Raw genomic sequence first — 144,179 nt, forward strand, 5'->3', positions numbered from 1 at the left:
CGAACATTAAGCATGCAGAGTGGTCCAACCTTCATGAACATCTAGGCAGTGACCACTATATAATACAAACGATCGTCAAGGCTGGCCCGCAGCGCAGGAAAGCCTGCCCTGGTTGACTGGGATGTCTTACGCGAATTGCGGACACCAGCCTCTCCAGAATCTGCCACCTAGATCGACAAATGGACAGCTTCCTTACTACGAAACGTTAAGCCTGCTACCAAGTCTTCCCCAGAAGAAGCCGTAGGCGACACGGTGGGCACCAAGCTGCTGCATATGTGGGAGACCCTCGCTGGTCTGCGCAAGCGCTATATCTCCAACAAATCGAACCTTTCATTAAGCAAACACATTGCTATATTAGCGCGTCAAATTGAAGATTACGCTCTTCAACTCTCCCGCCAGTACTGACATCAGCTTTGTAACGTTATAGAACGCTTACCTAACGTTCCCAAAACGTGGAATATTCTTCGTCCTATGAAAGACCCAACATCGATAAAAACTGTTCAGGGGCACTCCTTAATTACTGCTCTGCACAATTATGCAGGTACTAATGAAAAACTTATCCAGGGAATATCTAGTCGGTACATTGTCAGTGCTATTTCAGTTGATCTCCCATGCCACACTGGTGGGGATAATTCAGCCCTCGACTCCCATATTACAAGAGCGGAAGTAAGGTGCGCAGTTTCACAACTGAGACCCCACTCAGCGCCTGGCCCGGATAAAATTACAAATAAAATCTAATAAAACCTTGGCGAAGAGTCACTTAAACGCTCACATTTTATCTGCAAATGGTTTGGGAGTCGGGGGAAATACCAACACAATGGAAAACCACCACAGTCATTCTGATAACTAAACCAGGAAAACCACTCATTATTGAGAACCTTCGGCCGATATCTCTCACATCCTGTGTCGGAAAGGTGCTGGAGCACGTTATTCACACTCGACTACAAAGGTACATGGAAGAGCATGCCCGTACCCCCATACAATGTTCGGATTCTGCCCTTAACATTCGACACAAGACGTAATGCTGCAACTGAAGAGTCCTTTTATCGACGGTGAAGACGGCTCTCGGTACAGGACACGTGCTATTCTGGGGCTAGACCTCACCAAGGCGTTTGACAATGTTCGACATACATCTATCCTTGACGCCCTCACCAAGCTCAACGTAGGCGCCCGCACCTACCGCTACATCTGCAACTTTCTAACGGACAGGACAGCCACACTTTCGGTCAACGCCTGCACCTTCCATCACTCTCGGCGAAAAGGTACACCATAAGGGTCAGTCCTCTCTCCATTTCTTTTCAACCTAACAATGCTTCACCTTCGGCCATTTCTAGAAGATATCCCCGACCTCCATCATAGCATATACGCGGACGAAATCACGCTGTGCATTACCAGAGGTAGCCACGGAGAAATACAGGATGCACTTCTATTGGCGATTCATAGAATCACAACTTACGCTGAACAACGAGGATTGTCCTGCTCGCCCCAATAGTCAGAGTCACTCATCTGTCGATCTAGATCTCCCTACATTAGAGACCTTCCCACAATAAATTTGTATGTGCAACATCACCCTATACGAACAGTCCCTACCATTCACGTGTTGGGCTTCCGCATTCAGCAGAACGGCGGCAATTCGGAAACAATGCAACTACTACACCATCATGTCTATCAGACTACAAGGCTCATCTCCCGCATTGTCCATAATTAGCACGGCATGAAAGAGGCCGATCTCATACGACTGGTGACCGTCTTCTCCATAAGCAGAATCCTTTACGTTGGTTCATTTATGAAACTTGCGCTCACCGACAAGAAGAAACTAAACATAATGATCAGGCGCTGCTACAAAAGTGCGCTGCATCTGTCCATGTCTACACAAAACGCGAAACTCAATGACCTAGGACTTCACAATACTATGGACAAATTCATTGAAGCCCATTCTATATCGCACTACAAAGGATTAGGCCAAAATCCTACAGGACGTCATCTCATGTGCACACTCGGCATACCTTACGTCTCCCAGTTCGGCCAGAAACTCCCAATTTCTCCGGAAATTCACGACACCTTCGTGATTCCCCCCATACCAAGCAATATGCACCCTGAATATAACCCGGAAAGATGATTTGACAGCGCCAAGTAAATAGGTAAGCGCTACGCACAAGTCACGCGCGTGGCGTATGTAGACGCAGCGGAATATTCTACGCATCGGGCCGTGACCCTCGCTGTCGCCACCGGGCCGCAGCACATAATTACCGCAACTGGCACCATTCGAGCAAACAAACCCGAAGAAGGCGAAGAAGCAGCCATCGCTCTAGCCTACGCTTCAATCCAAACATCCTGCATAATCAGTGAATCCAAGACTGCCATCTGCAACTTTACCAAAGGTTCGACCTCCCAACCGGCGCTCCACATTCTCACAAGTATACCTCTGTTACGTCACCATCGCGTTGAGATCATCTGGACTCCGGGCCCCTCGGGGCTCGCGGGGAACGAACACGCTCATGACGCCGCCCGAGCTCTCGTCCGCCAGGGGCGTCATCCAACAGAGCACCACCCCTCGCGACCTCACGCGGCTGAACGAGAGATGATGGTCTCCTCTTTTCGCGCAATGCGAGAAACAAAATGGTTATCTTCGGAGAAATTTTAATGTATTACCGCAAGGCCCGACTTAAATACCCACCACCAGACAAGTGCCTTAGTAAGCAGCAATTTATTACCTGGCGTCTATTACACACAAGCACTTTCCCCTGTTTGTCACTGTAAAGCCGCATTTATCCCTCTGTTCACACACCAAAATGGAAAGCGTGCGGTGCACCTAACGCCGAGCTGGACCATATTATATAGGCCTGCCCAGTAGCTACTCACTAAATTAAACACAGGACAAACCCTACATTCACAATCACCACGGCTTAGCAGTGGGAGGCTTTGCTGCTCAGCACATGCCCGGAGGACCAGCTCTGGTCTGTCCGGCTGGCGGAAGATGCTGCCAGGAAGCAAGACTTCGCCGCCATCTGAGGAAGCGGATTACAGAGGGACCCGTCTATCGGACCCCCACCACCTTTGACCTCCCCCAGCGACATTTTGATAAAGTTATTTCTCTCTCTCTCTGTCACTTTAAGCGATAGTGTGAATAAATTGCTTACCCGTCATAGGACGCCAGTCCTTTGTGTCGAACAAAATGTATATCTGGAGCACGAGCTGTGGCGCTGACTTCATGAACGACTTGTAGAGGTCCAGCAAATAGAGGTCGCTCCTATGCTTTGAGAATGTGTCGTAGTCCTTTTTGGCCTTCGTCTTGTATGCTCTGCAGCAGTTACGTATGGTCAGCCACTGCCTGAAAATCGGAGGTAAAGTTAGCCTACACTGAGCCACCAAGCTACTGGAAAATGCATTAACATGATTATTTGTCAACGTATTTGATGAGTGGGCGAATTAGTGGCCAATAATAAGTGATTATTTATTTTTAAATGAAACGCTTATTCGATGGGCGCTGTTGTTCTGGTGTTGTTCTGTTGTTTTAAAGTTAGCCTTGTGAGTATGAAACGATATCCTCTCGCTCTTGCTGTCAACTTTCTTGGCACATTCTTCCATGTTTGTGTGAATATCTGTTTATCAGATATCTAATCGATTATCAAACAGAATTAGTCACTTGAAAACCTCGATTAATAATTTATTTAATTTACGAAATATTTGTATGGCTAACATAAATGCATACATTTTTCTATTTCTTGGTTAATTTTATGATTTGTGCGAATTTCATAATTTGTATACCAATCATGTACGGAGCGTTCCTCAATGGTTTTATGACCTTTTGACCCTCTTCTGTACGTCCTTTTAGCTGTAATCATTCATCAAAAAGTAAACAAATGCTTCATTCATTAAATGACTGATCGATTGCATTCGATTATCCTCGTATTCTCGTAGTCCTTGTTTAGTTACGACTTCAACTTTGCAGGTGACATTAATTTGTTTAATTTTTAGCAGTTTATGAAGGAAAATGAATGGGGGGATTGGCTTTCTAATCAAATATATGAAGCCAGTGAACAGATGAGGAAAACGGGAAGAGGTAAAGGTATTGGCGAAAACGAAAACAACCATGGGCTGTCTGATGGTCATGGAATTCATTTCTCAATGTAATGAGCACTGAATGGGATCCATTACTCATTACAATCTTAATATTCGGTTTGTCGAAGCAAGTTTCTTACATCCTGTACGTAGCATCGTGTACACACAGTACAGATACGGGAGACCAGTGAAAGCAGAAGGGAAGTCAGCTTTTTTGTCTATGTCCTTCTACTACTATTGTGCCTTCTGGGGGGGGGGGGTGCAAAATGCTATTATTTTAATATCTGTGCATGGGGACATGAAATGGTGCCTTTACGGCACACTCTAAATATTAGTAGAAACGCCCGCACATTCACCAAGACAATATTGCACGACATGATAACTTGCTGTAGGTGTGCTTGGTTCGATGCCGCTAGATAAAGGAGATGACTGATGGAACGCTATCGAGTAGAGCGTCCAGGTGAAGGCATACCCTGGTTCGCCAGACCCTGTTGTACCAGAGTATGTGGGAAGTAAGGCCATCATACTATTTGTCGGCGTTTTGATCCTCTTATTCGGCACACATTTCGAAGCTATTCTGTACAAAGCAGTAACCATTCCTGAATGCTGAAGCCACGAGCGAACTTAAACCGCTGTGCCAAAAATGTTTAGGCGAACCAAGGTGTGCCAGACAGACACAGCTACGCCAACGAAGATGCTCTGGGAATGTGAGGCTAAAGCTAAGCGTATCATTCTCTATGTTCTTTCGGCAAGGTGGGGAGCCACTCTGAGGAGCTCCAAGCTCGTAAACTAACTCTGGTCGGTCCAGCAGGTCCGTGAAGCAGTGGAGAGGCAAGGCCTTGATGTCCCGACATGGGAGACCTAAGCCCGGGCCACTAAGTTGCCGGACAATGAATGAAGTTTTTCTACCACCACCACCATTTTATGCGATGCTTGACCGATTGCCCTTTCGTTATTATATGCAGATTTGAATGTTCTTACTTGTGAATTGTCCCGAAGAGCAGCAGATTCACCACTTTAACCAGTGTCGAAGGATTTTCATCAGCCATTTGCCAACTTATGCTGAATGCTTGTATTACCAAATTAGGCAGTACCGCCAAGGACAACATGATGCTGAAGTAAACCCACATTTCATTGCTACCGTACGTGTACAGTGCAATCCCATCTGCAAAATAGGAAAATTAAAGCGAAATTACGCGAGGAAGCTCGGTTTGCGATATTTGCATGGTTGCCATATTTTCTTCCCACGTTCTGTTACTTTATTTTATTTGGGAGTTGTGAAAAAGTGCATATATATGCAACAGTCAAATAATAAAAAAAAACTAGTTCATAGTTTGTGCTACTTCTGTTATACTCTGTCTCTTCCCACGCACCAACTCGCTATACAAGAAGCTCCGCAAAAAATCTTGAAAGGAATCGCGTATTGCTGACCTATAGTTTATATAATATGAAGATTCCCATTTTTAGTGCCCGGTCAACGCCCTCCCCCATGGCTCAATCACGGCTGTCTTCTTGAACGCTCCTTACCACGTCTGTCACTATAGCAAGATACTGGTGGCGTGATAGCACTGGCTTGAAGTTTCGTTTTGAACTTGTGTTTTAGACCATTGATCAGAATATTTACAACTTTTTGTTCTTTTACACTGCGTGTGAAAATATGTTTACCAGATAATGCCTCGGAAGTATCAAAAATAGTTGCCCCACTTCAATGATTGCGGGTATAAAAAACTTTTAAAAAGCTGTTACTGCTGTCTATTTGATAGTTATTAGTAGGCCAGATATGTGCTGCCCTAAGGCTCGGTACGTTTACTTGACTGACTGCATGAACACATAGGAAAAACAATGCACGAAGTATGTTATAACTAAATCGAATCATGTGCAATACTCAGCGACAGGGAGCTGCAAGTAAGTACAGTTGCCCTTGCCCTTACACGTTATACTACAATTAACGGCCTGATGTTTACAGTAATGGGTATGCTCTATCTCTTGACTCTAGTTTACTTGGCGGAAACCCATTATTATTCATTTTAAAGGAAACTGCGAAATTGTGGTGCTGTTAAAAATGTAGAAAATAATATATCTGACTAGTAATTCGGGCTTTTTGGCGGGTCTGTTTACGGGTTTTTATCAGTTTGAAACTATTACGCGCACACAGTAAGTGGAAAAGAGCACACTAAAATTGTTTAGAGCGTTTTCTTCTCCCTCTCACCTGTCGAGGTACACACTGAAAAAAAAAAAACTGCGAACTCTCACGCGGAGACAATGGCAGTAATATAATTAATGAATTCGGCTTACCTGTCACCAGACCAGCGAGAGATATAACCAAGCCAAAGATGCACGAGAACCAATGCATCCACGTGACATTGACAAAACATGGATCGCTCATAGTCGTCTAGAGAACGCTGCGAAACGGTTGATGCACGAGCTGCGATGAAACTAAATCGAGCGCTGTTTCAGAGACAAATGAAAGCATGTGTCGTAGATGCAGGTTTTATTCGTCAATCTCTGCGGGCAAGGGCGGGGAGAGAGCCAGGAAGTTTTACATCGGTTTCCGGTGCCGCTTGGCGCAGCCAGCCTGGAAGTTCCGTTACAGATGCTTGTGTAACGCCGTGTGGCTCATCCGGTTTCTCCATCTTGTAATGCGTGTCTCGAAAAACGAAACTATACCTTCTTCGTTGCTTTTGCTGGCCAGTAGGATGCAGCTGTTACAGTGAGTCAATCGATCTACGAAAATGTTGTAGGCCCGCGTGCTTAGATTTGGGTGCATGTTAAACAACCACAAATGGTCAAAATTTTCGGAGTTCTGCAATATGGCGTCTTTCTTAATCATATGATGGTTTTGGGACGTTAAACCCCTCATATTAATCGTTAAATTAATCTACGAAGCGTGATAAGGTTATTATAAAAGAAAAACGTTCTACAGAAACATTTGTAGCGTTAATTTGAATTGCCAGTTAACGGGTTGAAATTTTTTTTTCAGAAAGACGAAGTATACCAAGCATGCACTGTATGAAACGTGCTTGCAATAAAATAACTTCACGAGTTGGAATAGGTTATAAAAAAGACGTGTCTAGAAAAAACATTAAGAAAAATGTGTATTAACAAAGATAGCGATACCACACAATGCTGCAAATGTGAAACCAACAGCAGGGAGAATGTTTGGTTCGAGAGAAGCTATGGTAGAGTTTCATTTAGGTGAAAGATGAAGAATTTCTTATCAAACACGATAATTGACCACTGTCGCGCGTCGGAGGTGTCCTCTCCGAAGTTATCCGAGGCGAAATGTGATCATCAAGTGATGATGTTTCCATATAAACGGTAATTTTACAGATTGTCAAAATTTGTGAAGTAGTCATTACTTCAGGCAGTGCAGAACCACACTGGGTGGGAAAGCTTTCCGTTGGTGGCTGGTCAGTATCAATGCAACGACTAAAAAGCAAAGAAACGTGACTTTTGCCTTTGACTCGTGTTAGGTGAATACAAAGTAGAACTTGCGACCTTTGCGTAAGAGAGTGTGCGAAGTTTTCTCTCTAGAAGTGTCATTCCGCGCTTGAAAACTTAATCAAATAATTGCTTTCAATGACTGGCTCCAAAGAATTCAGAACTTTCTGTGCGAATTGAGCAGATGGAGTCGTCATTCTGTCGATGAAACTGCGCATCGTGTTAATGAGAGACCTGACAAAGCGAGGACTTACCGGTCTTTGGTCGTGGAAATCTTCTGTAGATGACGGCGTACACGGCGGGGCACTCTGCACCGCGTGTGTCTTGCTCCACGTGTAGCACTTGTTCTCCCTTTTTCCCTCTCGCCCTATTCGTTTCCTCCTTTTCCCTTTCCCCGTGTAGGCTAGCATACCGGGCACAACCTGGTTAAGCTCTCTGCCTTTTCTTTGTCCCTCTCTCTCTTTTATAGAAGAGCTATGATATACAAAAAAACCCGAACAAAGGTTAATATTGGCGCTACTTTTATGTACGACGAACGGGGAATCGACGTGTGATTTGTTTTTGCATTGTACTAACGATTGAACCCAAGGTAATATGGCGATAAAGCAAGTATCAGGGCACTATTTTGTAATTGCAATCATTGTAAATGCAAAGAAATTAAAGGAGATTAAAATAGAACTGGCCGCTGGTAGGAACCCAACTTAAGACCTTCGGATACCCCCCCCCCCCCCCCCCCTCGACGCTCTTAGGAAACCGTCAGTCATATGTTATCTGAAGAAGGGGCGTTACCCGTCCGGTGTATGTACTATATATTCAGAACTTTATACAAGGATGTCATTTGCTTGCGCAAAAAAGAACCTTTCTCGTTCCTCGTGGGCGTTTGAGCGGATGTATAGTGTTGCACACTGATGTCACTCGCGGCGAGTTCCTATACTCGCTCAGAAGGAATTCCGGCCGTCGACACGGCGCCTGCCGTCACAAGACTAAAAAAAAAGAGGAAATAAACACACGCACACACATACACACCACATCGCGCCGGTTCTTTCAAGAACGGCTTTCATCGTCGAAATAAACGAACGTAGCTTGTCGCAAGGCGATAAATGGAGATCGGCTAGTTTCTTGCTATGAAAATCAACGAAAAACCACGCCGCAAGTGGGCACGTCAGTGAGAGGGTAGACTAAAGGCCTGGTCCCCCGTATCTGGTGCAGTGCGTCGGTGGTGTGGTTTTTTGACGCGCTGCAACGAATACGTGGAGTCAGCCCTGAAAGACAGTTGTCTCGATCACTTGAAGCGCCATGATTAAAGCACTGCACGGGCCCGGGCTGGCCCTACAGCCCGGATTAGACCCGGGGCCGGGTAGGGCCGGTTAACGTATTGTTGGGTCGGGCTCGGGCCCTTGAGCTTTGGGCTCGAGTCGAGCTTGGGTCAGGACCATTTTAGGCCCGAGTCTCATATATATTGGTATAATGTCTGCGCTGTATAGCTTTGTTTTCTTAAAATTAATATTTCAAATAATTTTGTATACTGAAAAGCTGACGCCTTATGAAGTGTTATCAACTGACGCATTAGAATATGACTGATCCGCGTAAAATGTCCTTCCACTTGGGCGCTAGCCCTGTTGAGTGTTGGCTTCTCCACCTGCCACTTTCTTTACCCACCATAGACACCGCTTTTTCCTTACGGCCAGACTTCACTACCCTGTTGGAGAGATAGAGAGGATAAAGAAAGAAAAAGATGCAACGTCTGTCGCTCAAGTTGGGAGGAGCACGGCTCAGCGCCATCTCGTTCGCACCGAAGCTTTCTGTCGAGGCCTTCTGCGTCCGCGACCTGCGGGTGATTGCTCTCCGGATATCCGACATGCCCCTTTCTACGAGGAGCGCTGAAGAAGCTGCCGGCTGATTCCCTTCGGCGCTCTAGCACAGCTGTTTGCAAAGTCCTTAGCCCGTTCTTGCTTTAAGGCATAACACTTTTAAAGATGGAAGGCTGTCACACGATGATGACAAGATAGGCGTGCTGAACGTACAGCCAGTACCGTAGCTCACTCGGTGAATGGTGTGGCTTACTTCGGCAGGTCTATGAGACTGTGGTTGGTAGTGTTGTCCCCTGGAATAAGGATGTCTCAAAGAACCTTCTTGTTTTGAGCGTGAAAACGTAGGGTATACGCTGGGGACCGTTGCCTTTCGAGGAGTCGACGAAGTAGTTTTAATTTGTGTTACGCTGCTGACCCTGGTGAATTCCTTCCGGAAGAAGCTAGAGTACGTTTTTTTTTCATTGCATTGTGGAAAAATGAAGTTTGCATGCGACTTGATACTTTTTCTCAACATCCCCAGCTCGTATTCAGTATAACTAGACTAAAACTATAAATGTCTTCCATTGTTCCCGCTTAATGGGGGTATTATATGTTTATGTTGTTCTTTTAAATGCAAAAATCCGTGGTTAGCACTGCGCACATGAACCAGCTAGATATGACTCAAAATATAATTTATATTGCCTTGCGATTATTTCGTGTAAGTATTACTGGCGTAATTAACCGAAAGTATACGCAGTACCAGAAAGGTCGTGCCACTGAAAGAAGTTAGCGAAACACTACTAAATATCTCGTTTGTGGCAGGTATATGCATAATGACTGAAGATCGAAAAGCGCCTCGTTTATGCTCAAGGCATAGACGTAATTGGCTGAAACGGGACCCGGGCCGGGGACGGGCCATATTTTAGAACTCCGAGCCGGGCTCGGCTGGGCCGGAGCATGGCGTTTTCGGGCCGGGCCAGAAAAATCGGCCCGCGCAGTGCTCGAAGCACCGTCGTCGCCATGATCATTATAATTATTCAGCTTCATCATCGTTATTATTGTCATCGTCATTTTCGAGCATCATTTAGTGTAATCATTATGATACCGTGACCGTCGTCAACGTGTCGTCATATTTAATTCTTTGTCGACGCCAGTTCTGGTGACGGGAACTGCGTTACCCCGGAGAGACATGGCCAGCGTAGAAGAGTGTGGTTGTAGAAAGGAGATGATGATGTTAATAATAATAATAATAATAATAATAATAATAATAATAATAATAATAATAATAATAATAATAATAATAATAATAATAATAATAATAATAATAATAATAATAATAATAATAATAATAATACCTGGCGTTTGACGACCCAAGAGAGTGAGAGATAAAGATGCAAGAAAAGGCAGGGAGGTTAACCAGACGAACGTCCGCTTTGCTACCTTGCACTGGCGAAGGGATGAAGGGGAGAGAAGAGGTAAAGAGGAGTAAAAAGTGAAAACTGCGATATGACTATCAGAGATGCCGTGGTGAAGAGCTCCAGAAATTTCAACCATCTGGGGTTTTTAAACGTGCGCTGTCATTGAACTGTATACACAGTGCTCTTTTGTTACACCTTCATCAAAATGTAACCACCAGGATCTAACCCGGAACCTTCAGGTCGACAGCCCAGCACTTTAACCACTAATCCACCATGGCGGCCATAGGAAAAAAAAACAGCACTAATATAATTGTACCTTATTAATTGGACGTACCTGCCTGTAGACAAGAGGCTGATAACCAAGCAGGCTTCAGAGAAAAACTTTCCCAGCCACGTCACCCTGGGAAAACCTCACTCAGCCATAGTGGTACAGTAGAGCCCACGGAATCACTTGAAGCGCAAGGAGTGAGTGAAACAACTTTATTGGCGCAAGGAGCGAGAAAACGGCGGCGAACAGCGTTCGAGAGAGTGGTGAAACCACACCACGTAGAGATCGGCTTTATTCATCAGTTTTCGGAGGCACAGATGTATGGGTTACAAAGAGTTTTTGTGGGTGCCAGTTGGAACATACTGCATGCAAAAGACAGCGCTGCGAAGTTGAAAACGCGGAGTGGACGAAGCACGTATATAAAATTATTTAATAAACAAAAAAAAAAGACCAAAAAAGGGGGCAGGAACATACAGGTGAAAGCGCACTGGGGGCAATGCAGGATCCATGCACAGATTTTATTTATGCAGTAAACCTGAATTTATCGATTGCGTACTTCATGCTCGCTATGCATCACATCTGTATCCAAGATGGCGTGCGTGCGGAGATCACATTTATATTTGCTTCACTAGAAATGCCAGCTGTCTGTTAGCAAGCAGAATGGACGGGGAGGAAGCGCATGCACCAAACTTTCCGGTTGGCGCCAAACGCCGAAAAAGTTCGTACATGGTTCACGTGGAAATGTCAAATTGCACAGCAGTGAAGACGATGCTCGAGAGGCATCATGTGACGTCCGTCATGTTGATTGATATGTGGGGTATAACGTCCCAGAACCACCATATGAATATGAGAGACGCCGTGGTGGAGGGCTCCAGAAATTTCGACCCTCTGGGGTTCTTTAACGTGCGTTCAAATCTGAGCACACGGGCCTACAACAATTTCGCCTGCATCGGAAATGCCGCCACCACAGCCGGGATTCCATCCCGCGACTTGCAGGTCAACAGCCGAGTACTTTAGCCACTAGACCACCGCGGTGGGGCGACGTCGGTCATGTCAAGCAATCTGTTGAGTGAAATGTAGGAGTGGTCTATAGGATTCCTCTGCCCAGTGGGACATCCAACACTGGCCAGATGGGCGGGTGCTTTCACAAAAAAGGCTTCAGGAACACCGGAATCTCGCTCAGCACTGCTTTACTTGTAAATAGATTCCAAAGTTGAGTGGCACTTCTATTTTGGCGCACAGCAGACACATAATTGAAAAAAAGAAAACACACTCTGAGAAGCATACAGAAGGCTGTCAGGAAAGTTTAGGCCATGCGTTAGCTTCCCCTCTATACCACTTTAGGACAGTCAAGGGGCATTCCTAGTGAAACATACATGAATTTAACAGCGGCACACATTCCATATTGGATGGAGGTATGATGCATAGCGAATGAAAAGTTCGAAGTTGATAAATGCACGTATTTACTTCATAGATATATCACCCTGGTCGGCTCATACAAGGTTTGCCCGTAGTGCTTTCCCCCCATTCCGCCCGCCACCCTCTCCCACTTTTAGGGGTGAAGCTCCTCATGACGTGGCTTGTGCGTCCCGTTGTCTTATGTAACCAACAATGGCACATACCCGAGAGAGCGGTCCTTAGAATGTCTGCTGAGTGGCGCCACTTGTATAAGATGAATACATGATGGAAAAATGTGAGATAGCGGTATTTGAAGTGTTCACTATATAGACGGATGGACGGTAGACGGACATACCCAAGAGAGCGGTTCTTACAATATACGCTGGATGGTGGTACTTGTATATGATGAACACGTGATAAAAAAGATGTGAGATAGCGGTATACTTAGAGTGTTAACTGGACAGACGGACGGACAGATGAACATACTCGAGACAGCGGTACATAGAATGCCCGCTGGATGACAGTACTTGTATATGATGAATGAATGATGAAAAGATGTGAGACAGCGGTATTTGGAGTGTTCACTAAATAAACGGATGGACGCAACGGTGGACGCCTGGACGGACGCATGGGCGGATGGAAGCAAGAACAAATGAACGGATGGAAGCATGGGCAGACTGACGAACGCTTCGCCCCACCATTCATCATTCACTCCGTGGATATGCTGTATTTTTTTATTAGTTTTTGTTTCAATAATACAGTTGGAGGTGCGCTTCCTTTGTGTCGTCGCTGTCGTTGGTATTTTCGACTTGGCAGTGCTGTCTTTTGCGTGCGGAAGGAGAGAAGCAGGAAGTGTTCACTCGTTTTTCGGTGCAGCTAGACGCAGCCAGGCTCCGTTACATTTGCACGTCTAAAACTGTATAGTTAAACTGCTTTTTATCTTGTTAATGCGTGTCTTACAAAACAAAACTTTCGTTATTGGCGGCTTTAGTGGGCACTGAAATTTGCGCTTTTTTTGTGAATGAAAATCAATCTACGAAAGCGGGATTGAGTGACCATAACATAAATTATATGGAAACGTTCGTGCTGGAGGCATAAATAACGAGCAAATCAGTAGGTAAGTAAGTGGGTGCCTACGTAGGTAGGTAGTAAACTTGAACGAGATCCCCAAAAAGCACCCCCCCCCCATCGTTTTAATAAGGACCACACTCTGCTCCGGCATTGGTACAGAAAAAGCAATCGACGCAGAGAAATATTGTATTTTTAGAAAGACAAACACTACGAATCTGCATAAAACGGACTTACCTAAAATAATTTAAAAGTTGCCAGTAACGATTTAAAGATTATAGTAATAATATGTTATTAAATAAGGAAAAAGCCTACGCTTTCATTTAACTCTGTCAGCTGCGCTCCATGCAATATTTCATGGGATGATACTATAATTTTTTCTTTCTCAGCAAAGTAAGCTTGTTCGTTCCACATCAGAATTTGAGCGTATGTGTAGGATTACGACATAACAACATCACTCGGGGTAATGTAACACCTGCACCGAAGAGATGGTGCTACGCAACGTAGCGAAAAAAAAAAACACCCGTCGCGTTGTCAATAGCCATCACCAAAAAAAAATATATGCACCGCAAAACGAGAACAAACTTGCAAACACGCGAGTGCATGTGAGAGTTGACTAAAGGCACTTAGTCTCATTAGCTGATATCAGTGTTGGTGGTTAACGTACCAGAACTACCATAGGATTATGAGAGACGCCTTAGTGAAGAGTTCTGGAAATTTTGACCTTGTAGGGTTGTTTAACGTGCACGTTCATCTAAGCTCACGGGCCTCGAACATTTTTCGCCTCTAATGAAAATTCAACGGCCACGGCAGGGATTCGATTCCGCTGCTTGCAGGTAAGCAGCCATGTGCCGGAGCCACTATATAGACCACCGTGGCGAGTAGTCTCATTGGGATCACCTTCATCGTTAGCGCCATTTAGATTCATCGTCATGGGCAGCGTTCAGCAACATCATTTTGATAATTTCGGCCATTATCTCATCGTCATTATTTTGTTTAAACAATTTCCTTATTCACTTCCTGTCACGAACAAGAGGTTAAACCGGATCCGAAAGGGCCTTAATTAACGTCACGAAGCGGGCCTGCGTCAGACTGAGCTGAATTGTGAACGAACTAGCCAAGTGCGAAGGCGTGTGATATCTTTGACTGCCTTAACTGATCATATATTTTGTTTGTGCTATCACCTCTTGGCGATAACTCGGTGCTTTCTGGCGTACTAAAGAGAACTACACACAAATTGTCCATGCCTTTGTGGTGTGTTCCGGGGTGCCGATACGTAAGTCCCCGGGTGGTGGTGAATCGTAACTGCCGAACATTTGCCGTATGTTGTTTCGTTATAAAGCAGTTTTAAGCCACGCGAAGCCAGTACGAACTTAAAGTACGAAGACGAAGCAAATCTATGTTATACCATAATTACCATGCTCGCTGAAGCGAGCATGGTAATTGCAGCTTTCATAGACACTAGCGCCAAAGTTCCCTCTAGTGTATATTTACGAAACTCTATGCCGAAGGGAATCATGGGGTGATGCGGAGCATCGCAGTTGTGCAGCGCGAGCAGACAGCTTTTTCAATCAAGAAACTCACTAGCAGACGGTGCCTGCATAGGCTATGCGAAACGCCGTGGGGAGGAACGCTTAAAGGAGAGGGGGGAACGAGCGTAGGTTAGCAGACGCTCCCGGCGTGAGCGTTGTGAGGCAGGAAAGGGGGAGAATAGGAGAGGAGAGAGATTGGAGGGGTAGCCCATGCGCAAAGGGGGAGCGAGCGCCAACAGGTGGTTGGGGAGAAGGGGCGAGAGTTACGAGCAGCTGTTGGAGAAAGGGAAGGAGGAGAGTCGCGTATGCGTAGTGCGAGTGCGGACGCTGGACGCGTGACATGCCCTCGAGCAAGAGATGGTCCACATCTGAACCTGCGTCGGGACGCTGCTGACGTTGCAGCACGCTTGCAGTAGCACGTCACGTCTTGGGTGAGTTGGCGGATGCAATGAGCGGATTGCAATGCTGGACGACAGCTCTAGTGTAAGCTCACGCGTCCCGTCGCCAAGGCAATTGTGCCCGTTCACAATAAAGTAAACTTCAACACCATCTGCAGAGGAAATTTGAGAAAAAATTCGCGAGTATTCGGACGTTCTAGATGATTTATTTATCTTTAAATGCGAACGTACCTTAATGTTATTGAGAGAATCTGTTAAGGCTGAAATAAAAATATTGCAGTTTCAGATTGTTCAATTGTCCTCCAGCAATGTGGGTTTCAGAATGTTGGAGGCTGAGAAGCAAGACCCGGAGGCGAGCGAGCACAGTTTTGGATGAACCATTCGGGGGAAGTTGTGCAGTTAATATCGCAGTAAAAACCCTTGCCGGGAAAACGCAGATGATACTAAGAAAACGCGGTCCTTTATGCATTTAATTTAGGCGAATCAAATGGGAAAGCAATCTGCTTTTTCATCCTAACCCATTGTAATATTCCCCTTAAAACTTCACCGCTCCCCCCCCCCCCCCCCCCTCTCTGATACAACTCTGAGAGGTTTCTGCACGTTACGCAGTTGTGCATTCTTTGCGAGATCAGAATAGAGCTGTGCGCCACCGCCCGCTCATGGTGACGCCGTTCGCACCGCCGCCGAAGTCCCGAAAAGGACTGCGCTGCCGCCGCGCAATAATTGCGGCGCACCGCCGTTAGTCTTATTTTAACCTGAGCGGAAAACGTGGGCATAAAATACATCACTTCACCTTCTTTTCCGCATCTTTAAGATTTCGAAAGCGGTGTTTGTGGTGTCTTGCCTACTCTCTTGGTTCGTGTTTACATGCCGTGGCAATATAAGGGACCCGAAACAGCTTCCTGCTATACCTAATTGAGCGTGTTATTCTCCCTTGACGTTTCTCTATCTTTATTTGGAGCTTTTCGTGATGCCCAAGTGGTGATTCATGTGGCATAATAAAGGGCACATAATTCCGAATGGTCCATATTTGATCGATATGTGAGGTTGAACGTCCCAAAACTACACTATAAAAACTAAGAGAGTGCTGGGCACTCTTCTTGGGAGAGTACTTTCTTGTGCCATATTTCACTTTTTTTTGCAGAGTAAACCAACTCTTGTTGAGGCAGAGTACAGTGATTTACCCGAACAGGTCAAAGAACTCCCCCTCAACAGAGTAACATAACGCTGTCCGAAGCAGAGAAGCATGACCCCACCGAAGAGAGTAGCAGTACACCTAAAAAAAAAAAAACAGAACTTGAGCCGGAATTGGGTTTTTAATGGTTTTTGACGAATCTCAGGGCGCGCGGATTGTAAGAGTAGGTAAATAAAAACACTACGACAAAAAGTAAGTAAATGTAAAAATGTTGCAAAATAATTGAGTGCGACTCGAACCTTCAACCTTTAGACGCACAACAGATTGCTTGTTCGCCATGATCACCACTACACCACACTGACTTTTTTATTGCAGTACATCACACTGACAGACAGCTAATGGCCGTTTATTTCTTCATGTCATAAGTAATGTTGGTGACATGTCTGCACTTTCTTGTTTTCACTCATAGATTTGAGTGTCTCCGCGTTTCTCAAAACAAGCCGGACTGTAGCTAATGTGTTTACTGCGTTTGTTTGGTGTTTCGTAAGATTAGAACGCCTATCCGGCCCGTTTTTTTTTTACAGTAGAAAAAGAAATATTGGCGCAACCAATTTTATGAACGTCACTTGCACTTACTCGTGGCTATAGTCATTTCTGCGTACTAAACATAGTGCTTCTGCAGTGTACACTGAACAATTTAGTTATTTTTTTATCCCCTAGGACATATTTTCGGTCTTGTTCGCCTTCTACGACTAAAGTTATAATACTTCACTGAAGCCGTACCGTATGTTAGGCTTACGGTACCATCGCCCGTGTGCGATGGTCGTACTGAAAAACATCAATATTATTATAAAGAAAATGTCATAGCCGTTTACGTTGAATTTCAATCGTGACCGACTGAATGAGATAGTATTAGCTTATTTCACTACACAGATCGAAAGCTAAAAACGGGGATATTAAGAGTTCCAAGTGCCGTCCAGTGCACTGAAATTCACCGGCGCGTGCCGGAAACGCTGCTCTTTTGTAAATCGTCTCTAACGCCTCAACAAAAAAATGAAGTACGTTTTATTGCATATATGTACGGTTATTAGGTAGTGCTAATCACTTGCGGTGTGCCGACGGATTTAAAAGTAATGAAGGGCAGGAGAATAATCGCGTTTGACTCTCTCATGCCAGAAGAGAATATGGACATTTCACTCTCAAGGAGCGGAATAGTAGAAAGCTCTCTCTCGTTTCACACAAAGTGAAAATGAATGTAACTGCATCTGATGTCTTGCGAGAGTAGAAGAACACTGTGAAGGGTAACTTGGCACTTTTACTCTTGCGATACCCTCCGCAGTTTTTAGAGTGTGCCATATATATACTTGAGAGACGCCATTGTAAAGAGAGAGAGAGAGAGAGATAAAGATGCAAGGAAAGGCAGGGAGTTTAACCAGACGCACATCCCGTTTGCTACCCTGCACTGGGGAAAAGATAAAGGGGAGAAAAGAGGTTGCAGAGAGATGAGAAGGTACACACAATCACGAGCACACTCGGGGAGCACACACAGTCTACAGGCGGTCGCTCAGGTTTGTTGACTTTAGGTAAATTAGCAGTGATTTAGTTGCTTTCTGCGCAACTGAGGCAGATGCCCAAGGTCCTAGTATCTTCTGCACACAAAATGGTCCGGGGTAAAGTTGATTCAAAACCATCCGGAGCTGGCATCGGTGTGTGTCGTAGCAAGCGCAGCTGCACAGGACGTGTTCGATGGTCTCTTCAGCTCCGCAGTAGTCGCATGTAGGAGTGTCTGCCATACAAATGCGAAAGGAGTACACCTTTGTAAATGCAACACCCAACCAGAAGCGGCATAACAGTGTCGCATCGGAGCGGGAAAGTTGTGATGGTAGCTTTAGCTTGAGCGAAGGATCCAGTTCATAAAATTGACACCTTTGGAAGCTGGTAGACGACCAGAACGTGCGTGTGAGATCTCGAGCCAGCAGGTAAAGTTGTCTTGCTGCATCATTCCTTGATAGATGAATCGGGACTACACGGGTTCCTTCATAGGCTGAGCGGGCTGCATCATCGGCTAATTGATTTCCGGTAATACCGATATGTCCAGGCAGCCATTGATATATAATATCATGCCCTCGTGCTAGAGCTTCATCATGGCAATGTCTTATTTCTTGTACCAATTGTTCATGACTCCTCCTACGCATGGCCGACTGCAAACTCTGAAGCGCTGCCTTCAAATCACAGAATATGACCCATTTTTCTGGACGTTCTTGAACGAGATATTGTAAAGCAGCCACCATTGTAAAGCAGCCATTGTAAAGGGCTCCGGAAATTTCGACCACCTGGGCTTTTCTAACCTGCACCGAAATCTTAACACACGGGCGCCACCATTTCCGCCTCCATTGAAAATGCAGCCACCACAGCCGGGATTCGATCCCGCGACCTGCGGGTCAGCAGCCCAGTACCTTCTACTAGAGCACCGTGGCGAGGCGCGTTTCGCATGAAAGTTGTACGCACATTGCGTGCAATCTGAAATTTTTTCTGTTGTTATTTTGTAGTGAAAATTAGTTATATTGTTACCATGCTCGAGTCCACACAGAGTAAGGTGTAGACTGACACTACATTCATGTATACAGTTACTTCGTCCAGAGGAAAATGATGCTATGAGGCCGAGTGACGCAGGTGGTTGTCTATTGCAGACCACGCAAACGATCCATAAAGTAAGAAACGATGGCAAGTGAAACTGCTGGAGAGTCCGTGCACGTGAACAACTGATCAAGCGCTAAGTAAGCTTTTATAGACGAAGTAAGAGCGTTAGAGAAGGTTTGTGTGCTTGGATCAAGTATACAAAGGACTTAGAAGGGTGAAATGAAGATGTCGTAGATTAAGAAGAAAGGACAACGGCGTAAGGTAATATTTTTACAAAAGATGTGCACTTAATTCTTCTAAGAAAGAACAACGTTTGCTATCAAGTTTCATGTACGGTTTTGTCCTTGGCTTGACAAAGTTCAATAGTTCACTTTTTAGTGACGCTCTTATTTAGTGTAGCATTGATGTTTCATTTCAATCGAAACAAGAAAAAAACGTCGTACTAAAGTATGCTGCCATCGAATGGATTCAACGCAATTACCTGCCCGGGGAACACAGTTTGGAAAGATTAACCTCCTGTATGAAAAAATTCAGAATTCCTAGCGTTTTAAATGTGCCAGTAGTCGGAGAAAATTTCTAAAACACAATGAGATTGAAATTGGCGTTTGTAGAACTGATTATGCTAGAAGATGAGTTTTCGAGGGGGATATCAAGCCATATATTTGTATTTTCCGTCTTCGTGATGTCTCTTGACTTGCAAACTTATTGCCGAGGCCTATCCACAAAAGTCATTGCATTTCAATCATCTCAACAGCGGTGATTAGCGAATGCCGCAGAATTCTTTACAAACTGTAAAAAAAAAAAACGTTAACGAGGCGGTATTGCTTGAAAACAAAGTTTATGCCTTCATTTGTTCCTTGAATGCCGTAGTTCACGGGAGGATATGAGCTTCTAAGTTCCCAAACTGAAATATTTGGCCCGGCGAGCCGGGTTAGAAAGTGGCACGGCAACAAAGAACATTGTTTGTACCAGCAAAGCTGACCTAGCTTAGCGTTAAATTTCGAGACCTGAAATTAACGTTATCATGAGCCCGGACCCGTTCTTTAAGTTCTTTTGTTCTGTTTCACAACAAGACCGAGTCTGTGAACTGGTCCGGCACGTACCTACGGGGAAAGCGAAAAGCGAATGCGAGACGTGAGGGTGAAAAGGAGGGCGAATAAAGAAAAAGACAAAGATTTTTACATAGGAAGAAAAATGCGGCGAAAGAAAATTCTTTGTTAGGGGACGGGATTCGAACACAGGTACAGACGATCCTAAGACAAGCGTTGCTTATGCCCGCACGCTGAGAGCATAGCATGGCCTTGTATAGCATCGCAGAGTATAAGGCGGTGGAAACGAGAGCTGAGAGTGTGACGAGCAAGATGGAGGGAACAGAACACAACAGAACGTATAAAGAATGACAAACGAATAGAAAGAAAATAGTGACAGAGATATTCACAAGGGAATACAACAAATGAGATTATTACAACGAGGAAGGATGTGTTGAATACAGAATGAAAGAGGAAACTATAGAAAGCTAAAGAGAGAGAAATAAATAAAAAAAGAAATGAATGAGCATGGGCAGCTACAACGAAAACAGAAAAAAAGAGAGATGGTTGAGACGCAAGATGAAGAAAAATAAAGAAGGCCACCCAGCTCTATAGAGAAATACAGAGAAATACAAAAATGGGTCGCCCAGCGAACGGTGACGTGTCCATGCGTCACTGACCCAAGTATTACGCGACTTAGTGGAAATTTCTTCCTTTTTTTCTTGCTTTTTTTCGAAGGTTGAAATAAAGACACATAGCTTTATTTAGCTGCCATCATTTAAAACATATTTTTAAAACTTTTTTTTGCTAATGGAGTTTCTATGTGCCGACAACGCGTGTGGGTCGACGCAAAATGTCGCCTTCGTCAGAAGATTGATGCTCGGGCGTTTGAAGAAAAACTCTGGTCCCTCAGGCGTCCAGGACGTCAGTCAAGCTGAGGTAGGAACAGATGAGTGCCTGCATGTTTCTGCCGATATTGTCGAACGTCATAGTCCGCATTTTTGCCTTGCTGTTGCGGTTGCACACAATATTGGCTTTAACGACACCCGTGAACAGGAAGTAGTTTAACGAGAGCCTCTGTCGCGCCTCGGCTAACTTACTGGTGGCCTCGGCGCGGGAATTGTGGACCAGCAGGGCCAACAACACCGACTGACAGTGCCGCAGTGTGTCGAAAGCCAAAGCGTCGGCCTTGTCCATGGAGCCGTCGACGAACCGAACGGCTTGGTTTACCAGCATCTGCGTTTTGAGGGATGACACGTTGAAACAATTAGCCAAAAATGACTGAAACAATATGTTTTACGCCAATGCTGCTTCGTAGAATTGAAATTAATTCCCCTTGGCTGAAACATTTAACAAAGAAAGAGTCACGAAAAGTGGCTGATTGTAGCAGATGGTCGGAATGATGGACCTTTTGGTTCCTGTGCTAGCAATGCTTCACCTGCATGCTTTCGCACGTGGCTGTTTTCATGCACATTTCCTGAACACTTCACACAATAGAAAAATTACCAAACACAGACACATGCTCAGCAAATATTACACCATAACAAGTCCGATGAAGCAATATCGACTGATTGTTTTATGCAAGCGTCAAAGAGGCACAATATTCAGCTGTATGGTTAAAAACAGTACATATATAAAACCGAGGGAATAGACATTTTGTGTAACCATATTGCCACAGGAATAACATGAAAGTAAATAATAGTCCGGATTTATGTATAGATCAGCAATAATCAAGCCGAACGCCTTTGGTCTCTACTACTAGCCGCTAAAGTTTTCGCCACGCACAAACAGCAAAACTGACTCGCACAACAGAGAAAGAATCACCACATGCACCTGTAATTACTCTCAACGAGTCTCAAAAAGCCTAGGCTCGATGCTATCGAAGTTGTAAAGGGGAGGGGACGTGTTCAGCGTGAATACTATGGCTTCAACTGTTTACGTGGACGGAGTCTGGTTGTGCTGCACGACGAGAAGATCGTGTGCTGGTCTCGGGAATAACTCGGTAGTTCAGGTCGCTGAGGCACTCGAGAGCTCTGCAAGGTCGGAAGTAGGGACGTAAGAGTTGGGCGGAATCGCCACGTTGGCAGATGGAAGTCCATATACATATTGCTTCTTCAGGACTCATGCGCCATTTCTCTACGACGAAGATTGCATCGGTGAGCGTCGTATTGTCGCTGAGAGCAGATGCAAAACCGCGCTAGATGACGAGCTTCTTTCAGCGCGCTGAGCATACTCAGCCGCATTTTCTGTGGTGGTCACAAATGCGTCAGGCTGAAGTATGACGTCTAACGTCGTGGTGACCTCGCGGCAGGGAATCAGACGAAAAGGTGTGAATCCTGTGGTCTCCTGAAAGGCGGAATTATATGCGAAGGTCAAAATGGGCAGAATGATGTCCTAATTTTTGTGATCCACGTCATCATACAGGGAGAGCATGCCAGCAATGGTTTTGATGAGTCGTTTTGTGAGGCCGTCAGCTTGCGGATTGGCTGCAGTCGTCCGGCGGTGAACGGCGCCGCTAAGTTCCAGCACTTCTTCCAGCCGTCGGGCGGTGAAGGCCGTGCCTCTGTCGGTAATAAAAACTGCTGGTGCACCGTGAAGTGATACAGCATGAGTGATGTCGGCGACATCACTAGCGGTGGCTTTTGGATGGGGTCGCGTTTCGCAGTAACGTGTTAAACATTCCGCCACAACTACTATCAAGTGGTTACCAATCGAAGATTTGGGTAATAGACCATGCCAACTTGCTGAAAAGGCCCTCGTGGGGGTTAATTGGGTCGTAAAAAGACAGCAGTTTTCATTGGCGGAGCAGGCTTTAACACAAAGCTTGACAGTGCGGGAGAGAGCAGGCCAGTAGTATTTGTGGTGTACACACACCAGAAGCGTTAGCACCAGAAGTTCAGAAGATGGTTCATCATGACACGCATCGAATATCCTCGCTCGCATGGTAATCTGTACACGAAAAGATAGGTTTGAGCGCTATAGGGTCAAAGATGTGCTTATAAAACGTTGTTGCGGATAAATAACGTTGAAATTGTGCACCTGAACCTCTGCGGCGAATGCGTAAGCTGTCCCTTAAAGGGCCACTCACCAGGCCCCATAACAAACTTTCGTTAGACCATGGAAGTTGTTGTGTGTCCGACGAGAAACATTTTGCTACAAGAATTAAGTTTTTTTCGATCAGTTCATTACGAGCTGAGAAAACAGTTTTGTTTTTGAAGCGGCACAAAACGAAGATGAGAGGAGGCATGCTCGAAACCCTTGCCGCTTGTAGCCTTCGCAAGCCAAATCTTTTCCTTACACTCTCCGGCATCCAATGAAGAGGTCACGTGCGCGTGACGTGCCTGTACAAGTCCAACCCCCGAGCATGCGAGCGATGTGTTTTTTCAAGATTTTGTTGACCATCGTTATTTTGTTGTATACTGCCTGTTTCTGCGGGGTGGTTTGGAAACGCTGACTTAGACGCGGTAGAAGAATAGATGAGCACAATCAGTACGCGACCGCGGGAACACGAACGCATGCGAAACGCCGACACATTACCCCCGCATGTCGTTGCAATTCACTGAAAAAATTAAAAAAAGACGCGCACATTCCCTTATTGCATCTTATAATTTATCTAGAGTTATTAATCTTTTCAAGCAACAAATTACGTAAACTACGCATGTCGTGTTAAATAATTTTTGCTATGACACGTGCCACTGTTGGCTACGTTAGAGCACAGCCGTCAACGTAGAGGACCAACGTCACTTGACTGCTGTGTACGTACATCCATTTATACGGGCACGTTATGCCCTCACTCTCTGGGCGCAAGCCCGCGAAAGGAAGAAGGAGCAGCGTTCATCTTGAAATTTGACCCATTTCCGCTGTACGCAGCGTTGCAAATTTTGGTAGACGTGATCGTGAACGCCCTATCTACGCGTTGTGCTTGTCAGCTCAAAATTATCAAACCTGGTGAAGATAAAAGACACTGAAGCTCAATGGCACCAACTATCCCGTAAACACCTACATATCCACTCCTGTTTGAAATGCTTCGCGTTATGCGCAAATAAAGTTTTCTCTCTCTCTCTCTCTCTCTCTCTCTCTGGTGAGTGGCCCTTCAAGAAAGTCGATCAGTGAACGAAGCTCCAAGTCGTCACGCGGTCGCTGAGTCAAGTGAGACGCTGTGACGGCGCAGAGGAAGCTGTCGTCGTCCGTTGGATCAGTTGCATAGTCTTTTCGACTGGGGCACGTGACAGACAGTCAGCATCCATGTGCTGGCGCCACACCATGTTGACAACCACAACGTCAAACTCTTGAGGGCACAGACTCCATCGGGCAAGGTAGCCTGAGGGATTTTTGAGGCCTGCAAGCCAACACTGAGTGCTGGTCGGTAATTACCTTGAAAGGCCATCCGTACAAGCAGGGTCAAAGCTTAGTTATGGCCGACTTGACATCTACGTACCAAATATTTTCAGTAGAGTAGTCGAATTCAGCCAGTGACAAGGTGCGGCTAGCGTAGGCGATCACCCACTTGATGCCTTTCTGCCACATCATAAGGACGGCCCCGAAGCCCACATTGCTTGCAGCGGTGTGGACTTCAGTGTCGGCATCTTCGCCGAAGTGACCCAGGTGTTTCTCAGTGGGTGTAAGTTCGAGTACGTGTTTGTATGAGGACAGCGCCAGTACCCGACCTGTATGCATGTGTAGTTTGTACATAACTGGTTAAGTTGGTGCCATGGTGCACTGTCCTTGCGTTTTTCGCGCTGCGAGTTTAGAAGCTTGACTGGTTGGTCAGTCGTTTTTGTAACAGATAATACATTGCTTTATAAGTGTTTCCGTCACTCGATATATTGCAGAATGTGCAAGGCGGTCATGATAGTCGTTTCCTAAGGCACGTTGCTGGGCTAGTTGGTTGGGGTTCATCATTCATATGGTTATAGCGCACCATGACTAGGACACAAAAAAGCTGCGCGTGTCTGTATGTCCGCGCCGTGGTGTGCCTTATGAATAGTCGTTGCTGCAACAACCACATAAGAGGGAACCGAATTGTGTCGTGCTGCGATGTGTCAGCCGGTGATTCTGATAACACAGTATGCGGCACCATCCCAGGCATATAAACTTAGCAAGCCGCTTAAGAGTCAGTCATGATGATGCAATGCTGCGCACAATGATGCAATTCTGCGCACGATGAAATTATACGCACAATTTCACTGTACCAGCACAGCGCTGATTCCATGACTACTAGCATCAGTGTGAAAATTTGATTGATGATTGATTTGATTTGTGGGGTTTAACGTCACAAAACCAACATATGATTATGAGAGACGCCGTAGTGGAGGGCTCCGGAAATTTGGACCACCTGGGGTTCTTTAACGTGCACCCAAATCTGAGTACACGGGCCTACAACATTGCCGCCTCCATCGGAAATGCAGCCGAAATGTAGGGTTGGCGAGAAATAGGGTAATAATACAGAAGCCCCAGCACGTTCAAGTAGTAACACGTGTCAGCTTGAAGCGCGACGGCTGCCCCAACTTCTTGTTTCACTATGCAGTGCAGAGAAGCACACTTGTGAAATAAGAGAAGGGTCCATTGTGGAAATGGGTGAAATTGGTTTCAAACTTCAGGACAGTTATTTTCAGCGAGGGTCCCGTAAACTTTCGAAGTAGGCAAAAAAAAATTTCATTGACGTGGCCCCCCAATTCGGTCTGGTGCGTGCGAAACGTAGATCGCGGTCATACAGCGTCATCACTACAGGTGCGCTTACTTGCGCTAGTGATTGACATCAATAACGGTTCAATATAATAAAATTTGACTGACAAAATAACGCCAGGGAATGCACAGTGGCTCTTTTAATAAGTAATTGTAATATAAATGTAAAGAAAAAATGTGGAAGACAAGATAACTTGCGATCAGCAGGATCCGAATCTGCGACTTTCGATTAACGCTTTGTATGCTCTATCGCTAAGATACGGTGGCGGTTATCTCCCCGCCGAGCTGATAGGTTATATATGTGCATGTAAATGTGCAAGCATCAGTCAGTGCCACCTGTTGTCCTGGGGGCAAGTGTGGAGCACTCTTTGTGCCTCTTACTCCTCTTAGCCATTAGATACTCTATGAAGAGATACGTTAGTCTGTTCAAATGGCTGGGAGGGTGCCAAAGAAACGCTACAGTTCCTCATGTTGATTGATATGTGAAGTTTAACGTCCCAAAAGCCCCATATGTTTAAGGGAGACGCCGTAGTGGAGGGCTCCGAAAATTTCAGCCACCTGGGGTTCTCGAACGTGCACGTAAATCTGAGCACACGGGCTTACAGCGTTTTAGCCTCCTCCATCAAAAATGCAGCAGCCACTGCCGGGATTCAATCCCGCAACCTGCGGGTCAGCAGCCGAGTACTTTAGTCACTACACCCTCGCGGTGGGGCGCAGATATTCGTGTTTAGAGACTTGGATGGAGCGTAAACACCCAGTCTGTGTCATGTATTTTTTTGCTAACCAAATCCGTGCTCCACTATGCAAGACTTCCAATCAACCACACCTCGCTCGTGTGAGTTTGCATACCCGTTTTTTTATCATTATAAGTAAGAACTAGTTCAGCTCTTTCACCGTGCACATCAGTGTTGCCAGTGTGTACACTTCTCCGGTCGCCGCTCAAGGTCACCGCACCGGTCGTCTTTCCGGCGATTCCAACAATGCTCACTAGATGGTGCGCTGCCACGCAAGGCGTCGGTTTTCGATTGCCCGCGCGCTATCCTCCTCACGACTACGTCCACTTAGTTCGCGTCACTTCGTAGGCATGGTCGCAAGTGACAAGTTCCTACAATGATTGTTACAAAAGGGTGCCGATATCCCCCCAAGACCGATCACCTGGCGTATCTTAAACCCGTCGAAGAATGCCCGATAGCTCCACGTCTGCAATTTATGAGCGTTAGGCATTGGACTCACGACAGCAGCCAGTACGGCGCAAAGGGACAGGTGGTTAACGTGCCGATCGACATGGTCAACAGAGTGCAGTACCAGCCGCGAAACATGCCAAAGTGTACAGGGATGTTCCATGCAAGAAAAGTTCCCCTTTTCAGGGAATTTTGCCTGCCATATTGAGCCAAAGAAAAAAAGGAAAAGGGGTTAAATACTTCTGTGACGACCGATCATTAGCAGTCATAGTGCGCTTTCATCTGCGGTAATCTGTTCTGGCGCATGCACCACGCAAGCAGAGCCCTTGAGATTTGTTTGATATTTACGCAGTGCGGCTTCAAGTTCACTGTTAGTGTCAGACTTGAAGCCCACAAGGTGCAGTGTGCTAACAGTATATGAATTAATAATGTCATGCTTTTGTTGTGCGGCAGTGGAGAGGCTAGTAATGATTTCAGTTGTCGGCATTCTGTCAGAAACGTGCAATTATAAAATGCGTGTGCGTGAATGGGTGTGGAAGTTAGTACTGTTGTGCAGAGAAATATGCTGGAAACTTTGTCAACATTTGTAGAGAACATTTTCCGAAATAGAGAATTTTCATGCCTCTGAGTACATACTTCGCCTCAGTACGGAACATCACTGGCCCCACAACGCCGCCTTTGACGTAAACTTTAAGCGCCAGCTCGTTAACAAGCCTTCCTACAAAAATAGACTCACCAAGAAACGTCGCGTGCACCTTCGAGCATGCTCCTCTAAGATGATTCACTGTGGGAATATGGCGGCGATTTTTTTAACATTAACACGTAAGAACTTGTACAGCTCGACTACCAATACAGGTACTTCGAATAAAATTCTCACCGTGTTGCGGGAAAGAGCTTTTTTCATTACGGGGTCATTGGAGGGCTTGGAAGACTTCAGGCTCACAGTTAGGGCCATGAGAAAACGGTTCCGACCGACAACCTCCTTGAGTGTGCGGCAAACGTAGCGAACCTGCAGAGTATGGTCGACTTCGGGCTCCTCCTCTTGAATGCAAATGGCGAGGAAGACTATGGAACGATTGTTCGCCACCAGTCGCCCCAGCGCCGTGGCGGTTCTCCTCCGGAAGGTGATGGAGCCGATGTTGAGGAAGGTTATGGTGCGATTACGTTCGAGGGCGCCAAACAGCTTGACAACGTCTTCATCGCACAAGCTGACGCACATGTACAAATGGCTGCGAGAGAAAGAAAAAAGCTCTTTAAGAGGTGTGCGTGGCATGCAGAGGCTTTTTCTGGAGTAAAGCTGAGGCATGGTGGTACCAGGCGTGATAATTACTCGTGATCAAAGTGAATGACTAGCGCTAGGCATTCATGCCACATACTGTGAATGAATGTGAGAGGCTCCAGGTGGACAGCTTAAGGCGTGTTGATGTTGGATGATAATTAAACGGGAATTTAGTGCTCATTATGTAGTTCCACAATATCTTAAAACCCTCCCCCATTGCACAACTACATTATTCACAGCGTAAGATAAAAAAGAAAGCATCGCCCTCAAAACTACATTTTGTGCGGCCTTCGCCTACCTAAGAATGACGCAGTGGTTGGTTTTTATTTTCAGCCCAAATAGCTCCTTTCGCCTAATGCAAAGACCATAAGAGCGATGTAAACTACCTTTTGGTTGTTCCTAAGTAAGCACTTAGCTTACTATTAATGCGAGAATATACAGCAAAACTGCTTTATTTGAAGAAAAAAACCTAAACTGCCTTATTCGAAGAAATAAAAGACATTCTCATAAGCTAGCGTAATTCAATAAAGTGTTTAGACAAATTCTTTCCCCACGTGTAAAGAAAACTTAGTGAACGCTTCAGCTTTGCCTTGTAGAGTAGAACGCGACAGCATGATCAGATCCCGTGCGAATCACCTTCTATATTGCTAGCCTGGCTTCTGTTCACGGGGCATGCTTCAGCCGCGCCGCAAGGAAACGCATACTGGCCATTTAAAACCATCCCAGAGTGCGTACTGCGAGTGCAGTTGCGCCGTGCTCACTGCGCCTTAATCCTTTCCGTCGCGAATCAGCGAAAAGCCCACTATGCGCCCGTAAAGGCGAACTCACGCAGCTGCTCATTCTGGTAGTGTTTCTACTGCTTATGGACAGGTGGCGTGAGCGGGGAAGGAGGTGTAGACACGGCTCCGTGTTGGCACCGTGAAATTACCACTCTTTCAAGCGGAAAGGACAACAGCCAGCTGATAAAGTGCTGTGTGTGGTTGCGGACGTGCTCAGGATCCTGTGGCTACCATTCTGAAGATTGTAAGTGGATTTTAGAGGATTTTATGGCGCCTTTGGTGTTCGACAAGCTGTGCGTCTCGCCAACTCCACCGTTTGGCCTAGCGCCGAGGCGGTCGGATAGGTGTTCGAGGCTCCAGGCGTCGGCTCGTAGAGCGTCTGCGGAAGCACTATGACGATGGAAGTGACTGTTAATGGTAGAGATGCCGATCCAGAAGAATTGGAAAGCTCGGACTGGGTGACGAAAGTGTCAAAACTTGTGGCGGAGCTCCAGAAAAGTCAACAACGAGAACGCGATGGCGCCACTAGGGCGGCGTCTACCAGCAGTGGATACGAAAAAGAAGGCAGGACGGTGCCGGCCGGCTTCAATGGCGACAAGCATGATGTAAGCGAGAGATCCTCATATAAAGCGGCGGGAAAAAAGCTTGCGGAGCAGTCAGTAGCGTCGCATCTACCGCGTCTTCCAAACGCGGATCACAAAGTTATTATCAGGCCTAAAGAAGGACTGACGCTCACCAGACGCTCGGCACCTGTGATTGGTGGAGCAGTAAGGATGGCAGCAGGCATTCCATGACAGAAAGGTCGGGAAGAAGACAGGATCATTGTCACCGACAAGCAAGGAACATAGATATACAGCACGCCCAGGGAGGATGAGGCCAAGAAAATGTTGGACCTGAAAGTCATAAAGCTCGACGGCAAGGAGTACGAGGTGAAGACATATAGGGCTGCGCCTGAAAGCTGTGGCAAAGGAGTGGTACGTGGACTTGATATCAGACTCTCTGAGAGGGAATTGGAACTGGCTTTCTCACACGAAGAGAATCGCCCTATTCTTGGTGTGCGAAGGATGGGAAACTCCACTTCGGTAATCATCACCTTTGTTGACGACTACGTGCCGAGATGGATGATCTGCTTTGGGACGCCGATGAAATGTTTTCTCTACAAGAAGAGATATGAAGTGTGTTACAGGTGTGGTGAGCTGGGACATCGATCCGACGTATGTGAGAGCCCGCACAAAAAATGCAGAGGTTGTGGGGTGGCCTCCCCACCCAAGGACCATGAATGTACACCGAGGTGCCGTCTGTGTAACAAGGAGCACGTGACCGAAAACATAAGGTGCAAAGAACTTTTTGGACACCTTATATAGTGAAGAAGCGACAGTGGGAAATGAAGTTTGAAGAAGCGCGGGAGCAAGAAGAACGACGCAAGGCCGAAGAGGACACGCAGTGGCACAGCAGGACAGACGGGGTTCAAGATCGTTCGAGGCGCAAATCCAAGCATCGCAGTAGATTGAAAGGGCGCTCGGAATCCTTCCCCCGATTGCCACTGCTGGAGAAGTCGGGAGTTTATCACAAGGCACCCCATGATATTGGTAATTGTGCCCCGGAGAAGTCAAAATCCACAGGACCACAGGTTGGTTGGGTAACTAAGGTCTCCCAGGATGCAAAAACAGAGATGATAAATGCTCTTAAAGAGCAAAACAGGATATTACAGGAGCAAAATGCGGAATTACGCAAACTGCTTGATGAGATTAAAGCTCATCTAACCAGTAAACCAGGGCAGGCGCTGGAAACACCTCAGGTAGCAAACCAACCGCGTTTAAAGAAGAAGAGGGCTAAAGAAACCGAAATTGAAGAAAATCACGGAGCGAGAAATGAAGCGTTTGAGGTGGAAAGTAAGTCATTACAAGGTATGCTCCAAGCTGTACTAGACCAGATGAAACAAGTAGGCAACGCTATTGAGCAAATTAAGGCTGAATTTGCTAGCAGGAACCGACAGATAGAATGGCTATGCCAAGCGCCCAAGCTAAACCATGATGGCTCTGCACCCTTGCAGTAATAGGATTTGGCAGTGGAACTGTAGGTTTTCTCGCGCTAACGTGCGGTTTTACAACCTTTTCTTACCAACGCTGATCGACCGGAGGTTATTGCGATCCAGGAGTGTGGGAAAAATGCAAAATTAGGAGGTTACAAATATTTTGCCGGGTAGGGTAATGATACCCAAGTTACGACCTTTGTAAAGAGAAACGTTACGACATTGCAGCACGAGACGGGGAACTCGCAGATCGATCATGTTTTAGTCGAACTCGTGCCTCGCAAGCGCAAAGACAAGAGTCTTTATTCTGAATGTGTATAGTTCCCCCCGGCAGCGCAAAATCAACTTTGGTGATCTTTTCACGAAAACAAAGGTTATTTCAGCAAACGGTCCACTATTGATTTTGGGCGACTTTAATGCGCCTCATACGGCATGGGGTTATAAATTCACCCAGGTTAAGGGCAGAAATTTGTGGAACGAAATTCAACAACATGAGCTGATACTTATAACGGACCCAATGCAGCCAACGAGGAAAGGAAATAGCGTATCTCAAGACACAACGCCAGATATTACCCTGGTCAGCAGTGCCACCGCCGCCACGTGGTGCAATACCAAGGAAGACCTATAGGTAGTGATGATAGAATTTTAGAGATTATTGTTGCCAATGGCCCGCTGGTGATCAATAAGAGAAAAGTTAAAACTATAGATTGGGTGACCTTTAGAAATATCAGGTCGGAACAGGATCCATAAATGATATTAACGATTGGAGTAAAGGGGTGATCCAGTCGGTTCAGGACGCTACCGAAGAGATTGACGCTGGCGATGAGGAAGTTGTTGATAGACATCTTGTAAGCATGTGGAAGAAAAACTTAAAGCGAAAAATCAGACAGGTATCTCCGAAAGGAAGTTGCTGCACTGAATATAGAGATCGAAGATTATGCATTGGAACTTTCCAAGCAAAAGTGAGGTAGTATCGGTGATCAGATGGATAGAGAGATTGGCAGTGATAAAACATGGCAGCTACTACGGCATCTATTAGACCCAGAGAAAACCAAGTCGAAGGCCCGACAGCAACTTCAAAAGCTTGTGTATAAATATGAAGGTCAGACGACGGAATTATTAACGGAGGTTAGGGATCAATACCTCAGCTGCGCAGAATCTCAAAAGCTCCCCGACTACGCTGGTTCAGAAAATCCGGACCTAGACATCCCCATCAAGGTTGGAGATGTCAGGGCTGAAATTAACCGACTTAAAACAAAAATGGCTGCCGGTCTGTACAAAACAACAGATTGCTCAGGAATTTCGACGACCGCTCCATTCGTCAACTTGCAGCTTATATGCAAGAATGCTGGGACAAGGGAGAAATACCGCAAGCTTGGAAAACGGCCAATGTGGTCTTCATTCCTTAGCCAGGGAAAAAAGCTCAGTCTTGAGCATCTCAGACCCATTTCCATCACATCTTGTGTAGGAAAATTGATGGAGCACGTCATCCAAACAAAACTGACTAGGTTAATGGAAGATGAAAACCTGTACCTTGATACTATGATAGGCTTCAGATTCCACCTATTGACGTGCGATATTATGCTACAGCTAAAGGAGGAGATAATAGACAAAAAGATTGTTGACACCAAAGTAATTGTGGGTCTGGACGTCTCCAAGGCGTTTGACAATGTCAAACACGAAGCCTTAAGAACCTAAGTGCGCTAAACGTAGACGTCAAGACACAACTACGTGAGGGGCGTTCTCTCAAATCGTACAGCCACTATCAGCATGGGAGGGCGGTTGCCCGAAAACATTAAATTGGTGAATAAAGGGACGCCACAAAAGTTTGTACTCTCTCCGACTCTCTTTAATATAGCGATGATTGGACTTCTTGAGAAGTTGGAAGGAATCGAAAATCTGCATCACACAATATACGCAGACGATGCGACGCTGTGGATAAACAGGGGTAGTGACGGACATATTGAAAGTACACTTCAGGCGGCTATAGATACTATCGAACAATATCTCGAACTACTAGGGTTAACTACTACTAGGGAACTACTAGGAGGGAACTACTAGGAGGCTTCTATATAAATTCATTAGACATTTCGTGTCACTACCCCATGTAGTGCATGACAACACTTTCAAAATGTTCATCGTTTTAAGCACCTGTTCTTTAAATACTTGATGTGTGGGATGAAGGTTTGTTTAGTGTCTAATATGAGACCAAGAAACTTGTGCTCGGTCTTCACTGACAGAGGTTGACCATGCAGGTCAATGTGGGGGTCAGGATGGAGGCCCCTCTTTTGGCTGAACAAGGCACAAGTGCTCTTTTGCGCGTTGAGTATAAAACCATTCTCATTTGCCCATTGAGATACCTTGTTCAACCCTAGTTGAACTTGACGTTGGCACATTGAGATGTTGCACGATTTGTAACCAATCTGTACGTCATCGACATTTGTAACCAATGTGTACATCATCGACATATATGCAGTAAAAATATTTCGTGGGAGAGACAGGTGCAGGGAATTCATTTTACCCATGAAAAGTGTGCAGCTCAATACACCTCCTTGTGGCACTCCTGTTTCTTGGACAAATACTCGAGATAAGACAGTGCCAACTCGGACACGGAATGTACGGTTCAACAGGTAGCTTTCGATAATTGTCAGCATTCTACCCCGCACACCTAAATGTGACAGGTCTCGCAATATGCTGAAGCGCCATGTAGTGTCAAATGCTTTTTTCATATCGAGGAACACAGAAAGAAAAAATTGCTTATGAACAAAAGTGTCGCGAATTTGTGCCTCGATACGGACAAGGTGGCTAGTGGTGGGCCGAGCCTCTCGAAACCCACACTGCTATGGGTGAAGTAGGCCATTAATTTCAAGGAAGTGCATCAGGCGCCTGTCAATCATTTGTTCAAAGACTTTGCAAAGACAGCTGGTTAATGCTTCTAATTGTGATTAATCCTGTCGATTGTGATTAATGCCTTGCCTTGTTTTAGACCTGTTTTTGGCCTGTGTCAACTGGTGACCCAACCTACAAGAATAACCAGTACCACTTCAAGTACCCTTGACCTTATCTTGACCAACTCGCCTGATCTAGCCTCTGAAATCACTTATATGCCTGATATGAGTGATCATACTATGCTTGCTTTTCACCTTAAAATTCCACCCCCAAAACGAACCAAAGTGAAAAAACTCATAGTCGATTACATTAATGCACATTTCGATGCCATTAATGACGAACTATCGAACTTCGTTGCTTCCTTTTTTATCCAGTTCAGTGATCGCTCTGTCCAATCAAACTGGGATATTTTTGCTGCAAAATTAGACGAACTTACTAAGAAATACATTCCTAACCGAACCATCATTTCTAATCACCAGACACCATGGTACAACACCTACATCAAACGCCTATCTAACCGTAAAAATGACTTTACAGCTCAGCAAAACTAGCGCCTTCTGAAGACCGTTGGGCGATTTACAAAGCAGCGCACACCGCTTACCTTACCGCCTTAAAATCCTCTAAATTACATCTCCTTTCTCGAACTCTCCCAGATATGCTTGCAAATAATGTACGTAAATTTTGGCGCCTAATTACCCTTTACCAAATAACACCATAGTTCTAGTAGATGATTTTGACAATCCAGTTCCTACTAACATGTGCGCCGACCTACTTAATGACACTTTTAAAAACAACTTTTCTCGAGTTCTTAACATCATCCAACCCCACGTGCAAAACTTCAATTATATTGCCATGCCACTAATTTCCATTGATCATTCCGGTATCGATAAACTCATAGATAACTTGCCCATTCACTCATCCCCTGGCATGACAATATTGGTACCAAATTTCTGAAAAGCACCGTTACTTACAGTTCAGTGATACTAACAAAAATCTTTCAACAGTCCTTAGATACATCAACCATTCCTACACAATAGAAAATCGGGAGGGTGGTCCCAATCTTCAAGTCAGGCAATAAACACTCTCCGAAAAATTATCGCCCTATTTCGTTAACAAGCACTTCCTGTAGATTATTAGAACATGTCATTTTGACCAACCTCATTAACTTCCTTGAATCGAATTCTTTTTTTTTACACCAGCACAACATGGTTTTCGCAAACATTTTTCATGCTAAACACAGCTCATATATTTCACTCACAAACTGCATCACATTTTAGACCGTTCATCATGTGCTGATTGCATTTTTTTAGACTTCAATAAGGCTTTCGATAAAGTGTGTCACCAACTACTACTGTTCAAACTGAACCTTGAAACTGAAACTGAAGATTGACAATAGTTTACTCAAGTGGATTGAGTGTTTTCCGTTTACCCGTGTTCAATATGTGATTGCTAACAATCACAGTTCGTCATCTGCTGCGGTCCACTCAGGTGTACCGCAAAGGGCAGTTCTTGGTCCACTTTTGTTTCTAATTTATATTAATGACCTCACGTCATCACTTTCTTCTAACATTCATCTTTTTGCAGATGACTGCGTCATTTTTCGTGAAATAACTAGTAATAATGACAGTTTAAGCCTCCAATATGATCTTAACAAAGTAGCAGCTTAGTGCAGCACATGGCGAATGGACTTAAACATCGCTAAATGTAAGGTAATGCGCGTAACTAGATCTGCTAACACCCCACCAAAATACTACTTAAGCAACTTCCCGCTTGATCCAGTCTCCTCCTATAAATACTTGGGCATTCTTGTCACATCTAGCTTATTTATCTTGGGCACCCCACATCGCATTACTAATAATGCTAATCGAATGTTAGGCTACATACGTCATAACTTTTCAAAAGCACCTTCTGCACTAAAACTTCTGTTGTACAAAACATTAATACGTTCCAAACTTGAATATGCATTATCAGTGTGATATCCTTACCACGATAACCTGTTTACTTCACTTGAGCGCGTACAGAATAACTCCGCCCGTTTCATACTTTCTAACTACAATTGCTTCGCCACTATCAATCCAATGAAGTCCAGCCTAGGCCTTCCTCCCCTTGCATCCCATCGGAAAATATCTAGTTTGAGTACATTTCACAAATTATTCCATCATCCCACCCTACATAACCAATTAATCATCAATCCTCAGTACATATCCCCTCGCATCGACCATCGTCATAAGGTTGGAATCGCATCATGCAACTCCCAGTGTTTTTCTCGATCATTTATACCTCGTACATCAGTAGATTGGAACCTCCTTCCCGAAGACATCGTCACTAATACTAATAACAATATTTCCCGTCAAACCTTACTCAGTATTGTATGAGCTAAACGTCACTCAAAATTGTATTATGTTGACTGTCATTGCACAGCTACTATTGTATAATGAGGAGTTTTTCTTTACTTTTTTATTTTTATGTTTGTTGCATTGTTTATTCTCATGCTGTATTTTCTCTGCTGTACATTCTGCTGTATAGTATGTATTTTCTATGCTGTATATTGCCACGTTCCATTTCCCAAGTTTTTGTTATCCTCTCAAAACACCACACGATTCTCAGCGCAAACCGCGCCTGCAGTTTTCGAGAAGGTTACGGACTGTAGTAGATCATTTCGATAAGATCTCGCCCACTGTGCGAACGGTACAGATTGTTCTGGAACCTACGCCACCGCCAGCGATAACGCTAGAACATTCGACGGCAAGAGTATAAATGCCGACGCGCTTCGCCGCTTGTCAGTTGTTGATCGAAGGCCGACGCTCCGTTCGCCGCTATCAGTCCGAGACTGCCATCTGTGCGAGACTGCTGCCGTAATTGGACTTTCCGTTTACCGGGCAGAGGTTCGCCCAAATAAACAGTTAAATCCCAACACGAAGTCTCCTGTCTTCGGCCACGTCACGACCCCGTGACATCTGGTGGAGGTGCTGCTTCGTTCATGTACCGGACGCCCCCGTCAAGCCATGAACCCAGCCCATGTCGCGGAGAAGACACCGACGCCAACCAGGAGCAGCGAAGAAGCCACCGACAGCAAGGGCTACCACCGGAGTACGGGCTTCTACAAGACAATGCGCGGAATACCAAGGCCATGACCGCGACTGCAGCGACAATGACAACCGCAGCGTCCCAGCGCACGATGGTCATGCATCAACCCAGGGAACCACCAATTTTCCATGGGTCATCGTTCGATGACCCGGAGTCCTAGCTAGAAACATACGACCGTGTGGCCGCCCTCAACCACTGGGACCATGACGAAAAGCTGCGTCGTGTGTTCTTCTATTTGGAAGACACCGCAAGGACCTGGCTCGAAAATCGAGAGTCCACACTCCGAACGTGGGATGTTTTCTGCGGCGCATTCCTGCAAACGTTCGCGAGCGTCGCTCGCAAAGAGAGGGCCGCTGCTTTATTAGATACCCGGGTTCAGCTACCAAATGAAAATGTCGCCATTTTCACAGAAGAAATGACCCGACTATTCCGTCACGCTGACCCAGACATGCCTGAGGAGAAAAAAGTTCGTTTCCTCATGCGAGGGGTCAAACAGGAGCTCTTCGCGGGACTGATGAGAAACCCACCGAAAACCGTCCAAGAATTTGTAGCCGAAGCGACCACTATCGAAAAGACCCTGGACATGGGCACCAGACAGTACAATCGTCGCCTGACTGCAGACTGCGCTGCTGCTCAAGCCAGTAACTCCGGAGACCTACGTGAAACGATCCGAGCGATCGTGCGGGAAGAGCTGCGCAAGCTGTTGCCTTCGGCACAGCCTGAAGTGGATTCAATCGCCGACATTGTGCGAGAAGAAGTTCGGCAATCGCTACGAATTCCCCACGCACCGCGGCCCGAGGCGGAAGCTATGAGCTACGCTGCTGCACTGCGCCACAACGCTCTTCCTCGTCCACGCCAAAACGCCGCCCCATCGCACTTCCGTCGACAGACGCCACCACCGCCACCACCCCCACCGACGTCATACCGTTCGCCAGCGGCCCTGACCATCGCCCGTTCTGCTACCACTGCGGCGAGGCCGGACACACATACCACCGTTGCCAGTACCGACAGATGGGACTGCGTGGCTTCGCCGTCAATGCACCGCGTCCACAGCCAGGAGAACGACCACGTGACATCGCCGACTACCTGACAGGAACTCGGTGGACACCACGAAGCCCTTCGCGTTCGCCGTCGCCCAGCCGCCACACGTCACCGCACCACCAGCAGTACTCTGGCCCAACGCGGGGCCGGTCTCCTAGCCCGTATCCGGGAAACTAAGGGCAGCAAACGGTGGAGGTGCGGTTGCTGTGCGACGAACTACCGAAGATCCTCCGACGAAGACGACGCCGCGACGGAGCTTTCCGAACACAACGCCAAACAGGCAAAGCCCTGACGGCGAAAGTTCACTTACCGAAGGTGGCCTGACGACGCAACATGGAAGCAGCAGAACAAGCCGACGCAGCCGTGACCCGACGCCACGCCCTAACTGTAATGCGAGACGGCGAACTAGCAACCTCGACGTTCTCATCGACGGCCACAGTGTGACCGCTCTTGTCGATACTGGAGCCGACTATTTTGTCATCAGTGGGTCATTCGTTGCGAAGTTAAAGAAAGTTAGGACAGCTTGGAAAGGCCCTGAAATCCGCACAACCGGAGGTCATCTTGTAACGCCTGCAGGAATCTGCACAGCGAGAGTCACCATTAACGGCCGTATTTATCCTGCAGACTTTGTAGTCCTACAGCGTTGCTCGAGAGATGTCATCCTTGGCATGGACTTCTTATGCCTCCATGGTGCTGTCATCAACCTAAAAACAAAGTCGATAACGTTATTTACAGAAGAAGCACTACCGCCGCGCACGCCGTCAGGACACCATGCCTTGATTGTGCTGGAAGAAGAAGTCACCATTCCGCCTCGCTCAAGCGTTATTATTTCAGTCGGCGCTCCTAAATCACCTGACTTGGAAGGCGTCGTTGAAGGCAGTCAGCATCTGTTGGTCACCCGAAATATTTGCGTCGCAAGAGGAATTGCAGAGCTTCGGGGAGGCAAAGCAACGGTTATGCTCACGAATTTCAGCAATGAGTACAAACATGTGAACAAAGGAACAACGGTCGCATACATCGAAGAAATTGTCGAAGCCACCAGTGCTTTCGCACTCGCCGATTCTGCGGAACCCGCTCAGAGGAACCAAGGCCCTCCCATAGCTTTCGACGTCAATCCCAGACTTCCGAACGATATCAAGAACAGCTGAAGGCCCTGCTCCTGCAATACGAAGATAGCTTTTCGTCGTCATCGAAAATTCGGCAGACTTCAATCACGAAACATCGCATCATAACCGAAGAAAATGCCAGACCACTCCGTCAGAGTCCGTACAGGGTTTCGACGCGAGAAAGTCAGGCCATGAAGAGACAAGCTGATGAAATGCAGCGGGATGACATTATCCAGCCGTCCAAGAGTCCATGGGCATCCCCCGTGGTGTTAGTGAAGAAAAAGGATGGGACCCTACGTTTCTGCGTCGATTATCGCCGCCTGAACAAAATCACAAGAAAGGACGTGTATCCTCTCCCACGAATAGACGACGCACTTGATCGGCTCTATAACGCCAAGTAATTTTCGTCAATGGACCTCAAGACTGGCTATTGGCAAATCGAAGTCGACGAAAGAGACCGAGAGAAGACGGCGTTTATAACACCGGACGGCCTCTTCGAGTTTAAGGTGATGCCCTTCGGCCTTTGCTCAGCACCTGCAACTTTCCAACGCGTTATGGATACAGTACTGGCCGGATTGAAGTGGCAGACTTGCCTTGTGTACTTGGACGACGTCGTCGTGTTTTCCTCGAGTTTCGACGAGCATCTTCGGTGCCTTGAAGTTGTACTTCAAGCCATCAAGATTTCCGATTTTCAGACTCACACTGAAGCCACAAAAGTGCAGATTTGCGTATGAGGAGCTCTTGTTTCTGGGGCGCGTTATCAGCAAGTCTGGAGTTCGTCCCGATCCACGGAAAACATCCGCCATCGCCGACTTCCCGCCGCCCACTGACAAGAAAGCCATGCGCCGATTTCTGGGCCTGTGTGCCTATTATAGGCGGTTCGTGAAAAACTTCGCCCGCATCGCCGATCCTCTCACTAACCTTACCAAGGCCGACGTGGAGTTTAAGTGGGAAACGCCGCAGGAACACGGTTTCCAGGAGCTTAAACATCGCCTCCAGACGCCTCCGTTACTTGCCCATTTCGACGAATTCGCCGAGACAGAAAAACATACTGACGCAAGCAGCGTAGGTCTTGGCGCCGTTCTTGTGCAGAGGGCTGACGGACTTGAAAGGGTTATTAGTTACGCCAGCCGATCGCTATCCAAAGCAGAAGCAAATTATTCCACAACAGAAAAGGAGTTCCTCGCTATCATCTGGGCTACGTCGAAATTTCGCCCCTACCTTTACGACAGGCCCTTCAAAGTTGTGAGCGACCACCACGCATTGTGTTGGCTAGCCACCTTGAAGGACCCTTCAGGTCACCTCGCACGGTGGAGCCTGAGACTTCAACAATATGACATTACTGTCATTTACAAATCCGGCAAAAAACACTCCGACGCCGACTGTCTCTCTCGTGCGCCTGTCGACCAACCACTACCCGACGACCCGGATGACGACTATTTCTTAGGAACGATAACTACCGATGACTTCGCTGAACGACAGAGGGCCGACCCGGAACTTAAGACCCTAATAGAATACCTCGAAGGCAGGACCGCCGAAGTCCCGAAGGTATTCAAGCGCGCACTTGCGTCGTTCTTTCTACGAAACGGTCTTCTACAAAAGAAAAACTTTTCACCGCTTCGAGCTAAGTGCCTCCTTGTGGTGCCTTCAGCTCTGCGACCAGAACTCCTGCAGGCTCTGCACGACGATCCGACGGCAGTGCACCTCGGTCCGTCCGTCCGCCTGTCCGTCCGTCCGTCCGTCCGTCCGTCCGTCCGTCCGTCCGTCCGCCCGTCCGTCCGTCCGTCTGTCCGTCCGTCTGTCCGTCCTTCTGTCCGTTCGCCTGTCCGTCCGCCTGTCTGTCCGTCTGTCCGTCTGCCTGTCCGGCCGTCTGTCCGTCTGTCCGGCCGTCCGTCTGCCTGTCCGGCCGTCCGTCTGCCTGTCCGGCCGTCCGTCTGCCTGTCCGGCCGTCCGTCTGCCTGGCCGCCTGTCTGGCCGTCTGTCTGTCTGGCCATCCGTCTGTCTGTCCGTCTGTCTGGCCGTCTGTCCGTCTGTCCGTCTGTCTGTCCGTCTGTCTGGCCGTCTGTCCGTCTGTCCGTCTGTGTTACGATTCTACCCCAGGGCCACTGGTTAAGCACTTGCTGTACGCCCAGCCAGTAGCTGCATTCGTACTAGTAGCTGCATTCGTGCTTGTGAATATTGTCGATCAAAAAGTATATACGCATATCAGGTGCAACATCACTATCCAAGTACTAGGTGCTTATTCCTTTGCTATACCTAGATAAGTAACTTTAATGACGATAGTCTCCTATAGGGTGCTCTGAAAATGCTACGATATGCACAAAAAGACCCTCAGCCGACAACATGGCGCTGCCACATGGCAGGACGGAAATGGTACGAGAACAGCAGCACGGTCGGCTGCGGATTAGACTAGCCCCCGTATTCACAAATGCTCCTCGACTCGACTTTCACCCTTCATTTGACAGAGTTTAGCACTGCGCCGTTGCTCGGCTGAAAATGACGCTGCGCTACTCAAGAATCGCCGCAAATTAACGCTGATATGCAGTGACTTTTTCTGCCTCAAGATAACGCTCCCATCGGCTTTCTCAAGTGAAGGTGGAGCGTTGAGTGAAGGGGCGTTTTAGAATACGGGGGTAGGACTCAGGTAGCACCGCCGGCAGAAGACTCTCGTCTTTTGACGACATTCGCAGTGAAGGACGCAGATATGCGGCCAACTTTTTATTTGCATCGCTCTCAATTTTGTCCTCGTGGCAATCAAGCGATTTGTTCCTCACAGAAATCACAGGCTATTACAATACTTCTAAGCTGCACACTCACAGCAATGAAGTACATCAAGTTCACATCTAGCAAATAACTTAGAAGAGAACGTCATTAAAGTTACGATGACGGGAGTGAAATATATTTAACAGAGCCGCGGAACGATGGTTGATGAACTTTTTTTGTCGATACAAAGTGTCAAGTTTGTCAGTACAGAGGGTTTGCACACTCGCTGTTTGATTGTGGTGTGTGAACGAAATGGTGGTGCTGCTGGTTTTAGAGGTGCACCCGCACTCCTGATTTGCTTCCTGAAATGGCATGTCCAAATGCAGGCTGTACAAGTGTTCCCTTAGCACTTGTCTGTGTCTCTTTTTCTTTTGAATTGTGCTGTTTCAACGCTAAGACGTTTGTGATCTAGACCGATCTGTAACCGCTCTTATGGGCAAAGTGGCTAAAAGAAGACTAAGATCCCGAATGGTTGGCCCAGTTCACTATTACAGTGTGAAGTTGCCTTTGTTTACAGTTGCAACGAATGTGCTTTCATTCTGGTCATCTTGCAGCCGCATTTTCATAGGGCTTGTGGTGAGAAGTGGGCATCAGATCGCTTTCACTAATACTTGTACATTATGGTTGTATGAACTTAGTGGCGTCTGATGATCTACAATAATGGAGTGGACGTCAACGGTTCCTAATTTCAACAGCTGTTTCTTCCCTTACCACGTCGGGGAGTCACCCGCAAAAGATAAGGGCAATACCTTGACACAGCTCCCCAGGACGCAGCGCTCCAAAGAGCCGTGTTTTAAATACCGATGAACTTCTGTGAAAAATGACCCGAAATTTCATGTGATAGATCTTGTGTGAGCCAGCGATGGCCTTCGCCATACACATTATTGGACAAAATTTTTGTTACCAAAAAACAAGCATTAGCAGCGGTCGTGACCAAATGAGATCTCCACTAAAGTTCTCATCCAGGTGACATCTCTTCAGATGTTTCGGCACAAAGCTGTAGCTTATATCCATACACGCGGTGTTGCGATTGCTAATACTCTGTATTCAGAAATTTCCTGGTGCTGACTAACACTTGTAAAAACTATGAAATTGGAAATGGTATTGTTAAAAAACTCGACGCGTTTGTCATTACCGCGTTGCTCTTCACGAGTATTGAACTCGAATTGTGAGGGATCATCTTAAACGAAAAAAAGGAAAAGACACGAGGACGAGCAAAATAAACAATTAACAATGGCGCTGTTCTCCTGCTGTTTTCTTTCGAAGTGCCAAAACACAAATTTACCCAATTGCCCATTCCACTGCAAGATATCATGTTACCCCATTTACAATACTGTGCATGTACTTGCAGCACCACAATAAAACTTTTCTTGAGGCCCGGTCCATCATGCCACTCCCTTTCGCAAGAGCATATCGGCTCACATCCTGGGTGCTTTCGACTACTTATGCATCTGCCTGTGACCTGATGTGCAGCCTGCTCTCTGGTTCATTCAAAGCTGGAGCACCGAACATGGTTCAAAGTTTGTGCCATCTATTGGAGTCATGGTGTGCTCGGTTCCTCTGAGGTGCGGTAGGTCCATAGATCAGACCGGACGTTGTCAGAACGACAGGTTCCGTGAGCAGCGTCACAGAGTCCGAAGGACTGTAGCGGTGCATCTCGGTATTCACGCGTGTAATTGCGGTATCCACGTGTGTAAATGAAGATACCTAGCGCGTAGCCTGGATCTGGTGATAAAGGAAAATATTGAGGCATAGAAAATCGTGTGTGTTAGTGATGCTCGGAAACACATGCCATCGTTGAACTCTTCCTACAACAAGCTCTATTGTCAGGAGGTATTCAGGCACTAGGAGGGGTGATTGAATTGCATATTGGTGACGTGATCTCGATGTCTGTATCTAGAATGTTTTTGCGCGTGTTCCCTTCCTGCTCTGGCTTTTCTGTAGAGATATATCGGCAGGGTTGTACAAAATACAGTTTCAGGAAAGTATTACGTCTCCAATATTTTGTTACTTGTTTTGTGTTTTTCGCTCAGTACATGTTGTGAATGAATCGTTTCAGCTAGCCTCATTCACAAATCTCCTATGTTGACTTACGGAGGCCGTGCGGGCACTTCTGTGTGCTTTCGTGGCTTAAGTGGCCCCTTTAACTAGGTTATAGTTAAGCGTCCAGGAGTTAACGAACTTTTTTACAGCAAAAGCTGTTATGAGAACACAACAAGGGTCGCGTGCCGTGCTGTGGTTGTCCACCACCGCCACCACTGGTGTCCGTAACTGCATGATCGCACGAAGTAAAAAAAACCAAGTGAATAAAGTATTAAAGACTCAACAGGATTGAACCCAGGTCCTCTAAGTGTAAGTCTCGAATTCTACCACAGAACGTCACCGATGGTTGAAACACCGTTGCAAAATGGTCTTAGGCAGGCTTGATATCGGGCAAGGAATCGCGTTAGTACGAGTAGTAAGGCGTTTTAGAACAGCAAAGGAACACCGAGACGTAGCACATTGGGCATTGCGTAACGAGTGGGTCGTCCAATTTTCTAAACTATTACACAACCTTGTGCTTGATCACTCGTTAACTGTAGCGTAAAGCCGCTTCAGGCATAATTCTTCATCATCGTCAGCCACTGCACAAAAAGTCTACACAAATTTCCTTGCAAGTTTGTAGTGAATACCACGCTTCTCCGAAGACTCATGAAGGATATCACAGTGCCGCGCGATTCGTGGCCGATCCCCCTTGGTGGGTTGAGCTATTCCTCTCGAGTCCAACTAACCAACCAACCAAACAACCTCTAGAGTGAATCCTCCGGAATAGGTATATGCCGGCGTTAATAGGCAACGATCAAACAAAGAAATGCTGGCCTGCTACGCAAAAATTACGAATATTTATGGTGCAGGGAGTACCGAGCAAGTGTGGTTGTAGTGGCTACCCGAAGAGTGTTCAGAAAGTAAGGCTCCCAAGGGCCACTTTTATTGGTTTGGCTGTGGCTGCACTGCGCGCTCCGCCCAGGCGTGGCATTTGTTTTGGTCTCAGCTTCAACCTCATTAACATCTATGTCCTGTCAAACTAACAAGTGAATCATTACTCCCTTTCTCTAAGGAGCTGTTATTTATTAAACTACAATTACACCCAGTGAGATTGCCGAGAGACCTCTTCACTATTGCTGAACACCCCTGGAAACTAGTGCCACAAGAGCTGTTAACGAGTGTTAAATTAGATCAGATTTTATCTCGTGAATTTAATTTCATCTGTATCAGTGTCCATTATCCGAGTTTCCTAATTTCTCATTGAACAGCCTAAACTTTTCGCCTCTGACGATATATGTCAACGTGCCTTGCACTATGGTTTATCCATTCGGTATATCGTATTTCTGAAAAATTAAATTAGGAGCACGCACGCCTCAAGCTACTTCACCCGAGAAAAATGAGCGATACTTACTTTATGGACGTGACCATGGCGAGAGTGTCGATAAGCGCTTGTACCACGACTGGTTTCAGAGGCGTAGCACATTTGAGCTGGACCATGTTGACGTCGCGACATTTGGCGATGGCTGCCAAGGACTTTTCCATCTCTGCGGCATCGCGTTCAACCAGGTCCAGGTAAATGGAAGGCGTTACGGCCGCCAGGGTGTAGTCTAAGAAGTCTGACGACCGAGGGTTCATCCAGTTGATGTAAAGACGCGGAAGAGCGTTGGTTTTTCGAACCACATCCAAGAACGAGGAGTCTGCTTCCTGCGCCTGCATGCCTGTTAGAGTGACCTCAATACACTCCAGCGTCTTGTTCACCTGGAAACACACCGACGCAAGAAAGTTTTCAACGTACATTCCATACAAAGGCGTTAAGCGGATGTTCACAGGGTATTTCGTGTGCTCATTTGAGGTGATTCGAAAGCGTAAGGCATCTATTAAAGATGACGGCCTTTCTTTGAATACTTACGTTCTATCAATTTCAGCGTTGAGTGCAACAAATCTGTTGGTATTGAGCATTGGGCGACAGGAGCGAGACCTTAGTGCCATCTCACTACTGATGATGAAAATGCGCTGAAGGTACGAAGCTCTGAGGATCGCCATACAGTGTATAGTGTATATAAATTGCTTGTAATTATCGTCTTCGACAACGTACGAGCGTTGGTCTAGTGGTTAGCGCCACGCTCTTCAAATTGAGAAGTAGCTTGTTCGGCACACCACAACAGGATATTTCTCTTTCGTTTTTTTTTGCAATATATTAGCATCCATTTTTTACAACGTCATATCCGTGACGGATTTACGTCAAAGGAGTTGTGTTGGACCCAACCTAAAACACTTCCGTGTTAGAAAACTCGAACACAGAGGAGAGCATCCGGTGAACACAATGCTGGTGCTCTGTCGGTGTCCATGTCATTTTGTCGGTGTCATTTAATACTGAAAAACATCAGCGAAAAAGTAGCTAATGCGGAATCCGGGCTATTGGACGCCTATTGTACCAGTAAATAATAAAACCAAAGTGTAACTTACCTCCAAGGCTCCAATTAGGTGGCGAAGAGCGTCGACTGTGAAAGTATTGGCTTCCATGGCGAGCCGTCGCAGCCTCCTGTCACAGCGAAGTTTTGCTGCGGCGGACTTCGCGAATGCATCACCGAGGCCACAGCTGAAGAGGTGAAGATGACGCAGGGTGCCTATACAGACATGATGCAATCAGTGGTGAGAAACATCGAGCACATTTTGGTATCTACGTATTGTAATAATAAACGTGGAGGGGTTACATACCAAAACCATAATATGGTTACGAGGGAAGCAGCTAGGATGGGATCAGGAAATTTCGACTGCCTGCGATTCTTCAATGTGCACCTTAATCTATAGCATCAATGTTGAAGAAGCTGCTTCAGCGAAGAATATGTCATCGCAGTACAGCTGAACACTTAAAATTTACCCAGTGCTCTGGTCACCTTAACTGATTTATCACAATGCAATTAACTTTCTCGACAAATTTATTTCATTCGCACACTGCTTACTTTATTGGCTTTTAGTAACATAATAACGAGAATTCCATCTCGTGCAGATTCCCGCCCGCAACCATACCACTATCTCTAGAGTGGTGCATGAAAAGACCCACTGTGCACCTTGAAGTGCCGGAGATATCTAAAAAGGCAAGCCTGTCATCTGCAGCCCTCAAGCAGATCTCACTGAACCTTTTGCATTTGTCGTATGCTAACCGAATTCATGTTTACATGGACGGTTCGGTCTCAAGAAGTTCAAACGGTGCCTTTGTCATACCATCTCGGTCAATCGCCGTCAAATTAAAGACATCACATGTCACGACATCTACGGGATTCGAGCTTGCCGCTCTTTGAGCCGCTGTGGAGTTTGTTACGCGAGAATCCCCTAGTAGATGGGCCATGTTCTGCGACTCCAAGGCAGCCCTTCAATGCGTGCGAAGTCTACGACGTGGAAACTACCACCAGATGGTGTATCGTATTACTGAAATTTGTCATCACGTCGCTGATCAAGGACACGACATTGTTTTACAATGGTTGCCGGGCCACTGTGGCATCAGTGGTAAACACCTCGCTGACGACGCTGCCCGATGTGCCCACGATGGAGCGCCCACACTGTTAATACCCTTATCAAGAGTATACGCAGCTAGAGAACTTCGTCACATCGCGCATAATGCCACGCTTGCGCACTGGAATTCTCCACCTAACTACAATCATCGCCCTAAGAATCTTAAGTCATTACTCCAGAAACAACTGCCATCCAAGATTTCTCGACGTGACGCTACAATTCTGTTCCGGCTGTGGACTGGGGTAGCGTTTACTAAGTCATTCAGCCATCGCATTGGCATGGCAGATTCATCCATGTGTGAAAGCTGCAACTGTATAGAGACTGTTGAACATCTCTTGTGTCACTGTGCCCTATTTGATGAAGATCGCCGGACTCTCCAGTGTGCCTTGAATAGAGTCGATGACCGGTGATCTAATGAAGCAAAGATTTTAGGAGCTTGGTCGCGCAGCACATCAGCACAGAAAGCCACACGAGCCCTCCTGAGATACTTTACAGCAACTTCATTGAGAAACCGCCTGTGAAACTCGGCATTGTGTGTGTGATGTGACATGTGTCTATCCTTCTCTCTCTTTTTTACTGCCCTCTCCCCCTCCCCATGTGTAGGGTAGCAAACTGGACGCATAGTCTAGTTAACCTCACTACCTTTCCTACATTTGTTCTCTCCAGTAACATAATGCGTCTGCACAGAGACGCTTTCAGTTACTTTCGCACAACTTTCGCTATAATAGACGCGATTAAACGGAGTCATGCGAATGACACCTTTGTTAGGTTCTGAAGCAGTCCACGCCGCTGCGCGGAAGGTGTCCACGACAACTACTGTGGTACGACAACGTGAGCACACGCTTTCCCACAAAAAAGGTGACACCCACGCGAATGTAGTTTTTTTTAGTATAAGAAGAACAGGGCATCCAAACACGGACCCAAAATGGAACTCGGGGGACCTTATACGCTTGCTAACAACTGCAGATGCGAACACCGGTGTAAAAGGCACACAAATTTGTCTGCGCATGCCCATAGAATTTTCTAACTGAATAATCTGGCACGTGTGAAGCTTCACGTACACGATAAGTATTGAATCATTTGGTTTCATCGTTGTGCAAGGTATTCGATGGTCGGCTGCTCACGCTTGCGTTACCAGAATTATCGACATGCCATGCCCCAATCACCAGATGCGTTTCCTTTTTTTTAGGCCGGTACAAGACTCATTCATCGATCTTTCAGAATGAGTATGTACGTATCAGCTCACTTCCGTTATTACTTTTATTGCAGTAGCGATTCTATGGGCACTCTCGGCTGAATTTCACTGCCGGCGTCGGTGATCGCGGTCATTCACCGTGCATGTACACGTATCTACATACAAGAAAACGCAAGAAAGGAAGAAAAGAAAAATAATTCCGAAAAATACTCCAGCGCGCGGAATCGAGCGTCGGAACTTGCTTATATACGTGCCGTAGGCCAATGAGCCACGAAGGAGCACATCCTTCAATGTTCAAACGACAAGCTATATACATCTACCACTTACCGCTGGTGATGCCGATGTTGGAGGGACTATCGTGCTTTCAGCATTACCAGCGAGATGGCGCATTTAGCACGCGTCACCTAAAGATCGAGGGGTTTAGCGTCACTAGATCGTCACGACGCGGCGATGCACGCTCATGCGTTCATATCTCGCGGGTACTATGCACAGTGGAAAGAAAGGTGGGTGGGGGAGACGCTCAAGCGTGTGCGTGCTCATCTCGCGGTGGGGAAAATCGTATGCCTTAGGCTTTCACCGAAACGATTCTTTTGTAGTCACCGGGCGCACGAAGGTCACTGCACTCGCTGCACAGTCTTCAAAGGGCGTGCTTTCCAGACACAGCGAAGTAACAACTGATGCACTTACTCGCGTTCACCTGTACCCGTGAGTACGTGTCATGTGTCATTTGTGCGTGAATAACGCGGGACACGTTTCAATCTGCTTGCCATCCTTCGTGCGACGTTTCAATTTGTTACTATCGCATTCCTCGCTTTGCCTTTACAGCAAAGCTGTCACTTTTTTGTACTTTTATTGCTATAAAAACGTTAGACATTCTCGGTGAATTTTCCCCATGGCCGTCATGTTTGTTAATAGCATATGAATGCAACATGTATGTACAGAAAATCTTAATAAAGAAAATCAGGAAGAAATGGCTTAGGACGCGCAAGTCCAGTGATTGAAACACGTGACGTCTGCCTCTTAATTATACAATTATTATTATGTACACAAGTTACAGCTATGATGTACACAAGTTACAGCATGGTGGTACATTGTACTCGTAGTTGCTTCAGCATGTTCACTATCATTCGCGAGATGGCGGGAATGGCGTGCTTTCAACGACCGTTGCCTCGCTAGCAGCTACGTTGGGGTAGGCAGCTCTTTTTTGCCAAAAGGCAGCATCAATACAGAGTCAGATCAAACGCCGACGGCATTGGGTCAAGCACACGGGGGGCCACACGTGAGGACACGAAAACATCCAGGACGTGAGCAATGGTGTGTCACTGCCCCCGCTGTTTTTGCATCATCTCGCTGGTGACCCATGCTATAATCGTGATAGGTAAACACCAATAAATGTCACGCATACCTTGCATATGTAAAAACTTAACGCATGCTTAGGTAGGATTCATAGGTAGGTATTGTTAGAGCCCTCTTCGAGTTTTTAGTCTTCGGATGGTGCAAATGCGAGAGCGCAAAGGTGGCTTGAGTTCTGCGCATGCACGGTGACAAATCACAAAGTTTTTCGGTCCCCTAACTCCTTGGGTACACATTTCTAAAACTCTGTAGTGTTGCGCCTGAGTCGGTATATGTGCCTTTGTGTTGTACGTTAACGTAAAGGGTGTAGCCGCCCAGGCTCACACGGTTATCTGTTCAGGGATGGAGTTTGTACGTCTCGTGCTTTCACCACAAAGATTGTGTCCTGTGTCCACGCAATAGACTGCACGAAGGTGAGTTCGCTCGCTGAAATGGCGAGTTCACAAAGTAATTGAGCTGCTAGCTAGTGCTGACTAGTGGCATTAACAACTACGAAAGCCGTTTGTTTGTGCTCATGTTGTACATTCCTGCGCGCTCTTTTTCATGCGCCCATTTTGCGCTTGAGCAGCACGTAGCAAGCTTCCATCTGCTTGTCATTCTTCGTGCGGCATTGCAATTGGTTGCTGTCGCATTATATTTATTTGTGCTTGCAATGAAACTGAATTTTTTTATGATCATACGAAGCCCGCGACGATGAAGTTAACCTGCAGCTATTGTCCAACAAACTGCGTATCCCCAGAGTGGTATCACCAAAATGTTCAGGAACCAACAAACGCCGACCAAGGTTAAAGAAGCAAAAAGACGCAAGAAATACATGAAAATCCTGCAGCTTACGCTCCTCGTTCCACAACACCCACGGATTAACGGAGATAATGCGGCTATGCGAGTAGCATGAGAGGCATGCGACTCTTGCAGAATCAGGCAAACGCACTACTGCAGTGAGGTTGTGATGCTCTTCATTATTCGGTGACGCAAGAAGAGTAGCAGGTTCACGAGGTGGCATGGGCTTCCTTCCTCTTCGACTTCTTTGTTTTCTAATTGTGTTCCGCAACAAGTGCGCCGATTTGAAAAGATTGGGATGCGGTGACACTGTTGGGTGAGAGAATTGGCACTGAAAGAGGGAGAACTTGGTAGAAATATCTGAAGGAAAAAATAGGAGAAAAATGGAAGCGACAAAAATGAACTGCGAAAGAAGTAGTGAGAGAGACAGAAAGAAAGACGGGTAGAAAAATGAGGAGCAAGCTGGAGAAATCATTGTATTAAAAGCAGCAGCAATACAAACATACAAAAAGGTCGAACAAATACAGCCACGTATACTTCAACAAATCAAGCTGTGTGAATGAAAGTGAGGGCTTATGTGGGGTTTAACATCCTAAAACCACCATATTACTATGAGCGACGCTGTAGTGGAGGGCTCTGGAAATTTCGACCACCTGGGTATCTTTAGCGTGCACCCAATTGTGAGCACACGGGCTCACAGCATTTCTACATCCATCGCAAATGCAGCCGCCGCAGCATGGACTTGATTCCGTGACCTGTGGCTCAGCAGCCGAGTACCTTAGCCATTAGACCACCCCGTACGGAAGTGAGGGTAACTATAAGGGAACAGAGTAGGTGAGGGGGCAATTGATTGATTGATATGTGGGGTTTAACGTCCCAAAACCACCATTTGATTATGAGAGACGCCGTAGTGGAGAGGTGAGGGGGTAACGAACAACATAATATTGTAGAGTACAGTATAACAAACAGTAGAAAAAGGATGAGATGTTTAGGAGGAGGGAAATAAGAAGGAGAAGGCGGCCATGCCTGCTGCTTTTTAACAAGGCGTAGCTGCCCCAATTTTCATAATACTTCCAACCACAGTAGCCACGCAGCCAAAGTGCATGCACCACTAGCGCGCAAGGAGCCCTTAAAGGTACGCGTTTCACTAGCCCTTTTTCGGTCGAAGATATTAGCCCCGAAAAGGAACACTGGCGTCACTGCAGTCGCGGCGAAGTGACGCCACGGCAAGGACTCGCCTGTTCCGCCGCATGCAGACGGTCGCTTCTTTTCGAGCACGGCGTGTATACCTGCTCTTGAGCGATACAGCGGTGATTTCTCCTCAATTTTGAATAGCAGATATCTAATTGGAACAAAGTAAAGGTATATATTGCTGTGAGCGGCTAAATTAGGTGAAGAAAGTATAGATTCACTTTGCAATTGAGGGTGCAGGACAGCGAGACATTAGTTGCTTCCACCATGCACTTACTCTATGAAATCAATGTTATCAAAGTATACGTGCTAAATGGGTCTGACTTCATTTCAACTTGGCGCATCGACTACGCGAATAAGCATTTGCGTCGAAGCATGACAAATAAAATTAGGACGTTTTCAGTTTACTCATAGCATTGCGAACCACCATGCATGTTATGTCTGCTTCTGCAAACAATGTAGGTCATTTGACAGAATATAACTTTGAGATGCAGCAGATTATAGATCAATCGGTCTGCCATACACAATCACTTATAAGAGTGAGAAAAAACGTAATGCTGCCGCCCATACAGTGGTTTCCGGAAATCTGAGACATTGTTATACTTGGATCTTATGTACAGATTTCTTCAAAACAGTCGTCACGATTGTGTAGTCGCTAACCCTGATACATGCGAACAGCCGGCTCGTTCTACCTGCGCGTCATAAACGGTAATGATCACTTCGCGGACCATCACCGCGGAGAGCAATCTTTTGGAAAACAAATGCCAAAAAGTTGAAATGAACTGTTCAGATGGCGCACTCAGCTCTGTGGCCCCCGTTATAATGAAACGTCATTTGCCTCAATGAAGAAAAGATTGGTCTCGCACGTCATGTTCATATACAGATTGGTGCTACTCTTGTGGCTTTATTAATCAGGTGGCTATCTAAACGGCCACTTACAAGCTGACAACACAGTTGCCACTCGAACTTCACTGAGCTAATACATGCTGTATCGAAAACAGAGTAGTGATGCAAGAATCATATGTGATCACGTCCTATGATGACATAATTGTGATGACACAGATGCCAAAATATCTGAATTTATCACGATGCAACTATGACGTCAGATTATGAAGTTATCACATGACTGTCACTGACGTCGTAACTTGGTCTAAGATCCACCTATCTCAGAGTGTATGCAAGATCAGATGAGGCCAAGAGCTTTCGGATGTATGTAATGCTGGAAGAAATGCGAAACTATTGAGCCTCCCTTCAAGCAGATAATTTTTATGATGCTGGGGGTCATCAAAATTGACCTAGAAGAAAAAAAAAGGCTGCTATTTCTTCGAATTGTCTTCGATCAACACATTAGAAGAGCACGAGATTTCTCTACGTAGTCCATCAGAGGTGTAGCTCGAACATTTAAATGCGAAGCATTTCTTTATGAGCCAAAAACACGCGACAGTGTTCGTGAGCCAAAGGCACTTGATAGCCAAAGACACTTCACAGCCACAGGCACATTAAAACCCACGCAGTCCACGTGGCAGTCATGTATTTTACCAGTGCTTGAAACAGCAGACGAGTGAGGCTTTCAAATATTGCCACATTCCTTTCCTCAAGTGTTATCAACCCCATTATAATATGTCTAGCTCAAACCGCGCCTACTGTGTTAGAGATGCTTCGAAGCTGTAGTAGATCGTTTTGTCAAGATTAAGCCCACTTCGGGAAATTTTCAGATGATTCTGGCACCTACGTCGCTGCTAGCGATAGCGCTAGAATTTTTGATGGCAAGTGCATCAATGCCGACACGCTTCCCCGCTTGTCAGTTGATCGACGGCAGGCGCTCTGTTCGCCGCTAATAGTGCCAGTGTATTACTTTTTTCTTGCGTGGCCACAAGGTCAGCCCGAATAAACAGTTCCTTCTTTAACCTGGAGTCCGCTACCTTCCTTCACGTCACGTCCTGTGACATCTGGTGGAGGTGCGGCGCGCCGATCCTCGTACCTCTCGCATGTCAAGCGAGCAAAGGCACGACGGTTGCCTACATTGAAGAGATACTGGAAGCCAGCAACGTTTTCACCCTCACCGATTCCGCCAAATCTACTCCGACGATTGAAACCCTTCAACCAGCATTCGAGGTTAATTCGAGCCTTATGACGTATAAACAAGAGCAGCTTGAAAACCTGCTCCTGAAACACATGAACTGCTTTTCGTCGTCATTGAGAACTCGACAGACCCCTGTCGCGAAGCATCAAATTGTAATATAAGAAAATGCCACGCCACTCCGTCGGAGTCCGTACAGAGTTCCGACGCGAGAACGCGAGGCCATAAAAAAAAAACAAGTTGACGAAATGCTCCGGGACGACTTTATCCAGCCATGGAGGTCACCGGTGGTGTTAGTGAAAAAAAAAAGATGGAACACTAAGCTTCTGCGTTGACATTCACTGACTGAACAAGATAACGAAGAAGGACTTATACCCCCTCCTCCGCATAGACGACGCCCTTCATCGACTCTACAAGGCTAAATACTTTTCATCGACAAACCTCAAGATGGACTGTTGGCAGATCGTAATAGACGAGAGAGACCGAGCTGCGTTTATAACACCAGACGGCCTCTTCGAGTTCAAGGGCACGCCCTTTAGTCTTTGCTCGGCGCCTGCGACGTTCTAGCGTGTTATGAACACCATGCTCGCTGGATTGAAGTGGCAGACTTCTCTCGTGTACTTGGACGATGTCGTAGTATTTTCCTTCAGCTCCGACAACCATCTCCAGCGCCTTGACGCTGTACTTCAAGCAATCAAAACCTTCGGGCTCACTCTGAAACCAGAAAAGTGTCGCTTTGCCTACGAGGAACTCTTGTTCTTGAAACCCGTGATAAGGAAATCCGGAGTACGCCCCGGTCCGCAGAAGGCTAAAGCCGTCTCTGCATTCCCTTCACCCGCTGACAAAAAGGCCATGCGTCAATTTCTCGGCTTCTGTGCTTATTACAGGCGTTTCGTCAAAACGTTTGCCCGCATCACCGAGCCACTCACTAACCTTACAAAGAATGACGCCTAGTTCAAGTGGCAAACCCCGCAGCAGGAAGCATTTCAAAAACTGAAACGATGCCTACAGACACCACCGATACTTGCACATTTCGACGACAACGCCGACATGGAAATCCACACTGACGCAAGCAGAGTATGGCTGGGAGCCATCCTGGTGCAGAAGATTGACGGACTTGAAAGAGTCATCAGTTATGCGCGCCGGCCGCTATCTAAGGCGGAAGTGAACTATTCCACAACAGAAAAGGATTGTCTTGTTATCATCTGAGCTACCTCCCAGTTTCGCTCCTACCTCTACGGCAGGAATCTCAAAGTTGTGAGTGACCACAATGCCCTCTGTTGGCTAGCTAACTTGAACCCTCCAGGTCGCCTCGCACGGTGGAGTCTGCGACTTCAGGAATTCGACATCACCGTCGTTTACAAGTCAGGGCGAAGGCACTCTGACGCCGGCTGCCTGTCTCGCGCCCCCATTGGCAAACCGCCGCAAGCCAACGAGGTCGGCGACTGCTGCCTCGGGAACCTTAAGCGTCGACGATTTTGCAGAACGACAGCGTGCCAACCCTGAAATCAAGGGTCTTGTGGAATACCTAGAAGGCAAGGGCGCCGTGCTTCATGACGTAATAAAGCGAGGACTGGCGTCGTTTTTCTTGATTGATATGGGGGGTTTGACGTCTCCAAACCACCATATGATTGTAAGAGATGCTGTAGTGGAGGGCTCCGGAAATTTCAACCACCTGTAGTGCACACAAATTTGAGCACAAAGGCCTACAGCATTCTTGCCTCCATCGCAAATGCAGCCACGTCGTTTTTCTTGTGTGGCCAACTACCTTCCTGCAGTGTCTTCAGCGTTACGTCCAGAAGTGTTGGATGCTCTACACGACGACCCGACGGCTCGACTGCTCGGTGCTTCTCGTACACTCGCGAGAATACAGGAGAAGAATTACTGGTCACGACTTGCCAACTGATGTCACTCGTCACATCAGAGCATGTTGAGACTGTCAACGGCGAAGGCCAGCGGCACTTCTCCAGCCTATTGAACCACCTCACCGGCCGTTTGAGCATGTTGGCATGGTCTTACTAGGGCCGTTCCCGACGTCGAATTCCGGAAACAGATGAATCGTCGTAGCTGCTAACTAATTCACCTGCTACGCCAAGGCAAGGACTCTGCCCAAAAATAATTCCGCCAAGGTAGAAAGCCCCGTCGCGATGGTCTAGTGGCTAAGGTACTCGGCTGCTGACCCGCAGGTCGCGGGATCAAATCCCGGCTGCGGTGGCTGCATTTCCGATGGAGGTGGAAATTTTGTACGTCCGCGTGCTCACATTTGGGTGCACGTTATAGAACCCCAGGTGGTCGAAATTTTGACAGGCCTCCACTGTTTCATACGCGTTAGCCGTTTCATACGCGTTAATAAACTGAAACAGTGTATTTTGTTGTTGTTATTGCCGTATCGTAATTTATTGCTTGTACTTTCTTGTAATATATTTGTACTTCATCTTCTCTTAAAGCATTAGGACGATGCCTTTCGCAGAGGGGGAATGCCATATTCCTTTCCTCAAGAGTTGTTATCGACCCGTTACACTATGTCCAGCCCAAACCACGCCTACGGTGTTAGAAAAGCTTCGACGCAGTAGTAGATCGTTTTGTTAAGATTACACCCACTTCGTGAGTCTTTCAGATTAATCTGGAACCTATGTCGCCACTAGCGATAACGCTACAGAATGTTCGATGGCAAGTGTATAAATGCCGACACGCTTCGCCGCTTCTCAGTTGATCGACGGCCGGCGCTCGGCCCGCCGCTATCAGTGCCATTGTTTTGCAGTAATCTGACTTTTCTTTTGCGTGGCCACAAGTTTGGCCCCAAATAAACGGTTTAATATTCGCCCTGCAGTCTGCTGCCTTTTTCCACGTAACGAGCCAGTGACAAGATTGTCAAATAGCTGCACCGTCAACTGTCGTTTCAGCGTTCGCTGCCAGTTTGATAACATTGCAGATATCACTTATTAACGCCTACGTGTCGCCAAGCTATTGTCAACCGTAGCTCAACCCGGAAAAATATGGTCAGAACTGCTTCTGGTGATATGCATCATGCCACCCTAGCGTGCATTTCATTTTCATAAAACCGACCCATGTCGTTTAATGTGAGTACCTCAGTTACGTCAGATTATATGATGTATACATCTGCATACAGTGGACTACGCGCGCCAACATAGTCGACTAGAGTTTGCGGTAAGCCCACGCAAGTCTTCTAGCCCCAACGGGATTGGGGGAGGGGACAATAATGGAGTGACCCGTCCCACCAACCTCGAAAAAGGAAACATTCTTGCTATCTGCCTGTATTCGACATCCTCATAATTACTCCACTTGGATGAAGTCTGGCAGACTCACAATTCTTGATTAAAATCAATAAAAAATGTGACAGAGGCTAATGCTTCGCATGATACACTGCAGAAGGAGTGCCATCTACCAAAGTTTTAAAGGGGTGGTGCGAGTGCGTGCCTTCGTACTATCTGCGTCAAATGAAACACCAACGGCGCCAAGCCTTCGCGATGGTATAGTTTGCGCCGTCCACTTGTCACCAAGGACAGGCAGAAATATACGCGGAGAGCTGCAGAACAAAATTCGCGCCCCGGTCAATAGCAGTAACTAGACGGTGCGAATTACACCGTCACGAATCTTTTATATGTACTATGCGTGTTTTATTTGACACGCATAGTACATATAGAAGATAAAAAAAGTCACACCTTTGCTGCAAAGGCGATGCTATGAACGCCACAGCAACAAATTTGAAGGTAACGCGCACAATGGCAAGCAGATCGAAACGTGCTTCTCGATCTAAACGTGCCACGCACAAATGACGCACGAAACCTACTCATAGGTACAGATTAACGCGAATAAGCTTCTCAGTTGCTACTTGGCTGTGTCAGAAAAGCGCGCACTTTTCGCGAACGGAGACTGTGCAACGATTGCAGTGACCTTTTTGGGCCGATAACTGCAACAGAATCATTCCGGTGGAAGCTCGATGCCAGCCAAGACGACCGATTGTCCCCACCACGAGATAAGCGCACGTGTGAACGTCCACCCGGCCCCCTCACCGTGGGGCAAGGTACGCATGAAAGATAAGAGCGTGCTCCACCGCGTCGGGAAGATGTGGCGACGCGCGCTCTTGCGTTATCTTGCTGGTAATGCTGAAAACACGATAGTTCCCCCCGACATGCCCGTCACCAGCGGTGAGTGTTAGATTTAAATAGCTTGCCGAACGTTCAAGGAGGTGTTCCTTCGTGGCTCAGTGGCTAACGCCTTCGACTCGAAATTCAGAGGTCTCATGTTCGATTTCGCGTGCCGGAGTCTTTTTCTGGATTATTTCCCTTTCTTGCGTTTTGATATGTATAGATACGTATACATATATGGTGAGTGACGGTGACGCCGGCGGCAAAATCCAGCCGAGAGTGTCCATATATTTGCTATCGCAACAAAACCAAACAAAAAGAAGATTGAGCCCGCTATGCCAATGCACTCATCGTTTTCGCAACGTCGTGCTTCACGTGAAACACGTGGGACTATATTTCGTAACTTGGCAATGTGAGAGCCAGAAATATTCACCTTAAATTGTGATACTGTGAGAGAACAAGCATCTACTTACCTGCAATAAGTTTCGCGTACGCCTCCTGGAGTGGTACATCGCCTGGTTTGCAATTCATAAACGTGACATATTGAAGTTGGATCCTTGGCGGAGGATGCTTAAGTCCGGTAGGCGGCTCGGCTCGAGTAAGTGCGGAGTCCATAGACTTGTCTTCGGCAAGATCACAGGAACGCGGGCTTGTTGACGGTGGAGGCGAAGACTCTGTAGGCGGATCGGACCGCATAAGGTCGGCGTCCGTGGCGCTTGTGTTGGCCTTTTGTTTTTTTGTTTTTCGTTTTCGCCGTTTCACCCGGTATACAGTGCCCTGTGTCTTGTCGTTCAACCAAATATTCCACAAAAACATTCTAAGTGGGTCGACAGCTTTGTCTTCGGTGCAGTGACTGTCATGCAAGCTCGTTGGTGGAGGGGGCTTAAATACGGGAAACGCCTTGGTAAGCATGAGTACGGAGTGCGCAGCTTCAATGTCTTTGGCATGATCACGGCAATGCAGGCTCGTGGGCGAAAGAGGTGCAGATACGGGAGGCGGGTCGTGCGGCGCAATTTCAGAGTCCATAGCTTCTTCGGCGTGATCTTGGCCATACGGGCTCGTTGGCGGAGTATGTTCAAATACGGCAGGAGACACGGCCCGCGTCAGTTTGGTGACCCTAGCGCCCACGTTTTTGGCGTCGTCAGGGCAATGCGGGCTCGTTGGATGTTGATGCTCAAATCGGGAAGACGGCACCACCCGTGTGGACGTGGAGGCCCCAGCTTCGACGTCTTCAGCGTTAGCACTGCAATTCGGGCTCGTTGGAGGGGAATGCTCAAATCCGCGATGTAGCTCCGCCTGCGTAAGAGCGGAAGCAATTGCTTTGGTGTCCTCGGTGGGATCACTGTTGTTCGGGCTCGATGGAGGGTTTGGGAGAAGTTCGGAAGGCCCTGTCATCGTGCTTGTAGGGACCATAGCTTCAATGCCTTCGGCATGAGCCCTGCACTGTGGGCTCGTTGGCGGAGGAGGCTCGAACCCGGGGGCTGGCCCATCTCGCGTAAGGGCGGAGGCCATATGTTCTATGTCTTTTGCTTGAAGATGGCAGTTGTGTACAATGAGTGACTGCAACGAACGGCTCTGCACCGCCGCTGCAAGTAGTGCAGATGGGCTGAATTGCAAGTTCCCGAAGACCTGCAGCAAAGCATGTGAGAGCATGCAATGAGTCTTCAACTGCTGGGAAATGGAGAGTGGTGCCACTCAAATCAAAGATACTTAGGCACCCTTTATGCTGCCGTGAAATATAGCCCAGTTTAGTTTCTTGAATGTGGGTCTTGTAAAAATACAACAAGAAGAAACTCATGCGAATATGACTGTGGATAAAAATGACTATAAAAGAGGCTGGGTGTGCGAAAATGGGCACAGATGCAGATAACGCGGAAATCATATTAACATCTGTTAAGAACTTCATCATTCGTGTGTACAGAATTTCTCATCTATAGAGGGTGAGCTTTTGGGTAGTGTGGCACCTAAACATGATTGCAGATCATCAACACCAATACCCAGCCTACAGATCCAAAAGTTAAGGGAAAGGGGGCAGTACATCCAGGCACGTCCTCGACGCATGCGTCACCGATAGCTGACAGCCGGCGCAGCCTTGTCCCAATATGTTTTCAGATGTCCTGGTTTAGCATGCTCATCAAACTTCATGATAAGAAAACCGGTTGTTCAGTTCTCGATAAATGAGTTAAGTAATTCGTCAGTGAATTGCTACATTAGTTCCTTAAGCACAGCGTCAGTGTAGCACTTCGACACCACTAGTATGTGCAAATTGGGTTATCATGAGACAATGAGTGAGGGCTGTTGAGTACGTGCATGACAAGAAAAAACACGGACAGAAAGACGAAGCAGAGCGACTATGTATCCCGCGCGTCAAATCAAGAAACAAACGTGCAGAAGGCGTAATTAACTGACTCCCGCCACAAGAATACCCTCTGAAAGCATAGTGCCCTTTGAAAGATATGATATCAAGGTAATTCTAAACCAGTCTGAGAAGGAATGTCATCAAACTCACTCAATCCATCAACCTTCTTTCTGCTTAATATTGTCATAATAAATGCATATATAGACCTGATTTGGCTACCGCCGCTTGATTAAATTCAACAGACCGAATATGTTGACCCGAGAAACTTGTCAGATCGTAAGCTCAGCCAGTGGTTCCGCTAATGTACGATGGCTTTTATCGTTGTGAAAATTTTGAGGCTAGAGCGAAGAAAAGAATGCAGCTGATGAAGATCGACAGAGGTTGAGTGTTTTACCCTACATACGTAAAATTTCGCATGGCCCAACGAAAATTGCTGAAAAGGGTGGCGCGAAAGTTGTATTGTTACTTATTTGAAAGTGACATTGCTTGGCAAGTGAGATTAACTCCGATAATTCAAAAAAAAAACTTGCAGCAACAGCTGACAAATAAAGCATCATGACAAGCACCACATTTGGATTGTGTAGAGAACGGGTTTAGAAAATTCCCGTGTCGTGCGCGAAATCAGGCATAGGGCAGACAGAGTGATGTATAAAGATTAAGGTAAGGGAATTGAGATACGCGATTGAATGGTCAGGTCATTTAGCGGCACAGCTACATGGGTTAAACCTGTAGTTCCTGCTAACTTGTAGCTTTACGATACCAAGGTATTTGATCCCTGCATTGAGGGCTCCGAGTAAGTGTAGGGAGCACAATGGCAACTGCTCTCTTGCTGTATGCGTGAAGTTCGGGGGAAGCACTGTGCAATGCGACGCTACAGTACTTCTGAACTCACTATGGGTTCTAGAGTTTGACATCAACGGGCTGACCAGTGCAGAGCCTACGCAATACTGCATATCCTGCAGCAATCTCAAGAAGTGGCCCATATAAGCAGAAGCACCACAGACAAAACCTGCACCGCTCACCAACGCTCCACCACGTGAATAATATTCCTGCAGGCGTTGCTGTGTGTTCCCGACGGCTGAAATACGATCCCCTTTGAGCCTGGACGTCCAGTTTCAGCTTGTATAATGTGTATTGTGAGCAAATATGTACAAATGCGATGTATCTCATAATTTTAATGAGAGGAAACCGATGTAACTTTTTATCTCGGCCGTATGTTGAACACCATCTGAATTTTGATATGAAATGTTTTTTCTGTAAACGCGGTATGATTTGAACGGAGACAGAGACCTAGTCAGGCTTTTTGAGCATTTAGCACCTTCAGTCACTAAATATGAAGCGCTGTCGGAAACGCGTCAAATTCGCATGGCATAATTCCAAGGCACTAAGTATTACATTCCAAGAAAACGGGGGAAAACATTCTTCCGTACGTGTGACCTATGGTAATTAAAGTCAATGAGTGTGTAACTAATTGTCTAATATTCTGCCACCAGTCAGCTACAGTATACTTGCAAAAAAATAATCTACTATTAGGCCTGAAATGCAGGCAGTTTTTTTGTTACATTTGTTTAGGGCAAAATGCTTTTCACGTTGGTCTTGGATTGCATCACATTTAACGATTGTCGAACATGGTTGTGCATCCAGCAAAGTGATCCTCTGCAGCAATAGGCAGCATAATGAAGGTAAATTGCCAAGTGTCCACTCAGGAGGTCTACACGATTGTGCACTCTTGGTTTCAAGTGATTTGATGAAACACGCGGCGCGTGACGTCATTGAAGGTGGCGTCTCCATTTCTACACAGCGTGACTGAAAGGGCTAATTAGTCGCTGTCTCCACAAGATATGCAACGCATTAAAATTGTTTTTATTTGATTTCATTTGAAGTAGGCATGGAGGTGAGATGGCGCAAAGGAATCTGAGCGAAATGCGTGATTGGAAATCTCAGAGCACCGATGCCGACGCAAGTAGTGACTGAATGGTCACAGGCGATGACACGCACTGTTTTAGAAGCGCATATCGGAAAGCCAAGGCATAATAACGGTGCCTGAGCGCGAAATGACAAGATGACAGGCACACTTGTTCTTCGGGTTTCGGAAAACAATTGTAACAAGTTGCGCATTGAACCGAGGAACAGGACGGTGCAAAATTAAAGCTCCACTCGTACAGATGTGCGCAACAACTTTCCAAGTGTAGGATCAGTAGTGCAGTTTCGCAATATAATTTTCCAGCGAGAAACATTGGATGTGGGGGATGAGGACCGTTGGCGATCGATTAGGACCACCAGAAAGTGGTAGATATATTAACTGATTGTGTTACGACCTAATTTAATCAAACACAGGCCTATCATGTGGTGCGCGAAGGCATTCCTTAAAGGTGGTTTTACGTCGATCAAGCCGTGCCTTGAAGCCTGGCACGTACGGAGAGACGCGATGCCCCTGAAGGTCAGACACAAATGAAGAGACTGTTTAAGTGTGTCAATCAGGCCGAGGAGCACTAGACTAAATAATGTGGGGCTGGGAATTCCTCCTTCTGGCACAACACGACAGAATGGTGCGTTGCCATGCAGGGGACCTAATCAGAGACTGTAACTTTAGACACCAAAAAAGAATGTTTTAGGTGCGTATATTAGGCCTTCATACTACCATTTACGCATAAACAGGCATTGAAAACTATCGTTTGGCATATATAGGCACCATTCGTAATTACTTCAGTAGCTGCTCAGAACAAATATTCCAATTCTAACAAAGCAGGCAAATTCTGTGCTTTAGGAAAGCTAAATTTATATTTTCCATGAAAAGGAATGGCAAGAAGCACAGTCATTTGAACAGATTCAGGTGAAACCTGAGGTAATTTGACATTGTGAGAAAGACTATGAAAGCAGTGACAAACCAGCATCATCTCAATCTGTTCGGCCTTGAATTGTGCTTGCTTTCTGTCAAGATTTGCTTTCATGCGCAAAAAAAAAAAAACGCTCGACGTCCACTTAAGTTAGTCAAGCGTAATTGTGGCCTAGCACTTTCAATGCTTTAAGTGTATTCATAATATTTTATTTAGAGCTACTCGAAACTTTAGACACTCGATTTAGCACATACAATCTAGGATTCTTTCCAAGGCAGATTAAAGCTTTGAGGCAACCCTGTCGGTAACGGGTCTATCAGGGACGAGGTAAAAACCTTTCCTGCACGTCCGAAAAAAAAAATGGGTATCCTTAACTTTTTCCTTTAAGCGTTGAACGCGATAGAGTTCCTGTCACTGATGCATACTTCCACCACTTCGAGCATACCTTTATTACGTGATGTTACTCCACAAGTTTAAATTGTGGGTTACTATACAGTATAATCGATGTAGTTGAAAGTGGCTTGTGTCAGGGAAGCTTTCACATATGGCTGCATTTTGTGTAATAGGTGCATGTGAGTTCTGTGCATGCGAGTTCATAGATGTGAATATAAAAATAACAAAATGAATCTGCGTGCTCGTGGAATGACCACAAAATACATATTATTCGCACAGACTTAATAAATTGGCAGTTGCGTAACCAATTTTGGAAGCTTTATGCCTATGCATGCTTTAGAGTACACATCAAACTTAAAATATTTTTGACCTTTCCAATTTCTTCTCCCCGGCTTCTCGCATGGACCTTTTCTCGATCGATGAAGTAGCACTGTTATCCACTGGTTCATTGCCTGAGAAGGTCATTTTACGGCTTCTGTTTATTCCTCATTGCTCAGCAGACATCCGACAGCTGCCGTTATAAAAAACAAATGCCAACAAAACTTATGTGTAGGCTGTAGTCGGCAGCGCAAGGCTAGCTTAGTTTCGGCTGATTAGCGTACGTTCTAGATACACTGTACTCTAGCCTCCCAACACAATCGCCGAGCAGCCCTACTCTCAAACATAGCGACGGAAATCTTCAAGGGACAGTGGGCGCAAATAGCGTTGGCCTTTCTACGCTTCGCCATAGTACACTCTAGCCACGCTCGCGCAACCATGCTGCACTACTCTCGAACTAAGTGACGGAAATCCTCTAGAGGGGCCTGCTAGTGCCATAGGTGCTAACCTGGCTTTTCATCGCTGGGGTACAATCCCCGCTCACGTAAAAGCGCATTTAAAGTGCCATGTTATCGGAGCGTTAGCAAACGTCACACGCTTCGGAGCGCATTGGCCGAGTCTAGATTTACGTTGGCTGTGACAGTGAGTTGACTTAAGAACTGTTTTTGCCTATATAACAAAGTGCATGCGTGCGTCGACCCTACGTAGAACCATAATCGCACCTTACTAGTAACTAAAAACATGAACAAAAAAAAAACTAGCGCGCTATGCACGTGTTGTCGTTAATATGGCCACACCAAGTGCTCCTTGTTTTCCTCCACGTGAAGAGCTCAATTAAGCAAAACGTTTACTCGACAAACGGGAAAAAGCATTTTTAGGCACTTAAAGCAAATTTAGGCACGAACCTAAAAAAAAAATTCATAGACACAATAACTATGTGATGAAAATTTTTCCCATACCTTAGTTCGTGTTTATATGTAAAATAGACTTGAAAAGGACTCCAGGAAAAATTAGGCATTTTGCCTAAAGCTCCGGTTTTCAGTGATGAAGATCACTCGGCCAGGTTATAAAGATTGGCGCGTTAACTAAGTAATGTATTGTGTGGTGAACGTGGGTCCTTGACCGTGAACCTTCATAATCTTCTGCTTCTTCAATTTCGCTTGTCTTTCATTTAGAGCAAGGCATTCGAAATGGCGATGCAGGTGCGACGATGTTCGTATCCTACAAACAATCCTCCACATTTGCGATAGAATGCAGTGTGGATACAGCGAATTGTGTGAAGATTTCCAAGTGAAAGACTGCAACGCGTTTACTGGACTACAGATGTCTTGCTCCCCTGAAATTGTAAATGGATTCAGAGCACCTACAGCGTAGTCCGCATGACGAAGGCCTGACTATATAGCGTCTTTGATTCTGCTTTCTATTTAAAAAGCTTTGCTGTAGATTCCCTATAATAAGTAGCTTCTTGAGCAGCGTCCATGATTGTGCTCTGGAGATTGACAAGAAGGCGCATTTCATCTTCCTGACACTACTCTTCTGTTAGTGACTGAAATTTAGCCAGTCAGTGCACGAGTGTCACAGAACGAGCGCTCAAAAAGGGCGCGATGCCAAATTCTCGCGACGAAACGCCGGAGTGACGCCGCGAGGTCAAAAGAAAAAAAAAAGAAAACAAGCTCCCCGGGAGCACGACTCTCTGCCCTCGGAAGCGTGGCTTCGCCGACGAACCTCCTCACCCCACAACGGTGGCCGAGCAAGCACTCGAAATTTCTAGAAGGAAAGAGGCGTGGTCATGCCGAGTTGAGTCATTCGTCGCGGAGGGCATTCGAACCGTCTCGCCCTCTCCGCAGCCTTCGCTGCGTATCGCGCCGACGAAATGACGAGAACCTTCTGGAATCTCGCGCGGAAGGTCGAGCAGCCGAGACGAGAGAGCAGGAGAAGACGGAAGTTAGCGCCAGAGCACGTAGGGATTCCGCCGTGTAGTCGGCGAAGGTTTTGTCCGTAGAGACAAAGCAGGAGAAGAAGATGATTTCCACCTGAGGGGTGACGACTCGAGCTACAGGCAAGAGTGTGTGTCTACCGCTATCGAGCGAAGACGCGTGGCAACAGCTGCGTGTGTGAAGCCGACGTGTTTCCGGCGAAGAAGTTGAAGCTTGAAGAGTGGCCAATTGAAGACGCGAGGTTTCCTGGAAGAGAAACTTTGGCGAGGTTTCCTGGAAGGGAAACTTCTGGGGCAGCGGAACGACAACAACGCTGGACTTTCAGTGAGTGGTTCTCGGAAGAGTATCATCCAGACTTCCGTTCAAAGAACTTTGGACTGAATAGGTTTTCTATCTCTTTAGTCTTTAAGTGTCTTGGTTGTTCAATGCATGCGACTGCATTGTAGTGCGTATTGTTGTCTGTGTCCGTTGTTTCGAGTGTGACTGATTGTACTGTGTAGTACGTTGTTTGATTGGTGACATATTGTATGCAACTATTGTGGAGTGTGCGTTCTTGTGTATTGTTTTCGATTTGCCATTATTGAGAATATAATTTTGTTTTGTTGCTCAACTCTCGGCTCCGACTTGTTCTTTGGGCCACAGCCGGCGTCCGCTGGCGCGCCAAAAAGGACCACTTCTAAATTGTCCACGCTTTCGTGGTGCGGTTCGGGGGGCCGATACTTCGGCCCTTGGAATTAGCCCGGCGATCGCCTCCCTAATTAACGGGACCTGTGACAAAGAGGAAGCGGTGAAATCGTGGCCTCTTTAGACCATTACTTTGTAAATACGTCGAATTTTGGGAACTACTACGGTTTCGTAATTGGTAAACCACTGCTTCTTCTCACTTGGGCTTCATGACAAACGTTACGTTGAGGCTGCTCTTGTACGTCGATTCCCGTAGAAACGTGGAACTGTCTTCATCTGCAATAGCGCAGCTCCTGATCCGACGCAAATGAGGGAACTTGTCTTTAGCGACGATCTATCTTCAGGTTTCCCTCTATTATGGATTGTACGTTCAAATCACTGGTGATAATCCGTGGCCAAGGTGTCATTGCTAAATGTGCACTTAGAAGTGCAGAGCCAAACAGATTGACGGTGAATAATGTGCCCCTACTAGCGTGACGATGAATTCTCTGCGTTTCTAAGGCTAGAAGACTTAATGGCTGATATAATCAGCTGTGAATGAGTGCTCGGTATAGACAAACCATGGTGATAAAAATGATGATGTTACTCGTTGCTCTGCTATCTTGAGGCAGGAGATAAATACTTTACAGCCAGATAACAGTATTTCCTTATTAAGAAGTATTTTGTAAGTAACGATAGTGGAAAATTTCTTCACGAACAAAACTGCTTGAATATACAAAATGCAGGGTTTGAGAGAGAGAGAGGGAGCGAGAGAGAAACAACATTTATCAAGAGTCCGGCGAGGATAGATCGGGGCGGGCTTGAACCCTGGCCTAAGCATCGGCCGCGAGCCCTTGGTATCGGGCGGCTTCTTCGGCTCGCTGGACGGCCCATAGTTGTTATAATGTGGAGCTGAGCAGAGCCGCCACCCAGTGTGCCCTGCGGTTCGAGACTGCCTCCTCGTTTGCACTGCTGACTGCGTCATTGAGACTCGAGCACTCCCATAACATATGCCCCACGGTTGCCCGGGAATCACATGCTTTGCATTTATCTGTCGAATACAGGTCAGGGTAACAGAGGCGAAAGATCCCTGGATTTGGAAAAGTGTCTGTTTGAAGTTGTCTCCATGCAACTGACTGCTTCTTAGTTAATTTGCTATGTGGTGGTGGGTATTTACGCCTACCGAGCTTGTAGTGCTGCGTAATCTCACTGCAGCTAGTCATACGTTCCTCCCACAAGGTTTGAGCAAGCAGAATTTTTTCAAAGTTGATGCTTCTTTGAATCTCTTACCAAAGGTGTGGAAGGAGGAGCTATGGTGCTTCTTTAAATCTTTCAGCAGCGGGATTGGTGCATTCAATATTGGAAGATAACTTTGAGCAGCTGGAGTGAGGAGGCGAGTTTGGAGTGCAAGAGTCTTAATCATTAGGGCTTAGCACTCTGCCTTCTAATAATTATTTCGTATTCATGAGGACATCTGCTATAGGTATAACTTTCTGATCTCAACTATATCCGCACTGTCCTTCTGACGTCATTTTAGACGAAATTCCTTGTGGCTCTGCTGGCTTTGCTTCTGCGGATAACACGAGGTACAAGTAGTCGACGGAATCATAATATGGCGTAGCGCATCCCGACAGAGACAGAAAAGGGCACAAGCACAGTGCAAACTTGCACCTCATTGTTTCTATGCTTTTTATACAATGCAGTATATTTATTAAAGTAAGGGATCTTGTTAAGAAACAGCGGAGAGCAAGCACACGTGAACACTTATCACAAAAATGTGCCCTGCGTCAATGCAATGACTCCAGACACTCTCTTGGCTTAGCCGACGAGGCTTAAGAGGGAACACTGGCGCATTTTATATTTGTATTGTAGTTATTAGGGTTCAATATTTTGCGCATATTTCTGTTGCAGGCGCTATTGAGATTACGGGTGTTTTCTTCAAATTTTGGAAGGAAGCGCACGTGTGTCAGTGCGTGCTGATACGACCAGATATAGCCTTTTATATATCGTACAGGTGTTCCCCAAGTCTTTGATGCCCCTATTCTGTTACTGTGTTGATGCGCTATGCCATATTAATTATACATCCAAACCAACCAGCCCGGCGACGTGACTTAGTAGACCTGGAATAGCGTTGCGACATCTCCAAAATTTCTGTCGAAATGTGTATTGTGATAGGATTGATGAACGACAGTAGCTGCGTACGCCCGAAATATTTCCTGATTTTCCCATTTATCCCGCGACATGTTGTGGTAAACTACAAGCTTTTAATGCTAATTAAGCTGTATGACGACAGAACAAGTGCGCTCAGAAGAAGATATGTGTGGCCTACCATTCCTCTTCTAGGTTCCCGCCACGCACTCCGAAGAAGAGAAGCCAGTGAAGAAGAAGAATGCAGACTACAGGATGAGTGCTCATCCGGTCGTCTGTACTTCCCTTCTTCACTGGCTTCTTGACGCTGAAGCAAAGCTGCGCTATAACCTTGCGATTTCATCATGCACCAACTCGCTTAATCTACCATACTACCCTTCAGTAACGCCAAAGTTTCTTCTGGAGTTGTCCGAAAAAAAACTGTAGGATTAGTATAGCTCTTGAGATTAGTAACATAACCAAACGACACGTCTTACTTCAAGTTTTATCAGTCCAACGTGGTTTCGGACGGCATCTGCCAGCGCCTCGCCCTGCCGGGCGACGACTAGTTGCTCGGGTAGAGTCAGTTGTTTCAAGCTTCGGTTGCGAGACAAGTGGTCCAGAAACACTGCTGCGTTCGTGTCATCAGCCTGCAGTTGCCCCGGTTGACAGAATATGTTAGTCAGGAAAGAGCTGGATTGAAAGGTCAAAGAAGATGTTAAGTGACTTGGTGCTACTAGTTGCCTCGTACCATAAGCTCCCAAACAAAAAGCGTCCCACCCTCTACATGACATGAGAGATAGCATAGTATCATGTTACACCTTAGAATATATCAGGTTTATCATCCCAAAACCACCGTATGTATATGAGTGACGCCGTAGTGGAGGGCTTCGGAAATTTCGACCACCTGGGGTTCTTTAACGTGCACACATATCCGAGCATGTGGGCCTACAGCATTTTGGCCTCTATCCGAAATGCAGCCGCCACCGACAGGATTTGATCCCGCGACCTGCGGGTCAGCATACGAGTGCCTTAGTCACTAGACCACCACGGCGGGGCTCATGTTGTATCTTGATCGTGTGTTGTATTAGGGATGCGAATGTATATGTGCTGACCTAAATGTATGTATGTTTGCTTTTAAGTTTATATGTGTTAATATATAGAATTGTCTATGCATGGTGTCTATTTATTTTCGGAAACCATTTTTTCTTAAATACGAGGCGTTTCTTGGCGTACTGACAGCACTTTAGCCGTCCGCCCATCCGTCCGTCCAACCACACATCCACCCATCCATCAATCCGCCTGTCCGACCACACACCCACTCTGATGGGACGCCAAGCAGCAGTGTTGTGCATGGGCTGCGTCACGGGTTGAACGGTGCAAACGCGGTTTCTGCAGTGAGCACTAGACGATTCGTTTGAAGTGATGGCTGGCGTAGGTCTTGCAATGACTGGCGCGTTAGGTTTTCTGCGCGTGGACTGACGAGTCGGTGGTGTAGCGAGCGTCGGTCGCGGTAGCGGAGGGAGCCGCGGTAGCGGCTGGTGTTGTGGGCGAATGGACGACACGGCAGCTGCGGAGCTGCGGCGTGTGTGTGGCAGGTGAGTGGAAGAGTGACGTAAGCGTGCACTGCGAGGAAAGCGTTACGTCAATGCGCAGCTGTGGCGTGGCCAATTTGGCACCGCTCCAACATCTGCGGTGAGGAGAGCACATTGCAGTGCGTTTGTATGGACGCACGGAGGGACAGTGTTACACAGGCCAGTCGAAGAGCGGCTTCGCATCTAAAAATGATCGGAACATACGCGAGCTATTTCGCTCGGTAACCAGTTGTCCTGCCCGATGGCACTGATCCATTTCTCACGGAGGGCATTGTCACTTGGAAAGCCATGATAGCAAACTCTCTGCGTTTTGCGTGAGTGGTTTGTGCAGCCCGTAGCGCAACATCAACTACCTCCCGTCGCACACCAATTCATTAAGAACTGAAAATGCCCCGCTGCAGTAACCTAGTGGCTAAGGTACTCGGTTGCTGACCTGCAGTTCGCGGGATTGAATCCCGGTGGCGGCGGCTGCATTTTTGATGGAGGCGAAAATGCTGAGGCCCGTGTGCTCAGATTTGGGTGAACGTTAAAGAACCCCAGGTGGACGAAATTTCCGGAGCCCTCCACTATGGCGTCTCTCATAATCATATGGTACTTTTGGGACGTTAAACCATACATATTATCATCAACCACGAACTGAAGATCTAGCGCCATACACCACGGGGAAAAGAAGGAAGCTTTTCCATGGCACACACCACCGTTATTGCCTTGTCGCCAGCAGACTAAACCATGTAGCGGCCAATATTAGCGATGTCATTGGCTGCGTCACTTCAGTTGACTTACTAAACATGACGTCACCCAGACAGTGCTGCCTATAATCCTGGCAAACCAGGAGAGCATTTTGAAGCAATCTTAAAGATTCGTTTGCAAAGAATCAGCGCATGTCTGAAGCCTGTAATTTGACATAAATGACGGAAATGATCAAAGAAACGTACCCAGCGAATTTCGTCAAGATCTATAGACCTCGAAAAACCGCCTTAACCTGCCTGCTTGGTCCTGGTAGATCGGAAAACCAACTATACAATGCCTACTAGTGCACTGCTACACCTTAGTCAACTTTCAAGCCTTTCAATTAATAAAAAATTTCAATTATTAAAAATTGGCAGATCCCACGTTCAGTGGCAATCGATGATATGCGAAGCACGAATGAGAAAGGTTGATACTTTAAAATTAGCCTAACGTTGCGAGGGGGAGGTAAATGACGCCGTGCATGACTTCCGTGTCATGATTATTATGTTTGTATGTGTCGTTTACCTTTGTCATGTATTCACGGCACGTGTGACCGAATTTAGTATGTGTGGAGCTGGCGAATTAGTGGCGAGCACGCTACGAGTGTGGTCTGTTCTCATGTTTATACATGGCACGAGTGTCACGTTTATCATGTTTGCACCAGTCATATATTTCGTCGTCCATTGACGTCACGTAACACCAAATTTTGTATATGTGGATCTAGCAAAACGACCGCGAGCACCTTATGAAGGGCCCGATATACTCCAATGCAGCGTTGACGCGCGCGCACGCTGGGCACAGCGACGCTACGTTAGCAAAATGCGAGCACTCTATAGTCTGACGCCAAACGCGCGTCCGTCAGCGCGGCCCGATGGCAACCGGAGCGAAATGCGACATGATGCATTTCGCGCCCATGCGTTACCCGGACAACACTGCGTCTTTCTCTTTTGGTGACGGAGGGACACCGAACGCGTTGAACTGCGCATGCGTCAAAGCAACGCAGTGCGGTGCGTGCCTGCGAACATATGGCAGGACCAGCGCTTGGCTTGGCAAAGCCGGCTTGACACGACGAAATGAACGCCGGCGAGCACGCGCACCGCGTCACGTCGAAATGTATTGGCGCCTTGACTGTGGCATGTAGTCATGTTCTCCCATGACACGCACCTCACGATTATTATGTTCGCACCAGTGACATACCTGCATTCATTCACGTCGTGTAATGCCAAATTTGGCATATGTGAAGCTAGCGAAACGGGCGCAAGTGCATCATCAGTGTGGCATGTAGTCATGTCGCTACATGACACGAATGTCATAATTTTTATGTTAGGGTCTGTCGCCTGTGTTCGCCATGCAATCATGTCATACCATACTAGTTTTCAAACATGACATGTGAACGAAACCACCACAAGAGCTGAAGAACCATGATATGTAAATCAACTCATTCATAACATACGTATCATGATTTTCATGCTATGACTAGTCAAATATGTCCTTCATACAGTCATGGTATGTCGTACTAAGTTTGGTACCGATACCATTATCAAAACGACCAGGAGACCTAAAAGTCATAGGCGGCTAGACAGATAGATAGATAGATAGACAGATAGATAGATAGATAGATAGATACGCTCAAAGTCGCCAAAAATCGCTAAAAAATGCTTCGCATATAAAAAGTGTAAGAAATCGGGCGTGAGCTGATAGGAAGCAGAAGCTGTCGTACAATTCAACATTGCCAGTGCCCAACTTGTAAGCTGAAGTAGTGGAACGAAAATCGTTATACGAGGCCATTGCAGCCACTAGGACCTTCTTTAATGAACTTAGCGGACCATAAAACTTACAGATATTCCGAAACGTCACCACACAAACGACACGTGCTTCAGCTATGGGAACAAACAGTGTACAAAGACCCCTTGGTATGTACTAGATAGGCGTCTTAACGTTGTTGAAAGTGCGGCTTCTTTATGAATATAACACATGCAGCTAATGCACTCAGTGCTAGAATAAAAGTGTAAGGACTGGCTCATTATTTGCAGTCAGCGCAAGAGAGGGCTCATGAAGCAACGCTGCGAGCCTTGCGAGCGCCGAATTCACTTTACCGAGATATAATCTGTAAACCTTGGCAGCTCATGTTTGAAAGATTTTAGACTCGCAACACATCAGTAGCAATTGCACCACCACCTCATGAGGCCACTTAAGAGAGTGTCCTGGTCAAATGGTGCAATAATTGGAAGCTCGAAGGAGATAAAAATGTGGTCGATCCCTCTTTTTTTAGAATCAGCAGAACACGACAGTGAAACGTATCTTCTCAGATGTGGTTAAGCATCCATTGCGCATTGTTTCGGCACGAGGTGAATGAATGTATACTGCAGTAACAAATTGCATTAAACGAAAAGAACGACAATCAGCTAAAAAATTGCAGCGCGCACCTCAAGCAGAAACCATGCTGGAAATTAGCTCACGCAAGACGAGTGGGTACGAGCGAATTCCGCACTTTTTTCTTCGTGTGTGAGCAGTACGCCCCTTTCATACACGTGACCGCGTCAGCTAGGAAACTCACGTTCGTGCCCTATTTAACTACTGGAACATTAAAGCAAACATCTGGTGGTAGCAAAAGAGGTACAAAGCCTACGAATTCCGAGATAGACGTGTGCGCCTCCACCACGCCACGTGGAGGCGCGCGCACACAGTGGCAGGCGGCGCTGAAGTTTCCAAGCTCTGAGGACCACAAGCGGTATATGGTGTATATAAATAACTTGACTTTGACGTGTTGGAAAAGGTTCACTTTGTGGTGTAGTGGTTAGCGTCAATAGCCGATGAATGCGAGGTCACCGGTTCGATGACCCACTGCGGAAGTTTTGGTACTCGTTTTTTGTTTCTTGGTAATTGTGTTAGAAAACATTTGATACCATCATATCCGGGACAAAAATACGTCATGGAGCCGTGGAGGGCCTCGCCGTAAAACGCTTTCTTGTTAAAAAGTCTCCTGGGATGTTTCGCAATGGCGCACCGTTGCGGAAGTGGCTTTCTTATTCTAAAGATGTGCTAGTTTACATGTAAGAACTGGCCTCGAACGTAAGTGAGCCAGTAATTAAAAACACGTTTCTTGATTTGCGAAATACTCACCACGGCGTTAACGATGTGCAGATCAGTTAAAGCAGTGGCTTGCTCCACGTAGACGCCGATCTTGCTCACCACTTCTTCGTTGAAAAGGATGTTTGAAATATTCAGCAAAGTTATATTCTTCGTGGCAGCGATGGCCTCGCAAAAGGCGACTCTCTCGGTCTGTATCGCCTGAAGAGATAAAATGCACAACTGACTACAAGAACAACAACAAAAGACCTATAAGCGTGACGGCAAGTTGGTTCATAGCATTCCTCTTGACAATGTTGGCGCGTCAACAAGTCACGAATTTAAAGTAAAAAGCAAAACAGAACAAGAGCTTCATTATTACATTATATACGAGTACCATAGATGCCACTTAAAAATAGAATACATACTAAAAACTTTACAGATTCGATTGCTGTGGATTCGCAAGCACTCCTTCAACCGTATTTTGTCTACTCGAGGGCGATAGTTGTCCGGGTGTGTAGAAGTCACGAAGTGTGCTGTTTCACTCAATTATTAAAACAAATATCACGTGCGTCTCCGGGATGGAAGAGGTGCGCAAGCGTCGACATAGACATGGCGGACGAAGTAATCAAGCAGATGCACAATGGCAATGCTTGAGCTAAGAGGAATTATTATGACAATCGGCTGCGACACAGGGCCACGAGGGAGAGAGGAGTGCGCGTTGTGCCACGCGGTTGGGAAGGTGGCTTGTCTTCGAGGCGGAAGCGAGGTGAAGGTGGTTCGCCAGCATCTTGGTCGGGGTTTCTCCCAACTGCATGACAGAAGTTAAGAGCCAGAACGGCCTGCTTTGCTTGGCCTCAAGCTATGACGGCCCAAGGAAGTAGCGAAAAGCTACCGCAGTCACCAGCGTCACTATTGGATGTAGGCCCGAGTGTTTGAATGTGGCCTACATCGACGCTCCCTTGGAAAAGACTCCGGTAACCTTCGTCGACCTCGGTCTCCGGTTCCTACATGGTTCGTTGGCGCATACACCTGAGCATTATCCAGCCCTTCGCCGACCCTTACAAAACCGGGTTTGACCTTTATGTCACCCTTGAGTCACCTGTCAGTCAACTCAGTCACCTTTCTGTAGACTTGACTTTTCTTCTGAAGACCACATCTGCAGACTTTCTGCAGACGCCGAGCAGACTCTTCCGATTATGTGCGCCCAGAGTGCGTGTGCGTGCACGTATACAACGTATCAGTATGTGTCTACATATTCTGGAGCATGACACATTTGATAACAATCATTAAATGGGCTTCACCTTTCAGTCACCTACCAGTCACCCCGTACACACCTAGCTGCAGATTTTCTGCAGACGCCAAGCAGACGGTAAGCAGACTTGTGTGATAATGTGGGCCTTGTTGGTGCGTCTGTGGATGAATTTATTATATACGCATATATCTACACATTCTGGGCCATGCTAAATGGGTGTCACTTTTCAGTCACCGATCAGTCACCCCTGTTCAGACCTAGTCTACGGATTTTTTGCACATCTTGTGTTCTAGTGTGAGATCCCGTGAATGCGTGTGAATGTATATATTATATGCGTATATATCTATACATTCTGGATCATGACACATTACATAATAACTAAATGGGCTTGAATTTTCAGTCACCCTCGTACCGACCTAGACTGAAGATTTTCTGTAGATGATAGGCAGATTTCTCTTTTATTATGCTCCCTGTGAGTGAGTGTTTACGTGTAAATATAAAATTTTGAAGCATAGCAATTTCCCTGCCAGCACTTAATGACTGGTGAAGATGACATGACTACATACACCAGGTGGTGGATGAAGGGCGGAGAGAAGCACTTCACAATTGGGAAGTGCGTGTGGTCTATAAGTTTGGTATGATATCGCACGAGTTCTTGTGTACACGTATACCAACATCGTCATGTATATTAGAGCAATGATGTCTTTCTTTCAACGTAGAGATGTTGGTCGTGGTACATATATCTGCCGAAGTGTATGTTCCCAATACTGGAATGGTATGAAACTTTTGTTTTTTGTACATAGTGCCAATAAACTTTTTCTAAACAGATTTACTTAGCTGTTGTCGCTTGCACGCGTTGGGCACGTGTTCTGCGGGGGCATGGGTGGTATTCTATCCTTTGATGCTCTATGTTTCTTAAATGTGTGGCCAACGCAAATGGTAACTATTACTTTTCGTTCAGTGACTACGTCGCTGAACGGCGACTTGAAGTAGCACGCAGCTCGTCGATTGGTCTAGACTGGTCACGGCAAAAAAAAAAAAACGCGGACGTGCGCACCAAAGTGCAGCAATTGAGGCTCGGTGGAAGACACGTCCGGAGTGGTAACGTACCTGGCTCCACCTGAGAACACATGCAAAGGACTCTTAAGAGGAGTCGACGTGGAAGTCGGCGAGGCTCAACTCAGAGCTAGAATTGTTAAGGATCGCAAACTGAGCGCTTTGGAAGTAAGGCGGATCAAGAATACCACGGCTGTGGTGGCGCTTTTTGAAGCATGAGGGTGTCCAACTACGTGGCATGCGGCGCAACTATATTTCACTGCACGCTTTGCCGACGTTACATGGAAGTCTTCTACCAATGTGGAGATTCGGGGTACCGCGATGACGCATGTTCTTACCCTGGAAGCAAGTGGTGCTGCGCTTGCGGCAAATGATCGCCGACGGAAGATCACTGGTGTGATCCGACCTGCGCGTTGTGCACTGGCCCGCACCCTGCTGCCGCCAAAGACTACCAGGACAAATTTAACTACCCTGTATCATAAACAGATGACAAAAGCAGCGAGGGCGACGTGCCGAGCAGCTGCAAGTGGTTCAACAGTTATGTGACTCGACCAACTTCAGCACAGCTAGTGGTAGGATCCGCTCGAGTACACCATGGTGCTCGGCCAGAGAGCAGCACCAATAGAGGCCACTCACGCACCCCTGCTGCGCAAAAGCGTGACGTAATGAAAAACCACTCTCAATCCAGAGGGCGCTCGGTGTAGGGTAGGCGCAGGTAGGAAGAGCCTACCTAGGCAGATCGTGCCCAAGGGAAGACGAAGAATAAGCTGCAGAGATCGAAGGAGGTTACGCAATTTGCTTTGTCAGAGCATGGTAGTAGGTCACGCGTGGATGCATTTCTTAAGGAAGTTAAAGAACTTTGAGAGGAGGTCGCCACCTCAAAGCGATTACTTGAAGAGGGGAGTGACTCGGAAGTATGTAAAGGACACGCTCAACAAAGGAAGATGTTGGAGGAGCCACTCAGGACAAGCAGGATAAACCAGGAGAACGTAAAGCTGTTGGTGCAAAGTGTTATGGTACTAGAGGAAAAGTTGATAAGGGCCAAAGCGAAGGCCCGAGTGCAGATAAAGACAACGAATAACTCAGAGGATGCTCCGGACGTGGAGTAGGGCATGGTAATTTAGCGTTGTGGATGGCAATCATAATAAAATGATAATCTAGTAGTGGATAGAGAGAGAGAGAGAGATAAATAGAGAGCAAAAGCAGGGAGGTTAACCAAGCTTGGCTCGGTTGGCTAGTAGTGGAACTGCCCCAGTGTTCAAAGGCGCTAGGTTCCGCTACGACAGTTCTTAACAAACCGTGTAGAAAAGCCGGGAAGTTAAGACACGCAATGCGACGTCCTTACCCTCCCCGAAAAAACAAAAAAACCATATCGGTCCGGAACGAGAGAGGAAGAAGATTAGCAATGTTGATCAGTAAAGAATTGGTATTTTTTAAAGACAATAGTCTTTCTTGGGGACCTTCAACGCAAAAAATTTCATCGGTCTGTCTGTTTATGTGTTTGTCTGTACATTGGCCTGTTTTGCCACTTATAACGGCACCGGATAGTTGAAACGGCCGACCCAATCCGCAGTGCCCACCAATGTTGCTCAAGATTAAGCGTTCATACTTGTGCAATTGTCAATTACAACATATATTCGCATGTCTGGGGCACAATAACAACACGTATATATTCTGCATGTGCGTCTTTTACTAGAAAAGGCATACATAAGTGATTTTAAGGACCGTAGCGCTTATCACGCTGCGCTGACCATGCAACGCTTGCTAGAAAAGGCAAGTGTTTCCAACGCTTTGCTAATACGAGACGGGGGTGGCACCTACCAGTTGCATTGCGTTGTACACCTTATCACCTCTGAGACGGGCGCACACACCCGTCTCAGAGCCACGCGCTTCGTTTTCCAAGAATACTGCGAGATGGTGCTCATGTCTCACGCGTGACATAACTTGATGCGCTCCTTCGCCTCCGCTTCACGCTCGAGGCACTCTACCGCAGCGCCTCCAGAATACCATTCACCGATTTTCTTGCGGAAAACATGAAATAAATGTTTTGTTCCCTCTCTCCACACGCAAGACTATCATCTTTCGACAACATTTGCAGAATAACATGCAGATACGGGACCAATTTTTTAACACGTAATTGAATCGGAAAGGAGTAAGATGGGGATCCGCACGACCACGAGTGGCTCAAACAGAGTGTCTTTGTGCTTTATGTCTATAACCTGCGATCAGAACAAAGACACTGTGTGCTTAGGAGGTAACGTCGGTACCCAGGGACTCTCCGCTGATAGTTGCCGGGACTTAAATATCCCTCATAACGCTTGGGATTACGCGAGAAAGACCGCAAAAGTAGAGAATCTGGTAATGATCCAGTATGACCTAGCGTTTATGGTATTTACTGACCCAGGATTCCCGACCAGGTTGGGCCCGTCGGTTGCGTGTAAGAAACATGGGGAACGTCACATAGGCGAATAAGCAAGAAAATACGGGCAGTGACCACTTCATAGCAGTGGTAACTTTAAAAGTCGACCCCACTATAAAGTGGTCGCTTTTAAAGTGCACCTAGGGCACTTTAAAAGTCGACGCCAGACCAGATAAAAGGTATTTCGAGCCAAGGACTCGGATAAGTTTAGCACAATTGGGAAGGTGCGCATGAGCCCACATTTCTTGTTCAGTGAGGCGATCATCTCACTCAAGGAAGTTGTAAGGAGGGCTACTATTGTAATACAGAAGTCGAAGTCACAAGAATGAACGTGGACCTCGCCCACCTGTTGGAGCCGAATCCTCGATTTTGAAGACATCGAAAAAAAGAACAACCGCTAAACCGCAGGTTCAGAAAAATGGTTGCGGAGCCTTACAGACAAATAGAAAGTTACTGCGCGGAGCTAAATAGGCCACAATGAAATGAGGTATGCGTGGCAGTAGACGAATCCATGCTAACAGGAGGGAAGTGGAACCTCCTAAAGCATCTCCTGTGAAGCAAAGACCAAGGGGAATCAAAAGCAAACACTTAGTAAAGTTATACTGAAACACAAACAGGTGGGAGGTAATGAACAATCCTTTGTGAATGTGGTAGCAGATATATGCCTCCTCACAGGCCGGTGCAAGATGAGGATTATCCACAGATTGAGTATGCGACGGGGGACCAGCTGCACATGGCCTTCACAGAATTGGAGGTCAGGGCGGTGCTGCACAATTTAAACAGCAGATAAACTCCAGGCTCGATCATTTTTCAAACAGGCTATTACGAAACTTGGACGATAAGGCAGTGGTACTTCACTTAGGTCAACAGGATATGAGACGTAGGAGTAGGGTTTGGCGTATGGAAAACAGCCTCGGTGACACTCATTCGGAAACCTGGGAAACCCTTTAATTATGACAACATAAGGCCCATATTGCTAAGCTCGTGTGTAGGCAAGGTAGCGGAACACGCTACATTGAACATGCTTTTCGGGTATATCGAGCGTATGGGGCCTTTTTCTTCGCACGATGGTGGGTTTTTGGCCTACCCTATCGACACAGAAGGATAGGCAACTGCCAAGGAAGCAAATCTGATTGGCACAATCGGGACGTGAGAGGTATTCTAGCTCTCGTTATCAGTAAGGCGTTTGACACAGTGCTCAATTGAGATATACTGCAGGCCATGGCGAACACGGGTCTGGGAGTGAAATTTCAGGCCCTTATCAGGTTGTCTCTCATCAACAGAACCACTACAATTCAGCTGGAGCAGATTTGGTTGAGCGAGAACAAATTGGGACCTAGGGGTACCAAGGAGTACCTGGGAGTACCTAGGGGTACCAAGGATCAGTCATATCAACACTGCTTTTTAATATAGCAATGAAGGGTATCGCAGACAGGCTAAGCAGCATCCGAGACATAGGTCACACTGTTCACGCGGATGACTACGATTTGGTGCCCAGTGGTTCCCTAGCAGAAATTAAGTGAAATCTACAAGCGCCCATGGATAATACGGAGGCCTATCTAGCAAACACGGGCCTTAAGCTGTCTCCGAGTTAGTCTGAGCTGTTGCTTTACAGACAAGCAAGGCAAGGGCGTCGAGGACTCACAAGCCTAGACCACTTCACCATGGCATTATATGCAGGTGGGCAGAAAACGCCTAGGGTTGACTCGGTCAAGATGTTAGGCCTGCTCATAGACGCAAGGGGCTCTAATACCAGAACAATTCCTAACCTTACAGCAAAAATGGAGAATATGCTGAAGTTAATAGCTAGGGCATCCACCTGGAAGAAGGGATTAGATGCGGACAACGTCCTTAGGATGCACCACGCACTTCTCATAAATCACATTACCTATGTGGCATCACCTCTCGTGTGATCGAAAGCAGAAAAAGGAAGTTGAATACGCTTATGCGCAAGAGCATGAAGAAAGTGCTTGGCTTGCCGATTTGCACGAGCTCCGACAGGCTATATCAGCTCGGTATGAATAATAACAGGCGAGATCATAGAGGCGCAGACCACTGCACAGGTGGTTAGGCGGTCATCGCACAACGCTGGCAGGAGAATCCTAGACGAGGTTGGCTTGGCTCCTAGGATAAGGGAGGAACAGCGGTCAACACTGAGTAGGGAAACGAGGGTGACCTACGTCGTGGGGCTTTTCCCGCGAAATGTAGATCTCCAGGATAACGAGGGTAGGCGTAAAACTCATACACAAGCTTTCTTGAAAAAAGTTCAGGATGGTATGAACTCTGTTGTTTTTGTTCATGAAGCGCAGTACAAAAATAAGATAATGTTCACGCTGTCAATAAGGGGGAGAGCGTTGCGCTCCTGCGCCTAGGCGAGGGCAGCCACACCTGGGATGAGCAAGTTGTGGTTGCGTGGGCTTTGTTAGACCCAGAATGACCCTACGTTTACACCGACTCGAGGGAGTCAATCGGAGCTTTCGAATCTGACAACCTCGCTTTGAGAGGTTGCCTCCATTCTGGAGGTGACGGCCCTTCCCCGCTTTCATTTCATCCCTTGGTTCCCTGCACAGATGAGGAAGAACGTTTCCGAGGTCTTCAAAAACCTCAGCAAGCTGGCCCAGGAGCGTGCACGAGAACCCGCGTGCCACGATGATCTTTATGCTCTAGATGGGCTGGAAGACACTTAGCAGAATGATCCGCTTCGAACATTCAATGAAATCACTAAACATTACCAGCTTGGCAAAAAAATCTATCCTCATTTTCACCTGAAGCTTAGCGGAAACCAGTAAGCTACTCCGAGAATGTTGCAGACGTGGTCTTTCTCATTGTGGGGGTTCCTCAGTAAATTATGCACGGACGTTGACCCTCGTTGCCCCGACTGCCGTAAAAGATTTTGTTCCTTGACTCTCATGCTCTGGTGACCTCCTGTGCTGCCTAACAACCTCCTCTCCTGTGAAGCCGAGTGGAAGGAGGCCGTAAGAAGCACGGTGCTCTGAAAATAAACCCAGGCTGTCCATAGGGCCCAGAAAAGGGTGGGGAGTCATGGTGTTCTCTCTTCTACGGTCGGCGCGGCCAGTGGTTATGACAGGCCCCTGTTAGGGGGTCCTGTAAGTAACTCCTAAGGATCGAATAAAGTTCATTGTCTCTGGCATGTGGAGTGGCACATACCCGCATACCAGTGGCATATACCTAGCCCAATGTATTTGCCATTCTTTTTTGAAAATTGCTTCATGACGTACGTGACTAGATTATGGCATTATTGATGCCATGAGCAGCGAGTCATATTCGACAAACCACATTACCCTCCTGTACTTGGTTTGGCGTACCCCAAGTAAAGGGGGTGATCATGACAGCACCCAGACGTAGACAGATAGATAGATATATAGATATACAGATAAAAGTATAGATATATAGATATACCGATAGATATATAGATAGATATATAAAAATATATAGATAGATATATAAAGATATATTTATATAGATAGATATACAGATAGATATGCAGATGAATAGATAGATAGATAGATAGATAGATAGATAGATAGATAGATAGAAAGATAGATGCCGAAAACGCTCGCAGTGCGCAAAGAAATTTTTCGCATTTATTATTAGGGCGATAGGTAAGTTTGTCGATTTGTTTTAGCAATGCCGTGAGAAAACCTAAAAATACTTCGCCATAGCATGTGTTTTTTTTGGCATGTGCTTTTTACACACTACCTCAGTTTCGGGTACCCCAAGCTTTTCCGAAGTGCAGTAGCACTGACAAGAAAAGTGATTATTAATAGAGACCATACTTTACATACGCGTGTGTAGTCTGTGAGCGTCCTAATGAAACTACACTAAAACAAGTTAAGCATGGCTATTCCGAATACAAGAATTCCTCATAATATTTATGTTTTGATGTACTCAGAAAAACGTATGCAGCGTATCAGCATCACCTACTTGTTTCTTTTTGGCTGCTCGAATCTCAAAAGTAATATAGTGGCCTTGATACATAAAACTAGCTTGCAAAAGAGGCCCACACAAAAACAAAAAGGTGGACGTAAACAGTACCAGAAAGTGTTTAGATACACAATGTAGATAAAAGAAATGGCGTAATTGATGCTAGAAATTTCATCGCATACTGTGTGCGACTAAAAAGTAAAAAAATAAATAAATAACACAACGAAGAAAAGATAACCATGGAATCCAGGAACTTGCGCATGAATGGAAGTACGTACACATGAGTATTCGGCCAGCAGACTCACCACCGAGTCAGATATATCGAGGAACCACATCCTGCATTCCAGTCGCTCGGGGTCGGCGGCGCCAGTCTTCAGGGCGTGCCAGACAACGAACATCTCGATAGTTGTCGCGACGTCGAAGAAAATGTTCGTCACGCACCTGTACAAAATTGAAATGATCGTCAAGCACTGCATGTAATTGACGATGACGTGAGAATTGGTCAGTCTCCAATCGCTCTGAGATAGAGAAAGTTGAGGAAACAGCGAAGCCGGTGACCGTCCCATCATTTCCCACATCACCCCTGAACAGCAACACCTCCCATTGCCACCTTTACTGTATCACGTTTTCTTTTTCTTCCCATATTTCTCAGTTTCGTTCCCTCTATATGTTTTTCATTGTCTTTCAGTTTTAGGAGCTTGCTCTTTTTGCTCGAGGCTTCTATGTCGGCGGGCGGCGTGTACATCAATGTTACCGGTACACTTTTGCGGTCACGTTCAAGGTGGCGTCTTCGCTTATTTCAACAATGCTCATTAGATGGCACGCCATCACCCAAGTGTTCGCGCCGCGACTCGCCGTGGCGCTGCAGTCATCAGCTGGCACAGTGGATAAACGTGTTTTTTCGAGCGTTCCCGATCAATTGAGCAGATAAATGTTTTTGGAATGTTTTGAGCTTGCTTTTATAATTAATAAGGCAGCAGTGTAAACCTTTATAGCTCTTATTACATTGTGGGCTTTTAGGAGGCCAGTCACCAGGTATTTAGTTGTTTGTGTGTGTGTGTGTGTTTTTTCCTGACACCCTGTAATGAAAGTGCACGTCACAGAGCGCGCAAACTTTTGTAGTAGAGCTTACACTTTCTTTGATTAGGGCCGAAAGTGAAGGAAAGTACGTTTTAGAAACTATGCATTGATATTTTTAAGTTTCGGTCTTGGGAATGTCGTCGCAAAATATAGAATAACAGACGGAAAGAGGCGCGTCACAGAAAATATGACCCCTCACTCCACAGCATGCGTAGAGAACGGAGTTGGCCACAATGGGCATGTTCTTTAGCGCACCAATGATGATCTATTCATATACATAATATACCTTTGGCGGTACTCTGAGCTTAGTGGCAACACAGCGCCATGTCGTTACCACTGGCGAGACGGTGTGAATGGCTCCAATGGGGCGCTCTAAAGGTCGTAGCGCTGCACATTGCGATGGGCGATGATATCTTCAGTGCGTGGTCGCTCGTTGACGTGCGCTTATTTAATAGGAGGGGGGGGGGGTTAGAGCGTGTTGTGCGGTCAGCGGAAGTTTGCGGTAGACTTACAGTGGGTATGCAGTCACCTCACTCATTGCTACGACCACTTTTGAGATAGGAGCGCGCCGCTCACAGAAGGAAGTTACAAGTGCATACGCACATCTTGTGTTTACTTGTGCGTTGGTTTCGTGTGTCTGCTTTTGTGTTTAAGCCGGGCGCTTAAGTGTTTAGTCGTGGCAGTTAGTTCATTATGTGCATGCCATATGGTTGTGCCGTTTTTCTTGAGAAGCCTGCTACAAGTTTCCAACTGTTGGCCGTTTATCACATGACATAGCACATGTTCGGTATTAGCGTGTTCGCTGACTGCAGCGTGAATTATCGTACTGTAAGTGAACATTCAGAGTAGTAATTTCCGCAGAACCACCTTAACAACGCACTCCATTAGTGTAATCGCTGGCGAATAACTCAAAACCATAATAAATGTGAACTTGCTGACGTCATCCTTTCCTTTCAACTTACATATTCGCGGACGTCACCATTGAATCAGTTCTAACGCCTAAGTCACTCACGACCTTCGTTGAACTGTGTATGCGACTAATCTCATTTCATCAGCAAACAATACCTTAGGAATTAAAAGTGTTACTTCATCATGCGCTGATGCAAGCCAAATTAATCGCGTACAAATCGTAGATCAGACCACAGTGGATTATACCACTGCCATCTGGGACACCCACCAAGCATGTATCACCAATGCGCTTGAATCAGTTCAGAATCGTGCCACGAAAATCATCCTTGCTTCATATTCATGTCACGTCGGCATTTTCCTTTTAAAGGCAGATTCAAGCTTGCCATTCCTCGCTTTTCGTCAGTCGCGTTCACGCACTGTCGTTTTTTTCACAAATTTCGCAGCTCACTAAAACGCCCGCCTTACATCGCTTTGTCATCTTCACGCGTGTCGTAAGCGCACTGGCCATCAGCTGCAATTGACTTGTACTTGAACACGAACAGTAACGTTTAAAGCCTCTTTTTTTCCTCGAGCTGCCCCCAAGCTTACAATAACTTGCCACGCCGTGCTGCTACCGTGTTAGGTCATTTATAATTTTTGGACACGTTACAAACACCGCAACATTTCTGCGCCTAGATAAAAGATACGTTCCCACCATAACAATCAGTGAACGGAAAAAATCTCCGTGGTTTAACATAACACTAACACGTCTGAACAATAAAAATAAACGTCTCTTTCTTTCTGATAACTCCTCTCAATCTGACTTTCAGTGGCAGAAACACCACGCTGCGGTCAAGCAGTATGAGAAGCACGTCGCAGATGCCAAACGTGGCTTTTTTTCAACCACGCCGCCCTCACACTAACCCGAAACGCTTCTGGCACTGCATTAATCCTCAAGTGTCTAGCAGTGTTTTTCTCCGTGACGGTGCTGGCTGTCCTGTTCTGGAATCTGAGACTACTGAAGCTCTAAATGTACTGCTTTCTGTTCTGTGTTCACTAATGCATGCCCCGAATTTCTTCCTAATTTGCCACCGTCTAATTACCCCCCCCCCCCCATGGAAAACATCACTTTCAACGCGGACGGCATTGTTACAATTATAGAGTTATTAAAAAATTCATCGTGTGGCATTTACGGCATAAACGCTAAGGTATTAAAAACACCAAGCAAATCACCAGTCTGGTCCTAAGGTTAATGTTCCAGCAATCCCTCTGCACTGCATCTATCGCCTCTGACTGGAAAGTTGGTAAGATAATTCCCATTTTTAAAAAGGGCGACCGTACAAATTTTAACAACTACGGTCCCATTTCCCTTATCAGTGTTTGTTCTAACCTAATGAAGCACATTCTACATTCACACATTGCCAATTTTCTGTCATCTGTCAACTTGTTTCATCGTAACCAGCACGGATTTCACAGAACGCACTCTTGCAATACTCAGCTCGTATTATTCCTGCATGAGGTACATTTTAGCCTGAATTTAAACATCGCCACCAACGTTCTTTTTTGGCCTTCGAAAAAGTCTTCGATAAAGTTTCGCACATTCTTCTCATACATAAGGTTTCTCACCTAAACCTACACCCCGGCACAGTTAATTGGATACGTGAATTCTTGACCAATCGCCTTCAATTTGTTTCCACCAACTCATTTTCCTCATCTCTATTCACTGTTTTATCTGGTGTGACGCAAGGCTCTGTACTTAGACCGCTACACTTGCTCATATATATTACTGACCTTCCTGTTAATGTATCATCTAATATACGCCTTTTTGCAGATGACTGTGTTATGTATCGTCTAACAACAAATTCAGACTCTTCCTCTCTCCAGGATGAGCTCCTTAAAATCCAGGCGTGGTGCAACCGATGATACATGTCCCTCAACATCAGTAAGTGCTCCCACGTGCCCTTTCATCACCGCCGTAACTATGTAGCTCCTTCTTGTTCTTTCAACAGCGACACATTAATCCAATGCAGGACATTTAAATACCGAGGGGTACATATATCTAGTGACATTTCCTGGGCCCATCATATTCTCCGACTAACTAATTCCTGCAGTCGCCCATTAGGTTATCTCCTACTTGCATATAAAATGTTGATTCGATCCAAACTAGAATATGCCTATGCTATTTATGACAATAACCAAGTTGATATAAACAATTCCCTGGAATCAGTCCAGAACCGCGCTGCCAGGTTCATTCTTTCTGATTATTCTTTCAGGTCAAGTGTATCCACCCTAAAATCTCAGCTCTGCCTCCCCTCGCTTTCTTCTCGCCGCAAGACTGCTCGTCTAATATTATTTCTTAGGTTTTTTCATTTGCTGCCTCCAGGAAGGGAAATCATAATTCCTGCACATCGTTACTCTCGCCACTCACACCGAAATGCTGTGTATTACCACGTGCACATACGGCCTCCTACCAAAGTTCATTTTTCCTGCATACTGCCGGAGAATGGAATGCCCTTCCATTCAATATCGCTCTCATCACCGACATTGCTCAATTCAAAGCTGCCATTGAAGACCATCTTTCAAGTCATAAAACGTAACCTGACCCACCAGTTTTCTCGTTCATCCACCCCTCATGTAATGTCCCATGCGGGACCTTTGAGGTATTATGATTAAATGAACAAACGAAAAAACACGTGCTTCTATTGTAAGAATATGCCACTGCTCCGTCGCGGTGGTCTAGTGGCCAAGGCACTTGGCTGCAGACCCACAAGTCGTGGGATCGAATCCCGGCTGCGGCGGCTGCATTTACGATAGAGGCGAAAATGTTGCAGGCCTGTGTACTCAGATTTGAGTGCACGTTAAAGAACCCCAGGAGGTCGAAATTTCCGGAGCCCTCAACTACGGTGTCTCTCATAGTCATATGATGGTTTTGGGACGTTAAAACTCGCATATCAATCAAGACTATGCCACTGGTCTATTATTTATATTCCTGAACGGGTCTTTAGGCTGATAAAGTGAAATAAAGTGATCTTACGGGACATCAGCGCCAAAAATGGAAACAAAAAATCCCGCAATCAGCAACGACGTTTTGAGGACGTTAAGCAGCACGGTTATGCCATTTCAAGACCTCATTACATGACATCACTGCTTGGTCAAAAGTGGCCGGATGCCGGATATAGCACAAAAATACAAGACGTGAAAAAAGAGCTTGCCCTTCCTCCTAGCGTGGACGCATTTCAAAAGAACGTTAGGTGCAAAGAGCTTTCGCGAAGGTCAATACATAGGACATAAAAAAAAAGGTAATGGATCGAGACCTACGAAACCGGCATGGTAGCCTCTCATGCCATCCGCATTCTTTAAAGCGTCAAGAGTATCACGCCGCATTCGCTAACTTGATTTCTCGCTCACCTGGGGTCGATTGAGAGCTCTACATCTAACCCTAACGAGGACGCACACGAGGCCACGTGAGGGCTCACTGGCCGCGCCACCTCCGGTGTCCCTCTGCGTCACGGGGAACCCTCACTCATGTTTAACGAAATAACAAAACACTTCCATCTGTCAAGACAGGTATTCCCCCCCCCCCCTGCCTTGTGCAGAACGCAGGCAGTTATCCTTAGACTATTAGACTTACCCTTAGACTATTGCAAGGCAGTGTGTATCCTTACCCTGCGGTTCTTCATGCAATGTAGCCGGAAAGATATAAAAGTGCGGACTACCCTGCCTGTGGGCTATTCGCTCTTTTAATCATGTGTTGTGGGAATGTGAATCCATTGGCTTCGCCTTCAGCGAGGGCAAGTAGGCAGTGTTCTTGCGCAGCCCCTAACTTAATGATTAAACCCTGGCCGTCCAGAGTGCCCGTGAACGGGCTGCCAAACTCAGCTTGAAGGCCCTTGCGTGAGATTAGCCCGGTGGCGCGGGGTCTCCCCTGCGTCGCATTAGGACCAAAATAAAGTTTTAATCAATCAATCAATCACCATGCGTGCATGTGTATGCCTTTATTGTGCCTTCAATTTCAGCGCACCCGTACTGTTCATCAACATTGAATACTAATGTGCCCAGATTTTCACCTTGGTGGCTTTTTTTTTTTCACTGGCGGCAAAATTCGCCTCATCTAGGCGTCATAAAAACGTTCTTAAAGCACGGTCCCAGTGTCGCAGATACGGAAAGCGGAAGCGGATTATCCGCAAAGGCAGAAAATTCGCAGCCGTTTGCCTGGATTGCGCCCAGACCGAGTTCCCCCGCTCGGAAAAGTTGGCCACCTTGACTGTAGCCGATGAGAGCCAAGACGAACGCACGCACTCTAGCGTAATACTAGAAGATGCCGATGCGTCAACCTTTGATGGGTAGATTGTTCCGATACCGCGGCGGAGAGGGCAGAAGGAAACGCGGTCGGTGGGAGCAGCCGCACGTCCTCGCTGCTTCTCCGCTTTAAAGTCTGATTGCCCGCTTGCATGCGCCGCGCTAGGTGTGAACATGCCTTCAACGCCTATAAGTATGGTTTATAACCAATAAATGTAGATGGACGGATTCACCATCTCAACTGTGTGCCCTAGCAGACTTGCCCACGATTCAGACTTGAACTAAATACGAAACACTTGAATATCTCTACCTAAATAACAATTTACATGTCCAAACAAGGTATGCTATTTCGATATTATTCGGGGGGGAACTTCCAGGCAGCGTCAGTCACTGTTTATTGGTGCTCCTGCTGTTTTGACTGATTGTTATAAGCACAGCTTCTTTCCAAGAACTATAAACGAATGAAATTCCTTGATTGAAGAAGTCACACTATGCTAATCCGTAGATTTATTCATAAAAAACACCACTCATATTCTGATTTCTAGCTAACTAAGCTTTATTTTGTCGGTATACAATTTGGTGCATTATTTTAATCCAGTTACGTTATGTGATTTCTACTTCATATTGATGTGTTTGAGTAAGTTCCAATACTACGTGTTAATTTTGTAATGATTCTAGATTGATTATGCTTTATGTTCTTGTTTTCCACTCCTATTATAGCCACGGGTAAGGGCTGACAGTAAGTGTAAATAACAAAATAAATAGATAAATCAATACACAAACAAACAAACAAACAAACAAACAAACAAACAAACAAACAAACAAACAAAAAACAAACAAACAAACAAAACGTGCCTTCAGACTGGTGTTCTAGCGTACAATAAAATGCCTCACCAAAATGCGACTTTTACAGAACCCGTGAAATGCAAAAGAGTGAGCAGGAAATATACTGATTACCTGGAAATGCAATTTCATTGTACGTGGATTACAGCAGTGCACGTTGCATCTGCTATCGTTTTTTTCCCCTTTTACGTAGGGAACTACAAAACACTGCAAAACGTAGGGCCAACTATAGTAATACGAATGGTGGCTTCGGTTATATATTGTACAAGCATAGCATAGATAACGCCTGATCACTTTTCACAAATACCTGTGTTGTCGAAGCAGCAGATGGACGAGGAGCGAAGCACGAAGCAAGTCCCGCGATTCGGGTGCCTTTTCGGGCCACAGGTAGCCCTCGAGTGAATTCTCGCCCCACTTGTACTCGCGAATTTCGAGGCAGTTCCTGGCGAGGATACGGTTCCACAGGTCGAAGTCGGAAACAATCCAGCATCGCTTCTTGCCGGGCTCCCACGTGCAGGAGCGTTCGAAGCCCAAATGACTGTCAGCATTTCCGCAGCCGTCGACGTCCGCACCATCGTTCACTGCACTCGCGTGGTGACGTGGAAAGGTTGATGTAACAACCGAACAATTATTTATGATTGATATAGCATGATAATTGTATTATTACCTGAGGTTTTACGTCCTGAAACCACCATGTGATTACGAGAGACGCCTTAGTGCTCCGGAAATTTTGACCATCTGGTGACCATCGTGCACTCACATGGCACAGCACATGCGCACCTATTTAACCTCCATCGATATACCGTCGCAGCCGGGGTCCAACCGGCGACTTCCGGGTCAGAAGCCAAGCGGCGTAACCAATATTCCACCGAGTCGTAGGAGTTATAGATTGCTAATGCGGGCTTGTTGTTACATACTGAACTTTGTATGAAGAGCACGTGAACGGGGCAAAACTTGGTGGAACAAAACCAAGCGCTTACAGATAACAGACTTTTCATATTTGCTGCAGTGGGACATATACTCTCAGAAAAAATATATATATCTGATGACAGTTGTTTTACGAGAACATGCGCGAAGATAACATTCAGAGGTCTATATAGTCACTATTTCATGAAGAGGGTCATGGAAGACATGCTAACCGATGATTTGTTGCACGCATGGATCACGTACCATGATTGTTACTGCTGGTGCAAGTAAAGGTGTTGTACTTTTTGTTCACCTTATTTTTTTCAGGAGTATATATGTTTTGCTGCTGTGAATTGAAAAATCTCGAGTCAGGGCTATGTCCGGTCGCTTCATTCTTCATCTACCTGCCGCACCGCTTACCCGAATTTGAATTGTTTTGGCATGAGGTCCCGAAAACACGCTATAATTATAAGGGACGTCATAATGAACGACTCCGGAAATTGCCTCCACTTGCGCTTCTTTACCCTGCACCTGAAGCTAAACATGGAAGTGCGTCTGTGTTTACAAAAAACGTATTTTGTTTGCTATATTTCTTGCGCCGAAGAACAATAATTTAGTAAAGTCTTTAAGATTCTGTAACGCTTGAGGACACTTACTTTCAATGTCAGCATGTTTCAAAGCTATCATATGTTGTGCTGTTTTATTGCACGAAAAGAACTGACTGAGAAGTTAATAAGCTCGTCCTTGTCTATAAAACACTTGCTCCGATGCTTTGATCCAACGTAGCCTCCTGCAAGTTATTCGGGTTTTTTCAATAGATACCAGTATCATAGTTACATACGCCATGTGTTATACGCCATGTGCTTTACCATCTCATAGACCCCTATCATAGTCATGTCATCGTATTAGCATGTCATAGATCAGTATCAGTCATGTCAGGAACATACCGTGTACCCAGGTAGCACAAAAGAGATGTAGTCCGTCTTATTAAGGGGTATACTGTCTAAACTGTCTGGATACCAGATTAAAAAAAGTTAACTTCACAAAGGATATAATGAAGACGAAAAACCCTACTGTGACACGGACTTTTACAGACGCTTACAATCATCGTCCTATTTATAGCTTGTGTTTTTGCGAATATATCTTCTTAGCCGTCAGCAATACGGATATTAGAAGTAGACTTTGGTAAGATCATAACTATGTAGCTTCAAATACAGCTATAACACAGTTTTTTTAAAGACCCGTTTTTTCCGCCAAGCAGCAGATTGACGTCATTTGGTCATTGCATGCACGGACTTGCTCGGACATGTATGAACCACCGTGAACTGGATTTGAAGTCGAGCCTGCGTACGCCATCGCTCACTGCGATAGAAAAAGTAACACGTGAAATGATAAAGGCATGATGTGTTGACACTGCTTTAGAAATCTCGAGAGCTGCCAAAAGTTTACGTAATTTACTGGCATAGATAACCGTCTAACTTCATTCTTCCCGAACTCTTTAGCGTTGATATTGTATCCATCCACGCTCCTCTTCTGGCTTCTGCAATGTCATTGCCAGTTAAGCTTGTTGATTCAGTGTGTGCGGTCACGTCCGTCAGTTGTATTCTGTTTTCCGTTACTTTATGCTTGTGTCGCGATTCTTAGGACCACAGACGCAGCTGTGAAAAAGCATTCACTTCATGTGCAACTTATGGGCCCGATCGAATGCAAGTAAGTTTCTGTGGAGTGACAGCTTTTATATGCCGACTGACGGATAGTGCCGCTAGATTCCCAACTGAAAGATGCACGGGTCACCTTGCGAGTGGATGGGTTCTCAGAACTTTGTTTTTTTCTATAGTGGAGAGTTATAGACGACATTGTGATGTGCAATTGCTTTCCTTTTGATTTATGGCTTCGGCGTAAACGACAGGCTACTATCATATATGAAGGTAAGAAATTTTCGTTGCGTTGTACTTCTCGTTCGAGTCGCTAAAAATGATAAATTAACCAAATAAATGTGTTGCGTTATATCACGAATTGCTTGCATGGCATGTTCCAGTGATGCTTCATTGATGCTGAATAAATTATTTAGTGGTTCAAACCTAATTTTAGGTCACAGTTTTTATTCATGTTTGAACGCACATGAACGAAACTATATTATATAGTTGACCTGAGTTCACTAAACTGAAAGCATATATTCTTCATTGGCCGCTTGATAGAACCCCTTTATATATACAAATTAGCTTTAGCTGCTTGTACCTGGTAAGCAATTTTAAGATACAGATATGTCTCACGTACCTTCCGTGTCCCTGCAACAGAATTGTGCATAAGATAACCTTGCCAACGACGTTCCTCGCACAGGTGTATGCATATGACGAGGGCCTGAATGTGCTTTTATATTGCAACAATTTCAGGGATTATAACGGGAGGCGATTTTTATTAGGAGTAGTTCGGTGTTTTTTCTCAGTGTTGCAATGACAATTTTAATCTTCTGGCATATATATTTTCTCTTGTCTGTTGACCTTCTCCTTTTTCTTTAAACCCGGCACGTAATGTAGAATCGAAATATTTTCTAACACGTCGCTCACCCCTGGTTAACAATCATTTGCTCACTTTCCATAATCGCACAGTGTAATCTAGTTTCGCCCTTTCACGCGGTCTTCTACAAGGTAATATTGGATATGAAAAAAAATTCTCATATCTTCTTTTCGCAGCTTGTAAGTTGCTCTAGATGTTTTTAAACAAGCGTTATAGCAAACAAAAATATGACATCGTTATTTTGTAGGTTACTTTCTGTTTTTTTTATAAATTAAGATAGATGCCAACACATCCTAGTCTTTTATTTTTCTTAGGGGCCTTTAGGCAATCAAAAGGTCACAATACAGTAAAAACTTGTGTGGTCTATAATGATAGCTTCAAGCAGTTCTAGAATTTCTTGAGTGTCCGTGTGTGTTGGCAACGTGAATAAATCGCCCTGCGAAGCGCCTTGGTGAGCCGTTTAAGCGCCTATTCGGTGTCCTTTGTAATTTGTCGTAGATTCTATGCGCCACTCATTAGAAGGTATTCACAAGACGCCATCCACAAGGAGTACCTTGTACCTTATTTGAAGCTGCGGTAAATTTCTTCTTTTCAAAGTTAGGACATGTGCTTTACGGCCACTGTTTGTGTAGTTCGGGCATATATTTTGGAGTTTCTTACTTAGCACTTGACTTGAACGAATACTGATGTTTTTTGTTTATTGCTTATACATAGCCAGGTTCTCACTGCCACTATTGATAAGCGTCTTCTCGGAAAACTGCTACTTGCATTTTTGTATTTTGATTCAATACTTAGTTCTGCAATATTATTCAATCAAATTAGCATATATTTTGGGGTCAGAACTTAAACGACACAATTTTTCATTGATTGTCACTTTAGCGCATTTAGTGTGTGTGAAGAATACACCTGTGCACTAATATTTGAGATAAACCTCTGTGCATGCCAATTGAGCTTATAAGTTCATTCTGCCTTGCTACTCGAGTCGTATCACTTTTCTAAAATATTCTACACATGAGCTCATTACAGTATGCACAAATCCAGGCCGATCTGCTGTCTTTTTCCTGGTCTCACAACACTTGCCTTTATTTCATGGCCATTCTTGCCATTTCACTGGTGATGTAATAAAGTCTTTGTCGCTATACTTGTGCCTCCCGCATCATTTATTTCTTGCAAATATGCATCATTTAGGTAAGAAGAACCTGCCGGCAGTCACTTGTTCCCCTACCCTGAATGTGTATTAGAAAGAGAGTGCATATTCGGGAGAGGAAAACGACAAAACTATAGGAGCGTGGGAAAGAGAAACAAGGATGGGTAGGGGCATAAAAAGAAAAGGAAAAAGGTCATTACTGTCCGGGTTGTAGAAGGTTTTTATCCCAACTTTTCAAGGCTTACGGTGGTCGTCGTATACCTCCTTAGAAGAAGCGATTTTTGTGACTTGCTAAAAGAAGGATTGTGGAACCTCTTCGTATAGACTCCAGGCCGGACATTAGTGGAGATATACGACCGCTTCAGTCGGAGGATTTTAAGCACCCGAAAACGAACGTTAGAAGGCGTTCGTTTCGGATTCGCCTGTTCGCTTCGAAGCAGTTTTATAGCACTTTTGTACTAGCTCGGTAGTATACGCTATGTGTCATGGATACTGGACGTCTCAGAAACAACGCGTCTCATTTGTTATGTATATTCTGATGAAACCAACCTGACAGTGATGCCAAGCAAACTATTGGGCCACAAACTGCATGCTAGGAATGATCCCATTAATGTAAATAAACTAAAGTGAACGAAAGAACAACTTGCCGCCATAACTGCCGAATCCACAACCTCCAGATGGCGTGTCTGTTGCTCTTCCAATAGAGCTATTTAAGTGGTATTGCTTGTATGAACTGCATTGTGGTATTTATGCGCACGTAAAGCTGGGAGTGTTAGTCAGCGCCATCTGCCAGCAAAGTTTTTGCCTCTGCCAGTAACAAGTGGTATCAAGTAGTGTTACATCGATATCATAAATACTATACTACAATCGATAACTGACTACAAATATAGCACATGGACTTATCATATAATGTTTCTTGGTTTCATAACAATACTGAAAAAGTAAAAAAAAAGTATACGCCGATGATTCTTGAAGCGGCGTTGCTACTAGCTACCTTGGTGCTTCTTTTTCCCCGTAGCGACCCGATAATGACTTAGCTTAAGTGACTGTCATGGCAGGCGATTCTTACCGGACTTGCCACCATGCGTTTTAGATGCTCCTGGGTGAAGTTCGTTTGGCGTAGAGAAGGATTTTTTAGTATTCAGTGAACGGCGAAATTCTTTGAAGATGGTAGTGACATCGTTGACACTGGGCTTGGTGACCGTGCACAAGCTCTGCAACAGGGTCATGTAGTCTGGAGTCAAGACGCTCTGCTTGAACAACACGTCTGTCAGAAAAAGAAGGAAGCAAGGAATCAGGTCTCGATCAGCAGAAGGCGAAGAGACAATTCTCAGACAAACAAACGCAATCGTCTAAATAATGCAAGCCTTACCTCTGATAAGCGACTGCGTCACGCTGCGGGAGGGCCAGCTGATGATGACTGAACTGGTGGCGAATCTGTCTTATCGTCCGGCGTATTTTCGTCGGCATATCGCATGAGTAGCGACGCTAGCACAGGTGTGGCCAGTCACGCGATAAGTCACTAAAAATGTGGCCGATCCCACGTACAGTGCGAATCGATGATATGAAAAGCACGAGTGAGGGAGGTTGGTGATGATATGTGGTGTTTAACGTCTCAAAACCACCATATGATTATGAGAGACGCCGTAGTGAAGGGCTCCGGAAATTTCGACCACCTGGGGTTCTTTAACGTGCACCCGAATATGAGCACACGGGCCTACAACATTTTCGCCTCCATCGGAAATGCAGCCGCCGCAGCCGAAATTCGATCCCGCGACCAGCGGGTCTGCAGCCGAGTACCTTAGCCACTAGACCACCACGGCGGGGCGAGTGAGGGAGGTTGATAGGTCACTCTAAAATAAGCACAATGTTTCGAGGTGGAGGTAACGGATACGGTACATGACTTACGTGTCATTATTATCATGTTTAGATGTGTCGTTTCCGTTAGTCATCTATTCACGACACGTAATACCAAATTTAGTATATGTGGAGCTAGCGAAGCGGCCGCGAGCACGCTATTAGCGTGGAATTGTTCATTTTTTTTAAATGACACGCTTGTGAGCATTATAATGTTTGCACCAGTCATATACTTTCGTCATCCATCACGTCACGTAACACCAAGTTTGGTATATGTGTAGTTAGCAAAACGGCCGCGAGCGCATCATGAAGGGCCCAATAAACTCCCATGTACCGTTGACGCGCGCGCACGCTGTACACAGCGATGCTACGATAGCAAAACGCGAGCACTCTATAGTCTGACGCCAGGCACGACCAGCGTCCATCAGCACGACCCAACGGCTACGGGCGCGGAATGCGACGTGCTGCATTTGGCGCTGATGCGTTACCCAGACAGTACTATGTGTTCCTCTTTTCGTGACGGAGGGATGGCGGACGCGCTGAAAAGCGCATGCGTCAAAGCAACGCAGTGCGGCCTGCGTCATAGAGTATATGGCAAGACTGGCGCCAGGTGTGGGATCGCCGGCGTGACGCGACGAATTAATGTCGGCGAGCACACGCACCGCGTCACGTCGAAATGCATTGGCACCTTGACGGTCGTATGTAGTCATGTTCTCACATGACACGCATCTCATGATTATCATGTTTGCACCAGTCACATACCTTCGTCATCCATGGACGTTACGTAATACAAAATTTGGCATATGTGAAGATAGAGAGACGGCCACGAGCGCATCATCAGTGTGGCATGTAGTCATGTTGATACATGACACGCATGTCGTGATTATCATGTTTGGATATGTCATTTACTTATGTCGTCTGTTCGCTTCACGTAATACCGAGTTTGGTACACGTGACGATAGAGAAACGGAAACGAGCGCATCATCAGTGTGGCATGTAGTCATGTTGATACATGACACGCATGTCGTAATTATCATGTTTGGATATGTCATTTACCGATGTCGTCCGTTCGCGTCGCGTAACAGCGAGTTTGGTACATGTGAAGCTAGTGAAACGGCCGCGAGCGGATCATGAGCGTAGGATGTAGTCATGTTGTTCCATGATGCGCATTTCATGATTATCATGTTTGCACGAGTCACATGCCTTCGTCATCCATTCACGTACCGTAATTCCAAACTAGGTATATGTGACACTAGCGAAACGGCCGTGAGCCCATCACGAGCGTGACATGTAATAATGTTACATGACACGCATGCCAAGATTTTCATGTTAGGGTCAATCACTTGTGTTCGGCATGCAATCATGTCATACCATACCTGTTTTGCAACATGTCATGTGAACAAAACCACCGCAAGAGCTGTGGCACTGTGAAATATAAATCCATCCATTCATCCATTCATCCATTCGTCCTTCCGTCCGTCCGTCCGTCCGTCCGTCCTTCCGTCCGCCTACGACTTTTAGCTCTCCTGGCCGTTCTGAAAATGTTATCGACACTAAAGTCGGTATGTCATAACACGACTGTATGAAGAACATATCTGACTAGTCATAAATTGAAAATCATGACATGTATGTCATGAATGTCATGATTTACATTTGATTGTCTTGTAGCTCTTGCGGTGGTTTAGTTCACATGGCACGTTGAAAAACTGCTATGATGACATGATCGCATGGCGAACGCAAGTGACAGACCCTAACGTGAAAATCATGACATGTGTGTCATGTAACAACACCACTACATGCTACGTTCAGGATGCGCTCGCGGCTGTTTTGCTAGCTTCAAATGGACGAAACTCGGTATTACGTGACGCGAACGAATGACATAGGTGAATGACACATCCAAACACGATAATCACAACATGCGTGTCATGTAACATGACTACATACCACTCTGTTGATGCGCTCGCGGCTGTTTCGCTAGCTTCACATATACGAAATTTGGTATCACGTGACGTGGATACATGAAGAAGGTAAATGAGACACCCAAACATGGTAATATTGACACGAAAGTCATGTATGGCATCATTTATTTTCTCGTAACGTTGTGCTGATTTCAAAGTGACATATCGACATTTCTCATTCCTGCTTCGCATATCATCGATTTCCACTGTGCGTCGCCCCGCCGCGGTGGTCTAGTGGCTAATGTACTCGGCTGCTGAGTAGCAGGTCGCGGGTTCGTATCCCGGCTGCGGCGGCTGCATTTTCGATGGAGGCGGAAACGTTGTAGGTCCGTGTGCTCAGATTGGGGTGCACGTTAAAGATCCCCAGGTGGTCGAAATTTCCGGAGCCTTCCACTACGGCGTCTCTCATAGTCATATGGTGGTTTTGGGACGTTAAACCCTACATATAAATCATCCCACTGTACGTGGTATTTGCCGTTTTTTTCAGAAACTCTACTTGCGCGGCAATGTTCAGCGCCAACGGGGCTATTTTCGCGTCGCTGGGGTGATAGCGTTTCTTTCCAGACTGCACGCGCGGCTACTTGTGCGAGTGTGGTGTCATCTGCTTGCATCCGTCTGCAACTGCAGGCTGGCTTTCGGGTTGGACCATTCTTTCAGCGGAGAATTCATTGATAAAAGTAAGCTTTCGTACGACGCAGGTCATGTGAATAATGTCGAAGAACTTTTATCTGTGGGAGGAAGCGTGTCGAGCCTGATGACAGGTGAGTGTGTGTCCCAAACATGCATCAACGCTCCGTCAATAACCATGAAATCGACAGTGATCAAACATTTTAAATGCGAAGCATTTTTGTGTGTGCTGCAATTAAATTTCGCATCTGTTTACGCATCTTTCTGTCTATCTGGTTGCTTTATACTGCGTGCTCTCGTGACCACCACATTAACTTCGTGCCAACCAAAATTAGTATTGGAGGGCATGATGATTTTACAAACATGACGCAATAATTTCACAATCCTGTCGCGTACTTCGTCGAACAGTTTTAAACAGTGGCACATATTCCAGAGAGGGGTTGTGCCACTGGTTGTCGGGTATGTGCTACAGGCGATTCAAACTTGTTATCTACACAGTCTCAGCAGATATCGAACCCAAGAATTCTGCGTGACAATTGAGTATTCTACCACAGAGCCACGCCAGGTCTTGGAACTAATGTGCAAATAGATCATGATTGATTAGTGGGGTTTATCGTCCAAAAAGCACTATATAATTATGAGAGCCGCCGTAGTGAATGGCTCCGGAAATGTCGACCTGCAAATAGACACTAATGTTCACGAAACGTCAATTGTGTTCGCGGTGCTCACTATATGATTTTATAAGCGTTACGTATTGTAATGATTGGGTGTGTTTATTCAGGAATGATAGTGAAAGGTAGCCTTGACATCACCGAGATGCTTCCAAGGCAGACCACTTCGTTCTCTTCTCCCTTCGTTCACACGTTGCCGCTTCAGCGTAACACTCCCTCTTTCCCAGACAAAGCCTTCTAGGCGAGTATCACGCGCGCTAAGAGTCTAGAGGATGACAGCACTTTCGGCGGACGACGTGAACGAGCTGCGTCTGCCGAGAATGGTAACCGCGGTAAACGAGACGAGCGATGGAATACGTCACACAAATTATGTGATTGACGATGACAAGATGAATGGGGCAACGCGCCAGGAACTTCTGGTACAGACCACGCTTGCAAAAGGGTGTACACAACCATACTTTGTCTCCTTTTTCGTACGACACAACCTTGTGCCGTGAATCATAGGCGAACTTGGAGTGGTCCAGCGATCCCAACGCACGGAGCTGAGCTAGGTGACGTGCTTCCTCTGCGCCGCAGAGAGCTGGGCTATAGAAAAGTGTGCGGGAGCATTAAACGGCAGAATGGTGTCAAAAAAGCAGCGGGGTGGTCTGACATAAATGAGAAAGAAGGGACTGCAGGCAGGGATTTCATTATTTGTCATGCTATAAGTGTAGGTGCTAAAGAGCGAAATATCATCCGAGTTCTTGTGCCTGGAGTCGACGTGTATCGAAAGCATATTGATACATGTTCTGTTGGTGCGCTCGATGAGCCCGTTTGTCTACGGGTGATATGGGGTCACACGACGAAATAGACAAGCACAGAGACGCAAGAGATCTTTTACAACATCGGCTACGAAATGACGACAACGATCACTCAGAATGATTCGAGGCGGTTCATGGCGCAGCATAATAGAAGAGAGAAGGAAACTCGATACATCGATTGCCGTGGCTGTTGGTAGTGTTTTGGTTTGCACATAACGTGCCATGTGGTCGACGCAGACTATACTCCAATGGTTGTTTTTTGTTGAGCGCGGAACGGGGCCGAGAAGATCGACTCCAACCATTTGAAAAGGTGATGAGGGTGACCTCACGAGGTCCAGGAGACCAACCTGATCAGCACTTCGTCGCTTGAATTGCTGGCATTTCTCACAACAGGCCACATAATGATCAGCATTGCGTCACATAGTAGGCCAGCAGAATTGAGCCAGTAAGCAGTGGTACATTTTAGCGAAGCCCAAGTGTTTCGCTAACGCGTCATAGTGCATAGCATGGTGCACGTACGTTCTCAGATTCTTAGTAACCACTAAAAGAAGGGCACTATCAGCAGCGTGATTTCTTTTGTAAAGCAAGCCATCTCGGAGGATGGCTACGAGTAGGTTGAGCCACTTAGTTAAAGAGATCACCCAATCAGTGGTCATTGCGCTGTTCCTCCCGGAAGGTGGCGATGTCAGGAAAGGCAGTACTGTCGGTGGAAGCCAGAATATCGTCAAAATTATCGGCGTCACATACAGTGGTGGGTTGTGGGAGCCTCAAAAGACAGTCGGCGTCGGCATAATGGCAGCCAATCTCGTAGCTTATTCTAAATCCAAATTCCTGTAGACGCAGCGCCCATCACGCAAGGCGGCCAGAGGGATGATGGAGACCAACCAACCAACATAGTGAATGGTGGTCAGTAACGATTGTGAAGTACCACCCGTAGAAATATGGATAGAACTTGTGGATGGCAAAAACCACCGCGAGGCGCTCTTGTTCAGTGACGGTGTGATTTTCCGCGACCTTGCTGAACAAACGACTGGCGTAGGCGATGGCATGTTCGGCGTTATCCAAGAAATGGATTTATGCTGCGCCGAGACCGATACTACTCAGGTTCATATGCAATTCTGTTGTCGCCTAATGGTAGAATGGTGCAGTATTGGTCCAGACGAGAGAAGGAACTTAAGTTGACGAAACGAGGAATCACACTCCGCTGTCCAAATGAAATCCTTACCCTTGCGCAGCGATGAAGTCAATGGCTAGGCAGTATCAGCATATTCGGGCACAAACCATCAGAAGTATGAGCAGAGACGCAAGAATTTTCTTAGTTCGTGTTGTAACTGCGCTTGTTTAAAACTGCTAACTGCAGCAACGTTTAGAGGGTCTGGACGCACACTATCTGCTTCTCGTTGGCCAAAGCGTCATTTTTTGCACTTCCAGTCAAGGGCAGCTTCTTTAGGTCATGTCAAAACAACGTCAAGTTAATTATTATGTTTCACCAAAAGTGCGACAAAAAATGACGATGTCGTCGAGGTAACACAATCAAATCTCCCGTTTGAGACGATGCAGCACCATGTCCATAAACCTTTCAAAGGGCGCAGGGGCATTCCACAAAGCAAACGGCATGAAATTGAATTCAAACAAGCAGTCTGGTGCGACAAAAGCGGTTTTCTCTCTGTGAATGGATTGCATAGGTATCTACCAGTAGCCCGATCGGAGGTCTAGAGATGAGAAGTAAGGCGCCGAATGAAGACAGTCGGTAGCGTCCTTTGTACAGGGAAGTGGTTACACATACTTTTTCGTCACCGCATTCATGCGACGCTATTCAGCGCAAAACCTCCAGGACCCATCTTTCTTCTCCACGAAGATGACCAGTGGAGCCCTAGGGCTAAAAGAATCCTGGATGGCGCACTTTGCTAACATGTCTTCCACCTGTTCCGCGATCACCTTTCACTCCGGTGCGGACATGCGGTACGGTTTCTGCCTTTTGGGATACGCGGACTCCGTGTTGATCCTGTGGCGAGCCCGTATACTGGGAACACGAACTTTAGTAGCATCTTTGGGGAAATCAAACAATGAAACATGCTTGCTAGGGATGCTTGCCAGGGCTTGATGGTTCTCAGAGGGTAGTGCTTTGTCGACCATATTCAGAAACGGCGCAGAATCTTCATAGAGAGAAAAGCTAGTCTCGTGTGCACGGGTTTCGTGCGAGGCGTCATTGCTCAGGACATCTATGCTAATGTTTATATCCGCTTCAAACGGGGCAAGTCGCATACCGCTTGGAAGCACAACAGACTGGTTGGATGAATTGAACACCCACAATGTACTTGTGCCACTGGCCACAGAGACAATACAAGGAGGCACGAACACACCTTCTTTGCAACAACTGAAGGCATTGGCTTAACAATAGCATTGAATGGACCATTGTCGGCAACAGCAACAGCAACTTGAACACTTGATAAGGAACATGGCGGTAAGACAGAATCTTCACGGACGGGGATGGGGTTCGAACAGGTAGGCAGTTTGTGAGAGCCAAAAAGCTCGCCATTACCGCAATGAAGACTGGTGCCGTGCTGTTTTAGGAAATCCGGACCCACGATTACAATATGCATCGATTTCGCGAGTACTGTGAATACGGCTCGATAGAGTTTTGAGAGAAACTAGCATTCGCGGTGCACACACCAAGAGGTCGGAGCAATTCTCCACTCACAGCAAGTAACGTTCTCGCATCGTTACACTGGAACATTACCTTACGGACTAATTGGGTTTTAAAATGCACACTGATGACAGAGACACTCACTCCCGTGTCAACTAAGGCTGGCGTAGTGAGACTGTCTACAGAAACACAAAGCTTGTTATGACACATGGTTACTAGTGAACGCGTAGCGGCGTGTAGTCGACGATGACTGGCGACATCACCTCCATTAGTCACACCGCCTAGTTTCCCGGTGGCATTGACGTGGGACGTCGTCGAGGATATGAAGACTTTCGGTAGAGTGAAGGCGGTGGCGTCAACCTGCGCATAGACGCTTTTGAGTCACTGTGGCGATTGGCCTGATGGTTAGACCTTCTCTCCGAGTCAGAGCCAGGGTGTCTCGTCAACTTGCTGAATGCTGTGCTGATTGAATGTACGCGGTCGCCCATAGAACGGTGCTGCCGTGGGATGACAATAGGGGCAGAATCGCGCAAGATGGCCGCGGACGCCGCAGTGGAAGCATATGGGACGTTCACGGGTTGCACTACTGATGTAGGCAGAAGAATGAATGGTTCAGCCATTCCACTCCCGAGAAACCGCAGATGACCGGTCCGCATGCACAGTCATCATACCACTGGTTACTCTGATGTGAATGAATAGTGGGGCTTGGCACTCGAGGAGGAGAGAGGCATCAAGGGAGGCGACGTTGATAATCGTCGCTTCAAAGTCGTGGAGAGGAATGGGCATTCGTACATTAAGTACTGGCCGAGAAGCCGCCTCACTTTGGTCGAGCTGTTCGTGCACTATTTGCCGAATCACCAACGCGAGATCCGATGGCGTGGGATGCGCGTCGACACTAGGGTTATTAGTGACGTTGGCTAAGCGACCGAACTTTCGTGTAGTTCGTCGCGCTTTGAGCACTTGAAACGTACGGCAGTGCTTAGTCACGTAACTTAGATTACAAACTGGCTTTTGCTATGGGGAACTGGTGGACGTCCTCTGGGATTCCTTTTAAAAGAGGACAACCCTTGTCCTCCTTTGTTATCCGGGGGTACAGCACCTTGCACAAATTGAGCACCTCCTCCTCAATATACGTCGTGCAGGTTTCTCCGGAGACTTGAGCTCGTTGCATGAGTGTTTGCTCGGTGCACTTCTTGGCTGCCGGATCCCCGAAGCAATTCTTGATTTAATCAACGAACTTTTGCCACGTCATCACGCTTCCTTCATGGCTTTCAGATCATACAGATGCGGTTCTCTTACGAAAGAGTCCCACATTGTGGAGCTGGCTGGCAGCATCCCAGGCATTAAACCGACTTGCCCGTAGGTTGGAGCTGAGCCATGCGTCGACATCTTTCCCAGCTTTTCCTGCGAAAGTTGGGGGCTGGATGTAGGGCTGCCACAGAAAGCGAAAAGCAGGTGGATCGTTGTCATTGTTGTCCCTACAGGCTATTGCAAGTGGCAGAGCTGCAAGTCGTCAACTTCGGCGAAGCTCCACGTACTGCGCCTCAGCGTTCGGTGCATCGTCGTTCGTCGGGAGCACCGTTATATTACCCGGCACCTCTCACAAATACTGTTAAGATGAGGTGTGTTATTGAAGGATGAACATTGAAGGGTAGCCGCGCCGTCAATGAGCTGCTTCCAAGACAGACCATTTCATTTTCTTCTTCCTTCGTTCACACATTGCCGCTTCAGCGTCACGTCCGTCGCGTCAGGCTAACAGCGCACAACCGGGCTACAGCCATCACGTCGAGCTAACAATAATTATACCTAGGTAAAATTCGCTGAAGTTAATTTATGTACCAGTGTCTAGGGCTACCGTCTTCGCGAGCACCAGCGCTACATAGCAGCTCATCGCTTCCGGTGTTGCCGATATTAATGATCCTGTTGGCGTCCTTCCGCAAGTGGAAACAGATGGTTATGCAAGCTCTCGCTACAGATGCCTTATTGACGCGACTTGCGGCTAGACAGCAGGCATAGCCACCAAGTACAAACACATGCGACCGTGACCGTGTACCTGCATTGATTCGAAAGCGAATCGAAGACCGTTCATGCGAAAGTCACGTGCGCTTTATATGAAATTTGGATGTCATTAAGGGGCTGTGTTTTTAAGCAGTGAAATCAAGGTCTATTCAAACAGGTCGCGAAAGCTCGGGCGAAAAGCGGTCCAAAAGCTATTGCCAGAGACATCAGCATGAGGAGTTATGGGAGCTGCGATTGATGATGTTATGTAGGGTTTAACGTCACAAAACCACCATATGATTATGAGAGACGCGGTAGTGGAGGGCTCCGGAAATTTTGACCAGCTGGAGTTCTTTAACGTGCACCGAAATCTGAGTACACGGGCATACAGCATTCTCGCGTCCATCGAAAATACAGCCGCCGCAGCCGGGATTTTATCCCGCGAATCGTGGGTCAGCAGCCGAGTACCTTAACCGATAGACCACCGCGGCGGGGCATGGGGGCAGCTGTGTTTGAAGCACGACCATGTTTTGAAGGAGCAAACAGTAATAGTGAAAAAAAACGAGTTTCATTAAAGGTGAAGTAACCAATCAGATTTACAAATAAGATTTCTTTTCCCCAACAATATGCAGTAGGTGTAATGAACAAAGAATATATGACGGTTTTTATTATTACGAACCACTTTTTTAGCACCCTCTGCCCACGCTATTATTACTCAGTGCCGCGCTTGCACTACATGAGTATACATGGCAAGGCCCGCTCATAAACTTCGTCTGCGAAGACACACCCCCTCGCGTGTTTTTAGTGTTCTGCACTTGCTTGCGTTCTCTGTTGTGCGGGAAATTGTTAGGTGCGTTTTACCGTTGGTGAACGTCTTCAGTGCAGCGTCCAACGGGCACTGGAATGATGCTAATTACACTTAAAGCCGAGTGCTTCTGTCGGCGGCTGCGAAAACGATGTGCTGTGCAAGCACGCAGTAGCCACAAACTTATGCCTGGTGAGCCATGTTTTCTAGATAAGAAACAAGGACAATGGCTCGGAATGCACTGCTCAGCTGGACTTTCATCCACGAGTATTCCTACAACCCGATTTCCTTTTGAGCGTGCAGTGCCTAATAATTGCGTTGCCGGTGCGCAGATTGCCAAGTTACCTATCACGGTACAAATCGCGTGTCTTCATTCGCATAGGTTGCTGTACTTTATCGGAGGATAATGCAAACAAGGATAAAAACATACCCAGGGAGTGTGCGCCGATTTTTTCGTTCTTATTACTACTTTGTGCACTGCAATAAGCTTTAGTTATTGTGATAATTGAATAAAACTAAAATGTCATCAATTTGACGTTACTAGGCGTCATTCCTTCCTGTAAAACAAAGGATCCCAAGCATTGTGCACGCTAAAAAACCTGCGTGTGGGTGAAATAAGTAAGCCACGCTGAAGATATCACATCCATGCGTGGATACGCTGTTGCTTGCTTTAATTCATCGGCGAAAGATGCCACGAACGGCGAACAAAACTTCGAAGAATATGTTTCCTTGTAAAACCAAGGCAAAGTGAAAGGCAGTACATTTAGACATCACTACATAGTCATGAGTCCGTATTAAATTATCTGGCTTTGAGTTGAAGTGCATCATTGCACTTCAAGTCAAAGCCAGATAATTTAATACGGACTCATGAATATGTAGTGATGCCTTTCACTTTGCCTCGGTTTTACAAGGAAACCTATTCTTCGAAGTTTTGTTCGCCGTCTTAGAGAACTGTTTGACCTCACCCCTTTTTTGTTTGTATAACACATTGTGAAGAACTCTCCATGTGAAGAACTCGCGCTGTGCTAGGCATTTAGTGTTTATGAGTAACACTTGAACGCTTACTTTCGCGATTTGATTGTACTTTTGTTCGCTTGATTTTGTCATGATTGCCCAAGTACTTTATTAAATACCATGGTAAAAAAAAGACTTGAACTGCACTCGTGAATGACTCGCCGGTGATTGCCTTAGCGTGAACCCTTAGTGAAATTTGAAATCAAATTTCGCGCCAGTGCGCACAAAAATAATGCCACTTGTTTACCAGCTATTGCATCACATCTGCTTCATTTTTTTGTTCTGCTGGCAGTGTTCTCTACTCAGAGATGGCGCTAAGCCCCAGGAACAGCTTATCAGCCGCCATTTTCTCAATCTATAGGCTTCTATGGAGCCTTCGCTACGAGTCTATATATACCTTGGTGAAAGGGTGTACACAAACGGTGCGCTACAATGCAAGCACAGCGTTCGACAGTGGGCAACCACGTCATTCTGAGTACGCCAAGGCCATGGAACAGTCATGAAGAATTCTTTGCCGTACATGCATGCAGCATAAGTATGGCTATCTTCAAGAGTTGAACGCGATAGCGGTATCCTGTCCCTACTGCGTACTTCAAGCACTTGGTGCACGAAATCTTCTCGAACTTGCTAAGCACCCACTACGTGGCCTTTAGAGAAAAAGGCGCCGTAACGTGTGCTCCTTTTGTCGTAGATGACCGGATTTAAACTACGACGTCATTATGATACTCATTCTGACGCCCGATGGCAATATATGCTTGTACGTACGCACGCACATACACGCGTACGCATACAACAAGCTTGAGCAACTTTGTAGAGTGGAGCTCACACAACCTCGAGTAAAGCTCTTTCTTTGGAAAGCCTTATGAACACTCCTGGTAACAGTATACTGATTGTTTAAAGTTGGGTTTTATGGTTTTCTCATAAGTGAGCATTGGGAAGAATATGGAAAACACCTTTCCAGATAACGTACGTTTTAAGGGGGATACAAAGTGAGAATATTTATAGCTACTGACCACGTGGTTAACGATCACTTGTTAGACTATTTAGCCACAAGGAAAGGAGCATGTTTGTATTGAAAAGTGGGAAACAGTCATATTTTTAGGCAGTTCCACTTGAAAAACTTCGTCTGGCATGACTTGGTCTAGCGGACTTCGTCTGGAAGACTTCGTGTGGAAGACGTCGTGTGGAAGACGTCGTGTGGAAGACGTCGTGTGGAAGACGAAGTCTGGCACTTCGAGATGTCCCGCTCCACAGTTGAACTGCACGATTACGCATACGAGGTGCTGCGGATAGTTGCAATGTTCCTCTCTGGCATGACAATCAGTGTTCGCTTGCTATTACCAGCACTTCGTAAAAAGGTAAGCTGTATTATCTTGGCTTTCGCCTTCAACCCGTTGTCAGATTGAATGACACACGCAACTGCAATGGTACATTGTGGTTGGGTCAAGGGTGGGGAGCTTTGCGCGAGTGCTCATTGCCTTAAACGCGTAATCATGCAAACTATAATTAAAAAGGCTATAGCTTACCTCAGAGCACAGAGAATTATAAGAATGCCAAGTGAAACTCTGTAGAAACACTACTGCCTACAATGGTTCTATGCAAAGAAGTAAGTTCGCTGCAGTCACTAAAAAGCTGATTAAAACACCTAACGTGTAGCTGGCGGATAACAATTGTATGATTTGCTCTCTTGGATGCTAATTTTATCGGCGCGAGTAGCTTCCATTTACCTCCCAATGCCGAATTTGATGCCGAAGCTTAACTCTGAACAGTTTTAAAGGCTGTTCCCCTCATTTTACAGCTGTTTCAAGCATTGTAGCAACGGCGTCTCTCATAATAATATAGTGGTTTTGGGACGTTAAACCCCACATATCAATCAATCAGCATTGTAGCAAGCAATCTGAAGATTTCTACACTATAATTAAACTTAAGATTAAATGACACACAACCAATGTCTTCATCGATGTAAACCTTTAAGGTTTTAATAGAGCAACATTTATAGCGTATAATAACACCGAGCCCTACGAAATAACTATTTTTATGGTGTGTCTTTTCAGTACCATGTAAACAGTGCGTATCGGGTTTTTACACCAGTAATATTACGGTGTGTTAAAGCAACCCGAAAATACAAGGCACGCCGCCGTGGCAAATGGCGTAAAGTAGCGGTCCGTCAAGAATTTTAGGCTGGAAGCCTTTAATGACTTATACACATTGATGTTCACTGTCCAATCCCCTGGCACAGTGTCCGCTATAGTGTTTTTTTGACGCGGAAGGATAAATGAGCTTTACGAGAGTTGGAAGGCTGATGGCGTTGGCACGATCCGCAAAGCAGGACTATACAAACCAAGAACCCTCCTTCCTCCTTGATACAAACGCATGCGAAACTGAAGAAGAAAGGGCTTTGGATTAGTCCGATTCACGGTGAAAGTTGAAAAGAAACAAAGCGCAGCACATGTTCTGCTTGCCCATGATTGCACTGGGAGTGCACAAAAAAAAAAAAACTAAAAGTCATGACAGTCAGTCAAATAGCTGCAGGCTTTCGCTGAAGACACTTTGAAATTTATAAAATGTCCTTAAATATCTCGAACCGTATTCTTTTAAATGACGATTTTGGATGTGAACATTCAAGTGGTTGAAGGAACTTTTTAAAACCCGCCATTCATTAATACTTCTTTATCGTTGCGTGTGTAATCAATCACAAAAATTTACGGACAAATAAGGTGCGTGTTCAACAGCTTCTGGTAATTGATGTACGCCTCTGGTAATTGATGGTCGGTCTGAATGAACACAGGCCACAAATATTTGCCATCTCCTTCTTTTGAACGCGACGCGTTACTCCGCAGCCATGGCTGCATTTTTTTACCTCGAGGACGTCATGTATGTCAGCCTAAAGTGTGACAGGATGAAACCGTTCCCACCAACTGAAATATGCAATACGGCCCACTGGCCGAAGCATGATGGGACTCCTGTGAGTATGTTCTTAAGGTGAAATTGAGCGGTGGCTTTTCTGCTTTTTCTGCATGTGGGGATTTTTCATGGGAACAATGAAGTAACAACAGACTGCGCGGCAGAAGCAAACTGATATGCCCAGAAATAACACGACCCATTTCCAGCCAAGCGGTGCAGTCGGCATTAGGCGGCACACCACTAGGTGGCACGGACAAGCAGCTTAGCATTCACAGTGAAGTATATGAGCGTTATACGTAGACTGGAAAAGAAAGACAAACAAGCGCTTACCACCAAGCGTTTTTAGTCCCTATCTGCTTGTTGCGCTCATATTTGCATAAATCATGAACCAACTCGCTATATTAACAATTTTGACCAGCTTAGCACCCGTTTGTGTGGTTCACAAAACCTTACCGATTAACTAACACCTCAAGAATTAAACCTAAACAATTTAGAGCCAAGCAATGCCCATACTACGGCTCCTACCCCCTCTGCTCTGTCTCCTAACGGCGTTTCGCATTTCAACACTAGTACTGACATCGGAGCCAACACTATAGAATACTCCACAGAGTTCCACAACAGTATGCCAGAGGAAAATCGGGTGCTAGCTTCTATGGGAACGACGACACATGACACTTCAACGAGCATGGAATTGATGTGTAATAGATAAATTTGGTTAAGCATTGTTCTTTCGTCTCTGTGTAGCCCGTGGACGTTGTACGGAGAGAGGCAGTACTGCAGCCCCAATTCACTGCCTTGGGCATTTTAGGTGAACAACTTAAATAGGCTCACGAAGTACGCAGTGGGTCATTATGTTGTTCGGAACAGAAAAAAAGAAAAAAAATAGTAAGAGGTGTGTTGGAAGCCGAGTGAATAAAAAATGGACAAATTCTCGTACTATAGCCATTCCAGCCGTAGTCTAAGTACGAGCAGCTGCGCATATTCTCTACACTACAGACATCGATGTCACGTTTAAAGCCGTGAGCACTGCAAATGGGGAATCACTATCGTCCTATCTTGTCCGTGAAGTTTTATCGCGAATATGTTTCGTTCCGTCAGGACGGTGCGGCTTCGATAGGCCTGTAAAACATAAAACACCTGAGCTGTTCCTGAATGCTGCACAGGACAAATGTAATCTAAACGCTGTAGGTCTTGAACGCTCCTTGTTGTCGGCTTTTGCGTAACCCATGATAAACCCTACAGTTACCTAATCAAACTTAAGCAAATGGACTGTGGGAGTTACACTTACGTGTGCACGCATAATCATGTAAGACTACGTGGTGTCCACAGTTCTAGCTGTTTCGTGCATACGTGCGTCGCATGAAGACGCAAGCTATAGTCCCATCATGAGGCCCGAGTACACTACCTGGTTAATTTTTGGCCTAGTGCTCTTGCAATCGCAGGAACTTGGCCTCACGCATTTTGCTAGGTGCGACAGAAACAAGTTTGCTAATTTAGCCTACCTGCGGCACACAGAAGGCGTATTTTTTTCATTCAGGACTTTTTTAGATAAAAATATATTAGCCTTAAATATAGCTGCCCATACTTTGGGTTATTTATATTTGCTTTAGCACATAAATGTTTTCAAATAGCGTTCAAGCGCTGTTAACCTAAAGTGCAATAGTTTCGCTTGGAGCCTGACGATGCATACACACACAATTTTCGTAAAGTAGGGACTACGACGTTCACCAAAAAATGACTGGCGTACGACGCATGCTTACTTAAGACAGACCAAGACGATGGCGTACTCGAAGCGCGGGGTGCCCTTTTCTAAAGCTGCCCAATGCGTATTACCGCAAAATCAAAAGGAAGGAAATTCGAGTGGCCGGATGACCATTAAGGCTTACCGCTGCTCCTCAGGTTCGGCATGGTGATAGGACGTGGCTTCTGCAGACGTATTGTTGAATCCCTGTCAGCACAAAGAGAGAGCAGAAAGTTGATTTCGCCAATCCTACGGGTAGACCGTGGCTGGGCACTGCAGATTGACTGCTGTAGTTATCGATTCTGGCTTAACCACCTATCACACTCTATGTAACTCCATCACGCTTATGATCAGTACTCTCAAGACCAGCCACAGCTGGGCGTTCTTGCAAAGTAACTCCTCGACATGCGCAGATCACGCTCGCCCACTGAGATAAATTTTCATGGTAATGCAACGTTGAGCCGAACGCAATAATATCACAACGAATAGAGTCCTTCTATACAGAGATACGAAACGGTGCGTCATAATGGCGTCGATGCGGCGTGCACAGTTTCATGCACTCACACCGGCCAAAACCAGAAGAACGAGTTCGATAGCAAAGAATCTGCTAAGCAGTGGCAGTAAAGGAGCACACTTTGGCGTTAGAAATTTTTCATGACACAAACTGGCTTTAGCTATCTTGAAAAATCTAAAGTTGCTATTCGCTTTGAAGGGCTGACCACTATAGCGGGATGTTCCAATTGCCGGAATTGTGCTGGCCATCACAGGCGTGCGCACAGGGGAGGGGGGCACGGAGCAAGGCGCCCCTTCTTATAGTCACCTAAGAGGGGGAGGCCGCAGACAGCCCCATGAATTGATATAACAGGGAAAGGGGCACTGTTGCTCGAGAGGGGGGACGAAATCAGTCCCGTGCGTTGACGCAATAGGCAGAAGGGGGCGATGTGACGAACCTTCGACCCCCCCCCCCCCGCCCTTTTGAGTAGGAACCCTGCGCACGCTTACGCTTGCAAACTTATTAAATAGTCATTAATCAACGCAGAACTCGTGCGAATTTCCCCGAACTACCATTGTTAAGCTCTTAAGCCTGAGACTACTGGGGCTCCTGATAATGTTTTTTTTTGTAAAATACTAACACAGCGCATTGGATTACAACACCTACAGTCTGTTTCACGCTTAGGGGAAATCTCGGAATACTTCAATAGTGTGGCTGCCAATGCTGCAGTTAAGCGCCGACAGCAGCTCGCACATGCACAGACGTTTGAATGGCTGTATAGCGTTGAATCATGCCATCTGCTATAGCGGCACGCGAGTACAGCGCTGACTACACCACGTGTTATGCGATACGAGATTCCCCCCAAGTGTGAAACAGACTGTGCAGGTACATATCTGGCAATCTTTCAAGCAGTGTAGTGCAAAGTCATTAAATGCTCAGCATGCTGAGTTAGTCATAATTCCTTTAAGCAGTTGAGATACCTCGGTTGATAAGGCTTTTCGAAGAACTAACTTTGCTATGCTCTCTTCACACTGTCCTGATATGCGAACTGCTCAGCCCATCGCAGACCTCATTGTCACAACGCTTTGACCTATGAAGCCATGCTGCAGCACAAGCGAGAAGTTAACAATTACTGATAGGAGGCAACCAGTGTTGCGAAATGGGCGCCACCATTTCATTGTAATGCACAGACGGGGAATTCCATTCTGGGGAATTGAAATTTGTCTCAATTTTATTACTTTGCGGTCTTCTAAATGAAAAAGCTTATCCCATTCTCATTCCAGGTATAGCCGAGCAGTTTGGTACCATTCCTGGGATTCATCATCGTATGGAAAAGGCATCGTGACAGTTTTACAGAGTTAATAATGAACGCCTCATAAAACAGATTCTATCAGCTTTACGCCACCACCATAATTACGCATGACGGATACCAAAGGCATAGAACCATGGTTACGCGAAGAATAGAGGTAAACTTCGTAGAAAGACAGTCTGCATGAACACATAGGTTTAGTAGGCGCATTGATTGTAAATGTACTGTGCTTGTAACTAGTCATTTCACACATGCTGCGTTATTGTTAAATGAAAAGCTCTGACTTACTAATGTTTAAAGTTCGCAAATAGTGTGTCGAGTAAAACAAGCTGCATTTCTGAAAAAAAAAAAAAAAACGTGAGTCCGTTCCGTACAAAAGGCGCTTAATTCGATTCCCATTTCATTCTCTAAGCATTGTCCTCATTCCTTTCACACTTCATTGCGTAGTCACGAAAATGTGGAATGATTCCGTACTCCGCAACAATAGTGACATCCTTATGACGCTAGTGCACCGCATCAGGCGAAGGGAGTTTTACGAAGCATAACTTTGATGGAGAGTTTTGCGTTTTCTGTAGCAACTGCGTTCGCTGCCTGTGGTGGAAAATGTTCCGCACATGCCTCCAATATACAAAATGGCTCCGTGGTCATGCTTTCAGAAGAAGTTACTTCAGGGAACATCAGCAGTTTATTGGTCATGTATATTTGAAAAAAATGTATTCCAACTCAGTAAATTACGTGACTGCAGGAAGTTTGCCAGGTACCTCCGAGATAAAACAGTGTTTCATAGCCGTAGCAAAATTATCATTAGTATGCATCACAAATTGCGTAAAACATTGGCTGTGGCACGATATTTACTGTACGAACTACAAAACGGTTAAGTGAAATTTGCATTCTGAAGCTACAATGTGAAAAAAATATATTCACGACATTTGTAGCATTTCGCAATGAAGTTTGCTTGACTTTTATGTAAGTGGACCCCCCCTCCCCCCTTAAAATAAATAAAAAGTAATTTAATAACAGTTACCGCACTTTGCATAGAATCCTGTTGTATTCAGGCTTGTACTTTATTACGACAACACGTCAATTACAACTGCTAATTGGGACTGTATTCTAGCAGCAATATTATGGCAACAGCATGGGAGGCAGCATTGAAGCTCCGATAGAACAGACTGTCTTCGCATACGCTGAATTTTATTAACAATATCTAAACGCCCCTAAACTACCATATGGTTATGAAAAACATGGTAGTTGAGAGCTGCGGAAATCCCAAATACCGCATTTAAACCTAAATACACGGGCCTCATACATCGTCACCTCCATCGAAAATGAGGCCGCCACGGCCGGGATTTGATCCCGTGACCTACGGGTCATCAGCAGAGCACCATAACTACTGCACTATCCTGGTGAGTCGTACGCCCATTCGTCAATGACACGCAAATGAAGGCGAAAAACTTTGCAGTGGTGCAATACAAAGAAACCCGTTTAAAGTACCTGTAATGGCTTCTATATCAAACAGCATCATATCTAATATTTTCAACTTATGAAGGCAAGATAGGGTTGTGGTAGGCACTACATGACTTGCTTCATTCTAGGTGGTGTTGTGTTATCTGGCCGTGGTGTACGATGGGAACAATGCGTCGTGTTATTGCGAATAACTAGAAAGTTGAAAGTGTTGAGGAGTTGAAGAAACCACTCAGGCCCCAAAAAATGACGGAAGTGTTTCTTCGAAATGTTCATCTTAACAGATTCAAAGAAGCACAAAGAGATAAAGGAGATGTACAGAAGAACGAGCGATATTTAGGACTGTTTTATTGTTTGACGCATTTACTTAAAAAGCCACCGACTGTCGCAATCTGGTAAAAAAAGCACAAAAAACAGTGAAAATCGCACATGGTACAACTCGTGAACACAGGCCTTAATGTACAGATGACAAGAGCGAAAGTTCTTTCCGAAGCAAAGCAACAGAAGGGTGGCTAGCACATTTTAGTTTTTTCTGGGCGATTTGAAATGCCTCCATGGCACTGCCTCCTTGAAAGTTTGAGTGCGATACCTTTATTAAATAGTGGTATACTACTAAAGCAAGGCGTGCATGCGCACTCCTTGCAATGAAGCGCTGAATGTGTGCTAGGCTGACCAAACACGTTTCCTTATCTTCGTATTTATACACATGCCAGTCTGATTCACGTACACATGACAACACCTCATGGAAATTTTGTACACAGCATTGTTCCTAGATTTAGTGAACTCGAATGCATGTGTTTATAACAACAATATCCCTGTAGTATTAACGCGAATATACATGAACATGTGCCACGTTTGAAAGGTCACCATAGCACACGTTCAGCGCTGCCTTGCAATGAGTGCGCATGTAAGCCTTGTTTCCGCAGCACAACCATTGAATACAGGTACCGCAATTGAAATTCGATGAAGATAAAGGATGCAATTTACATTCACAAGCAAAAACAAAGAGTCTGGTAGCTGGTCCTCTGTTGCCTTGCATCAGAAACATTTTTCGCTCTTGTCTTCTGTATATTGAAGGGCTTTTTGCCATGCTCTCAAGATATAAAAAATGAATGCAATATGCTTTCCTTATCTATACATGTATATTAGGTTTGCGTATATGAATTTTCGCCTCACAACTTGCGTACACAGGAACTTATTTACCTCATATAAATTTTGATGTGGCGCTGCATCGTACTGCACATGTACATATCATGTTTGAGTGCATGGCACTTTGTGCCCTATTGTTAACTTTACTTCATACTTACGCTGTCTAGTGAGAAGGAATAGCCGATGCGATTATAAAGGCTTCACCTTGAACTTGCTTAACAATGCAACACGAAAAACGCAATCACGACGAACCATGCACGGAATAACACGGAACCGTGTTGCTCACGTCCTCTTTTCTTGTGTTCATGTTTCTAGTTTGGCGCTGTTAACCAAGTTCAAGATGAATCGAAACCAACTGACTCAACTCACCGTCTTACCTCATTATAATGGCATCAACCTCTCATTTTCATCAAAATGTCATAGGCTGGAAGAAAAAAATAAAAAGACAAAAAATAAGAGTGTTCATGGTCACCCCGCACGTTCCTTTCTGTCCTGTTGCTGAGCTTCGAGTGCACTCTCTGGTACGAGAAAATAGTTCCCAAATCCCGGTATATGGAGTCACTTGTACTCGACAGTTTTTAAAAGTGTTTGCAGAGGTTCATGCACGAGGCAACAATCATGTAATGGAATCGTTCGATGAGACTTGGAACAACGTTTAAGGGTCCGAAGATTCGGACAACGTGGGCGCTGTGTGAATTGCATTAATTGCGGTCATGGCCTCCTTTCTACCTTCTCTCTCTGTGGCTCGGGAAATAAGCTGGTCGCAGTTTTTACCGGCTGCGCTAGCGGTACACAGTCACTTGGGCGCTCGCGACAAGTTGCGCTACTGAAGTCGCGGGATTTCTGCTCGGTGACATAATTTTAGCTCACGATGAACAGCATCAACCACATGAACTAAATAAGACAGTCACCGATATGATATTCATGTCCATCCACGTCGAAAACAAAGATCAGATATTACCTTTTGTGACGTTCGCTGACAACACCACCGTTCAGAAAACAATGCGATTCACACCATTTCATTTTTTCTACGGCCCCAAAGTTCAAAGGATGTTGCACGCTATGCTTCCCTGTCATGACGCTGACCAGCTAACAGCTGACGCCGAAGAATTCACCGAATGTGCCAAGGAAGCTCGCCAGCTAGTGCGGCTGCACATCGGTCTGCAACAGCAAGCAGATGCACGACGGTACAGTGCCCACCATCAAAACGTGCCCTACAGTCCAGGAGGCAAAGTTTGGGTGTGGAACACTTTTTGTCGTCATGTCCTCTAGAAAAAGTTACTAAGCCGGTACTTTCGACCCGATAGGGTTCTGCACCACGTGAGTGACGTGAACTACGAGGTAGTTCCGGACTGTGGGTCGTCAACTAAAACAAAACGAATACAACCGAGTTTAGACATAGCTCATGTCGTGCGCATGAAACCTGAATTTGCGCGTTCATAATTTCTCGTGTCATTCACTTCCATTTTTCTTTACGACAAAATCTTCATTGACTGCTTGAGCTTAGCTGCTCATCATCCTTATCTTTTCGCGCCGCGTTATCTATTTGATTTTTTTTCTTACACCCACCTTACAGCATAGAAGCGATGCTGTTTTTCGCAGAGGAGGAAATGTAGCCACGTGTAGTTATGGGTGGCATGATTGTGCAGAGGCGCAGGCCACGAAAGAAGTGCACGCGCTATCTGTCCCTTGAGTGCACGCTCAATCGACGCGTCTGGCAAGAGTACTGCTGCCCTACCTTTACGTCCAATAAACCTCACCTGGACCTGAATTCATAAGAAAGGAGGCGCCAAGGATTTGAAAAAAAATGCAGTCTGACGAGCTCGCTGTCCGTTATTGACAAAAGTAATAGCTGATAGATTTAAGGTGACATTAGAGTTCAATCAACCAAAGTACCAAGCAGAATTTTGTACAGGCAACTCCACAATAGATCATAATCATACTATCAATTAGGTAATAGAGAAATGCGGGAATAAAACGCATATCCAGCTTTCAGAGAGATTTAAGGCCCTACTTCATTAAGTAGCGACTTTTGTGGTTGAAGGTGCGCCTTTCCTCTCTTCTCCCTTCCCCGACCTCCGCAACTGGCGCCGCGGCGGCATTGGCTGGATGCCATCACATGGGACCACTCACCGCGTTTGTTTGTTTACAGTCACTCTCAACTACCATCTGTGCTCTCGAAGTGCGGGCGCGCTGGTGAACAGTGCACCCGTTTTTCGAATACGCGCTTGTCCTTCCGTGTGCGTTCTGCTGTGAAATATTAGAGAGTTTTAGTGCTGGGTACCCAAGATCTTGGGGCGCTGCGGGCTCGGGGGCGCGGGGCGTTGCGTACCCAACCCATACCCAACTGGAATGCCTTATAGAGGCGTGCACGCAAACGCAAGCCGCACGAAGGACACACGCACTCGCAGCGCCATAGCGACTTGTCGCGTAAGTATTATTTAATTATTTTTACGATTTGAAATAATAAACATACATAGTGACACGAAGTAAACTAATTTCAATAAATAATTTTTATATACTATGACAGTTATCAACACGAAACAAAAAAAAAAAGCTTCTCTGTATGCGCCACACTTGCGACTGAAGCCGGCAGGCACCATAGATGCTAAGCAATCCAGACGGCTGGTCGTAGTCCGACCAAGGAGGATACATAAAACTTGCTGGAGTGGAAGCCCCCTATGCGCCGCTACGGGAGAGATTGAAGCCGCGCCGAGCATGCGGCGGCCATGTTGCCAGTGGCAGAAAAGAGCCGAGCGCTTCAAATTTAATGCTTCACCGCGCTGCGGGTGAAGTGACTCGTGTGTTTATAAAGCAACGAAAACAAGTAACCCTGGTTGTAAATGTTCATTGCGACCTGTACGCAGCCAAGTGGCATGTAGAGAACTCAATTAAAGTGCATATGCATCAAATCGCGATGCCTAAAGCAAACACATAATCGAAAACATAGGTGCCCTACTGGTGGTTGAAAATTATTGCCTTTGTCAAAAGTGGTCCCACCTTACTTTTGACCGATTCTCGGTTTTTTTTCCTTCGTCATGTGTTGTATCCTCACTTTTACGTATTGTTCAGCGATTTGCCTGCACAAACTGTAAACCTGATTATCAAGCGTATCAAAGTCTAGGACGTGCTGCTCTAGTTTATGGAACCAGTTTTTCTCGGCGGAAGCTCATAGATTTTTCAGGATGAGGTGTCTTGCTCTAGACTTCACCGTTGTGATGGAATCACATTCAGCCTGTAGTCACCTCAGTCCTCGACTTCTTTACAGGGGCTAATGACATCTCGCGACGGTAAAACAAGACCACCTCGCCTCTTACATTTAATTAAAGGTGTCAGCTCATCTGAGTGCATGGCTGCTATGCACTCTTCACAGGTAGTTGCAGTTCGACCTTTCGAACAATGAAGCCTGCTATGTATGGCACCATGGAATTGACAAAAGCAGAAAAGCTTTCGGGCTAGTCAATGCGATGCGTATTGTCGTGGTCATCGAGCTGCAGGACTGGGGCCTAGCGCATGTCAGTGAGATTGCTTTTTGGATGTACCATGGCTGCAGGAGTCGTTGCATTCAATACGGAGAGAACATCTTGGGAGCAGTGTCCAGAACTTGAAGACGTGACTTCCGTCTGAACCAATAGACGCTTGTATGCAGCCATAAACTGCGAAGCTGTTGGGTTCTTGTTATGGCCGCCTCATCCACGTATTGATTCAAAGAAGTTTTCGGCATAGTCTTGACTGAGTTTGTGTGTCAGTAAGTATTTCAGCTGACCCTGGCTGACAAGTCTGTCAAACATTCTTTCGGTGCTTGCCATGCATGTCCAAAAACCAATGAATCCATTTTTTTCAGTCCTTCTGTCACTGCCGGATCTCTCAGCCCGTTTATGTACGTTCGAGTCACCACAAAAAAAAAAAACGACTTCCAGAATGATTCGTTCCCTTGCCGAAAAGGCGCTTTGTACGACCTTGCCAGCGGGTTCCTGGAGTTTAAGATGTCAAACAAGCCATCAAAAGTTCTAATAAACGTAGATCTTGTGCTGGCACCCTTGAATTGCGGTAGCTTTAGCTTTTGTTCGCAGAAGTCCAAAGCGTCGGCAACTGAGGCACTCGTTCAGTTGTACAGCATATCACACCCTTATTTTCTTGCTTTTCCCATTGGACGTGGACTTTCGTAAGTTTGTTTCCGAGCCACAACCCTTCTTCACGTTGAAGTGCCTTCAATGCCACTTCATAACCCCATTTCACATGCTTCCCTTCAATGTCAAAGAGGTGGTCAAAGCACTCTGGCGCGAAGTGCACAGAGCGAAGTGATCTGCGTCTTTCGCATTCTACTTCTCACGGCGAACGGCCCACTCCCAGAGGCTCCGCGTTACGGGATTTTTTGTAAATCTGTAAAACAAATCCGGACTGTTATGTTTTGCACGCTTAGATCGCGTCAGCTATAGCTCCCTTTAGTAACGAGCGCGGAATGGCTATGTCGAAGACGTTTTCGTGTACGTACAGGTGGAATGTGAGGTCACAACCTTTTTTCAACCTGTTGGCACATCCGTAAATGACGCAAGAGGCAACCATTGTAAACCATTTGTCTTTACAAGCTGACAAGGTGAAAGAAGAACGGACGAAATCAGGAGCTCGCGAGGGCACTGAGCACGCTTTTTGCCACTGGCAAGATGGCGGCGGCTGGCTTCACTCGCACAGCGTCCCTTCCACTCCAGCAAGTTTTATGTATCCTCCTTGAGTCCGACAAGCTCCAAAACTATAGCGTACTAGAACACCCATATTCTAGTACACTATACCGCAACAGAGCAACGGTGTAACATGTGACTATGTGTAACTTTTAGCTTGTACGTAGAGTTATTTGGTTAACGTGTTACCGAATACCAGTTTGCATTTACCGTCTTACCGGAACGCGCCTCTTCCAACGTTTTGAGCTCCTCATACGTAAACATGTATGCCTTTACGTTTTCGCAAACCATAAATGGGGATGCTACCTGCATTTAAACTACATTTAACTTACGTAGGAATGAGTCACCGTTGCGGCGAAATCACGAGACTTTTTTTATCGTGTACAGTATCCTGGTATACGCAAAAAAGTGAAAAATACAAAGTTACTGTAATGATAGTGTCGACATCTTGTGGCTCTTCCTGCAACCACAATCGTGAGCATGTTGGCTTACGCGTAATATTTTTGAGGTGAAAATGGATAAAAAGGCTACTCATTTGTAATATTGTCGCTGCACGGTTTTCGCACCAGACGTACAATGCACAATGTTTCTGCAATAACAATATTGTGATTGCCTGGTTCACTATGGCCGCGCTAGATGGCGCCACCTATTCAGTTGGTTGGGGGCTGGCATCTTTTTAGATTTAGTTTCTCTGTTCCAGGCTATTCTAGCTTTGGTAGTCTGGCTGAAACAGTGTAATCGCTATTGGCGCTCGCACTTTGGCTTATTTTAACTCGATGGCTAGAGTATCCGCAGTGCGGATACCGTGAGTTCTTGCGAAGGTGGACCTTATAAGGCGGCCGATCCATGCTGTCCGAGATTTCGTGCTTTTGTGCCGTGCTATTTGTATAGCGGCTAGCCACTCTATTATCTGCGCTTAAAACTTAAAAGTCGAAGTGGTGGCTCTGGCCAGCCTCGGCTTTGCTCGCCGTGAATGTAACATGATGCGCCAGCATATGCGCCAGGGCAGCTTAACTCCGCTAGGAGGCCAGTGGTAGCAGCGTTGTTTATGGCCGCGCAGACGCATGGCCCCTTCGCCCCAGCGATCTTACGACGCATCTGCTTGGGGTTCCGCGCATGGGGTTTCACGCCCCAACGTCCTGAGTACGCAAGCCGCTTGGGTACTGTTGAGTAGCGCCGGGCCTATCCCGCCGAAGCCACCACTGTTGCGAAAGACGGCGACGCCAACACGGCCCCGGAGGCGCCACTGCTTTCAACTCCGCCGGGAAGGTCACCAGCCGTTTGGTAGCGTATGTTTATCAGCTCGCGACTGCTTCTGCGCAGAGCTGATAAGACGAGCGGACGAGACGACGGTGAGTTAAACAAGGTTTATGTACAGCATATTTACAGAGGCGTTACAATTTCGGCACTGGGGCCGACAGAGACTCGAAGAGCCGAGCTCCTCTCTCTAACACATAGGTCAGCCTTTCGCCTAAAACCGCTGACTCACACACATGTCGGCACTCCGACACGGGGACTCCTCTCCTAGGATCTCCGATCGCGACGCGCCGCAGGGCTTCTTTTATTTACACCGGGCCCAACTAAAATGTCCAATCAGAAGCGCCGCTGGTCTTCCGAGCAGGCTCCTCCAATGGGGTTCGCCGCGCGATGCGTCAGGCCACCAGACATGAGGACGCCGGCTCGCTGTCACGTGCGCAACTGACTCAATGCACGTGGGCCACAGATGCGCCGCGCGTGTTCACGCCGTGGAGTTGTTCGCGCCCGGCGGAGTGCGGGCTGGCCTTGACCCAGATTGCCTGTTTCAGAGGCACGGACGTTTGACGAGGACTCGCTGGCATAACAGCACCCCCGCCGCCAGACAATGCACCGGAAAGACGAGCTGCTTCCACGGGGCTCGGATGTCAGGTGCGCTCGTTCGCCAGGTCCCTCCAGGTTCGCCTCCAGGGCCATGGGGAGAATACAGCTCCAGACTGTTCCGGGAACACATCCCATCATTGACGACGGATCCCAGCCCCACTGGCTTGTCGCCACAACTTGCTGACCAGCTTCACTCGTCTCTTCTGACCATCTTCGGTTTCAGCACTTGTCGATGGTTCTGCAACTTGCTAAGAACGGTTCGACAACAGACAACACACGACACAAGCAAGTGCCCTCGGTCACCCGACAGAACACCAGACAAAGTATAGTACAACATATACCTATCTACGTGTTTATCGGAATTTTGTTCCCTCTACATCAAGAGGCACATGTGGGACAAAAGACCCCTAAAATGACAACTCAATTTTTTTTTCCACGTACAACAACGTAACGGATTAGAATACCACATAAAGTTGGCCCCTTGAGATCACTCTGAACGAGAGCGCTCAGCCCAGGTCGTGATGAGGTCAAAATTTTGCCCCGAATCGCCAGCCAGAAACCGAAAGGTTGAGAAGTTACTAGCTGGAACGCACTGCTCAATGCACCTGCATTAGCGTTTACCTTTCCCTTTTTTTTTTCTTTAGCGAACGTCAAAGTTGCGCTGTGGAGCAACATGCTCCACCTCAGTAACCGGCCACTTTTAGGCGACGATACCTATGCGGCACCAAGAGCGGCTCACACTTGCGACGTTGCACAGGGGAACAACGATACGGCTTGCTACTGATTGACTCCTCACCGCTTAGCTCGATATCGTGTTCGATCACCCTCATGTTTCCGGGGCGGTCCGAAAACACGTCTTCAAACTCGGAACCAATCTTTCTCAGGTCCTCTTTCTCAGGTCCTCCTTCACTTAAGCTAGGCTCTAGGTTTATCTGCTCCCAAATTACTTTCGATCCCCCTTCGATCACCTCACTAGAACTCAAATTTTCTGCTCCCTCTTCCTCTGAAGCCTTCAACAGCTGATTTACGACCGCTTGATGTTGAACATTGGGTTTCATCAAGTTGTAAATTTTGTTCTGCCGCCTTCCTACTTGCACCTCATAAGTTGTATCGCAAGGCTTCGATAATACTGTGGCGGGCCCTTCCCAATCAACCTCAAGCTTGTTCCTTTTTGGTGGCTGCAGCCGCATTACCTGATTATCAACTTCAAAAGCGCGCTTCTTCCCCGATTTCTCATAGTGCTCCTTCGACAGCACTTTTGCCGCGTTTTTCTGGCTTTCCACTAGCGCTTCAATCGAGAGATCCTCACTCTGCCCTCGAATGAGCGTCTCTCGACCAACTCTCGGCAGCTCGCTCCAACTTTCCGCTACAGGCGAGAGCGTTGCAACCCTCTCGCTCTGACTCAATGGCGCCACGTCGTCTCCCCCAGCGCATACCGCGCCGGCCGCTCCCGCGACGGGCCGCTCGCGTGACTGCTCACATGACTCATGCGGAAAATTCCCTTTCTGGGGTTCCGTCGACCCGCCGACAAGGTCACTTGAGAGTTCACCGCATGGAACCAAGTCAAGCTTCCGCGAAAGCTTTCGCGCTTGCGATCGCGTGGGAGCCATGCACGCTAAGTTGGGGAAGAACGATTTGCCCTGCTCTTTGAGAAGCTGCTCCGAGTTGTTGGAGAAAAGATAAGAAAAACGACCATTCAGCGCGGCAGACACAGCCGCTTCGGTGCAAAGCTTACCGAACGGGCCTTCAATGACAACGGTGGCGATTGGTAAGCGAACACTCTGCTCCTCGGCGACTTGCCTGATCCACGCGCATTCTCCTGTGAAGTCATCCGGAGACACCAATGAAGGATGGACAACGTCCATGGTTGCCGCTGAGTCTCTAAGTGCTCGGCACGTTTTCTCATTGACCCTAATTTCTTGGAGATACGGCTCCAACAACCGCATGTTTTTTTCTGATTCTCGGATCGTTGCGAAGGCAAACTTTTCCTGACAGTTTCTCGCGATGTGCCCTTCCTTTTTACAGTTGTAGCAGATTAGCGGCTTCCGTTTGTTTTCCGGTTCTAATGCCTGTGTGGTAGAAACCTCACTCGATTTCTCCGCTTCTGTTTGCCCTTCCCCTACACTGTCCTTCGTAAGAGACGGGTCCTTCTTGAAATTACGGTGCGGAGCGGGTTTCCGTTGATCAGGTTTCTTTGAAAAGCCCTCTTTTCTTTCATCCTTTTCAACGCGCACTGCCCTGCTATGCAACTTTCGGCGAGTATAATACTCCTCAGCTAACTCTGCTGCCTTGTTTAGCTGTACTTCACCAAGTTTGTCCTGCAGCCAAAGTTTGACATCCTCCTCGATGCAGCGGTAGAATTGCTCCAATGCAACGCATTCCACCACTTTATCGCGGTCGTCATAAACACCTTCGCCCTTGAGCCATTCAATCAAATCGGCTTTAAGACGAAACGCGAAGGCAACGTGTGACTCATTCCCCTTTTTAGCATACCGGAACCTTTGCCTGAAAGCCTCGGGTGACAACTTATAACGTCTCAAGAGCACTTCCTTAACCTCGTCATAGCTCTCAAACGCTTCCCTCGACAAGCAAGTTATCGCGTCGGACACTTCGCCGGGAAGAAGAGCTAGCAGGTTCCGCGCCCAAAGAGACTGCTCCAAAGCATTTCGCTCACAGACGTGTTCAAACTTGACGAGATACTTCGCCATGTCCTCGCCCACTACGAACGGTGGCAGTTGATCCCGAATTCTAATACCGCTGACCTGAATCGTCGGAGAAGCTGCGCTAGGCGCCTGCGAGCACTGTAGGATTGCCAATTCTATTCGTTTCATCTCGAGGCGCTCCTGTCTCTCGGCCTCCTCGCGCTCGCGACGTTCGCGCCTTTCAGCTTCTTCACGTTCGCGAGCTTCTCGCCTTTCTTCACGTTCGCGAGCTTCGCGCCTTTCTTCACGTTCGCGAGCTTCGCGCCTTTCAGCCTCTTCACGAGCTTCTCGCCTTTCAGCCTCCTCACGTTCGCGAGCTTCTACTTCTCGCCTTTCAGCCTCCTCACGGCGTGCTTTAATATCCACCCAGGCCTCATCGACTTCCTCAGCCGACACTCCCTCATCCTTCATGATCTCAAGGATCGCTTGCTTTCGTTTCGCACGGCCCAAAGTAATGCCGAGTTCCTCACAAATTTCGATGAGTTCCTTCACTTTAAGGTTCTCCATCGTTCACACTAGCCTCTTGCTGTTTGCCCCTGTTAACAATTTACTTGCCGTACCCACTATAAGTCAACTAGCAAGACGCGCAAGCAACTTTTCACTCTCCCGTGTTTACCCCCTCCGCATTAACTTTGGTTTCAAAGCACTTCGACTTTGCTTGAAACGATCAAAGCTCACTCTAATGCTTCACACAGCCCTTCTCTAAACTACTACAACCTGAGCTAGAGTAGTCTGGTGAACTGAGGGGAAAACATCAGGCACTCACCGCATCGATGTCGCTGACGCCGGCCGATCCCGCAGCTGCCAACCACTGTTGAGTAGCGCCGGGCCTATCCCGCCGAAGCCACCACTGTTGCGAAAGACGGCGACGCCAACACGGCCCCGGAGGCGCCACTGCTTTCAACTCCGCCGGGAAGGTCACCAGCCGTTTGGTAGCGTATGTTTATCAGCTCGCGACTGCTTCTGCGCAGAGCTGATAAGACGAGCGGACGAGACGACGGTGAGTTAAACAAGGTTTATGTACAGCATATTTACAGAGGCGTTACAATTTCGGCACTGGGGCCGACAGAGACTCGAAGAGCCGAGCTCCTCTCTCTAACACATAGGTCAGCCTTTCGCCTAAAACCGCTGACTCACACACATGTCGGCACTCCGACACGGGGACTCCTCTCCTAGGATCTCCGATCGCGACGCGCCGCAGGGCTTCTTTTATTTACACCGGGCCCAACTAAAATGTCCAATCAGAAGCGCCGCTGGTCTTCCGAGCAGGCTCCTCCAATGGGGTTCGCCGCGCGATGCGTCAGGCCACCAGACATGAGGACGCCGGCTCGCTGTCACGTGCGCAACTGACTCAATGCACGTGGGCCACAGATGCGCCGCGCGTGTTCACGCCGTGGAGTTGTTCGCGCCCGGCGGAGTGCGGGCTGGCCTTGACCCAGATTGCCTGTTTCAGAGGCACGGACGTTTGACGAGGACTCGCTGGCATAACAGTACCCAGTGCTAAAACTCCATATTGCTTGTCCTTGTAGCACCATCCCGCCGTGGTTTGTCTAGTGGCTAAGGTACTTGGCTGCTCACCCGCAGGTCGCGGGAACAAATCCCGACTGTGGTGGCTGCATTTTCAATAGGGGCGAAAATGCTGCAGGCCCGTTTGCTCAGATTTGCGTGAACGTTAAAGAACCCCAAGCGATCGAAATTTCTGGAGCCGTTCACTACGGCGTCTCTCATAATCATATGGTGGCTTTGGGACGTCGAACCCCACGAATCAAATCAATCACTCAATCAAAATATTTCTAGTGCCCTTCTGTGACGGAGACAGTATAGTTCCCATGACGTCTAGAGTACATGTTCTCGACTGGTCTACATGCGCGTAGTATCAAATGTGATTTCTCTCCAGTACTGCTTTGTCACGCAGCCACCCAACTTTCATCCTTGTATCGCAAGTGTATCGTGCACGACCAATCAATCGCACCTCATTTTGTGCGTTTGCATCTGCGCAAGTGGCGATAACAGCGTGTAGCCGAGAAGCGCGAAATACATATAGGCTGTAGTGCTTAGTGCCGAAATTGTTTACGTATTTTTTAAGAAATAAGGGGTGAGGAGCATGCATCACGATATTGAATACTTGCGGAGGAGAGGAGAAAAATACCCTCTTGTCTCTCAAAGAGGGATGGTGATTGACCCTTTAAGGCATGTCATCACTAGGCGTTCCATGTGCACTTTTCATGACAGGTAGACAATAGAGGTATGGAAACGAACTAACCTTATTAGGGTCCTGAGGAGACAGTCAGTATAGTGCTAATGAGGACTCCTGGCTCACTGTTGCCTAATCCTATTTTTTTTTGGAGCTGTGAGGCCATGCCTCTGCGTTCTCTCACGGGCCCTCCGGACTGCCTTGAACTGGTGCTTCAGTTTTGAGGTAATTGTTGCCCCCTTGCAGTCTTCGCTGTTGTTGAAGTGTCGTAACATATCATGTAGACTAAAGTAGAGACGCTTTCTCTGCAATATGGGATATTGAGGATCTATCTCTGTATGCAGCCTGCTGACGACTCCTCTTGATGGGTACGGACACGTCTGAAGCATCATGAGCGTATACAAGATGGTGCTTTACTACGTTTGAATGAGGAGATGGCAAACTTCAACGCTCCTTGTTGTCATGAACCCGCGTTTTTAAATGCGAAGCATTTCTTAGTGAACTTGAGGGCGCGCTGGTCGCCGAAGAGAGCGGACGCGCTTCACGTCGGCTCTGTCTTCCAAGAACGATTTGCCAGTGATTTTCGATCATTCAGCCCATGAACTTTACAACAACACGTGCGGAAAGTGACCAGGTTCCACTGACACTAAAATTCAAGGTTGGAAATGACTTTTCTGCCGGAGTCGAGAGGTTTTCAACCCGCGCCCCTTTGGCCCGACGCTCACGCAAGTCGGCCACCCGACGAGACGCGCTGAGCGTCTCCTCTGCGGCGAACGCTTTCTTCGCCCATCAACGATGGAAGTCCAAGTGAACGGGGAGGATATCTCCCCCAAAGTGTTTCTGGAGGGCACGGATTGGTGCACCATCGGATATAAGACCCAAGTTAACCGCGAAAACGCGCAGAGCAACACCCCGAACGGAGCCCCCTCCTGCACCGGCGAGGGAGCGGATTGCAACCAACAGCGTTCGCGTCGAAAACCGCGTAACATCAAGCAGCAAGTCATTAGAAAGAGCAAAATGCCACTACCCCCACGGAGCGATTTCAAAATCGTGATACGACCCCGAGGAGGCCTTAATGTAGCCACCACTGGAACCGTGCGCCTCGCATCGGCGATTTACCGCGCTGTCAACGTACCGGTGCATGAAGTAGGGGAGGACACGGTATGCTCCAACAACCATCAAAACATCATCGTCGTGAGCACACCCCATGCCTCTCACGCCGATAAATACAGACAGCTTCAGGCCATCACCATCGGCGACCGCCACCACGAGGTTAGTGCGTACGAGACAGCCCCCGACAACACGGAGAAGGGAATAATCAAAGGCATCCCGTTGGAAGAAGACGCCAAGTCTATTCACACCAGCATCCTTCACGCACGTAATCCTTACGCCCTGGTAGCCAAACGGCTCAGTAACACCACGACCGTCATAGTGGTATTTGAAGGACCGCGAGTGTCCACTTACGTCAGGTACGGCGGCTCTCTCCTTCGCTGCACCTTGTATTGCAAGCAAGTCGACATGTGCCACTGCTGCAGGAGACTTGGTCACCGCATGGACGTGTGCCCAAAGCCCAAGAACAATGTGTGTCGTGGGTGTGACACCCTTAACCCAGGCCCCAACCACCAGTGTTCCCCCCATTGCAAGCTGTGCGGGGGCGCACACATGACGGCGGACCGCCACTGCCATGCAAGGTACAAAACGCCCTACATCGTGATGAAGAGACAATGGGAACGACGCAGGGCCAACGAGGAAGCAGAGGCCGCTGCCACCAACTATTCCACCAGCAAGCCCCGCTCAAGATCCAGGACACCCAGTCGAAGCCACTCCCGATCTCGTAGCCGCACACCGAGACCCCAAAAGCAGCAGCGATGCCAAGCTCGCAGCCGAACACCTGGACGGACCCCAACGAGGGACGCCAAGGCAACTGATTCGGTGAGCTTTGCAGATGCAGTCAAAGCAAAACGCGCAACAAACGTGGAGGCTGGCGGCAAAACACACACTAAGATAGAGACGGAGATAGCTCAGTTAACACAGACGATACAAGCTATGCAAAAGCAAATAGAATGCATGCAGGCACAGATTCACGCAGAAGACGAACTCATACAAAAGCTTCAGTCTGCCGCTCACAGCGGGACTGATCAACAGGCAACGCAGGAAACACAAGAAGAACTCATAGAGGATGGTGAGGTCGAAGGCCCTGATACTAAACACGGGCCAACTATCTCCCTTAAAAGGTCAGTACGTTCCAAGCGTACGCGCGCAGCAACAGGCGACACCCGAATGAAAGCACTCGATTCTCGCGTGAAGAGTCTCGAGGAAACTATCACCGCGAATATCACGCGTACGATTCAACAGAGCTTGGAGAGCGTTTATCTCAGATTGTCCAGAATAGAAGCTGCCAACAGTGCGCTGGTGACGTCGCATAGCGAAGCGGCGCCACACACGTAGTACCACATAACCATGGCAAGACACTCTTCGAAACGAAAACATACAATATGGCAGTGGCACTGCAGAAGTTACAAAAACAAACGAGCGCACCTACAACAATACCTGAAAACGATCCCCGAACGCCCAGATGTCATCATACTGCAAGAAACAAACAGTCCCGCCAAACTTTCGGGGTACCAGTCTATAACAGGCAAGGAGGAGAATTCAAACGTCACCACACTGCTCAAGCCAGAGCTCACGGTTATCGAACACGACACTTAAGTCAAGGATATTGAAAACGTCCTCGTAGAGCTAATTCCACCGCGTCGGACGCCCGACAGCATCTTTGTACTCAACGTCTATAGCAGTCCGAGATGCCGAAAACACCGCTTTCACGTCCTCTTCAAACGAGCACTCGATATCGCCCAGGGGCAACAACTCTTCATTGGAGGCGACTTCAACGTGGTGCATACGGCGTGGGGTTACGAACACGATCAGCCGAAAGGCAGGCATTTGTGGGAAATGGCGCAACTCGCCGAACTCGAAGTGGTCACTGAACCAGTTGCACCAACTAGGAGGGTAACAGCGTCAGCACTGACACCTCGCCGGACCTTACCTTTACGTGCAATACACGAAAGGTGACTTGGAGAAACACCATGCAAGACATGGGCAGTGACCATTACATTATCTCTATAGAAGCAGAAGGCGGCCCACGGGAACACAATGCCGGTCGCCAAATGAAGATCACTAATTGGGAAGTACTACGAAAAAATCGAGACAAGCAACAGATTGAAGACATCAAAGACATTGAGCAATGGACCGACCAACTTCGGCGGGCATCGAGAGGGCGACGCAAATGATGCCGTCAACAGCTGGGCTTGATAGAATAGACACCCGGTTACTACACATGTGGCAAGCCAAGACCCAACTGCATCGCCGTTGGAAACGCCAACGCCATAATAGGAGACTGCGAAAACGAATAGCACAGCTCAACAAAGAAATAGAAAAGCACGCACTTAACCTGCAACAACAGCAATGGGAAGAGAAATGCGCGCAGATGGATGGTCAGCTTACTACGAGTCGCTCATGGCAGATGCTGCGGTACCTCATAGATTCCGCGAACACCAAGACCTCACAGAGGCAAGGCATATGCAAAATCATACACGCTTACGGGGGAACGGAGCAAGATTTTCTACGGGAGGCGGAACTACATTACATATCCCAAACGCCCCCGCAAGTACATACGGACTACAGGGGAGAAGGCAACGCCATCCTAGACGCAGAATTCTCAATTTCTGAAATCGATGCGGCCCTCGTCAAACTCAATACCAAGTCAGCCCCAGGCCTAGATCGAATATCGAACAGGGCACTGCGCAACCTCGATTACAGATCGCTAGAGAAACTCACAGATTATATTAACAAGTGTTGGGTGCATGGAAAGTTACCCCAGCGATGAAAAGAAGCGCAGATCAAACTTATACTGAAACCCGGCAAGAAATTGCAGCTGCAGAACCTGCGCCCTGTCTCACGTGTAGGTACGCTGATGGAGCATGCGTTCCTCAATAGACTAACAGATTACCTCGAGGACAACAACCTATCACCACACACAATGATTGGGTTCAGAAGACATCTATCCACACAGGACGCTCTTCTGCAACTAAAACATCAAATCATAGAAATTCCTGGGTGCTCAACGAGAGCCATCCTTGGCCTGGACCTGAAGAAGGCCATCAATAACGTTCGTCACGACGCCATATTGCGACAAATAGACAGATTGAACCTTGGAATGTGAGTGTACAACTTCATCCGAGACTTCCTCACGTGAAGAATCGCACGCATACGAGTGGGACAACTAGATTCAAATCAAATCAACATTGGAAGCTCGGGTACACCACAGGGCTCGGTGCATGATCTCGGCGATGCTCTTCAACCTCGTCCTGCTGGGGTTACTTGAGCGATTACATCAAATTGATGGACTGCACCACACGCTATACGCGGATAATATTACGATCTGGACGACAACTGGCAGTGACGGAGAGATCAAGGATCGCTTACAGGCGGCCATAGAATGCGTGGAACATTACCTCGTAGGCATGGGACTCACCTGCTCGGTCGAAAAATGCGAATTACTGCTATATAGACCGGTGAAAAAGGGACGCCCACCCAAAGACTACGTACCTTCAGAAAAACAAGAAATCAAACTAACATTATCAAACGGCTCACCAATCCCAATGGTAAAGAAGATCCGGGTACTGGGGATGATGATTCAGCAGAACGGTGGCAATGGTGAAGCACTGCACAAGATAAAGGCAAAGGCCACCAGCACGATGCAACTCATCCGACGCATCACTACCAAACATGCGGGCATGCACGAAGGCAGCGTCATACGACTCATACAGGCCTTTGTTATTTCACAAATAATGTACACGGCCCCGTTTCACAAATGGACAGTTGCGGAAAAAGAGAAGCCTAACGCCCTGATACGCAAGACGTACAAGTTCGCGTTGGGACCGGCGCCCGGAGTTAGCACCAGCAAACTCCTAGAGCTAGGGTTGCATAACACCCTCGAGGAGCTCATGGAGGCGCAACAAGTTTTGCAGCTCGAGTGCCTATCCAAGACCCGCTCAGGCCGACACATGCTCGAAAAACTCGGCATCACGTACCATACGCAGCATGGCATCAAAGTCGAAATTCCAAGATCGGTACGCGAACAAGTATACGTACCCCGATTGTCTCGCAGCATGCACCCCCAACACCATACGGGACGGCGTAAATCCAGGGCACAACGCATTACTGAAAGCTACTCCAACGACACTGAAGCGGTTTTTAATGATGCCGCGCGTTATACCAATAAAAATAGTTTCGTGGCGGTAGTTACCAGCCATCGCGGCAAATACATCACAAGCCTCACTGTGAACATGGCACACGCTGAAGTGGCACAGGAAAAGGCTATAGCACTGGCCCTCACACAGACCAATGCCACATATGTGATTAGTGATTCGCAAACATCAATTCTCAAATTTCCCAATGGACGCATCTCGCAAGAGGTGTTTCACATACTCCAACGACATCCCATACATCCAGGAGAGGTCGACTTCGATAACCGAAGGCACATGTTATGGATCCCGGCACATATCGGATTGAGCACCCCCAACGAAGTGGCTCGCCGCGTTGCTCGAGGCCTCACTCACCGAGCATCACCGGAGGACGACGAGCCCCCGCGGAGAACTGCAGACATCTGGGCATGGGAGGACCGTATGACCAGGTTTCACGACATCACCACACATTACCAGTTACAAAGACGCATATACCCATCTCCTCACGAACGGCTAAACAGAACGCAAGCGGTACACTTCAGAAAATTACAAACAGATTCATACCGAAACCCCAGGCTCATGCACGCCATGTATACAGACATATGCACTACAAACAGATGCACGTCATGTGGCGAGGTTGCCACCCTTAGTCACATGCTGTCGGAGTGTCAGGGCCTAATAAACAATTCGAACAGTGCCGATTCATCTCATTCTTCTACCGGTAGCCTCCGCTCGCGCTGGAAGGCTGCACTGCTCAGCTCGAACCTGACAGCACAACCCTGGGCCGTCCAGCGCGCCGAGGAAGCCACTTCGAGACAAGGTCTCGGAACCGCATCCGCGGTGGGAGCCCAGGCCCACTAAAAAACGCCGGACTCGAATTGTCTAAATTCGACAAATAAAGTTTATGTTCTTAGTGAACTTCGGCGACTTTGAGCGTATCTATCTATCTATCTATCTATCTATCTATCTATCTATCTATCTATCTATCTATCTATCTATCTATCTATCTATCTATCTATCTATCTATCTATCTATCTATCTATCTATCTATCTATCTATCTATCTATCTATCTATCTATCTATCTATCTATCTATCTATCTATCTATCTATCTATCTATCTATCTATCTATCTATCTATCTATCTATCTATCTATCTATCTATCTATCTATCTATCTATCTATCTATCTATCTATCTATCTATCTATCTATCTATCTATCTATCTATCTATCTATCTATCTATCTATCTATCTATCTATCTATCTATCTATCTATCTATCTATCTATCTATCTATCTATCTATCTATCTATCTATCTATCTATCTATCTATCTATCTATCTATCTATCTATCTATCAAAGTATCTGCGTACGACTTTTAGCTCTTCTGGCCGTTAAGATAATGGTATCAATACCAAACTTTGTATGGCATAATATGACTGTATGAAGAACATGTATGACTAGCCATGACATGAAAATCATGAAATAAATGTCATGAATGTCATGATTTACATTTCATGGTCCTGGAGCTTTTGTGAAGGTTTCGTTCACATGGCATGTTGCAAAACTGGTATGTTATGACATGATTGTATGGCGAACACAAGCGACAGACCCTAACATGAAAGTCATGACATACGTGTCATGCAACAACATGAGTACATGCCAAGCTCCTGACGGGCTCGCGGCTGTTTCGCTAGCGTCACATATACCAAATTCGGTATTATGGTACGTGAATGGATATACCAAATTCGGTATTACGTGAAGTGAATTTTGTATTACGGAGTTAAGGCGCCAATACATTTCGGCGTGACGCGGTGTGCGGGCTCGTCGGCGTTCATTTCGACGTGTCACACCGGCGTTGCGACGCCAGGCGCCGGTCCTGCCATATACTCGCAGGCGCGTGCCGCGCTGCGTTGTTCTGACGCATGTGCGTTTCAGTGCGTCCGGCATCTTTCCGTCACGAAAAAAGAGAGAGAGGCAGTGTTGTCTGAGTAACGCATCGGCGCAAAATGCAGCATGTTTCATTTCGCGCCGGTTGCCGTCGGGCATATAGTTTCCCAAAATTACTAGAAGGCACTCTGGCGCTGCGATCATTCAGCGACCATGGGAATGATAGGTAGTACACACATTTGCCTAGTCTTCGTACTTGCGGGCGGCGAATCGTACTTGCGGCTTCGTTTATTGCTGATTACAGTTTTGTTTTGAAAGAAAGAAGGAACCCTTTTGAACTTGGTGACTTGATTCGAAATGTTAAGCCTAAATGAATAAGGTTGTGACGCGTAAACGGCGAACATTTGCTAATCTATGTTTTCGTGAAAAAACAGCTCCAAGCCACACGAACACACAGGGAGCCAGAAACAGCCCAGAAGTACAAAAATTAGACAAATGTGTGTACTACCCATCATTCCCATGCTCGCTGAAGCGCCGTGTGTTGCAGCTCCCATAGGCACTAGCGCCAGAGTTCCCTCTAGTGTATATTAAGAAACTCTATGCCGTCGGGCTGCGCCGACGGACGCCGGTCGCGCCTGACGTCAGACTATAGAGCGCTCGTGTTTCGATAACGTGGCGTCGCTGTGCCCAGCATGCGCACGCGTCAACACTACATTGGAGTATATTGGGACATTCATGATGGGTTCGCGGTTGTTTTGCTAGCTCCACATATACCAAATTAGGTGTTACGTGACGTCAATGGATGACAAAAATATATGAGTGGTGCAAATATGATAATCCTGACACGCGTGTCATGTAAGAACATGACAACACACAATGCTCATAGCGTGCTTGCAGTTGTTTTGCAAGCTCCAAATATACTAAATTTGGTACCTTATTTCGTGAATAGCTGACGAATGCAAACAATACATGCAAACATAATAATCATGACACGGAAGTCATGTACAGCATCGTTTACCTCAACCTCGAAACGTTGTGCTGATTTCAAAGTGACATATCAACCTTTCTCATTCGTGCTTCGCATGCCATCGATTCGCACTTTTCGTGGGATCTGCCATTTTTTTTCCTAGAGCCACAACAGGATGGAATACTCGGTCACACGACGTCACGAATACTTTGGTGACGATGTCGTTTACCTCACATGGTGCGTGTGATCACCTTGTTTTATGTTTGCTCTGACTGAAGGAGGTCTCCCGCTGTAATGGCCACGGGAGTGATGCATTGAAAAATAATAAAATAAGCATTGGATCCACCTTCGTAATGTCCCCTTTCTGGTCAGGATTCTGGAATGGACCTAGGTTTGCTGTAATAATGATATATTCACCTAATATAAATAATAAAATGAATAAATAAATAAATAAATAAATAAATAAATAAATAAATCATTTATTCAACGTGCCCTGGAACAACCATGACGTCTTAGTGCAGGCGCACCAAAAATGGAACAATAGAAATAAACAATACAGTATAGACATTCTTCAGATAAATCAAATGAAAAGGGTGAGAAGACACAGACAAAAAGAATTCAGCGCAAATGGGAAAATGAAGAGTCAGGATGAGAACCAATAATAATAATTCAGTCTCGACCCTTTATTATACAAAGTACAGTAGACACAAGTAAGGGGCAGGGTTAGAAAAAAGGCAAATTAATGCCAGACAAGGTGTCGTAACCCATCCCAGACTATAAAGCGCAAGAAAAGCAGTAATGTACACATAATTTAAATGTTTTAACAAAGAAGCAGCCGCATTTACAAATTTTTTATAAGAACTTATAAAAAACGTTGGATGAACATTTTATTAAGTACAGACCTGTCTGCAAGACTGAGTTTATAGCAAACAAAGCAAGGAATATCTGAATAAACTCAGATTTATCAAATAACAAACCAATTTATTAGAACTCATTAATGAAAATGTCACGAGTGTATACACTTCAATTATAAACACAATCTGTGTGCTACCGCAGAAAAAGGAAAAATTATTCTTGGAGCCCTACTAGATATGAGTGTATCTTTTTTTAATGCAATTAATGAGCGGCTCTGTTGCACTATGGTGGTAATTGCGGGATGTGCATTTAATAGTTTGGGGATCATATGCGCTAGCTTTTGCGAGCTGTAGTTAGTACTTATTCTTTCGCTGCAGTATGTTATGCGTCTAGAGCAGTATGCATGATGTATTTTTAAATATGCATCATGAAAAGCGACTGGGTCAGATTTCAATGTATGCCATATTATTATGGCTATTTTTTAATTATTAACCCTCAATTAAACATTGCAAGGGCAAAAAAAAGCTTTTGTAGCATGCAGGTGCACTCAAAGTTGGGAGCATCGATCTTCAGGACGCCGCGGCGTGCGAGTAGCAATTGTTGTGTGGTCTCTGAGCGAGGTACATTGTTGTACGCATGCTCTGTCGAGGTTGGAGCAATAACTGAACACGTATCCATCGCACTAGGGCTTCTATACTCCCCACGTTCTCAATATCTATGCAGACTCACAATCGGCGGTTAGAGCTTTTGCCTCAGCAGGGCCTCCCCGCTTGTAGCTAGGATTCTCAGAGGTCCTCAGAACACCCCTGATATGTCCTCAAAAGACCATTGCTCCACACAAGATCAGACCCATATGGGCTCCAAAATCAGCGGCATCACCAAATCTAATGAGTTGACCCACATTTGGTTGCGAGGACTAGTCTTCAGCGTGGGGCTTCGCGGCGCTGGCTTGTCGGACCTCTCCGCCCCGCCCGGGGCCGATCCTCTGGATGGGGGCGCGGTTGATCGAGGGTCACGGGGCGTCCTCGCTACATACATTGAAGTCACTTCGCACCACCATTTGGTCTCGGGTTTTTCCGCCACCCCATTCGAATCTTACCACAGGACGACAAATCACGCTCAGACTTCTTCAGACAGACGTTTACCATTCCCAGCTAACGTGTCAATGTACGAGTATACGGATCTATCTCCTAATTGCCTAGACTGTAGATGGATTTGTCTGCACACTTGACCACATCATGTGGCAACGTTTATAGATACTTTTTCAGTTTCGCAACTCTCCGCTTCACCTACGGGGAGCAGGTGGTCTGCTGCAGTGTCCCCCACCACGGCGCTGCAGTCGAATTTCGCGCCAAGCAAACGAGGGTCGTCTGCTACAGCTAGCTGCGGTGTAGCCGGAGAGCAGCGCGTACACAACAATTTCATGTTAAGAGTGCCACACCGCAACTTCTTGATTCGGCACGAGAAGTATAACGTCAGGCCTAGATGCGTATGCGGCTGCTTTCCAGATCCTTGGTCAAAATATTGCTTGCGTAAGCGGGCTAATATTTTTACGAAGTGCCCGGGAAGGCGAGAATTTGTCGACTAGGCGAGCATGTGCGAAGTAAAGAGCCGTTTTGTCGCAATTTATTTCTTGTTCTTTTAAGTACTAGGAACAAAATGTGCAGCTCACTTGTATAAGCCACGTCTCGGCGAAGCCTCGCTAAGCGCTGCGACTCATCTGGTTTCTGCTCAGTTGTTTAGAAGCAGTTTTCGCGAGTCTTAGCATAGGGATTTTTTACGCTGTGCACATTAACTTTTAGGCTATGCCCTAAAAGAAGTAGCAATCGATCCATTACTGTATAGGCTATATATCAACCACGATTAAGATCCCACTGAAATGACGCCATTTCTCCGTTCAGCTGGTTTAAATCAGTGCACTTTATTCTTCTGAAGTATTCAGATCGATATGGGTGTCTAAAAATGCATATTTCATGAAAATAGAAAATTAATATCAGCGCATTGACCATAGAACACTTGCCATGATCACACACTAGTCCCGAGCATTCAAATTTCAATCAAGCGCTTAGCTGAATTCCTGTAACAATTAGGGCTTGTGAGCAGCAAACAAAGCATGAGCCAATTTGTTGTGCACATATATACCCAATTCTTCATTCTGCGTTGTGTTGCATGATGGATGTACAATGAATGGACACTTTGTGCACTTCAGGTGAATCTTCAACTAGATCATTCAGAGTCGCTGGAGTGGCAGTTTTTTTTAGAGGCGAAGCTCTTTATAGCGGCACCCGTTTGTCCCTCGTAGCCATTGTGGTAGTGTGTAACAAGTATAACATTTTGACCTCCAAGGTGGTGCCGGTTAGAGATTTCTTCTGTGCGTTGTTGAACAATAAAAGATAGTGCTCAATGTACATGCCAATGGCTGCTAAGGGGGAATGAGAGACAGGAGAATTCGGCTTCTAGTTAACGCGCACGCTGCGAACTTTTATTGTTCGACAACGCACAGAAGACAAGAAAGGGTTGCTACGTTATACTCGCTGGGCATAACCTCCTAGGTTTTAGAAAGGTTTAGCGAGCGTCGGGCCGCAGTGCCATCAATACAGTGAACTAGTATATACCATGAACTTGAGGTGGTTAAAGGCGGGAAGTAGACAGGATGCGCAAGCCATAAGAAAGTGTGCGTGTGCCTCCTCTCGTTCAGTCCTTAGAATTTCCGCTGGATGGCGGTGCTTCTATATGGGGAATATATGATGAAAAGATGCGAGATGGTGGTACTTGAGTGTTGAATAGGTGGACGAACGGACGCACAGTCAGATGCATGGACGGACGCACGGATGGCTGCACGGGCGGACGCAGGAGTGGATGCATGGACGAAAGCAGGGACGAACGCACAGGTGAACGTGCGGATGCACGAACAGACGCACGCACGTATGGGCGGATGGACGCACTGGCGGCCACACAAACCCACGCATGGATGGACGGAAGCAAGAACGAATGGATGGACGGATGCTTCGCCCCACTATCCATCATTCACTCCGTGGATATGCTACCATTTTTTTCAGTGTTGTCGCTAAAATGACACAAGACTCATACATCTATGTTAGCAGCAGTCATGCTCGCAGAGTCCTTGTAATGAATATTTCTTAGCGAAGCACTTTCCCCATTCGCTGTGCCAGTAGACGCATTCTTATTTAGTAGGGCATTCTTTGAGTTTTGCATTATAGGAGATTGATACCGGAGAATTGGCCGCATACTCAGGGACCACTGAGCTCTAGTTGCAAGGAAATAAGCACTTTTTTACCCTAGCACACAGAAAAAGTGGAGTTCTCTGAAGGAGCGTGGCACGTGTTGTCGAGATTCTTTTAGCAAATCGCACTGCAGCAGCAGTTGGCTGTAATACAGGTCGGCTTTATTTTGCGGCTTCATGAGAAGTACACCAGGAGGTTCGGAAACAACCAAGGAACTCCATTTAGAATATGCTTATATGTCTTCTGTATGTCGCTTTCTTGAAAGTGAACATCGTCCCAGCTTGCGCGTCTTTTCCAAACTTTCCCATGTGTTTTCTCCACTTATGCAGAACAGTGCACGGGTCGGACGGTGGAGAGAAGTGGCCTTTGACGTACGAGCTGGTGCTCCTAGGTACAAAACACATCGTTATGATGTCTGGAAGGTCTGGGTCACCCGCAAGGAATAGCAGCAACAGTAGAATTAACCTCGGGAGACGTACACACCTGCTCAGTGCGTACACACGTGGTGAATGTGCCAAGATGTCAATAATGAGAGTTTCCTACGTCGTGGATGTCTGAGTGTCTTTGTGACTGTAGGCATCGAATTGTCTTCAGAAGATAGTGAACGCATGCCACGTGTACAGAAAGGGAGAAGACATACACAGTGAAAAATAAAAAGTGCCACCGAACACCAGCCCCGACGCACAGAACTGCAGCGGCAGTGAATCCAGCGGAGAGCAGCCGGTTATTTGGCGCTAAGTTTGACTGCAGCGCCCCGACACTCCCTTGGAGCGAATCGCGCTCGCCTCAAAAGGAGGAGTTCGGAAACTGAAATAAAAAAAGTATCTATAAGCGTCGTGGTGTGGGACTGCCCCCACATACCAAAGAAACTCAAGGTCCTAATCATCTGAAGACTGGACCTTTATTTCGCCGTCATTTCACACGCATTGTCACCGTCAGCTTCAGGCAATGTAAGGGTCCATGATGCAGCGGGCAGGTACTCACTGCCTGTTCCAACGTAAGAGAGGCCCGTAGAAGATTTGGGCTCAAACCAGGCTAAGTACTGCAGGGCTCAATAAAGTTTTTTTTCATTATTTGTTCATGGTTTTATTTAAAGGCCTTTGCACTTTAATCTTGAAGGCACTCGCAGAACAAGAGGAAGAAGAAACCACTTTAGTGCAAGCGCGTGCTCATAATGCATTCATGGGCTATGTGTGGCTTTATTGCTTGCGTTTAAATCAACAACAAGGCACTCGAAGAAAAAGACTTCTCTTTGAAGCAAGTGCACTCTGACGGCTTCGCTGAATCTCGTTGTGCTTGCGTTACGCCAAACGATGCCAACAACATACGACAGTCCGTCCTCCTGAAGTGCACCACACTTTTTAAAGCGGCCAAGCTTGCACTAAGCCGTGCAAGGTTTGAAACAGCGAGACCGGACGATCCTGAAGGCTCATCTGCTTTCATATGTTTTATTTAGAGCTTGTTGCTAGGCTTTAGCGAGGTGACGTTAGGTTGCTTCTAGGTTGATTTTCAGCTTGGAGAGATTCAAGTTAAGCCACAAGCAGCCACAGACACGGCACTGCAGTGCAAACGTCAGAGACAGAACGTCGAAATAAAATCAAGCATTCACACCTCTCATAGATCTACGGACACAACAACGTTTGCGTAAGCCTCCCATCACTTGGTCTCGCAGCAAGATAGTGAGTTGGGCTATATGTTTTAGTTGGTAGACGTTTTCTTTAAAAATTAGTTTGCAGCTCACGGAAGGCGCAAATACCCGAAGTGGGAGGCACTATAACTGGTAAGTATAGCGTGACCCGCTTCCATTGTCCGCGTCTTTGGTGGGCTTCAAACTAACTTTAAAAGATGGACATAAAAAATCTCATCCTAGTGGAAGTTGAAAAAATATTAATGTCCGGTTTAAAGTGCCGAAACCCCCATATAGCTGAGAGACATGCTGTAGTGGAGGGCTCCGGAAACTGACATTCCGGAGAACTCAATGTGCACCGACGCCACACATTGCACAAACCTGAAGCATTTCACCTGCATCCAGGTTCGACCACTGTGTTCGGGATCGACCTAGCAACCTCCGGTTCAGCATCCCAGCATCGTAACCGATATACCACTGCGGTAGACTGCAAATTGAAGTGAAGTGAGCCATACATGCACAATGATTCTTATAAAACAAATTTACTGCTATATTCATTCACAGAAGCATCACTGACTAGAAAATGCACGTTCTTATTCAGAAATTCAGAAAGGATTCAGAAACAATACGCAAAAAAGGAAACATTTAAACTTCACTAGCCACTGCGGCAGATTTTCACACAATACAGTGTTTTAACAGTAGCCCGAGACAAACACATCGAAAACCATTTCTACGAACTATGTCAACCGCACTAAAACGCACTACAGCTTTATAAGATTATTATAAGAACAAAATGCAACTTAGTTTCACGTAGAATGCACGCAATGTGAAGGTTGACGTGCCAGTGCGGAGTGCGGGAATGATTAATTGTGGAATGCTCAATCAGGTAAAAAGTGTGATTCCCGTTAGCAAACAATACCTTTCTGAGTATCAAAGTTGAGATACATCCTTCAATTTAGCTGCTGAAATTGAAATATATATATATATATATATATATATATATATATATATATATATATATATATATATATATATATATATATATATATATATATATATATATATATATATATATATATATATATATATATATATTACAAAATGCTACCATTTCTGATATGGCAGTTTGAATGTGTGTTTTTTATGAGCATCTGCAGTGCACGTAGGCACATGTGGAAGGCCACCGTTGTCAGCGCGCGAAGAACTGCGGCCCGAAGAACGAAAAAAAAAGAAAACAGTTGATCTTCAGAAGTCTACGACATCGGTCAAGCTGAGGTAGGAGCAGATGCACACGTGCATGTCTCGGCCGATCATGTCGAGCGTGGTCTTTCTCTTCTTTCCCTTCATAATTCGGTGGCACACCATTTCGGCTTTGACGACACCCACGAGGACAAAGTAGTTGAAGGCGAGCCTGTGGTGCGCCTCGGCGACCTTCTCACGTGCAGATTCGCGGCTGATATCGGGATCCATGAGCACCCTCAGGGGCACCGATTCACAGTGCTGCAGAGTGTCGAAGGCAAGAGCGTCCACTTTTTCCATTGAACCGTTGACGAAGCGGATCGCTCGGTTGAGGAGCACCTACGTTTTAAAGGAAGGCGCATGTTTACTGATACGAAAGCCTTATATAGGTGTCACACGAGCATTTGAAAGACATTGAACCGATGGTCTGTTGACTCAACTGTCAAGCACGAGCTGCCACACGGGCGTTTCGGAAGGCTATTGAGTCAATAGTCTATCGAGTCAACGGAGCACACCACAACTACGCTGAAACATCGAAGATCATGTTATCTCGTTCTGAGTGTACTTGGCGTACTCGTGCACACGATTACAAACATGATTAGAGAAAAGCAATCTAAGCCGTATGCTTTAAAAGCAGTATGTGTGAAGGTTGCGAATCACTAAAAGGAGTGTTATGGCGCCTTTAAAAGTGCGAACTGCACGTACTCTCGACAACAGCAACGGGCTCGCCTTCAGCATGCTGTCTTGCTGTTAAGCACTCGCCTCAGTTTCGCTTCTCAGTAACTTCAAGCTGAATATGCATTGACAACAGCAAATAAACTATCTATTAAATTGTTTAAGAATAATAAGACATATATCGGAATCTTTAGGTGAGGTTACGGAAGTTAAATTTAGGTGAAGTGAATACGAAAATAAGATTCTGCAACGCCCCACAGTTTTTGCGACAAACGCCTGAATCAATCGACGGCCGTTCAAAACAGCTGTGTAGCAGCGCGACAACTACGTCGAGTCACTAGAGCTGTGGCATCAGAAATACATGCGCCAGGTACGGTAAATTGGTCATATGAATTTCGCCAAGCTATGTTTGGGGTAGGGAACACATTAAGCGCCTATTTTTTTTTTTTTCGTTCTGTACAAAAACTGCGGATGCATGCAGGCAATCTGGTGAGATAAGCTAACAAATTTGGGGCCATATCCAGGCATCACTGTATCAGAGGTTGTGTTCAGTTTGGCGTGTCCTTTGGTTTGGCGCATTACCAGGTCTTGCGCGTACCTTCTTCACAAGTTTATTTTTTATGTGCATCTCAAAGATTTACTAGCTCATAGAATGTGTAGATTGTCACTCCTGTGACTGCCGACTGCATTAGCTGGCGGACGGTCTGCATGCCCTCGCCTTTTGTTACGGCGAACGCAACATGCTAAGCAACGAGACGCAGTACTATACGGCTGCCAAAGCTATATTTCCAAACCTGCTGTCTCGCTGCAGTGGTTCTTAACGATTGGCCAACGTGAGTTTTTGAACTTTATGTTATTGTGCTCGTGAACAGTTTTCTCAAAATTTCCTCTGCGAAGTATCTTGTGCATATTGCAAGTACATAATT

The 144,179-nt window shown here is 46.4% G+C and overlaps 2 protein-coding genes across 5 annotated transcripts in view; both read right to left on the bottom strand.

Annotated features, from left to right (window-relative positions):
• The window catches only part of LOC119163136 (XK-related protein 6), a 30,978-nt gene extending 23,171 nt beyond the window's left edge, over positions 1-7,807 (bottom strand). Inside the window, exons 1-3 of the mRNA XM_075874147.1 lie at positions 7,758-7,807; positions 5,044-5,227; positions 3,141-3,331 (exon numbers count right to left, since the gene is read on the bottom strand). Of these exons, the coding sequence (XP_075730262.1) occupies positions 3,141-3,331; positions 5,044-5,192 (340 nt within the window). The 5' untranslated portion in view covers positions 5,193-5,227; positions 7,758-7,807. The remainder of the gene's footprint in view (positions 1-3,140; positions 3,332-5,043; positions 5,228-7,757) is intronic.
• A 13,110-nt stretch (positions 7,808-20,917) lies between these two features.
• On the bottom strand, positions 20,918-112,133 carry LOC119164684 (uncharacterized). Of its 4 annotated transcripts, none has more exons than XM_037416901.2 (11): positions 111,816-112,122; positions 95,718-95,915; positions 90,386-90,659; positions 83,274-83,409; positions 74,348-74,515; positions 69,398-69,550; positions 58,740-59,895; positions 46,512-46,672; positions 45,457-45,803; positions 27,922-28,273; positions 20,918-21,414 (listed from the first exon to the last, which is right to left on the bottom strand). In XM_037416901.2, exons 1-11 carry the CDS (start codon positions 111,835-111,837, stop codon positions 21,088-21,090), a joined length of 3,294 nt encoding a protein of 1,097 aa, XP_037272798.1. In that variant the 5' UTR covers positions 111,838-112,122; the 3' UTR covers positions 20,918-21,087. The 4 variants fall into 4 exon arrangements, with proteins under 4 accessions (XP_037272798.1, XP_075730263.1, XP_075730264.1 ...); XM_075874148.1 differs by having other exon boundaries at positions 83,247-83,409; XM_075874149.1 differs by lacking the exon at positions 69,398-69,550 and having other exon boundaries at positions 83,247-83,409.
• Positions 112,134-144,179: the final 32,046 nt, after the last annotated feature.

The sequence above is a fragment of the Rhipicephalus microplus genome, chromosome 9, assembly GCF_043290135.1.
Source record: "Rhipicephalus microplus isolate Deutch F79 chromosome 9, USDA_Rmic, whole genome shotgun sequence".
Lineage (NCBI taxonomy): Eukaryota > Metazoa > Arthropoda > Arachnida > Ixodida > Ixodidae > Rhipicephalus > Rhipicephalus microplus.

Coding starts and splice junctions, on each gene's coding strand:
- LOC119164684 (XM_075874148.1), bottom strand. CDS start 111,837: ATGCCGAACCTGAGGAGCAGCG. Junction 90,660..95,717: donor AACGCATGGTGGCAAGTCCG/GTAAGAATCGCC, acceptor ACGCGAGTGCAG/TGAACGATGGTGCGGACGTC. Junction 46,673..58,739: donor GTACGCGAAACTTATTGCAG/GTAAGTAGATGC, acceptor ATGTCTGTATAG/GCACCCTGCGTCATCTTCAC.